The 144,179-nt window shown below is 40.6% G+C and overlaps 10 protein-coding genes across 10 annotated transcripts; 5 read left to right on the forward strand and 5 right to left on the reverse strand.

Annotated features, from left to right (window-relative positions):
* Positions 1 to 25,880: 25,880 nt before the first annotated feature.
* On the reverse strand, positions 25,881 to 35,259 carry apbb1 (amyloid beta (A4) precursor protein-binding, family B, member 1 (Fe65)). The gene is made up of 14 exons (XM_070905898.1): positions 35,159 to 35,259; positions 33,833 to 34,491; positions 32,677 to 32,882; positions 32,530 to 32,589; positions 32,197 to 32,276; positions 32,022 to 32,088; positions 31,650 to 31,796; positions 31,211 to 31,338; positions 30,140 to 30,254; positions 29,923 to 30,007; positions 29,754 to 29,834; positions 29,525 to 29,640; positions 28,965 to 29,141; positions 25,881 to 28,747 (listed from the first exon to the last, which is right to left on the reverse strand). The coding sequence occupies exons 2-14, from the start codon at positions 34,467 to 34,469 to the stop codon at positions 28,592 to 28,594; spliced, it is 2,055 nt and encodes a 684-aa protein (XP_070761999.1). The 5' UTR covers positions 34,470 to 34,491; positions 35,159 to 35,259; the 3' UTR covers positions 25,881 to 28,591.
* Positions 35,260 to 36,622: 1,363 nt separating this feature from the next.
* Positions 36,623 to 50,603, reverse strand: LOC139285164 (scaffold protein ILK). Its single transcript, XM_070905652.1, has 13 exons — positions 50,525 to 50,603; positions 48,837 to 49,077; positions 42,315 to 42,480; positions 41,090 to 41,185; positions 40,897 to 40,993; positions 40,711 to 40,794; positions 40,382 to 40,467; positions 40,161 to 40,270; positions 39,810 to 39,937; positions 39,484 to 39,605; positions 39,235 to 39,334; positions 38,333 to 38,463; positions 36,623 to 38,220 (listed from the first exon to the last, which is right to left on the reverse strand). Exons 2-13 carry the CDS (start codon positions 48,923 to 48,925, stop codon positions 38,071 to 38,073), a joined length of 1,359 nt encoding a protein of 452 aa, XP_070761753.1. The 5' UTR covers positions 48,926 to 49,077; positions 50,525 to 50,603; the 3' UTR covers positions 36,623 to 38,070.
* A 1,515-nt stretch (positions 50,604 to 52,118) lies between these two features.
* Positions 52,119 to 56,158, forward strand: rrp8 (ribosomal RNA processing 8). The gene is made up of 7 exons (XM_070905651.1): positions 52,119 to 52,223; positions 52,468 to 52,717; positions 52,841 to 53,699; positions 54,843 to 54,972; positions 55,060 to 55,166; positions 55,259 to 55,355; positions 55,796 to 56,158. Exons 1-7 carry the CDS (start codon positions 52,119 to 52,121, stop codon positions 55,907 to 55,909), a joined length of 1,662 nt encoding a protein of 553 aa, XP_070761752.1. The 3' UTR covers positions 55,910 to 56,158.
* Positions 56,159 to 56,800: 642 nt separating this feature from the next.
* LOC139285801 (uncharacterized) lies at positions 56,801 to 60,181 on the reverse strand. Its single transcript, XM_070906451.1, has 7 exons — positions 60,116 to 60,181; positions 59,725 to 60,009; positions 59,452 to 59,614; positions 58,803 to 58,963; positions 58,601 to 58,676; positions 57,354 to 57,381; positions 56,801 to 57,207 (listed from the first exon to the last, which is right to left on the reverse strand). Exons 1-7 carry the CDS (start codon positions 60,174 to 60,176, stop codon positions 57,058 to 57,060), a joined length of 924 nt encoding a protein of 307 aa, XP_070762552.1. The 5' UTR covers positions 60,177 to 60,181; the 3' UTR covers positions 56,801 to 57,057.
* A 32,558-nt stretch (positions 60,182 to 92,739) lies between these two features.
* On the reverse strand, positions 92,740 to 120,413 carry nectin3a (nectin cell adhesion molecule 3a). Its single transcript, XM_070906359.1, has 6 exons — positions 120,326 to 120,413; positions 104,986 to 105,336; positions 100,572 to 100,871; positions 98,212 to 98,329; positions 95,982 to 96,133; positions 92,740 to 93,846 (listed from the first exon to the last, which is right to left on the reverse strand). The coding sequence occupies exons 1-6, from the start codon at positions 120,411 to 120,413 to the stop codon at positions 93,191 to 93,193; spliced, it is 1,665 nt and encodes a 554-aa protein (XP_070762460.1). The 3' UTR covers positions 92,740 to 93,190.
* A 4,555-nt stretch (positions 120,414 to 124,968) lies between these two features.
* LOC139285151 (diablo IAP-binding mitochondrial protein-like) lies at positions 124,969 to 130,537 on the reverse strand. The gene is made up of 6 exons (XM_070905637.1): positions 130,494 to 130,537; positions 129,867 to 129,999; positions 129,616 to 129,738; positions 126,742 to 126,852; positions 126,487 to 126,583; positions 124,969 to 126,125 (listed from the first exon to the last, which is right to left on the reverse strand). Exons 1-6 carry the CDS (start codon positions 130,535 to 130,537, stop codon positions 125,917 to 125,919), a joined length of 717 nt encoding a protein of 238 aa, XP_070761738.1. The 3' UTR covers positions 124,969 to 125,916.
* A 2,752-nt stretch (positions 130,538 to 133,289) lies between these two features.
* LOC139285418 (odorant receptor 131-2-like) lies at positions 133,290 to 134,237 on the forward strand. The gene has a single exon (XM_070905981.1). It carries the CDS (start codon positions 133,290 to 133,292, stop codon positions 134,235 to 134,237), a length of 948 nt encoding a protein of 315 aa, XP_070762082.1.
* An 869-nt stretch (positions 134,238 to 135,106) lies between these two features.
* On the forward strand, positions 135,107 to 136,054 carry LOC139285419 (odorant receptor 131-2-like). Its single transcript, XM_070905982.1, has one exon. It carries the CDS (start codon positions 135,107 to 135,109, stop codon positions 136,052 to 136,054), a length of 948 nt encoding a protein of 315 aa, XP_070762083.1.
* A 4,970-nt stretch (positions 136,055 to 141,024) lies between these two features.
* On the forward strand, positions 141,025 to 141,960 carry LOC139285606 (odorant receptor 131-2-like). The gene has a single exon (XM_070906198.1). The coding sequence runs from the start codon at positions 141,025 to 141,027 to the stop codon at positions 141,958 to 141,960; it is 936 nt and encodes a 311-aa protein (XP_070762299.1).
* Positions 141,961 to 143,246: 1,286 nt separating this feature from the next.
* On the forward strand, positions 143,247 to 144,179 carry LOC139285420 (odorant receptor 131-2-like). The gene has a single exon (XM_070905984.1). It carries the CDS (start codon positions 143,247 to 143,249, stop codon positions 144,177 to 144,179), a length of 933 nt encoding a protein of 310 aa, XP_070762085.1.

Consider the following 144,179-nt stretch of genomic DNA (forward strand, 5'->3'; position numbering starts at 1 on the left):
TTGTAATTTTGCACTGTTTTCCCATCAGTGTGATTTAATTAGCTGTGGGAGAACAGGAAGCTGGTTTACGCTGGTATACCGGCTGTGTTGGGGGAGTAGTTGGACTAGATGTAATTAAACTAGTAAATTTGCATTAAATTTTGCAGTCCTCTGGTGGATGTTCAACTAAATTCCAATTTAAATTGTGTTCATATTTTTCATCTTTGTGGGCATTAGAAGCATTAGAAACTAATGGAACCACATACAGTTTCTGCCACTGAATGAGGAATCTTTAAGGATCGTTTAGCTAGATGTATATTGTACGTATACAGTATGTGTGTACAGTATAGAGAAAACTGACACTTGAGTGACTCTGTGGGTGATGGATGCTGATGAAGACGGGGAGATCCCTGAACCAATCAAGAATGTTTTAGATGATAGGTGTGAGCAGAATCAATACAGTGTTGTCTGTGATAAATACACATGATTTATAGCCAGTCAGTCAAAATGTGGTCAAAACGTCTTCCAAAAACAGCTGCATATAGTTCAGACAGAGAAGACGAATGTCTCTACTCCACTATTAAATAAACATGTAAATATTTAATTACATGAACAATACAAGTTGAGATCTTTTCCATCTTCACCAAAGGTGACCGGTCTCCTATTGGAGATCAGACAGGCTACGTCATTAGCATCTTTTAAATCCCTTCTTAAAACTTTCATTTAAAAGTGTTCATGAATATTGAATACATTTCTGGGTTTTATCATTCCACTGTTGCAATTTTACATTTTTTTAACTTTATTTGATCCCCCTGTGTTTTATGATCCCTTTTTTATTTGTTTTTGTTTTTATCTGCTGGTTTCTTTTCTGTAAATTATTTTGTAACCTTGTTAAGAAAAGTGCTAAATAAATAAAGTTTATTATCATTTTAGGAAAACATGAGTAAAAAAGCGTTTGGAGGCGAGTCTGTAGTTGCTCAGATGTAATGAGTCTAGGGATGCTTGTGAAAAGGGTTTGAACTACAGATTGTTGAGTATGTTGTGAAATAAAATATAGCAGAACAGACAAAAACTATTTCTATATTATTTCTACTATATTATTAAGTTAGATAGCTATAAAGTAGTGTCATTTGATTATATTACTCTTTCACATAATTGTAATCAAAAATCAATGTAGTTTTCTGAGGTTAAAAAAAACAATAAGACGTATTAAATTGTATGTAATTGTCTTGTTGTGCATGTAGGTGAGAGGTGATGTGACTGACAGTTGAGATGTGGACCACAGTTAATACTTCATATATCCGACAAAAGCAACTGATAAAAGAAAGATCCCTATTTCCATAAGACATGCATGGGGGTCATTTTGGACCCTCTTATGGAAAGCTGGAGTAATAATAAAATAATATTTTCTTAAAATGTAAAAGAAAAAATACATTTAATTGAGAGAAATCATAAACAGGAGTACCTGAAATTTAAGGTACCAGGATCAGTTTTGACCTATGCATGTCAGGGTTAACCATTCAATTCCATTAAGATAATGAATGTTGTCCTTCTACATAAAACTAATTTTCAGATTAGTAATTTATCCAAACAATGGAGGATGTAATTGAAAGGCGAGCCCACCCAGTGGTACACAGAGAGGAGTCGGCTTATTGTTACTCCTGAGGACGCCCCACTGATGGGCCGCTCATTGAGCTGCAGTAAAAAGGGCTGACGACTGTCTCCAGTATAATTGGACAAATGAATCAATTACATCAATAGTAAATTACAACATTCATAATTGATCCTCGAACAAATGCAGTATAGATCATCCCGGCGTTCGATAGCTATACCACAATATTCATGTTACACTGAGCATATTCAGGAACTAATTAAATCTCAAAGGAGAGGATCAATGTTTGAAGTAGCATGAGAGAACTATTGATCGATCGTACAACCGCAATCTCTTATACCAGTGATTTAGACTGCGCGACATGATGCAAGCTTTCGCTTTGATGAATTTGTTACATCCTCCCCAGAAAATAATATTTACTCACAGATAGAGACCACAGCAGCTGTATTACTGCTCTTACAGCTGTGAAAAAACAAATTCCCCCATGAATGAAAATATAATATCTCCTAGTGTATTGCATCCTTACTGTGAGTTTTCATACACTTGTATGAACTATGAAACAGCATTTAGGTGGGCTGGCACAAAGAACAGACTTTTCAAGTGCCTTCACAGCACTTACTGTACAAAAAGAAATGTGGTTGTCAGCATGTGAGTCCACTTGACGAATCAATACCACAGACAGCAGGATAAATGCTAATGTCTGGATGCAAGGACAGAACATTTCTGCCTGAAACACAGTAGTTATGAGGCTGCCTTCTGGTTCCACCTGCTCTTATGATGATAAAATGTTTGCTATTTTCTTGTAGCCAAAGAAAAACAACAGCAGATAAATGACGCGACTTCCCTCTGAAGCACGTCTCGTACAATATTCATACTTTTGTGAAAAAGCCTCAGAAGCTGAATGCTTATTATATTACATGTTGTCATATTTTTTAGCTCCACAGTTGTGTCTTACAGAGGCAGAGAGCAGTAGGCTAACAGAAGCAGAGTTCTCAGGCCAACTGGGAAACTGCTTAATAGATAAAGTTTCAATGCCCTATTTTTGTGCCTTTGTAGGCTGATTATTTCACCAAAAACATAATTGCCATATAACCTACATAACATCTAAAAGAATGTCAATTCTGCCCTTGGATAATCTTCACAGACAGAAAGGGGGAAATGCAGTATCAAACAAAATGGTTTCTTTCAGCTTTCTTGTCCATTTTAAATAGTCTGCTTGAGAAAACTTAATTTTGATTATTTCATCTGCTAATAGTTAGCTTTTAGCAGGAGTTTAGCTGGGTGTCATGACTGAATTTAGCTTCTATGTTACATAATTTAGTTACTTAAAATAACAAACTAAATGTTCATTTGCAGTTTACAGCTAGGGAAAAATCAAAAAGTAACTTTAGTTTTAACTTTTAGCTTTAGCTTTTAGGCCAGCCTCAATAGATAGCCATCAGCTGATGGCCAACTAGACAGCTAAAGCAAGAGACCTCCGTCTCTCTGTTGCAGACAGCACAATGAATGCAATGCCGGCCCACAGATTACCAAGGCAGTTACTGTGGTTTGGTTTGGCTTGGTTTAAAAGCTGTTTCACTTCATTGTAATATATTTTATATAGTAAAACCTACACTCAGTGACCAAACTATGAGGTACACTTAGCTAAAACTAATGCAATCTAATGCAACAGCCTTGAGATAAATCCTGCGTTCATGAGGTTATAATGTTCAGTTTTTGTTGAAACTGAGAGGTGTTGATTCAACTTATTTTGGAGTTTGTGTTGCTGTTAAATTATGTTGTATCTAATATTATGTCCAACCCATTTATATCAATGAGAGTAGAGTGAATAATAGAAACACATGTCAGTATAATGCAAAACAATTCAACAGCATCACAGTCTACTGCCTCCATAATTGGTTATTTTGTTTTCTTGAATTTCTTGTTTTCCCCATTCAAAAATGAGTTGAATCAAAAAGTTTTGAAAAAGAGTTTTTTTAAGTTTCAACCAAGCTTCATGAATGTAGGATTTATTGCAGGGCTGTTGCATTAGACTGCAGTAGTTTTAGCTAGCTGTACCTAATAAACTGGCAACTGAGTGTATATAGCACAGTAAAAACGTCAGATTCAGGTCGAAACTCAATTTTGAGCAAATAGTACGGAGTAATTGAGTGTTTTGTCTTTGCAGTCCATAAGAAATACTGAAAAGCATCAAGGTTCATCTCCCACAGTGGGAAAAGGTTAAAATCCATTAACAGCTGAAATATTGGTGGTGTCATTTAAAGCCGCGCTTCCCTTCCATTCTCCTCTCCGCCGCTGACCTTTTTCTACTGTCCACGTCTCAGTGCCGGTGGAGAGTATTTTGGCCACACTCCATCTCCTCCCAAATGAGGCCAACTGAGGAAGTGAATCAATGTGTTTTTCCCCTAGTCATAGGAAACAGCTGTCATGCTGTCGTCTGGTACAGAGCTGGGCTGACTTAATGCCAGAGCCGGCTGGGAGAGTCAGCAGGGAGGAGAGAGCTCCCCCTCTGCATCCGCTCGAACTAAACCCATCACCTGAGTGAATTCTACTTGCCATGCCTCCCAGCTACACTCAAAGCACAGGGATATAAACAAAGAATCAGCTATGCTCCAGCAGGGTACCTTCCTGGCACTCCTGCTGTATTTCAGAATATCCATCCTAATTAACCGAGTATCACTTTTACACGTCCTTGGTTTATTTAAACTTCCAGTCATGCAGATGTTGAAGGCTACGGTTGCAGGTGAATGATCTGATACGATGAAATGGTGCGAGTCTGGCTGTTCATATAAATGCAAAGGAAGGAGAGGTGGTTGATAATGAAGCATTATCATGGAGAGAATGAAATGCTTCAAAATAGAAATGAGAAGTAGAAGAGGGGAGGTTTTCCATGCAAACCTTTAGCATGTGTTTCATTTGCAGAACCTGACCTTATCTCCCAGGACCAAACCTTATCTCCCACAGATACCGCCAGCATGCATAATAGGAGTAGACCCTTTGTGCCAAATGCTGCGGGGCAGTGCTCATACCTCTCTCCTGGTACAGACCCCCCCACTTTCAAGCCACAGCTGTACACACAAACATACAGACACTCAGGGATGCAGAAAAGCACACACAGAAAGACACTCACCTCCCCTGTGTTCAACACCCCCTTCATGTTGCTCTTTGCTGTTTTTCCCCCCAGAAGCTGCCTTTTTATGAGTCAGGAGGTGATTGTAACCAGGCGTACATCCTGTAAGAGACAGAATAAGGTTTTATTTTACCAGGAAGCAATAAAAGATTACAGTGAAATCTCTCTCTGTCAATCATGGAAATGTATGCATGTCACCAAACCCACTTTAATTGCTTTAATTAAATAAAGGGAGTGTGCATGTGTGTGTATACCTGATCCCAGTCTGTGAGTGTACAGTATGTGTGTGTGTGTGTGTGTGTGTGTGTGTATGTGCGGAATACAGGACGAGCATCTGTGCAAAGCTCAGAGACCAGCAGAGGCTACCTGCTCCATATTCATGCCTTTCCCCATATGTGACCCTCCACTGTAAACAAAGAATATTAAACACGGATACTCAGAAGCAGCCTAATGAACACATACACATATGACTCACAGCGTAATGAATCGATAGAACTTCCTCTTTCATCAAATATTCATTGAAGTAATATTCCTGAGCCCTTCAAACTGAAACGGCTGCGCTGTCTGGAGTTTAACAGCAGACCTGTGCGGCCTCAGAGCCGGGCTGAACACAGCAACTCATTACAAGAGAAATATAAATCCTTGACTTAATTAAATATATTAAGTCCATCAATCATCGCCGGCCAGGTGGATCAAATCACTACAAAACTAATATTTACAGGGAGCACTGTTTCCCTCAACATTTCATTGTAACGATTTTGCAGTATCTGTGAAATATAAGTTATATTGCAGTTGTCTGCTTTAAAATCATGTTTCCTTTGATACAAATAAAATATTTCAGTCTCATCATCTCCAAATCTGTCACAATGGACGCACAGTCCCATTAATCTTTAGAGGATGTGTAAAGAGCCACCTTATGACTACCGTTTGCTGGAGACACCAGCAGAGCGTGACGGCACTGTGGGGTAACCGCTGCCACAACGGTTATGAAGACTGTAGGAACAGAAAAGCCAGCTGCCCCCCTGAGACCCTTCGTCTCTTTTTTGTGGAGCTGAAGCAAACCAGCTGACAGATTCCTATAGCTGCCTGGAAACCTCTGGAAGGCTCTGAAAGCTAAAAACACCTTGAAAAAGTGACGGACCACAGCTGTCTCAGACCCCACACCCCCCTTACCACCCATCTGCTGGGACAGACTCCACCTGGCTTTCAGCTCATCCTCTCAAAGGCCAGCAAATAGATTCTAGTTAGTGTATGTCAGAAAGCCTGAGATATACCATGAATACTTTTGACTGAAAATGACACTCTGCATCTAACTTGGTGAAATGTACCGTTAATTTGGCTTTTATTCATTCATTAAACCATTTTGCATGTAAACAAACTGCAGTGGTTCCCCCTTGCCCTGTCTCAGCTTGAGGACAAATAGCTATTGGGCTCCCTCTGTTGGCCTTGATGTATCTATCTGCATTCTGTCCAGCAGCAGGTTAAAAGGGTAAAAAGGGCCAGTGACCAACTTTCTAGGCATGTCCCAGACTTTCTGTGAAGTGATATTGTTAACTTATACTATATTGAGCTACGGAATAAATTTAAATTTAAATAAATGAGTTCATGCCTCAAGATTAGGTCTGCAACTAACAATTATTTTCATTATCATTATCTCTGATAATTGATGAATTGTTTAGTCTATGAAATAGAAATTCTCTGAGCCCAAGATCTTCAAATGTCTTGTTGATGTCTGCCCGACAGTCCAGAACCAAAAGATGTTCAATTTACAGTCATTTAAAAAAGAAAAAAAGCAGCAAATCCTCACACTTGAGAACCTGGAAACAGCGCATTCACTGGCATTTAGTTGCTGTCCGATCTTCTGTCGGCCGACTAATGGATTAATCGCCTAAATGTTTAAGCTCTACTAAAGGTAACTTCCTCCTGGTCCACAGATGCATCAATGCAAAGCGCAAGCCATGTTTCTAAAGTTGTTCAGAAATGTTATCTTCCTGTCAAGTGGATAAGAAAATCAAGCTAAAAGGCTGTGACATTAGATGCTTCATATAAATGGCCTTTTTTACAGCGTGATAATGAAAATAATGTACTATACTATAAATACATGCAGGGTACATCCTCTTTCATCTTGATAAACTAATGCTAGTTTGACACGAGCTGGTCATTGCACTGACCAGGTAACACTGCGCTCAGCTGATTAGCATCGTTGTCTCACCTGAACTGACTGCTGCGTCCTGTTTTAATTAGATAACAGCTATCCTCAGCAATCTCCTAAGTCATTATTGTTGCCAAGGAGCCAACTTCTGAAACACTTTCTCCTTGTGATGAATTATTCATGGTCTAAAGCAGCAAAGCCCCAATCATCCATCAACATCAGGGGTAAATACATAAACAAAATTATTCACACAAAGTCAGCCCTAAATCTTAGTTTAGTCGTTTCGAGTGCAACCTGTAACACGGGATGCTTATTATTCCCGTTTCAAAAGAGGTTGGGGAGCAACTGATGTGGATTTAACCATTTTACCTGGGGCTCAAGGAACTCAATTCATTTTCTGGACAAGCACAGGAATGGTAGAGAAGTGGTAGTATTGAATAAGGCCTTTGTTGGAAGTCCCTTATAAAGTCTGTCATGGCAGAACTCATTGCAGAAAGTTTGTGTATTTGCTGTGGCAGCAGAATCTAACTTTGTAAGAAGGAAAGTGAAGCCAGGGTTCAACTAAAAACACTGCATGAAGCCAACTCGTGCCGCACGTCTTTCTCAGAGATGCCTCGTGAAAGACACCTGATTATTTCCCTCAATCTCACATCCCCCCAGACAGCCAACACACTTTATAAAAGCTACACAAGTGTGGTTAACAGTCTCAAGCTGTCACTCCAAACGTGAAGATTATTTGCGCTCCCTGACGACTCAAAAGCAAAATTTAAGCGGTTACTTTTAGACCATGACACAAAATCTATAGAGTCCAAGGTATTATGAGTAGATTGGATGTCAGGCTGAGTATTTGATTCTAATGACAAGTTACAGAGCCACTCTGCATCCGAGACTGACAAAAATTGGTTTCTTTCATTTTGCCGAGCGTGCAGGACACCTGGCTGAACAAACTGAATCCTGTGTGAGTATACATTCAGGGCAGCCATGTTCATGTCGGGCCAGGAGATTAAACAACACCCATAATAGTCTCGCATCCCAAACAAAATGGTTTGGTGCTCTGTCAACAACACGCTGGCCACTGGAGGGGCCACTGACATTTCAGATAGGATATATGTTAACCCCCCAACATCCATCCTCTCAAATATTTATGATATATGAATGTGGGGGGAACCAAAGGGAAAGGATGCAGGGAGACTTCATAAATAACTGGACCTGGAAAGGTTACATTTAGCATCAGCTGGACAGAGAAAGATGTATAAATGTGGCAGGGGCACATTTGTAACCACAACCACGAAGACACCAACAATATTTATACTGATGCATGTGTCTTAATGCACAACAGAATTACACATAGATTTACATGCTATCTGAGACAGGAGTGTACAATTGCAGATCAGATCATCAAATGCAGCTTATGTCTGCTAGATGTTTTTTCTCATTTTCTACGAGGGCTTTTTTCTTTTTTACAGTTACAGCATGCAACATCTTATTTATGTGGCAATAGAGCAAGTACATTTTATTAAGTATTAACAAAATTACAGTATGTGCGCTGATGATGAAAGTAAGACTAAAATACATGTAGAAAAATGCTAAAATAATCTGCAATATATTTTTAAAAACCACATGAATAAATGCGTACATGCCTGAATTATATTATAATGCATCCGAGATGGTGTAATCTCTGAGTTAATTATTTCACTATATTCTGAGCACTGAGAGAAGTCACATGGGAACCTTTTGCTCAACTAGCCTCATTTATAAGCAGCTCAAACCTGGCTCATTTATCTGTTGAAATTATTCAATGGTGCATGCCTCATTAATACAAAAAAGATGACTGCATTCACTTTATTTGCAGGGCAGCAGCACACCACTTAACACTATTTCCAGAAGTACAATACTGTATTTTATCATGGGAAACACTATATTCTTGACACAAATGCTGCCTTTCTCTTCATCTGTGCTGTTTTTCCTCTTGGGTGTGCTGCCATGTTTGTTTGCTTATTATCAATCAAGCTGATCCAACAAGTTCACTTGGGAAACAAAAAAATTACAGAAAGAGAATATTGGAGCAGTTTTTATTCTATATAGTCTTAAGATGACTGTTTAATTAGACTCTATGGGAGGGATGCCAGAGGGACAGGCAACCATCTCCAACACTTTTCTTTGTTTGACCTTTACTGCCAGGATGAGGAGGGTCTTTTAAAAGAAATGGAAAGGCAGGAGCTGATGGAGCGATGCCTTTAATGAGGTATGCTGGGGCTGTTGTCTCTCCATTTAATTAGACAATTATGCAGCCTCCTACGGAAGAGGGAGCATTCGGGGTCACAGGGGAGGGGGGCGGGCGATGCCACAATGCCACCCTGTCACATACTGAAATAAGGGGGCTAAATCACAGGTGAGTCCCTCTGGGGCGAGCAAAGACCCAGCTCTCCATTTGGGAGCCATTATAGGCTCATCCTGTTTAAATTCAGTTCAACTGTCTCAGTCCATCTTCATTCTGTTTTTGATTAGGCTGGTAATTACCACCCCACAAAGACACTGGCAGACACCAACACCAACATTGCTGCAGTCTGGTGGTGCTAAATGGCCCTTCCTCAACATTTGAACTCTTCAGCCAAACTGAAAACAAGTAACTTGCCCCTCAAAGAAAGTACTATAGGATGACTGCTGAACCGTCTGCCAAGTAAACAAAGACTTGCAAGCAGGGTATTTGAAGCTGCAGCAAGACTTCATTCCACCAGTATCTCATTTTGCACCAGAGAATTGCAATTACACATTCACTGCCATCTGGTATCCATGCTTGTCTCTGCCCATTCTTCACCGGTGCCAAAGCAGCCTCCAGTTTCTTCCATGGTGAATTGCTTTAACCTCATGTCTGCTGTCCCAGTGGATGTGTCACTACACTACACGCTCAGACAGGCACAACCAAAAGCACAGCGCAGGAGGTTTAAGATACGCAAGTGAGGGGAAGGTTGAGGTAGCACGGATCCACCTCTAAAGAGGGGCCATAACTCACATAGATGAATGGTCAGAAATCTCAGCAGATGATGAGACAAAATTCATTCTCGGAGCACTATTATTTGGATATATGTCAGCACAACTGAATGTCTGCCATTTCCTTTGTTTGGTCTGTTTTTCCTCTATAGAGATGAGCAGAGATCAAGGGATCAACATTACGCTGAACTACATGATTACAGCAATATACTTGACATTATACTTGTATACACCTGACATTTTGGGAAATAAGCTTATTTGCTTTCTCGCCGAGAGTTATATGAAATAATCGATACCACTCTGATCAACTCTCGCAAATAAGTAAATGGTCTCACTTATATAGCACTTTTCAACCTTCACAGTTCCCAAAGAGCTTTACAGCTAAGTCTCATTCACACATTCACACACCAATGGCGTCCGAGCTGCCATGCAAGGTGCTGGTCTCCATCGGGAGCAACTTAGGGTTCAGCGTCTTACTCAAGGACACTTTGACATGACGGGGCAGCCGGGGATCGAACCCCCAACCCACTCTAACCAGCTTTACCTAGCGTGCGACAGTGCTAACCACTGCACCACCATGCCGCAAATAAGTGTATTTTCAAAAAATGACAAACTATTCCTTTAAAGAGCTGTTAAACAACAGTGCATGTTATCCCTTTGCTAGAAAGACAGTATTAAAAAAGTGGTAAAAAAAAATCCCAAAGCTCTTTAGAGTCCTCACAAAAGTGTTAGGCAAACTGGAAATCAGATGCATCTTTATACATTTACTTCTGCTGTATGTGCACAGTCTCGGATAATCCCAGCTGCAGCTTCCCAGTTGACCATAAATCATCATCAGCGTCCAATCTTTCCCCGCACATATTCATATGCAATTCAGAAAATGAGCGACATCTCCCAGGGAAGTAGTCGCCCAGCAGAGAGCCCGACTGCACATCATTTCTCACTGCTACCAGTATAGTTAGAGAACAACAGACAGAGGAAGAGAAAACACTGTCCCGCACAATATCCCAGCATGAAAAACACTCTTTCTGTGATGACTGGAAGCTGCTCTATGAGACAATTAATTCATCTTCACTGCTGGTTCACCCCTAGTTCAGGCTCAAGACTGATGATAGTGTACGATCTCAGCATGGCCTATCCGTAAATAAGCAACTACAGGCTGTGTGGATCTGCTTGAGCCAGCTGCCACAAAGGACACATATTTAAATAGACGCAGTGTGGTGGTGGTGGTGTCACTTAGTCAGAGCATTAGGGTAGCTCTAGATGGGAAGAGTTACATCAGTGTACCCATACAGCAGCTGCTTTAATAGATAGTCACAGAATTAAGAATGAAGAGGTCAAACAACATGATATGAGGTGTTTCATTTTAAAGATGGGTCTCTCCGATTGCTTCTTTCAAAAATGATTATAACAGGGTGAGTTTGAGATCGTGTTCAACCTTTATTTGAAGATTTGAACAAAGGGAGATACTTGAAGCAAAAACGGGCAAAGCAATCTTTACCCAAACAGGAGAAGCCTGGCCACGTGGACAATCACACCTCATTAAGGAGTCCAGAGAGGAGAGGTTTTTAATGTTGCACTTAACCTCCTACACCCTTCGAGTGATATGAAAACTGCAGGCAACTAGATATTGACAGGTGTGTCAGTCTCTCTGGCTGTGAAACTTTCCTGAGGTAGTTTGAAAAGAACAACTTACCTTTGGAGGAAAATCTGAAGGCAGGCCTCTCCCACAGGCTCCCTTTCAGAGGGGTAAACAATCTGCTCCATACTCAGGTGCTGGTTGATGTAATTCCAAGCAATGATGCTTCAAATTAAGTCTGCTTTGTCTTTCATTCTATATATAGCATCATCTCATTATATATAAACAAGACTGTTGTGTTGCAAAATGCCACTATAACTGAGAAACTAATTAAATGAGAGGAGTACTGCAGCCACACACTGAGCACACCAGTAGCAACTGGCTAACTGTAATGTATGGTGGCTGTTGAGGGTCAGCCAGTTTCCTGATTTGACTTTCTAACTGGGATTCACAACACCTTTAGAGGCCAGCAGAAATCTGGAAAACAGAGTTCATACATGTGTGGCCATGATTCATTGTAAAAACTAAGAATGTTTTGCCCATTTGAGCCCAACTGTTTCCTTTAAATGTGACTTTAAAGGAACACAGGAACCACAGGGTGAATGAAGTAACCTAAAGCCCCTCATTTCTTGTTTTTTTGACACTGCATTTGGTTGTTTTTGTTCACTGTGTTACAAAATACCAGTGTGGGATGAAAAAGGCTGCTAGAAGTATGTTTCAAAAAATATGTCACATTTTCTTTATTGCAATTAACACAAGAAACTGATGCAACCCCCCCGGATGGCAGACTGCCACTCAAGTGAAAGCAAGCAGCTGTAAGGGTTGTACACAGGTGAAAAAAAAAAAAATATATATGCCCCTTTTTCCATCTCCTTCTAGGAGAGAAAAAGCTGAATCCACCAGCTCAAAACAGTTGAGAAGTTGAAATGGCATTTTTCAGCCAATGTTTGGTGTATTAAAATGGTCCTTCTCTAGATACAAGTAAGGCTTAACATTGGCAAAACATTTGCACTAGTGACATGAGGGATTCCCTTTAAGCAACTTCAGAGTTTGACAAAACATGGTGGACAGCATTTTCCTCTGTTTGACAACATAGTACGTTCTGTCTGCATGTTCCAGCATCACAATTCTGTCTTTTATATAGCTTTTATTTCTACACAATTCAACCTGATATATTAGGTGTTAAACCTGGCATTTTGACTAGAATTTAAAATAGAGTTCTGTAGGTGTTAAGTTTGACCTGCCAAAGACTCTGTGGGGGATTGCAAATGTTAAGTTTCTGGATGCGCCTTAGAGGAGCTTTTGCTAAATTTCACATATTAGTGAAAGATCGTTTAATATATGCACATACTGTATAAACACAGTTCAAGTAGTTCCTTAAAAATATTCATTTCTGTGTTGAATAACTTTAACTACAAAGTGGTTAAATAGAAAAAAATCCTAACAGAGCCAATTCTTTTTCCCAGGTTGGTATTAGAGTCAATCCAGTAGGACCAGTTCCAAATAAAGATTGAGTCCAGTTGGAATCACATGTATTTTTAAAGCAGTCCATCAGTCTCCTCTTGGACAGTACTGTATTCCACTCACGTATGATTCAAAGATTCATGTCCCACAGGCTTTGTCTTGGATACTGTGTAGTTTTTAGGTTTATTCTGAGAATTTATATAAGCCACACACGTACACCATAGCTGCATCATAAAATAAGAGATTCAATTTATCATCTCACACACACACAAGAACACAGATCCATTGAACTGTTAGTGATGTTACGTTGGCAAACAATTAGATTCTTTTCAAAAGCTCTTTGATACGAACGAAGGGAACCGAGTCGTAGTTACTTTGTGAGAGTTCTTTTATCGTTTTTATGGCCCTAAATCCACTCCCCTTTACCTGAACAGTGAGAGTCAGTCAGTGTTGTAGGAATTGCATTCAAGGCTCCCTTCAAAGAGCCGTAATTCCCATCACTAGTTATAATAGTGATTAATAATCAAAATCTAAATGTTTAGCATTGAACCAAACCTTTTGTTGCATACGAAATACTGCATTCATGAATATCAATTAAAGGCAGGGATGATAAAAACACAAATTTGTTTACCTCTCAGTGGTGCACTGCAATATCCTGGCTTTCACAATAATTCATGAGGGCCTCTGTCTAATTCATTTTGAGCAAAACACCATATGCCAATGAGAGCACATGCGGGGCACCGGGGCCTGCGAGCCCATGTCCAGACTCGATGGATTTGTGTTGATTCTTTTCTCTGCTCACGGCTCAAGGTCACGCTTCTCTGTGGCTCTGCATGGCCTCGCGATTCCTGCTGCACACTGTGTTCTCACTGAAGGCCGTGCTGTCTCAGCTTTCTGTCCCACAATCTGCAAATGCTGCCCTTGCCCTCTCCACCTCCCAGAGCTCAACCTGTCAACCCGCACACCCCCAGAACCCTGCTGCAGTGCTGCATGGGGGGGGGGGGGGTATAAGAATGGAAGAAAAGGGAGAGAAAGATTAAGAAAAAAATGAGGGAGGCAGAAATGGGCTGTAGAGCAAAAGACAGAAAACAATTTAGAGCGGTAAGAATGAGAAAAGCCAAAGCGCTGGAGATTGAAAGGCCTCTTCCTCTAATTTGCACCGTATTCATCACCTCAGAGGGCAGACACTCTCATATCGCTTTCCATTCACTTCCTCACCCTCGGCTGCAGGTCAAAGGAAAAGGCAATTTCCCCTCAGCCCATGTACAAGCTGCTCCATTCCTCATGGATAAACTGTACTTTTGAAACGTGTAGAAGTGAGGGCATTCATCACCAAGCCAGGTCTCCCCCCTCCTCCTCCTCTGCTGGAAAAGCTGTAAAAAGCAAACACATCTGATTAATAACTTTCTCCTTGTGCAGTTAAAGACCGCTCGGCAGGGCCACTGTCAGTCAAGAGGGGCAGTGTTGGGCGTACTGCCCACCTAATTCGCTTACGGCGCACTGGGCAGCGTGCCCATCTACTGAAGACGCAGAGCAGACTGTCTCAGGCTGTCAGACTTTCATCTTGGTGATCCACCACGCTGGGCCTGCCAATGAAGACACCAGGAGTCTGTTACAAATCCACTCTTAACATTCTCCCACACATCTTCAGCTGGGAAAAGAGAAGAAGTAACGGCAGATGAAAGTCAACAGAACCAAGCAAAATACTATTTAAACAGATGTCAGTGCAGAAGGATAAACTTATATCTATGAAGGCAAACAGGGACACAGTGCATGCTGTGGCTTTATTTAGCTATTAATGTAAAGAAAAAATGTTGTGTGCGACCATGGATACAGTCATTCTTCTCTCCTATCACACCAAATTTCCATCTCTCGCTCACGCTGCTGAATTCCTCTCTAAAACATCACTTCTACTTCAGAGGGATGGAGAGTGGAGAGAGAGGGCTGCAAGTAGATGGATGATGATTATTCAGGCACACTCTCTCTTCTCTTTCTCCTCTCTCCATTGATCCCGTCCCATCAGAGAGGCTATAAATATTAATAAGAGGGCTTTGTTTTAGCAACCTGTGTGAAGATCAGAGCGCAGAACAATAGAAGTATCTGGACATGTATTTTTTTTTTTTTTTGCAGGCAGACAGGCAGGCAACCTGCAGAGTGTCCTTGGGGGAGGGGAGCCTGGGGGGGAGCCCAGCCCTCAGCCCAGCGCCTCGGGCTCAGTGCGTTCAAGTCAAGGGCAGCTCAAGGGGAACTGCTAATGTGGGAGACCTGAGTCTGGTTAGAATTATCCTTAAACAGGAGAACTGGTAGACAAACATACATTGTAGTGTGATAAAGCACAAAACCTTTATGTATTTTTGTCAGATTTTTGTGCATTTTCACACAATTACAAACACATTTGTACCACAACAACAAATGAAGGAGAAATGAAACTCTGCACCTATTTGCAATTTTTAAAAGGGTCAGTTCACCAAAAGAAAACAAATTATTTTCTCACCTACTGTTAATGGTATCGAGCCATGCAGATGGCTTTAATTTTAAAGGAATAACTCATAACAACCTCTTTCTGGCTTTCTGGAGTTCTTAGTTTCTAACATATCTTAATGTCAGACATTGAATACCTGCCTCCGTCTACATAAGGATGCTGGACTGTGTAAACACCAGACAATAATGGAAGTGAAGTCCAGTACTTTATTGTTCTATCACCGATAAAGTCTGATGTGTTATGATTTTATAATGTTGTCAATAAACCAAACCAAAAAAAAGGTTTTGCATAAATCTCAGAGACAGATACCTCAAAACCTCAGTAAAGAAAACCAAAACTCTTCTTCATGGCTAGATACCACTTATCACCATAAGTGAGAGTTTGTTTTTTATTTGGTTTGGGTGAACTGACCCTTTAACTCAATTAAAGGAAAACCATACAGAGATGAAAAAAGGTCAAATATGATCCCTCCCTCTCAGTGTCATTTAGTGTCTTAGAATAATATGTGTTTGTGTGTTATGTGACCTCCATTTTCTCATCCTGACCTGACTGATAGTGTGAGCGTGTGGGGTCACGGTGCGCCTCCACTTGGTTAAACGTTTTAATGTTGTACCCGACATCATTGTGTTCACAAACCAGAGTCCTCCCCCTGATGGTGGAGACAATGATGTAGGGTCTGGCCTGCTGAGGTTGCAAAATAAATAAATAAATAAATGAAACCAAGACAATGGTTTGACCCAGGACAAAGAGAGAGAGCTGGTGCCTGGTGTCAGAATGCATCCCTCTGGTTAATGGGAGTTTATGATTTACAGCAGATGTTGGCCAACTCCTTTTCAATCTAGAAACAATACGCGTGACATGGGGCCCATTTCTAGAAGGGAACGAATCGATGATACAGAATGGTGTGGGTTTTATGAGAAGTTGGGCTGGCTCGGCTGTGGGGGTATGACTGATGCAAGCCGTCCAAGCTGATCCACAAAGCACAGGGGCTGCCTTTGTGATGTGTGGAGGCAAAGTGAAGCGGGAGGCTGGGTCAGACATAGCCCCCGTTTGTGCCTCTCATGTATTACCATTACATTGAAGTCACAAAGCTAGGCATGGGAACGGGGGAGGCGCTATTATTTGGAACTTTTTCTGTCTTTTTTTCTTTTTGAGAAAAACTGAGACAGAGCTAAGCATTCGATTTTCAACAAAATATGTTACCTCCTGGCGATCTTTGAAAAACCCAGAGGGTTGTTTGACGACACTAACCGCTGAAGGTATTTCCAGAATTCTTAAAGACTCTTCAAACATCGGGATGAAAAAATATTCTGTAATGTTGCCCAATACAAAGATTTTTAACTAATTTCTCAAGTTACGACTGAAATGATTATATCCTTGCTCTTTTTGTAAAACACAATCAAAATATTTATCTTTTATTTTGTATGAAAACGTCAAATATTAGAAAGTAACATCAGCATTATACTAATATAACTGACTGTTGTACAAATTAAAAGGGGTTAAAATTCAGATTGCAACAGATTGAATGTTTATAATATGAATATTTTTCCATCCAGATGGTTAGAAGAGTGGATTCTGATAATACCATCAGAACAGTGTTAAATTTTGTTAAACCACCTTCTGGGTTTTTCAAAGATTGCCAAGAACATCTTTTTTTGAAAATCAAATAGTGCAGTGACTCGAGAGTCGAAAAGCGAGCTCCAATATCTTCTCTGTTGCTTGGAACGCCACTTATTACTTCCTCTTCTCCTTGTGTTAACTGATTCGATTGCATCCAGTTAAATGCTGCATTACCACCCTCTACTGTTCATCTACTTTCTTCATTTATTCACCAAATGTTATGGATAGCCCTTGACACCGATATGACGTGACGTGATAAAAAAAAATCTGAGTTTGAAGGGAAACTGGAGGGCTCAAATTTGGGATTTTTGAGACACCACTTCCTCTCGTGTAAATGTGCAATCAGAGTCAAAAAGTGAAGCAACAAAAGAGTCCTGTGGCACATTTGATCAATTCTGCCTCTTCTATTCAAAAGAAAGTCTTTAATGTTCATCAACATGACTTGTATGATGAAAGATGATTTATTCACATTGTTGAACTGAAATGCACCGCCTTGATTTTATACCCAGAGTAAAAGAAAACAAAACAAAGATGTGTATGACAATAGCAGTGGGAGGAAAAAAATGGAATCTTGGTACCAAAATGTTGATTTTAAGAGCTGAACAGATGAGGAGGGGTCACAACAGGGGCCGCAGCCAACAGGAGACTGACAATGCAGCAATGTATATATACTTGACCGGTTTGACTATGTGAGGCTTTTTCCCTGCTCCCTCTTAAAGCCCTATTGAGGGAACCAGCAAGGTGTGTGCTTGCATTTCATTTGCTGTGCCACTCGAGAGTCTCCAGTATGACCTGTAAACAGCCATCCTGCATCCCAGACCAGCGGTGCGGCAGCGTCGCCTGTCTGCAACAGTGCCGAGCCAAGCGTCGCCCATGTCACGCTCCGATAGCTCAATTTAAATGGAAATTGGATGAACTGCTTGGAAGTGATCCAGCCATCCAGAACAATTAACCCATATTACTGGCAGGCCTTGAAGGAGTAATTTGACTTTGAATGGAATGGGGAGGAAAGCCTGTAGTATTTAATACTACTGGAAACAAAATAGCCTCAAGTTCAGAAAAGAGCCTGTTTGCTGTTTTGTCGTACCAGATATTTAATGTCAAACACTGTCTCAAAAGCCTTTTTACATATTTAAAATGATGCTAACAGTAATCCATTGCTAAAGTGAAAGTACTTCACCAAATAGGATTTAAATGAGAGATAATGTTTATTTTCACTTCACCATTTGAGCAATAATAAATCGTGTATTCAAGTGATTTCTATTACAGCTACACTGGATAAATGGGAGCCTATCTACAGAAGTCACACAGAAGTCCTTGAAATTTAGGGTAGAGCTAGGGTTACTCTAAATCATCTTCAAATCTCATTAAGACCAAATACAAAATATCTATCGGTCTGTTTCTTAATACTACAGCTGGCTGATTGAACTCTACTACCTACTGAAGATGTAATGAATGATGTACCTACTGAATGACGTCTTAACCAGTCATTTTACCAGCAAGTACAGCCTCATCCTGTAAAGTTGTGCAGGCGCTGATCTAGGGTGACCTTTCTTTTTAGTGATTTTAAAACTAGATACACAAGGATGTACATTTAAAGAGTCAACCATGACCCATCATGGCCAATCTATTCAGAATCAATAAACTGTGTTCTATGGGTGAGATGTTTTACAAATAGCAAAAGTGGAACATGGCATGAGCTTCAGTTGAATTAAAAAACTAAAGCAGAAGTCCTGCTCTTTAGTCAACAGTAAATCATTTCAATGTGATTTTTGAGATCTGGTTCACATCATTATCTGTCATCATCATTTTGGATCTGATAAATTTGGGCCTGCATGACCTTTTCCTTCTCATTCCTCTGTCTCTTTACACTGCTGTTGTAAAATGTGGCCAAATAGCTTCCAGATTACATAGAATTCGTCTCAAAATGTGAGCATGACCATCTACAATCTCACTTTGAAGACAGGAAATTTCTCTAACATGAAAATAAAATGTCATTTTTGTTGGCCGACATTCGGACCCATTGGCATTGATTGGATAATCAAAGTCACGCAAATACTGTAATTACAGTAAGTATAGCCTTTGAAGTCCTGTGATTTGAGATTGAACACGCAGTCACAACAAACAGAAGACTTGGCCAGACTGAGAAACACATCAAATGAAACACAAACTAATTTTTAAACAAAGCACATCCCTGTTATAGTCTCAAAAAGTAAGAATTCAGAGTTTGAGATTTCCATTGTCCCTCTGTGGTGTTGACAAGAGACAGTAAGATGAAAGACAAAGGAGGGGGAGAAGAATGGCAAAAAGCAGTTGAAATCACGGCACTTTGTATGCAGGGGACTCAGGCGTGGTTGGACTTTTGAGTCAGTCAGGTAATGGGTGAAATTGTGTCTGCTGCACAGCTTATAAATCGCAGTGCTGGCAGTATTTATCTATGTCTCAGACAATCCTGCTGGGAGATGGGAACGGTGAAATGAGAATCAACAGCCTGCTTCTCCTCCCCTCAGCTCCCGTCAGGTCATTTCACCCCCCCCCAAACCCTCCTCTTAAAGGCAACATGTGAGGAGAAACTGATAAATATAAAGCAAGTTGAGAGACGCCTGCTTCTGCCCTCTGCATTTCACCACAATTCCTGAGGTCATTTTAATGTATTTTGTCCAAACCTAAAGGAAACTCGACTAAGCCGGCTCTCTTGCCGGAATGCCTTGCAAAGATATGCTATGATGAAGTATTCATTCCTCTTTTAAAGCACTCCCTGTCCACCGCTGCAACATTAAAGGCCATCAAGTCTAATCCTCCATCGCATTTCCACTCAAACTTTGCATATTTCATCTCCCAAATCAGGGTTTTTTACACTCTGGTGATGGCAGGTGTGCTCTGTAATAGAAGATGGGACAGGAGCTATATCTAGTCTCCCATCCTTGACAATTGCCCTTCGGCTTTGTCTCTAACAGTCACACCTTGTTACCACATCTCCGAAAGGATAGAATAGAGGGGACAGACGTGGGCATGAGGAAAAGGTTGGATGGAGAAACAGGACAGAAACACAGGGAGGCAACAATAGCACGCAATTTCAGGCTTCATTGTAATTCCGCTCTCATCTTGGTCCCAAGTGACAAGCGCCGAGCTGCCCAGGATTCAAATCATTCCTGTTGTCAGATTGGTACCCCAAGTGAGATTGAGTTGATTGCTTGAACAAATTTGCAAAGTAACGATGCAATTTGCTGCAGTATGCCTTGGGAGGGTTTGGGCCGTCAGATTGGTGGGGTCTGTGGAGCGACACGCAGGAGACCAGGCTGGGAAGTTGTTGTCTTCTTAGAGAGACTTGTCTGCAAGTAAATTAATCTCACTGTTAATCATTACACCTGAAATACATTAAACTGGTTTATATCTGTGGGGGCTCGGTTTGACTGCAGCAACACAGAGCTACAGAGTTAAAGGGAATTTTTGGGAACATTTTGGGAAACACACTTATTCACTTTATTGCTAAGAGTTAGATGAGAAAATTGATACCACTCTTATATTTGTCTGTTTAACATAAAGCTACAGCCAGCAGGTGGTTAACTTGGCTTAACTTAAAAACTGGAAGCAGCTAGGCTGGCGCACCTACTCGCACTTCTAAAGCTTTATTTATATTTCTGCGTTAAGGTGTTACATCGGACCTGCAGCGGCTTCATGCATAGCTCTGTAGCTACGACATAGCTGATGTTTGCACCTCTTCAAAAATGTAACTACACATCTGGAGTGAGTCCGATGCCAGAAAAGATTGTTGAAAAAAGGCTCCATTATCTTCTCCTCGTCAGTAGCACACAACTAGCAAAGCCAGTGCAAACCTTCTGCTCATGATCATCGCGCTCTTTGACAGTGAATGAAAGAACCTGAACAAGGCGACTCCATGGAATAATCCCATATTCACTGACGTAAAGTTATTATATATTAGATAGTAACGCTCGATATAGCCGGATCATGTGCGATCCATCCGTCTACTGTGGCAGTGGTGCTATCAGTTTAATCTGTATGAACGAACGTCAATTTGGGATTCTGTGCCGGACTAGTTCTCAGCCAGACGCAGTGACTTTGCCATAAACTAAAAATTGTTGTTTTTGTACAGATGAAAAATACAACATAACCAGTGAGCTTTAGAGGTGCTGGGAGTCAGATTTCTTTTACCTTCAGTTAGAGCCAGGCTAGCTGTTTCCAGTCTTTTTGCTAAGCTAAGGTAATAGTCTGCAGCTGACTGTAGCTTCACATTTAGTTTTATAGATGTGAGAGTCGTATCAATCTATACTGGGAAATGGGAAACATATTTCCCCAAATGTGGAACTGCTCCTTTAAAAATTCATGTGAAAGAGTTCATTATTTGACTATCTGGAAATGAGGGGACATTGAAAATGTTGTGTCTGTAACAGCCTCAGTAACACTGTTGGAGTGTTTCATCCTTATGTATAATGAGACATGTCATTTTCCACTAAACTCCAATGATTGAACATTACAGCCTGACAAACCCCAATCATCACACGGTATGAATATGAATGGGTTGCTGTCTGTCATCTCAAGTTTAATGATTAAAGATTCCAGTGACATGGCAGTGCACCAAATATAAAGACCATTCATTTCCAGTTTGACAGTTGCTATTCTTCATAGCAATTACTCTATTATGGAATTTGACAAATTTTAATAGAAATGACTGATTGGAGGTGGGAGAGAGGGGGCCAAGGTGCGCCAGAGAAGTATATTTGTCTTGGAACAAAAGGACTTGTCAGTGAGTCATATTGAGATATTGGCTGCATTTCCATCCATGCATGTCTTACTAACAGGTCCATGACAAAGTCTAAAAAGAGCTAGGCAACTGGTGGGAAGATCAATGGAATATTTGTCAAACAGGGACATTTCTCCCCACAATGCATCTCTCTTTTCTCTCTCAAGAATTAGATAAAAAAAAAAATAATTCATGTCCCAATACCGCAAACAAATATGCATGTCCAAAGTGGAGTGTTGCAGTCATTCTTGATTCTGGAAGTTTCTCCCATCTAAACCCAGGATCTCTGGAGCCAGAGCGGTTCTTGGTCACCTCTCTTTGAAATGCATTGTCAGCTGTGAGACCTTTATATAGGAATCACGTCCAAGCAATTGAATTTATCACAGGTGGACTCCCCATGAAGGTGTAGAAACATCTCAAAGATGATCAAGGGGAATGTCATATTTAAGGGGTCTGAATATTTATGTAAATGAGATATTAAAGTCTTTTCTTTTTAATACATTTGCAAAAATGTCTAAAATCCAGTTTTTGCTTTGTCACTATGGGGTCAATTTAAACAATTTTAGAATAAATTGAGTATTTTTACTGTGGTATTCTCTCACTCAAGTAAAGCAGCTAAATACTTTTTATTTACTGAGAATTGCTAATAAAATGCACTCCTTGTGCACTGCTTTATAAGTGAATTTACAATTTGTGTTTGGGGCGTATGTATGGTTTAGGTTACGGTCTAACTCTGCTACAGTGCAGCACAGTCAGTAGAGACAGTGCTTCCTCTCAGGTTGGTGTGTGTACTGAACTGCTACTTAACCGCTGCTGAGCTGCTGGAATCGCTGGAGGACCACTGGAGAAACGATTACTCAGACACCAGTGGGCTGCTGGCTGCTCCCACTGGCAAAGCAATCACTGTGTTGTTAGAGAATGAATTACTGAACATTTTGAGATTAGACCGCTTAATCCCCAAATGAATACCTCGGGGCGTTAATAGAGACTGTACCAACATTTGTGTCTTGCATCCGTTTTGTCTGTCATTTATTCTCTCTCACCTGTCAATGCATGTTTTTTTAATGTGTCTCATGTTATTATGGATTTTAAAAAGGACTGTGGAAGAAGGAATTGTTTTTTTATAACCCTCCCTACAACGGCAGCATAGGAAGTATTATCCTCTCCTTTTGGTTTTTCTTTGTTGATCAACTGCCTTCACACATTTCCTGTGGCCGTGTTTGATTTGCTGGGGCCCTGACCAAAGCTCAGGACTCGGTGGTGTCATCCCCGATTACAAAGAATCTCTGCAGAACCCAGAAGTGTGCAAAACAAAGAGAAAAAAAAAAAAGCAGCAGACATCGTAATAGGTAAGCACTGTTGAAATAAAGGCTGTGGAGGATATGAGAATCCTTGTACAAAGGTGTATTCTTGCAATATGAATCAGTCAGAAAAGGCCCTGCAGGGATTTCCATCATCTCTCTCAGACCTTGGTACCAGGTTGAAGACTGAGATTGCACCGGCTCCTTTTATCTAGCCCGAGATTGGTGATTAGATTGAAGCCCAGCAGAGGAGCTGCAAGTCCTCTCCTCCACACGAGAGGGAAAGCAATGTTCCACAAGACTACACATTCATTACTCCAAATAAATCTCCATTAAACAAATGCCATATGCATAATTAGGCTATAGGAATAATTATAATTGTGATTAGTTTCTCCATGGGCCGACCTATGTAAATTGTGATTGACACCCGGCAAAAACAGAGTGCATAAATCTGTCTTCAGAGATACACGGACACACACTGCAGCACAATAACAAGTATCAGAATACAGAGGCGACAAAGGGATTTAGGGCATGGGTGGCTGTAAACAAGCCACCACCGCACATTCATAATCCAGGCTATACAGACAAGGCCTTACACAACCACTATGTTTTTTGTATAAGGAAGAAACAGTCAAAAAAGGCATTACACAGAAAACAAAGTAGCAGTTGCAGGTTATTAGATACACCTACTAATACAACAATCCTGCAATGAATCCTACCTTCATATAGGTTATAATCTCCAGTTTTTGTTGAAGCCGTTTGTCTCTTCCTGTTGATATAAATGAGGTGGGCAAAATATTAGAAACACAACTCACTATGAAACAACACAGTTCAACAGCAACACAAACTACAGTCCCGCAAAATGACCATAAAGTTCAATAAACAACTCTCTAAAACAGTGCTAATAAAACACAACAGCACAATACATCAACGGATAATAAAAACAGATTGTGCTGGTGACACTCAAACAAGACCCAAGCTGTGTCCAATTTCCATACCGCAGTTAGTATACAAGAAATCAACATGCTAAACTGTTTTATACTGACAGGAAATAATGCAAAGCTGCGTCTTTAGAGAGCTCTTGCCAATTAAACCTGACAAAATGTTTTTCTGGTTCCTGGAACTGTTTCATCACCATCAACAATTAGTGTCTAATGTTTTCCAGCTGTGTCCAGCTCCTCCTTTTCCTTTGTGCATTGCATTGTGGGAGAACAGTGTTCATCAACAGCTGACTCAAGAATTAAGGGTTTTTTGGTACAAATACTTTGTATACTTTTTCCAGTGTGGAGTATGGATTTGGGACACAGTTTAAGAGTCTACAGAAACACTAGTGGCTCTCTGAGGCTGTACGTTAGCTGCACAGAGCTGCTTTGAGCTAAATGTTAACACCGCATGCTAACATGCTCACAATGAGATGCTGTTGTTTAGCAGCTAAAATGTCTACCATGTTTACCATTTTCATTTAGGGTGTTAGCATGCTAACATTTGCTAATTAGGACTAATTAATTAGGACTAAACATGAATGTCTGGCATGGGCAACTAAATTTGGATTTGACCGACAATAGAAAATAGAAAAAAAATGACTAATAATTATATGTGTGGACAAAAAAATAAACCTAAGACATACATATGTGAATTGCTGCCAACAGGCATAGCATTCAAATGGTATAAAAGACACAAGGAGAGAGAACGCAACAATTGACAAAACTGAAGTAGTTTGGCTCATCAAATAAGCTTTAAAGTCAAAATTTGTGAAGGCGAGGTAGATCGTGTTGCATGATGGTACCGATTTCCCAGTCGAGATCCGCTTTATCCGAAAGAGAATTGACAGAGTTGTTCGAAACCTTGGAAGACACAAATCATTTTTATGTTTGGTGGCTGAATTTTCTGGAAAAATGTATCAAAATGTTAAAAAAGTAACAGTTTAAACAAAACATTAATTAATGAAAAATTAATCACAGGGCCATTGTATTAGACTGCATTAGTTTAAGCTAGGTGTTCTTAGTAAACTGATTGTAAATATGAGCTATAATCTGTCAAGAGAGAATTCACTCACACTTTGCTCAAGTCGACTCCTGTGGCGTAAACCTGAGCAGTATTTGCAGTGTATTAAAGAAGCAGTCATTTTTGCTTTAAAGTACACCACTGATATATTTAACACACATGATGCAACACGACAGACTATAGCAACGGACTTAGATATCTTTGATTCATACAAACACAAGTCAATAAGTCACCTAGTGCAGACGACCCAGTCTTCAAAAGGAAGCGATTACAGCCAGAGCCTTGATCTGTCCCACTGCTGCGGGATCCTGCTGGCAGGGCAGTCCTGATATTTGTGTTGAGATGGTGAAGCCATTTATTACCAGTCTGAGGCTGCTGTGGATTCCACTTGATATACACCTTTCATCTCCAAAAGCCATCTCTTAGGGAAACAATACCTAGTCCTGCCCACCCTTTTGAACTCACCAGGTGGGGGCAGCAGGGTTGCATTTTGTTCATGCACTGTGTGGCTTGCACTGTCAATACATATGGTAAAACCAGTATCAGCAGGTTTAATGCATATGCAAAAGGGCCAGATAGGTTGTGTGTGTGTGTGTGTGTGTGTGGCTTCTTTTACATTTTAATGGAAAAGCTGGGAATGACAGATAAAGCCAATAATAGAAAATGAAAAAACCCCTATGCTTCCACAACCAGAAACCAAAGGAGACATTTTCAGGCTATAGGATCCGGACCTGCCTTTTGTAAGAGAATCTCTTCAAACCCACTTGGCTCAAAACAAAAGAAATATGTAAAGACCACAAGATAAACGGTTATGATATGTTCACATTTATTGTGCAGTGACTTTTATATACATACATTTTATACACCTAATTTACATGAACAGAAATAAATTAATCTGCTAATGTTCTTCAACTCATCTGGCTTTAGTGTTGCCACTGACAGGACACAGCAAAACTTTGAAGGAGAAGAAAGCAAAATAGTTCCAAGTGACACATGAGTGACAAGGCAGTAATATGAGTCCATGTAGTCTAATTTTCATTAGTGTTATATCTTACACATATAAAGAAGCAGTTGGTAAGAGTTTTAGTGTTTGATAACTTCTAAAATGTTAAAAACGTCTACAGGAATCTATGAAAGAAGTTTGAGAACGGCCAGTCATCACAAAGCACTGCTTTGCTTTCAAACTTGGCTGACAAGGTCGTTCAATAAGGTCAGACAGCAGGACAGACTCCATGACAGCTTTATAGCTGAGAAACAGTGTCACACTTCTCTATACTCACATGGGATTAATTCCCAATCCATATATTTCAAACATACATTTTGTGGCTATACATTTTACAAGTACCAAACTTCTTTCAGCATTCTTTTGAGGACATTTCTGATTTCTAATTTTTGTAATATAGAAATAATATCAAAGATTAGTGTTTTTTGTAAAACAAAACATCTAGAAAGTAAAACAAATAATCGTTTCTGAAGTTGTGAACAATTCAATGCCGACAGCAGGTAAAGGAGACTTAATTAAAATTATTAATTACTAAACATTAAACAAAGTTTTTTAGACCAGATATGTATCATTATGCACCAGTTAGACTCAAACATTTAACACAAAGTTTCACTTTTTTATATCAGCATGAATTAGTGGGCATTATGTTAATCAAGTAATCACAATAACGAATCACTGTTTCATATATGTATTTTTTTTTAAATACACAACAAAATCATAAAATTTCATTTAATATAATTGAGTGATACCTTTGTTCTAAAATAATGTTTGTAACACGACATATTCTGATGTGGTTTGGTCTTATTTTTATCTCTCTGTAGCTGAGTCAGTTAGCCTGAGGATATCTTGTAAATAGCTACCAATGTCTCACACAACATGGCCAAACAAATGCCCTGCAGAGGTCAAAATTACCAAAAAATCTTACAAACTGCATCTTTAATATTAGAGATGACTTTTACTATTGTGCTACATACAGTATTGATCACTGACAGACACATAAAGATAAAATACAACTTGGCTAATTAGTGTGTTCTTTATAAAAAGTAAATCTAACGAGCTAATGTGAAAACCATCTTAATAGTATACATTGTAGTGTGTGTGTGTGTGTGTGTGTGTGTGTGTGTGTGTGTTAACAATACAAAATACATTAACTGGAGTGGCCGGAGCCCACACATGTCAAAATGTGGCCAAGGAAAAAACAAAATAAAAATGTAAACCACTGGAGAAATCATCTCTTGGTTTCTCATATACACAAACTGTAAATACAAACATTAACCTGCTCTCATCTTTTCTGTCTGAAGGAACTGACAGGAAGTCTAACTTTCTACTGCTACCTTATGATACACCGACACTAACTAGAGTGACATGCCTATGAAACACGAAACGACACCAACTCCAGCCTCCTCTTACCATACAGAAACACAGAGAAGGAATTTACAGGATACATTGATGGGTCTTAAGCACTAAACTGCTGCAAGCAGCAAGAAATCTAAGCTATCAAAACATGCAGCTTGTGGCAAGTTTCTACAGTACTATTCAGTAGTTGTTGGTGGTAAATGGCTGTGTGAAAACCCAGAGTTTGTATTTTTTATTACTATTGATTCTATCACAAGATAATGATTTTCAACATGGCTCTGTTGTTCCATTAGCCTCGCACTCAATCTAGCCAGACTCTCTCATTAAAGTGAACAAATAATCACATGGCAGCCATCTTATCACCACACCATACAGGAACATCTGATTATTGCACACTAGCACTGAACTTGCAAACGTTCATGCAGAATGTATGAGAAACACACTACACTCAAATCAGTGGTTGCTCACTATGTGACAGATGACCATACAGTTCTTTGGAAGACTAAAATACATTGTCTGGGAGGGTTGGAGACATATAACTACGTGGCACACTACTGAGACGCCTACAGCGCTTGTATTACAACCTAAGGTGGTAGAGAGAGAGGTGCAATGATGTTTTAGAAAATCAATATTGGGATACTTGACACCAACTGACGACTGTGTTACAGTACCTTCTTTAAAAGTAGAAAAAGAGGAGCGTTAGAGATGATAATTGCACCGAACCGAGGAGGAAAAGGGGAAGGAGACCATTTCTGTGAGAGAATCTAGCAACCTCTTTTTCAAGCAAAATTCTAGCGTCTGCATGTAAAATATTACATCCATATCCAACATTCATAGCATTGTTTCTGTTAAAACACAAAAATAGTTACGACTCACAGAACGAATCCCAGCAAAGAAAAAATATAGATGCTAGGGGTTCATCTGTTTGGAGATGGGAGTTTAAACTTGTATAAAGTAAAAGCCAAACAAGGAAATAAATGGAATCTTTTCAGACACACATTTTCCTCACAAACTACTCCACACACTAGACTAGTGACTAGACAAGTGAAACGGTCGTAAGGCGAAACTGTGGCAGAAGGATGACAGGAGGAGAAGTGAGATTGAGAAGGGGATGTGGTGATGGACTTTGTGTTTAATGGATCATCTTCACTCCAACTCAAGGGGACTGAGAGCCTGACCTGTAGCTCTTAAAGCTGCCCAGCAGACTCTGCACCCCCTTCTTGACCCGGCGAGCCACGGAGTCAGCAGGAGGGGTGGGCAGGCAGGAGGCTAGGCTGGGCGGACGTGCATCCAAACATTTCTGGTAGCGAAGCTATAAACAGGGAACACACACAGCATGAATGGTGTATTTGAGACACTAGACTAAACTCAAACACTGGCTTGTGCATGTAAACAACGATGATCACAATTAAGTGAAATCTTGACAGAATTAAAAACACAAATAATGAATTTCACAAAGTTATTTACATCTGATCTCCACATCTCTCCACCTGTATGCTCTTCATCTCATGTACACATTTACGACTCACCATGCAGGCAGCCTGCACAGCCTCGCTCAGACTGGCAGCGTTGGGTTCGCACCAAAACATGTGACAGGTGAAATCTCGGGGACCCTCAGCCATGATGAAAGCGAAGGTGTGGACGTCCTTTCCCACACCCATGAAAGACAGGAAACGCACCCTGCACTCCGACAGCACCTCTTCATTCTGGGGTTAGAAATATAAATGACAGCAAAATAATTCACAGTGTGTAATTTAAATACTTTTAAATGTAAAGGTCAAGACTACATGTTATTTAAATCTAAAAAAAACATTTTGTGGCAACATTCATACTTTGTGAAGTAAAACAAACATTTCAACACTTAAAAGGTGAAACATAAAAGACATGCTAAGCTAGTCTCCATCTAGGAAGAATACTAATATTAAGTTCCCAGTTTTAAAGCTATGCAGTTAAACCTGAGTGAAAGTAGGTAATGTAAACAGTGCATGCTGAAAGTAATGCATGAATGTCACACTGGAACATATTGCTGACATGTAAAAGCACATCCTGATGAAACTTTAACCCCTTATTTAAAATTGTTGTCTGTTACCTGTTTAGAAAGTATTGTGAGGGTGGCTGGTGCGACATTCACGGAGACAGGAGTCCATTCACTTTTAGCTTTAGTATTCACTGCTACCTCGAGCGTGTCATTGATTATTTCCATACCTGTGAAATGCGTACAAGAGCACATGATACATTACATTAACCTTAACATAGAAAATCCACAAACAGCTGAAGTGTTTACATAAACCGTTATATATTTGAAGGTGCTTTCTTACCAACTGGCTTAGCCACAGACTCACAACCAAGGTAATAAACATGGAAGTGCTGGAAGAGTTCATTTTTTGGAGCAGGAAACTCTGAAGAAAGGAGGAAGCATTAAGAGGTCTGTTTCCACAGTTTTCTGTTTCCAATTGTGAGGATATTCAGCGTGTGTGTGTGTGTTACCTTCGACAGGGATGACCACAGGGTTACTCGGGTCAGAGCTGAGCCGGCTCACCCCTGGCTTGATCGCCTTTCTCTCCATCATTATCTATAAGTCAAATTAAGTAAAGAATATATGTATATGTTTTTTAATTTCAAGCAAGAAATCCATGATTGATTATGAACAAAGAAACTGCATTGAAGTCATAATGAAACAAAGTTAAATCCAATAGTGGCTGACCTTTGAACACATCTCATGTAAGCTGGTGGCTATGTTCTTGGCAGGTGAGTCACAGCGGAAAACATGACACTTCAAAACTTGGGTCAGGTTGTCTCGAGCCACATAAGCAAAATCCCTGCAAGTGAAATCAAACGGAAACGGCCACATTAACATATTGAATCATTAGTACAGCATAAATGTGTGAGCCAGTTTGAACAAATATATGCTTATGTGCAAATACAGCACACACATGCACGCTGCTGCAAGTAAAAACAGCACGAAACAATAATTTTATAAAACTTTTAAGATAGTAAACGTTAATGTATACCTTTCCCTGCTCATGATGGGAAATGCAGCATGAAAGAAAAAACACGGTTGTTAGAATACAGTGAGACAGGAAGCAGGCAGAAAACAGTCAGGGTTATCTTTGCCTGCAATGTTCTTAACAATCCAGCAGAGGGCTGCAGCATGCAATAAAAAGATAAGCACACACAAGAGTACGATGTGCTTGCCATGACATGTCATGTCATGCCATGCCATGACTTAAGGAATGCCAAGCCTTTGAGTCATGATGAGTCAGACTACAGGAGGCTGTACATTATCTTAAAGGGGAATCAACCACTACATACAGACTCAACCGGATAATGGCAGAACATAAAAACAAGTAAGAGAAGGCTGTCTGTCCTTCTAACACAAGTCAGGAAGGATATTTAACAAACACTGACTGCATCTAAAATTAAATTTCACTTAAGGTGTATATTTACCATAATCCACCTATTATAACTTAAGTTAATTGAAAGCAAAAATTAGAAATGTTCCTAGTTTGAGTGAACACTGAGCACCTTCACACAAACTTAAAATATTAACTAGAATAGGAATAAAAAAGGTTTTCATCTATGTCAAGTGAAAAATACATGGTTTTGGATTGTAGGTTACAAAATATAGTACAATCATCTTAAATGAAATACAATGGGACAATGATCAAACGAAATCTTTCTGAAGCACAGTTTGTTTAAAGCAAATCTAAAAAGTTAAGATAAATCCTGTGAAGTTCTGCCATCTTCATTTTGGCCTCGTACTGTGGATACTGACCTGCCATTGTCTCTGCCAACACCCCAAACACGGATGCTGCCAATCGGCTGAGTATGAAGCAGAGTCTGGCCCAGTGGGTCGATCAAGTTCATAGTGTCATTCTCCAGGACCATCAGCATGTCCTTACCCTGTCACAACACACACACTCTGTGTGAGCAGCCTGGCTTACACACATTTTACCTAGTGTAATTTCTGGGCTGCTATGAGGGATATCTATGAATGCAATACTACACATTTTAACATTTACGATTTGAGGTGTTTCGCTTTAGCCAAGAAAACTTTTCTTAACAGCTTAAAAATACCTGAAAAATAAACCAACCATGCTCAAGAGATTTGTGTGACCTTAAAACTTTTGACAATGTTGACAATGTCTACATTAAAGTGGACATCACATGAATTGTCAGTCAAGTGTCTGTGTGACTCAGTAAAATCCCCTCACCTCTCCCCAGATACCAGCAGTGTCATGAAGGTTGTGTTTGTGATAAGAGAGCTGTCTGATGCAGTTGTTGACAGCAACGCTGCTCTTGCCAGGTGCCATGTCCTCCTCAGACATCTCTACCCAGCCCAGAGAGCGCACTGCAAAACACTGACAGCACAAACATGCAGCACATTAGCACAAAACATGACTGCACAGGGAAGGTGAAGAACAATGAAGCTGAAAATTTTAGGGCCGTTAATGTTTCTTATATATATAAAAAAAAATGTTTTGAGGTCAGTCTTTTGTCTCAAGATCCATGACAGTATTCTTCATACTGAGACCCTAATTCACTCTCAACATACTGAAGAAATCCAACATGAAACACTGATTTACCTTAGTTTCTAAATCTGTGCAGAGTGGAGCGAGCTTCTCTTCTTCCTCAGACTGGGAGCAATTGTAACTACAATGATAGAGAACGAAAAAAATAAAGATAAGAAATAGAAAGAAGGACCGGAGACAATAAAAAATACTGACAAGTGACTCATCAAAATCTTTAAACGGCACATACTTTAGATTGATGGATGCATAGCGTAGAGTTGCTCCTTCAAACTCCTTCAGACTTTGATCAGATGCAACCTCTCCCTCCTCCTGAAGACACAGATAAGAAGAAAAACAATGGAAATTTCAATTTATATCAGAGAGCATCAGAGACAATTCACTACTCAGTGAACATACACTGTCAGGTATGTAAAAAGAAACTGCAGTGCAAATCTGTTTTAGAGGTTGCAGTTTTTTATAGTCTTGACCATGAGCTGAGTGAATGTGCTAAAAGATTATGTACAAACTCATCTCCATGTATTTTGAGTACACTCAGTACACATTAAATTCTTGCCAGACTTACCTTCCACAGTTCCCCTTCACCAGCTCCTTCATCTGTGCTGGAAAGCTGCGCCCAGGATTCCTGCCAAATTTAAGGGAAGATATTAAGTGTCTACATATTCACATGTCATTGTCTCTATCCAAGCAGAATGTGCGTTAGACCTCACACCTCAGGCTCCTCGCAGGGTGTAGTCTCCAGAGACATAGTCGAGGACATCATGGAGTCGCCAACTTTACCCAGGGGTGAAGGAGGCTCCCACTGGGTGGTGCCTGTGGGGATGTGCCAGTAGTATGTCCCTGATGTATCTCGCACCCTCATCCATCCTGACGGCAGGTCTGTGTCGGTCTCAAAAGCACTGGAGTCCCAAAAGGACTCTGAAAGGCAGGGAGCAACAGAGAAACACAGGAAAGGGAAAATGTTTAATGCCTGCATGAAAAAGGACACTGATCATGTATGAAGAGACAAGAACAAACAAAACAAAGATTCTGTAAAATGTGTATTTATGCTGACAGCATTGAAATAGTTGGCTCTTAGTAATTAGGCATGATGTCTGACAATCGGATAAACTGGAATGTAAACACAGGGATAATGATTCACAGTGGCCAGCAGTCCATCTTCTTTACAAACTTAACAATCAATAACCACAGTTATCTTTTGTTGCTTCTATTTATCTTTGTGTGTTTTGACTTTCCCTACATCCGCTTACTAATGAGAAAGATAAATGGTTTTAACATTGTTGAAGATTAACTTGTTGAAAAGTTGCTTCACCTCATTGTTGTTGGTATGAAGTGTCATTAACAGACCAGGTGACTTAAACAATATTACTGAATACTGATGAGATTAGATTACTACTACTACACACTATACTTTGCTATATTCCACTACTATGTTACTATATACTACTACAATATTACTGAATACTCATACTGACAAAAAAAACTTATATGTGCTTCACAGGAGGAGTTAGTTGTTGACAAGTACATTAATAACAAACACTAATATCTGCTTACAATTACATTATAGTTTTATATCACAAATGTATTAAATATTCATATACTGCTTAAGAATGCTAAATAAGGGGAGTGAAAGTAATGTTTTTTGTATCCGATCTGCAATTCATCAACTCAATGCTCAGTGTATAATTAGTTGTTTTTTGAGAGAATATACCAAAGTTTTCACGTCTTCTCCATCTTTACTGTTATGCTGTTTTGTGAAGCATTTTTCTCTGTTGAATGCATGTTGTTCTGCTCTTATATGCATGTCTAATGGTGTATCATACTGTAAATATGTGGCCTAAATATCAACTCCATGTACTTCTATTTACCTCTGTTGCCATTTGGAGAGCTGTCGGCTGTGATGTCCTGAGACAGTGCAGGCCAGCTGGACTCTTCGTCATTTGAGGTCCCATTCATGTTGGAGAACAGGAGGCAGGCATTTCTCCCCACAACACTGCCCTCCCTTTGAGACTCCACATTACTCTGTTCTTCAGTCACTTCTCTGGTATCACTTGATGTCTCTTCATCTTCCTCTGATTTATTTTCCTTCTCTTTACCATCTTCTTCTCTCTCTTTATCTTTCTCTTCTGTAGACTCCAGAGTGTCGATGAGTAGCGGCTCATTAAGGATGTTCTTGGACTCCTCCTGACTCAGACCAGGGGTCATTGCTATTTTGGGAGACTTGGTCTGCTCCTCGTTTCCCTGTTGTTCTTCCTGAGTGGTGGTCTGATGAGGGAAGTCTTCCTTGTTCCCATTCTGGCTGAAATTGCAGTTGTGGTCCTGGTCCTGCTGGTTCTCGGCTACTTTCCGCAGCTGGTTCCGGCCTTCTTTGACCCACTTGGCATTGTTGCCAGTGGACTCCTGGTCGCACCAGTGGCTGCTGTCATTCAGCTTGTTCTTTAGCTCTTCATCTTGTTTTTGTTTATTTACAACATATGACATATCTTCATCATCATGGCCACCCATGGTAACTTTCCATGTAACTGCTCTGAAGGAGAAAGAGGTTGGGATTTATTAGCATTACTGTTAGCATGCTAGCTAGCAGGCCAGCGATTAATAATGGAGAGATTGAATCACGAGTTTATCATCAGGGTTTGAGAAAATGCACTGTGGCTGCTGCCTACGAATATATTCAGATTCGTTAGCGTTAACTAGTTACGTTACTATCGATAAAAATGCTAAAGTTAGCATAGATAAGATAGCAACATTTCAATCTGGAGATTGAAGTCGGTTTCTTGTTCGTCTATTCCAAGTTGGCCAGTATTAAGGTTACTTTCACGGTTGGATTTTTCGGGTGAAAATGAAACGCACTTCAGCAGTTTTACCTTCCATTTGCCAACACGACCTTTTTCTCTTTTGATACTGACCTTAATATAGAGCCAGTCAGGAGCTCAGGGCATCATTTTAGCTTCAGTCAGCTGCTTGTTAACTAAAATCCAGTTCTGAAAGCAGACTGTGTACTAAAACACAACGGTATATATCGGGTGCTATCGCCGCAGCTGGAAATAACGGGATCCATCCGCCACCATCACCGTCGTCATCTTGGCTAGGCTAATGTTAGCTCCTCGGCTAGCTAGCAACATTTCCAAACAGCAAAAACAAAGCGAGCGCGGTGACAGTGATTTATCAAGCGTACGTTAAGAAATTTGACTTACCAGCTCCACCAAACCTCCTGTTGTCGAAATATGATGAACTGTGCGAGCAAACTACATATTTCCACGAATCGTGAGGGCTCGCTTCGTTTCTAGGTGGTGTTTTCTGTCAATGGGCTCGACTAGGGATGGAGGACGAACCTGCGTCACGGATTAACGTCACGGCCAGAGCCCAATGCTGCCATTCAGGCAAGAACATTGGTAGAAACTTAGTTTAAAAAAATAACTTTTAGACCGTTTTTGGGCATATTGATCCGGTGATGCATATTTTCAGAGCCTCAGGACTAAAGTCATCTATAACGCATAATGCATAACTTCCCTGCCAACAGTAATATCTACAGGAGGTGGTACGTGCATTGGCATAGAACTAGTCACCATTTAAATACAATATATAAGTGGGACACTTGCTTTGTATTAGCCATGGTGGTCGTAGCTCTTGCAATCATAGGACAACTCCAATGGACTACTTGACCACTGCAGCGCATCTGGACCACAAACTATTAATTTACATTTAAAACTGCAGAGTTGATGAATACAATTTACTTGAGGTTTACTACCCGTTATTAATAACAAATGACATTTATAACAGCAGATGACTTACGAACTTTGGCTACTGGTTTATTAGAAAGTGAGAAACCAGTGATGCTTATTTGTTACGTTTATTTAAATGTATAAGAATTAATAATAACATATAAAGTAAGAAACTATTTGTGACTCACCAGCTAGAGATTTTTTCACAATGGGCAGCATAAAAGTTGTTCTTTATAATGGCTTATAACTGATCTATAAAGCATTATTAAATTATTTCTTAACCATTAATAAGGCCATTGGTTTCATCTCTATAAACGGTGACTTAGACGGTGGAACCAAATCATTTTACAAAAAGAAGTTTTTTATGATTTGCATCAAATGAAAATGAAATAAATTCCTCAGAGGACCAACAAATAAGTGCCTGAAATTCATTTTTCAGATTGATTTAGAAGAGTTTCTTAAACTCACATTAAAAATAGGTTAAACAGATACATTTATGTATGAAATATTAAAATAATGATATTGATTACAGGGATATTTTCATTCTTTTTTTTAAATGCCCTTTGCATTAGAGGTAATGATGCAAAGATGAGATATTATACATTATACTGAATCCTGTATTTTGTTTTACACAATGAGCTCCCTAAGTAATAGTTATTATTCCATTATCCTTATTGCATATGGCCATTAGTTAGTGATTGCAGGACCACCAATTTCAGCTAACAAATATCTTTCCTATAAAACATTTATGTCTTTTCTGTAGCTAATGTTAGTTATATTAAGAGACTCGACCCTACAAAAAGATTATAAAAGCACTATTACTGACTGAGCTAAATATCAACAGTTCAATAACTTTGGCCTGAACTTTGGTTGCTTTTCAATGCTGATGTTTCATTGCATAGAATTATTCAATGATTCCCACTATAAATTCACACATTCAAGTTGCCCATATTTTAATATACCTATATATAAATACATACATTTGTATACGTCATTCTTGATTTTGGCTTCAACCTGTGATTCAGCACGAACAAGCAAGCTGGTGGCGGCACAGAAATGATGCAGGTAGAAGAAACGACCCATGAGATTGATATAAAGTCACCTAGAGGACCAAAATAATAAAAATGAGTGAGGAAACAATATGACAGTTTGCAGGATGTTAATGCCACCACTTAATATCCCAGTCACCTGCTGGTAGCTGCTTCTGTAGTCATGAGATTGGGAGGAAAGGCAGTCCCCATGCTCAACAACAAAACAGCTAATTATGACTGTACCCATGATATCCATGAATAAATTACAGTCTGGGTTGCAGTATTCATTCCTGACACTACAAGGAAAACAAGTTATTACACGTTGGATTACATAGATCAGTATTCAACATGAAAATAACACTTGAGTTAAGCGCAAAAACTTTCAGACATCTTGAAACAGAGACTGACTATATAGAATTCAGATAATAATAAAACTGTTAATATCTTGAAAGGAAAATAATGAAAATGAATACATTTGAGTAATCTAGTTAATCACATTACATTATTACGATTAACAACATAAAATCAGCAATCTTGCAATACATTTCAAAAGGAACGTTCCCAAAATTGCAGTGATCAACAGACATTTTTGCTGCAGCGAAAAAAAAGTTTCTATGGCCGGTTTTACATCATCGTCAGCAGGTTGTACGGGACACAAATCAGGGACTGCTCAAGACAGGTGAAGCTCTACACATCACTACACAGCCAAGCTGAATGATACAACACTGCTTAGTAGTCTCATGGTCATCACTCATTCATATACATTTTCTTTATTTTACATGTTTAAATGCTTGGTTTCAGACATTTGTCATGCTTGCCCAGCTGCATACAGTCTGTTGCTAACACAACAAACATGAACTTTTCCCCACAAGACAAGCTTTGAGTTAATACGTCATTTGTTTTATTAAGAGCCACCATTACAGTAAGCCAACTCCGGATACAAAATAAGGCCTTAAACCCACTGAAGCAATGCAGTAGACTGTCATGCTGACCTCCACAGGTTATTCAGTCTGGAAGATTGAAGAAGATTGCTTCAGTCCAAGTGATTACAGTTTAGAAGTCAAACAGTCAATATCAAGCTTCTGCGGAGACAGCACCAGCGGATCAGTGACAAAGATGAAGACACTAATAAAAACTTGATATCACATTGAAAAAAGAAAAATAAAACAATATAAAAGAGGTGACTGCTGCTGAATTCATCTCAGAAGCAGAAGCTACAGTGGCGTTGAATGCAGCGGTAGAGTAAGAGTTTAAGGCAATACTGGTGAGCACCACACCACCACATCCAAGTGATATTTGGGGTACGTTATCTGGTAATTCAACGGTTCAGTACAGGAGGGCGGCAGAGGTTTTTCACTTGTCTTGCATTTTTTCCAGAATTGGCACAATCATGTCAAATTTAGGCCTCTTCGCTGGGTCTTCGTTCATGCATATCTTCATGAGCTTGCAAATGTGGGGCGAAATGCCGGGGGGGATAGTGGGCCTCAAACCCTCCAAGGAAACCTGAAAGCCAAAACAGACAGACGTTTTGTACTGGAAAAGAGGTATTCCTGAAAGATATTCCTGAGTAATACGTTATTTTGCCTGTAAGTGCTTGAAAGATAGCTCTGCTAACCTTCATGCCAATTTCCATGTTGGACAGGTCAGCATACGGCACTTCTCTGGTCACCAGCTCCCACAGCAGGATAGCAAAGCTCCACATGTCCGCTGACCGACGGTTGATCTCTTCTGGCTTCTTCTGCAGGGCTGGAAATCAAAAAGAGCAACAAGTGAAGGTTATGTAGAGTAAACACGCTGAACTACACAACAGGCACCGACTCCTTTCATCTTCGCATTTACTGTGTTAAACTATGCAACACTTGGTTATTCAGGAGGTGATCTAAGAAGTGCCTGATAACCATAGCAACCACAGTAGAGTCCTGTAGGCTATATGTAGCTATATGGAAACTAAAGGCCAAGTTTACTACCTCTTACTTAAAGTCAAAGCCAAGCGTTAATCCCATCTGTTATGTTACAGGGTTTAAATGATACAAAGACGCCCTTGCGGAAGATTTGAAGGCCTATTGAAATTCTTCACCTTAGCCAAATCTGTACATTTGTGCCTTATCAATAGCAGCGCTGGCTGAGCTCTCAATTTCATGGCTCACTACCCACTACACATGTGCTGTATGGAGGCTGCTTCTATGGTAACTGGCAGCAACAAATAAATCTCCGGTATCCCACGCAGTCATGGCTAATCATGCTGCACACACTATTCTGTAAACTTAAAACCTTTTCTGTGGATTGCTGTTTGTTACTGTTTGCATCACTGCTACAAAAGTTCCCTGGTTCTTTTCACATCTTGTAATCCGTTTATGTTTCCAACTTGCTACGATTTCACTGTATCTCGAGGGGAAATCAACTGCAGATTAAATTTAGTTCTGAGGCAGTCTCGAGTTCCCTGCATCCATCATTCACACTCGAGCTTGTATGGCTTCAGCTGTCACTTTGGATCTGTGCTGTATGAGTGATGCCTACCCTCGGGGGCTACCCATGCAGGCGAGTACATCCTGCCAGGACACTGGAAGGAGAACTTGACGTCTGCCATGCTGATCCTGGCTGTCATGTCTTCATCTATCTGTGGAAACAAGGAACACTGACTGAGGTGTCACTTCAAAAAAGGACATCACATGTTTTTTTTTCTTTTTTAGGCAACACAATTTCCTTTGATAGGTCAGTCATCATATCTGATCTGAAAGCTATGCTGAAACCACAACTTCTTCTTACCATAACACTCTTGCTGTTGAGATAATGACGAGGGATCATGGGTTCAAGTGTGTGTAAGAAGGCCATTCCACAAGCAATGTCCAGCGCAAATTTCACCGCCTGTGTCTGGTCCACCACAAAGTCTGACAGCAGGATGAGTGACAAATAACACCAGGTTTCAGCCATCGTTACTTTCACCACATAACAGAATGACAGTGAAATTGCTACAGTACAAAAAGTGATGGCAACATAATGACAAATGCGCAAGTGCAATAAATCACAAATCCCTGCAAACCACCAAAAATGGTGACAAGTATGGACTTTGTGACCAGAGTAGAAGTACTCACTGGTGCCTTCATGCAGCACGTTGTAGAGGGAGCCATAAGGCATCCAGTGTGTGATGATGATGGGGTGAGGGGCGGGAGGAGACTGACATGCTCCCAACATGGGTAGGACATTCGGGTGGGAAAATATCCTGGGATGGAGCCCAAGAGGGAGGGACAGGGAAGAGAGACAGACAGACAAAAAGAGGCAAACCCACAGAGGATTTGACAAACTGATGACTCATTTGAGAGATGCAACACCCCCCAAAAATAAATAATACATACAGTTTGGTTCAATACAATGCAACAGACAAATGAGTGATCATAACGGCGCAGAACACAGAGACTGTAGAAAAGTCTGGATTAAATATTAACCTGAGTTTGGGATATTCCTCATTGAAGTCTCTGCTTTTCCTTGTGGTCCAGTCACGAACTTTCAGCACCTTAACAACAATTTCATTTCCTTGCCAGCGCCCCTGCCACAGCTACCGATGAGAAATAAACATAGAATAAGTGAAGTGAATGATGTGGACCTTTAACTGATCAAACGCAGTTCTATAATAAAACAAAAGAGTGAAAAAGAGAATATAAAGTACCTCTCCAGACTGGTTCTCATTTATTTTAGCCAGGAGAGAGAGCTGTTTAAAGTCAATGCCTGCATGTTTGTTCAAAGTGCCATTGCCTGAAAACACAAGATTGAGACAAACTTAAATGACAAGTTAAAGCTCAGACAAAAGCCTCATTATTCATGTGAAATTTGGCACAACACTATGCAGACGGAAAGGTGGTGGAAATTTCAAACACAACATTAAGAGTGGTTGGGAGGCCAGCATGGAACATTTTCCCTTTCATGCAGCACTTTGACAAAACCAACTGATGGAAACTGGTCAGCTAATGAATTGGTTTATGTGTGTGTGGGACTCACGGGGTCGAGTTCTGGTGGTGCCTTTCCAGAACGTGTCCTTGAAGGGGATTTTAGTCAAGTTCTGTCCCATTTTCTCAGCTTTGTCTGTGAGGTAGAGGGATTGATTGCAATGATAAAATTGAACACAAAGACAATTAAAAATGCATTTGAACATGTTAGAATGAGGTAAGTGGGGAGGCAATATACCTCTGAGGAGTTCACGCAGGTGAGGTTTGGCTTTGTCCAGGGGAGTTTCCCCATATTTGTTACAGATGCTCACCTGAGCCCCATTAGTCACGAGGTCCTGAGTAAAAAGACAGACCGGTGTCAGCGACATTTTAATAGTTACACATAAAAACATAGAAGTCTCGTTTTTTACACCACCAGGGGGCGGACTAACCTCAGCCACTTGGTCTTGGCCCCAGAAGCAGGCATAATGCAGTGGTGTGTTCCCGTGTTCATTGGCTGCATTCGTGTCTGCTTTGCACTGGATCAGCTGAAAGAGAAGCAGAAACAAAGGATTATATGCAAACCAAAGCTGGTCAGATCTTGTTTGGGCTGTATACAGGGATGAGTGTTAATGCTGCCAACAAAAATCATGGAGGTTCGTCTTGCCTGTGGACACATACCAGAGGTATTGAGACATGCCTAACATTAAACTCAATAGCTGCCTGGCAGCAATTCTAAATCAGACACCCTGGAGCAGAAGCCTCACATTATGGCATTCGGTACACTTAGATACAAGACATCCTTGTATTTTTTCAGAGACTTAAATTAATGTCTTTAAACAACTACAACAATCTTACAGGTCACGTTGTGTTTTTCTATTTTACCAACCAGACCTGCTGTTTTACAAAACTATACAATAAGAGCTCCACACATTGCAATACATGTTGCATCTCCAAAAGCCAAGGTGGAAACCAAAGCTGCATAGGAGCTTGTGCAGACACAGACTATCAGTGAATCAATCCCTGTCTTGCTAGTTGTATTGCAGCTACCGGTTGTGCACAATTTAAATGGTCAATTATTTGAACTTATTTTGATGAATAAAACTGTCCAAAACATGTCAATCAGCCTAGATTCAGCCTGCAGCTGATGGATTTGTCCTATTGCCTAACTTCTTTCACACCATAAATTGCTTAATAACTGTATTAGTAAGCAGGTTTTATAATCATACTTGTACATTGAAACATTAAATTCTTACTCGACACTGACAGATTGCTAAGATTGCTGGAGATTGCTCCAGTTTAAAATTGCTGATGGTGGAACTGCAAGAACGGACAAGAACTGTGTCTTTACAATTGCTGTTCAGAGGACATCATTTTAGGTTTCATAATATCCTGTGTTTATGAAGCAAACTTTTAGAGATACATCTTCATTTTGGACAGTGAGACTTGTGTGTGCAAAGGAGAGATTAGTGTCAGTTTCACAGCTCTGGCACCAGTTTTTGACTTGATATCACAGAAAGAGAGAGACAGTCATGTTCTAATGACAGAGGTAAACTCATAATCTGATAATCATAAGAAAAAGGTTTTATTGTGGAGTTACAGGATGACCAAAGGAACCAGGAAGGAACCTTTTCCAGCATCACTGTGTTCATGCCCCAGTGTTTACATGAACCCTACCTTTCCCACAATGTCGCGATGTCCATGGCTAGCGGCCAGGTGCAGAGGCGTGTCATCTCCACGGTTCATGACGTTAATACGAGCCCCTCTCATGATAAGCATGTCCACCACGTTAGAGCGGCCCTCCCTGCATGCCCAGTGGAGAGGGCTGAAGCCATGGTCATCTCTAAAGTGAGAGAGGAGCAGTCATATTCAGCACAGATTTCACAAAAACCTTCAGCACAGCAAGGACAGGCAGGAAAAGTGTATAACTTAAGGGAGAAAAAAAGTACACCAGCTTCAGCCCCTCGGCTATCCACAGTAAGTTTTTCCCTATAAACAACTCTGTGGTATTCTTGGCACAAGGCCAAGTGATACTGACTGGGACTGTTTTTTGGAGCATATGTGTTTTGCTTTGACAATCAAAATATCACTTTTCAAAAAAAGACAAGTCTGCATTCCAGAGAAAAACTGGGTGGTAAACAAAAAAACACATATCAGTTCGATGAGCTGTTTTGTTATGGTCCAATTCATTGTATACAAACTTCAAAATACACTCAGTTGCCAGTTTATTAGGAACACCTATCTAAAACTAATACAACAGTGCTGTAATGAAGGTTATAATAAGAGGAGTTGATTCAAATTTGCCATTTTCACAGTTACCGTTATAGTGCTGTTGAAATATATTGCATTATACTGAGAAGTGTTTTTGATATTTTCTCTTGCCCATTTATATCTATAAGGGTAGAATAAATAAGTTTCGTGAGGGTTTCGTTTTCATGAAGGTAGAGTTTACAGCAGGATTGTTGTATAAAACTAAATTTGTTTTAGCTAGCTGTACCTAATAAACTGGCAACTGAGTGTATCTGAAAATACAGCATTAAGTAGTTTTAGGTTACTCAGTACTGTGACGCTCAGCTTTGAGAGCGCATAATGAGGAATTTATTCATTTGTACTTCTGTCATCTGCCTCTAAAAAAAGGAAATGGCTGCAACTCAGACAACAGCTATTAGGCCTCTGGCGCTCATCATTCCTCTTTGTCTCTGTGACACTGGCAGTGACACATGTCGGACAGTGGCCTCAATTACATGGCAGAGTGACTGATGGTGTACCTCCTCGGAGGAAAAGAGATAAAGACTGAGAGATTAAGACACAGTAAGAGCTGAGTGACAGAGAGTCAATCAGGAAAAGTCTAAAAAAATAAAAACAAGTAGAAGGCCGAGCATTCGCTGCAGTCCTTACAAGGCCCAGTGCGACTTCCACCAGCAGCGCTGCACATGCATTCACTCCAGCTGCTATGTGTGATTGTGTCATTCTTCATTTCTCTGCCTTCTCGCCGCCTGACTGTGGTCACCCCCTCCTCTCGTACAAAGTTTCCTTCCTCATGCGAGTCTCTCCACTCCCTCGTCCTCTCATTCAAATCCATCCTCTCCCTCTCAGTTCCTCTAAAACAGCTGGACTGTATTGATGATATATTCCTTTTCCATTTGTACTTTTCTCTTTGTGCTAAGACACAGCACAATCCAATCCTCCAGATAATAAAGTTATGCACTTGCTCTGAAATTATGAGTAGGCAGACAGCATAGATAATGTGATCTGAGAACTGAGGGAGTATTATGAATCTGCAGGAATCTGAACCCTTTACCCCCCCACCATCAATTCACTGGCTTGTATTCACGCATCTTGCAGAGCTCGGCTCAAAACAGCATCAAGAGCCCCACAGAGAGCTTCAGTCCCACAACACACATGTATCTGTGCATTTGGGTGACCTGCTGCACTCACACCAGATCTGCTCTGTGTGCAATTTCCTCAAAGACCAAAAGGCCAAATCCTAAAAACTAATTAGCCTAAGTTTATGAGAGAAAAACTGCCCACAGAATCACCTCCATGATTTTATTAGTTTTCTGTGTTAAGCTGGAGTCTGTTTAGGGAAGGAAGTAGAGTTATGAAGTTAATGGCTATATTCAATAAAAGCAAGAGTGGACACAAACAGAATTACCATCCTGCTTATCTGTATGATCTTAGATTCTCTATTTGCACATAACTAGAGGCTGAAACGATTAGTCGATTCACTCTGCAACTATTTTGATCGTTGATTTATCGTCTTTTATGTCTTTTATCAATCAAAAACTCCAAAAACGCCAATATGAGGATTTGCTGCTTTTCTCTGTTTTATATCACTGTTAACTGACTATCTTGAGTTTTGGTCTGTTTGTTGGAGAAAATAACACATTGGAAGAAGTCACCTTGGACTCTGATGTACATTAATACACAATTTGACATTTTATAGACCAATAGATTAATGTGCTAATTAATCAATAATGAAAATATAAATTCATTCTCAAAACTGTAAATGAACAGAAAATGATAAGCAAAGCTAAAATATCTTCTATCAAAAAGAAGAATTGTCATTGCATTAATATTTTCTCAAATGTTTTAATATTCAGGCCCAATTGGTAATTGACTGATGATCATTTATTATAAACAAAAAGGGCCCCAATCCACATAAACCTGCTGAAAATGTACTACTTACACACAAAGTGAGGCTCAGGCCTCTGGTTTCTGTGTGTGTATTTCTATTCGGGGGCCCTGTTTATAGGATAGATTTTCCCTTTAAGCTAGCTTCATCCCCACAACCCAAAGGCACTTGAGTGCCAGGGTGCTCTCTGCTCACCCCGTCCACACTGGCTGCGGTAATTTATTTCAGGCACTTCCACCTGCCAACAGTGCTCAGTTTGGCAGACAGAAAAGCCCAAGGAAGAGCTCCTGTCTGCACCCTGTGTGTCTCTGCCCCAGCATCCCCGCCAGGTCAAATAACAAGCCTCAGATAAGGGGAAAAGGATTCACAGAAACATCACAAATGAAAAGAACATCCATAGAAGCAGAATAAACAAAAAAAAAAGTTTCTAAAAACTGCCTTCAAAGTAGTTGATGCCACAACGTTTTGACATTGGAGAAACTAACTTTTGTAGGATTTCTTGTATCTATTCTTTCACATCATGAAAAGTTAAAGAAACATTTTATGCTCTATACAATAATGTTGAACACAGGAAGTGCATAGGAAGAGCAGAATTTATGGCACTGAGGGGTAGAAACTGATTTGATTTGGCGTAATGTATGTTCCTTGTTTGTCTGATTTTTTAAATCGGTTATCATTATGAAATCCCATATCGATACATCTCTAATAAGCCATTCATAATATAGCCAAGCAGTGTCAGACCCGTATTAAACCTGATGATCTTTGTTGGTTCATTCACATTCTGAAACCATCACTATCTGCTTCAACAAGCCTCTAGACCACTGGCTGCTTGCAATAGTAACCACTGCAGGGCAACAGCCTCCTACTGCTGCCCCCACCAAAGGGGTTATATATAATCAGTATTCACACTGTAAATCTACCTCCTTCCCAAACAAGGAGCCTCGACCTTAACAACATGGTAAACCCTATAAAAATAAGTGCTGTTCTGCTGTCCATAACAATCATGAGAGAAAAAGGGAAGTGTGCTGCTCAAACTGTTATTCACACATGCACTGGGAGTCTTTTGGATTTACATTTTGAGAAGGCTGAATACAGATAGACATCAAAACAACTATTATACACGCATAGACCGAAGAAAACACAAGAGCATTGAACTCTGTTTGAGACCAAACACAACACAAATGGGGCACTGTGCAGACTGGAGGTTGGGCACAGCGCCTCACAACCCTTAAATCTGTTATAAATCCTATTTTCGTACAACGAGGGCAGCAACAAACAATTATTTTCATCATCGAGTAATATGCCAACTATTTTCTCAATGTGTTCTATAAAACGTTGAGAATAATGAAATATGCCCATCACAATTTCCTAGAGCCCAAGATGAGTCATTTGTTTTGTACTAAAACCAAAAGGTACTGTATTGAATTTATTATAATATAAGACAAGGAAAAGCAGCAAGTGCGCTCATTTGAGAGGCTGGGACACACAACTTAAATTATTAATAAATTGTTAAAATAGCTGCCGATTATTTTATGCCAATTGACTAATTTAGACGTGAAACGACTAGTTGATCATTTAAAAAATCGTTAATCATTTCAATGTTTTTTACAATCAACAATGCCAAATATTATCTAAATTTAAACTTTAAAATGTGAGGATTTGCTGCTTTTCTTTGTGAAATGTGATAGCAAACTGAATATCTTTGTGGCTTAATGTTCAGACTAAACAAGGGATCTGAAGACATCACCTTGTGTATAATGTATAACGGACCAATGGATTTTTCATTATTATCCGATTATTATCTAGTTGCAGTCTTAGACTAATCGACTAATTGTTTCAGCTCGACATACAATTTGAATTTAAAAAACAAATGGCCCTAAAATTGTTCAAAACCACAGATTACCCTCCATGCTAACCATGATAACTTGTACCAACATTATGCATAAACTGGTGGCAGTGTAAAACATATCCAGAGAAGACCAGAGATGATGTAAACATTTGGAGAATTTGTTTTAAACTTTGCAATTAACTCTTCTAAACTTGGAGGAAATGTTGAGGGGAAATGAGTGGAGCTATCTAATACCACTGGGAGACGAATACCGGAAACATATAAGTGGACGAGGGGAAGGTGATTTGCTCTGCTATGGCTTACTCTGCATTTCTCTTTTGAAAAGCTCACGATTTGGCCACACACACAAACACACAAAGATTCTGTGTCTGCTCACACATAACTTTTCCAGTCCTGCCTCACTACAATAATCTCCTCCCCCACTCTTTCTCTGAGTTTTTGGTAGGTGGTAGATGGTTCCCTCGAGGCCTGTGTGTTATTCCTTGTAAGGAGATTCAGCATTCCACTACTACTCTTTGTCCGGGAGTTACATCAGTGTAAACACACCATCATCGAGGAGCACACAAAATACTTCAGTGAGGATCTGATGCTCTGATAGGCTGAGATACTGTGGGGGAGATATATCAACCGGAAAAGGGAACTTGACATGCAATCAGCTAATGGACGGGTCACATGTAGGGGTGCATGTATCAACACTGGCTCGATGCAATCACATAGTCTAACAACAATGGGAAAATTAAAACAAATAAAGGAAAAACAGAGCAAACACAAACTCAATGGAGCCATTAAAAAGAAAACACACATTTCTTAATTTCTGCACAAATGGTTAAGCTTAAAAGGCCACAACACTGCCACAAAAAAAGACTATTTAGCATCCTGACTTACTTGTACAATTTCTTGCGTATTATTATACTATTTTTGAAAGTCATAATATTGTAATAAAAGGGTATAAATCCCTCTTTTTATATTTATAGCATAAATGCTTCAAACAAGAAAAACACAACATTGACCAAATGGCAACAATTTCTTTCCAGCCAGAATTTAAATGTACGTAGAGATACCTCTGTGCCTCAGGAGACAGAACTGATATACATTTTCTTATCCTGTCCTATCATTTTTCACATTATTACTAGGCTACACAAACTATTTCACTTCTGGATGTTATCAGAGTCACACCCCTTAAACAAAACCATGAATCATTTTCTCACCATTATTACATGTGAAATTAGAGGGTTGGCACATTACTAGCTGAACATCTTTATGTGGAACTTTGCAACAGTAATCAAAGAAAAAAAAATATATAAAAAAGGCTTTTAATTTTTAGACAACTACTGGTTTCTTTGAAACTTCTGAAACTTGACAACAATGTCCAACAATCAAAGTAGTTGTTAATGTGCTAAAACATAGGAAAAAAAGACAAAGGAGCAGCTCCAAGGAACATGGTCATCATAATTAAATGGATTAATTCATTCTCTCTTTGTTTGCTCTGAAAACAAATACCGGTAGTCTAAATCTAGGAAAGAAAGGTCCTAAAGAGAAGCTGGGTGGCCATCACTACCCGACCGGCAAGCTCTGCCAAGTGTTTCTTTACAGAGCCACCTGAGGATACAGAAGCAGCTCAGGACTGACTGATGATCTGTAACTATCAGACAGACAGACAATTATTTTTGTATAATAAACATGTCAAACCTTACAGAAGCCTGTAGTAGTTACGTCCAGGCTTTTTTTCCACTTTCTGTAAGGCCTAAATTAAACTGCGAGCGTAACTAACTCTACCATCACAGCAGGTTTCCTGTCCAGCATCACGCTTTTGAATTATTCTGCTGGCATTCTGGACATAAACATGTGCCCACAAGGAAATGGGTTCAATCACAGGCCACAATCTCATGGGGGACTGAAAAGGCGGACTCTCCGAATGAAACATTTAAAAGTAAACATTGACTCTGCAGCGTATTGCCTTGAAATTTTGATTCACGTTATCTAGCATCACAAATTCATGTTGTGGCAAGTCTCACGCAGATAGATGTACATTTGTGCAAAAGCAATCATTGGCTGAAAAAAAAGATACAGGAGAGACGACCCCCTATGAGGTAATCTCAAAACACTAAGCGATGTGTTTCCATGATTACTCATGGCTAGAAGTGATTTGAGAATTCTGGATACCATTAAAATCCTACTGACAAGAAAATATACAAATAAATGAACCTTGGCTCACCCTTGATTGAGGTCATTCTCTGTATTGTCCAACCATAAACGAACAGCCACTGCATTGCCTTCCCGGCACTGCGTGAAGATATCATCCATTTTGGCTGGTGTATTCTTCTTCTCTTAAGGTGCGACCCGTGGGAGTAGATGCAGAACTAAACTGGGACAGCAGGGTCCTGGCCAGCATCAGTCCTTCATTTGGGATAATGACTGACACAATCAAGAGAGGCTCTGCGGCACACACACAACACCTGAAAATGGGAAAGAAAAGTGAGAGTTCCAACGTTGACACATTTTTCAATCAGTCTGACCTCTATTCAATACCTATATACCTATTCCAGACAAGTATATCCTACTTCATATGATCCTGTTGTACAAACCTACAAATAAGGAAGCCAAGCAACCAAGAATCGTAGTGTTGAGTAATGTTATCCACCTTAGTGATACTGGGTGACTATTCAGTTTATGGCATTGTGACTCACAACACTTGGCCATGACTAGCACCCTGTACACCAGGATAGATAAATATTCTTATCCAGTGTCATGCTAAATTCTGTACTTCCCTAATATTTGAATAAGCACTGGAATGATCATTTGATTAGTCAATTATCTGACAGAAAATGTATCTATTTTTACTTTACTTTGCTACAGATTAATTGTTTAAGTCATTTATCAAGCATAAATGTCAAACATTACCTGGTTCCTGCTTCATAATTCTAAGGATTTACTGCTTTGCTCTGTCTTATGTGATATAAGAAATTTCAGCGTTCTTAAATTCAGATTTTCCCAAGTTTCCGACATTTTACAGACCAAATGATTAATCAAGAAAATAATAATGAGATTAATTGATGGAAATAGGAATAATCATTAGTTGCTGCCCTAATTTGATTATCAAACTGTAAAACATAATGTATACACGTTTATTAAATTGTATATATTGTGTAGATAATGCAATGTGAATGATTCATATTTCCCATAGCCAGAACTATGATTAAATTATTTGTTATCTAAATAAAAAACACAATTGCAAGTCATTACTGAAGACAAGACAGGGTTAACAAATGTGGCATGACGCTAGCAAAGAACTGGGATCACAATTTTGACTTTTACTTACTTTTACAATCACCGTCAATGAAGATATATAAATGTTTAATGTCTGAATAAGTCAAGCACTCAAAATGAAAAATAAAGAGAATGGTAGATGAGAACACAACTATAGCTGCAGTCCAACTTAATATGCCAAATAAAGTCAGACTTTGAGGTTGACTTAGTGAGTTAGGATTTATTCACGTTGTTAACATAAACATTGCAACAAGCTGGTGTCACAGTAATGAGTCCACCGTTAACAATTCACTGCCTTTACAGTAGTCTGACTAGCTGCACTGCTATCTAGCTAACACAGAGGAATAGCTCATTTAAGTTGACTAGCTGGTTATCCATTTCGCTCCTGGCAGTGCCGCCGTGTGCCTTTTCACACTCGATTAAGTAAAACTGGCTCGATTAGCTCCACACATTAGCTAGCATCCTCTGGTTGACAAAATGAGACACAGGCAGGTTTGGCTAACAAGCTAACCAACTGCCCTGACGCCGCGGACTGTCTCTGTTTCTCTCATTTGACGCTAACTTGACTGAGACTACAAAACATAATTTAAACAGTTCAAACTGGCAATAAAAATGCCTCCATGGCGACAAACTTACCAAGTATATTCGCCTGTTGCGGTGTAATGCAGTTAGGCAGAGCAGAAGTTATTGGCAGCGTTATGTTGTCTCTCCAATAGATTGAATGCTGTGGGACGTCCACACCCTCACCGCCGCCGTAACTACGTGGTAACGTTGAGTGGAGGAAGAGAGCGTCCCGCCCCCTACAGGCGGCAGAGAGAACTGCAGGCAACCAAACTATTCACCGCCTCAGGTTATAGTTATTAACAAAGCCCAGGTTACAGTAATGTGCAGTGGTGGAAGAAGTACTCAGATCTTTGACTTAAGTGTAAGAAGCAATATCATAGTGCAGAAATACTCCGCTACAAGCAAATGTTCTGCATTCAAAATTTTACTTCAGTAAAACTACAAATTAATATGTAATACTAATATGTAATACATATTAATATATAATACGTACATTTATGTACATTACTTAATGATTTATTAGTGATATATTGATAATAGTCATATATATAAACCCCTCGTGCAGTAAAATATCTAAGTATGTTTATATAAATTGTATATAGTATGGAGTATAAAGATTATAGACTGTATTGTATAAACATACATATATATATAAATATTGTGTAAAACCTGATGTGGTGCCTAGATTTATGTATGAGTGTGTTTATGGTATGTTTGTTTTGATTGGATTATTGCATCTTAATGTGTTTAATTTAATGCTGAACTTCCAGCCATTCATTTGAGAAAAGTTCCATATATAATTCATAATATAAAGCCACAGTCATGTTTCTTTGATTATCCAGAAATGTGTTTGTCAGAGTGGGGGAGTGTTGGAAATTTGTGGGTTTAAAAGTCTGAAAAAGTTTAAAAATACTGATATTGGAATTATTGCAATATGTCATTGGTTTTGTTGATTGTTTTATTTAATGATTTATTGTTTGTTTTATTCATTCATTTAAGTTCTGAATGCTCGAGAAAATACATTTGTGATTTTGAAATATTGAGTGATAACTAAACTGGTAACGTCATATTTCATTAAACCATTCATTCATCCTCAAACAGGCAGTGGATACACATTTCAGACAATTTCATATTTATTGGTGATGCTGCTGCTAATGATAATTAAACTAACATTATTATTATTATTATTAATATTATTATTGTTGTTGTTGTTATAATTAATATTATTATAGATTCGAATTCGGTACCCTACAAGCCCCGAAAAACAACAGAACATTTATGTCCATCTATATTTGTGGTTTCTCGCAACGTTGCTTCGAAAAACGGCATATCCCATGAAGCTTTGGTGTGCTTGCGTCATCCACATGCGCCTGTAGTTCTGTTTTGCTTCCCTCACGCACATGAGACAAACCAACGTGGCTTTTCCTTTTTGACAAGACATTTCTGCAGCTATTAAACGTAGTTACAAGTCAAATCAATAAAATATTTTTATACAAACACCGACATTAACGAAACAAGCCGTTTGACGACTTTACAACGCTTTGCTGCTTCAGAGAGGAGCCGGTGAGTAACTGAATTAGCAGAGTTAGCGCCGTGATGGAGAAGAAGTGACACTGGCAGGGTTTTTACATGTGTGTGTTTGTTCCTCACAGTTTTCGGGGGAAACATGTTCAATGAGGATGAAGACTGGAATGACGAAGAAGACGCTAAAGTCCTGAGCAAAACTGTCCTCCGAAACACCCCGAAGACGAACAGCAGCACAAATGTCAAGGTGAATGAAGATCCAGTTTAGTTACCTGCTGCAAGCTAGCTGTATTGATATCAGGGCTTGCCAGTATTTCCACACCATCTATAATGGTTTATGGCTGTATTTCATATCCTGAGTGGTGTAAATCCAAAATACAAAGCAGTTGGACAGACTTATGCTTCTCTTGGTACAGTATTAATTGCTTTTATTATTTATCACATTTTCGTTTTAAGCCTAATTATATTATCTGAATTTATCCCCTGATCAGTCCAAGGTTGTTGGAAAGAAGAGCCTGCTGCGGACCCTGCAGACTCTGGGATCAGTACCAGAGTGGAAGAGCGACGACCATCAGCAGGACAGTGACAGTGAGACAGAAGTGGCCCCATCGCACAGTAAGAAAAAGAAGAAAAGACGGAAAAGGCGAAAGCAAGCGGAGACAACAGGAGAGCAGCAAGAGAGTAGGGACTTAGAGGAGGGGAAACTTGTAACAACAAAGAAAAAGAAAGACAACAGATTTGGTGAGTAATGAAGTGGTTAAAGGTTTAGATTTCCTTTACATTTTAGAGTTTTAATACGCATGTAATGGATTCAGAAACAGAACAATGTTGATGTTTGTTGTTGATGTTTCTTTCTATCTAAAGGGGCCCCGAAGGTAAAAACCACATCTCTCAGTGAGACAAAGGATGAAAACATTACAAAACCTCAAAAGGTGAACGAAAACAATCCAAAGGACACAGAGAGACTGAGCAGACAACAGTGGAAAAACAAAATGAAGAACAAGAGGAAATGTAAAAATAAATACAGCCAGAATAAGCCTGAGGAGGAAGTCAATGAAGCAGAATCTGCAGAGAAACACAAGCCAAAGGAAGAAGTCAAAACAGATTCACATAGCAACAACAACAGTAAGACAACAGCCGAGAAAAAGGAAAAGGAACGTAAACCACAGAAAAGGAAAAAGACAGAAGAGGACACTGACATATCCTGTGCAAGAGAAACTCAGACTCTCAGAGAAGAAAAGCAGTGGATTGAAAAGGAGAACAAAACAAAAGGTGCAACTGCTGATGGATCAAAACAGAGAGCAGATGAACCTGACGTGGAGATCACAGACGATCGGCACCAGTCACCCATGAAAAGACTGAAACATGAGCTGAGCAAAGAACAGATTCTGAAAAGACAGAAGCTACAGAAAATGCTGCATAGCCATGAAACGGTCCAACAGGAGAGTCCCGCAGAGCCGAAGGACGAGCCGGCGGCACCCCCACAAGAAGAGGTGAAAGTGGACCGCTCTGCCTCCCTCAGGTCCCGCATGGAGCAGCGCTTGGAGTCGGCTCGTTTCCGCTACATCAATGAAGTTCTGTACAGCACGTCCAGCGGCGAGGCGAAGCGCATGTTCAAACAGGATCCGCAGGCCTTCGGGATCTACCACAGAGGATACACGACGCAGGTTCAGAGGTGGCCCACCAATCCAGTGGATGAGATCATCTCTTACATTCGGCTGAAGTGAGATTACAATTAATGTTTTCAAATATTCTACATGTGATTCAACAAAGTCAAACTATGACTTGTAATTTCAGCATGGATTCTCATTCTTGACCTTCGAGAACAGTATATATAGCAACAAGATCTAAGTTTAAAGTCCTCTTACTAGCTTTTTGGAGCTTTCAGCTGCATCTCAAGGTCTTCCTCAGTAAATGCAGCTGGCTCGGGTGTCCTCATGTGACCTAAGAGTAGAGCTTGGGTCACGTGACAACAAGTACGACCCCCATACAACAACTTGAAATTGAAGTCTCACACTTCAACACATGAAGACACTTGAGCTGCTCCATTCGCTGAAGACCTACAAGCTACAAAAAGCTAGTAAGTGGACCTGTGAGCTTAGATGATTTTTGACACATAAGATTTGAAGATTAAACATTCAGAGTCTCTGAACAGCACACGTCTTTCTGATAGTGGTTGTACATCACAGTTCAGGCATTTTGTCAGTTAGTCAACCAGAGACACAACAAATTACAAGGAATTAATTCATAGATCAATACATTAAATAAATATTTCTGATTCTGAAGTCACAAAGTTCACAGTTAAGTTCAGTGTGTGATGGTGAAGTTATGACTGGGAATTAATTTTCTTTTTAAGCTGCGCACAAAAAAAGAAAAGCAGCAGTTGTGACAAAGCTCAACATATTTTGAACACAAAGTATGGTGATTAATTTCGTTCACCAGGTGTTCTGAAATATAGATCCTTGTGGTGATCAATACAGTATCATAAAATGTATTGTTACACCCCTGTGAGTTAGAAACACTTGTTTAGCTGTCTGGCCATCTCTTCACACAAAAGAATAAAATATCCTTCACATTTCTTCTCCAGGCAGGTAGTTTGTGCTGTGGGTCCAAAACTCCCATTATCTACATCATGTATCAGCTGTTTACAGCAAATACCTCACATTACTCTGCAGGAGACGTGTTGTCAGCGAGGAGTAATGCAGGAGATAATGCTGCACTCTGGGTGTTTAATTGATGCTTCATTTGGCTGCTGAGAGGAGAGGGCCTTGTTAATGTCAGCAGTCTGGGGGAAGATAAACAATTCTGGCAAACACACTCTCTGGTTAGATCGTAGATTTCATTTAAAGTGTATCATTTATTTCAGACCTTCCTCTCTGGTGGTTGCAGACTTTGGTTGTGGTGACTGTAAAATAGCGCGCAACGTGAAGAACAAAGTGCACAGCTTCGACTTGGCAGCTGCCTGTGAGCTTGTCACCGTCTGTGACATGGCCAACGTGAGTGTGTCGTTCTTCTGCATGCTCTTGCAGTGTATCAGCCTCAGTGCCTGTTAGAAAATAAAAACACACACTCTCTCTGAGCAGGTGCCGCTTGATGATCGCTCTGTGGACATCGCTGTGTTCTGCCTTTCTCTCATGGGGACCAACCTGGCAGATTTTCTAGCAGAGGCCAATCGTGTCTTAAAGATGGGGTAAAATGTGTAATATTGACTCAGTAAAGGCGTGGCAGTTACATATTATATATTCTATATGTCTGTATAACCATTTTGCACATTTATTGTAGGGGTGTCCTTAAAATAGCAGAAGTGGCGAGCAGGTTCGAGAATGTGCGGAGCTTCATCACTGCGCTGGCAAGTCTGGGATTCAAGATGACGTCCAAGGTGAGGCAACAAACAAGATGACATCAGTGACCATGTTTACAGAAGCAGAGAAACACTCTCTTATTCGTCTACCTTCTCTAATGTTGTATTTTTAAATTTTTTTCAAACATCTATATTTTACATTTTTGTTTGTTTGTACAATCTTAATTAAACATACAACAATAGTTATTGTCAGTACACCTAGGTAATTTATTTTTCCTTTTTAAGAAGTCAGTTTGCCCACAGCTTTCACAGTTTATAGTGTGCGGCTGTGGTGCTGTGGGCAGGAAACCTCAGGTACAAGAGAATATGCAGTAAACTGGTTTATTGTTGGCAACAAAGAGACTTGGTTAAAGAGTTTCTAAGTATCTAAGTTACTGAAGTAAGCCTTTTCCTAATCTACCCAGTGACTGACTGTATGTAAAGAACGGTTTGTGTTTTGTTCGTCTTTTTTTCTTCAGAACACAGAGAACACTCATTTCTACTCCTTTGAATTTGTGAAGACGGGCGATTCTCCAGAAAACATAAAGACATTTGGACTGCAGTTGAGGCCCTGTCTCTACAAGAAGAGATGAATTTACGTGAGAGGACTTCAAACAGTGTCTGTGTCTCTGACATTTTCCTCACTTTGTTTCTTTTCTTTTGATGCTGTATGTTTGTGTATGTGCAGCTTGGGATTACTGTTTTTCAAAGCAGTAGTTGTACATTTTTACCTAAATGTATTGTTCTTAATTACTACATTTTGAAGCTTCTGTAACATTGTTTTTTCACAGATTTCAAGAGAATTGAATTATCAGCATTCTTTGTACAGGCCACCGACTTAGTACATTTTATAAGAAAACAAGTTGTGTAAATGTTAAGATTGTCTTACTGAAAAATTCTGGAAAAAGTGAAAAACGAAATATACATTTTAAAATGAATCTGTCTTGTGACTGTATGACACACATTATTCTCAGGAGCACCAACACTCAATATTGTATCTAGTACTCTGAAAATTACAGTTTTATTATGTAATATTTTTAATTACTCCAAGAAACATTTCAGAAACTTTAAATAGATTGAGTGTAACTGACTTAAGGGTTGTGACTAAAACCTGGTTCCCCCAGTTGTGCATGCAGTCATTTGCCACCAGAGGGTGTAACAACACTGCAACAACCTGATGTGGGCGAGCTGAGCATGAGTCTCTGCATCTGGATCATATACTGTACGAGAATGTATTTATAGAATTACTCCTGTTGTCACAGCAGATGGTCCTTCACTTATGTAGTCGACCAAAGATATCACAAGGGCAGATGGTGTGTAGTTTAAGTCACAGCCAAGTCCGTCAGTCATCTCTGCTATATCTGCAAATGTGTAGTAGTTGTAGTACAACATAGTACAGTCATATGGTAACAAATTAAACACAACGGCAAATTGGAAAGACATTTATTTGGTTGATTTTATTGACAAATACCATGTGCATAAAAACAGTACAAAATTCAAGTAAGATTTTTTTTTTAAAAGTGCAAAAGTAAAACACGTAAAATCCTTAATGCCAATCAATCAAAACTGAAAACCTTAAAAAGAACTGATCTCTCAGAACGTAAACAGAGGATCCTTTCACTTCTAATGCTGAATTCAAAATACACTGAAATCATAAACAATGCTGCAGTTCCAGTAAGCCTTCACATCTAGTTTGTGCACAACGTAAAGCTGAATGTGTAACCCAGAGCACCTTCTGTCTTCACACTGTACTCTTGACGTCAATGACTATGGAGTAGCTGACCAGCTCAGCGTATTCCTTGCTGTCTTTTTCCGTCACTGCTGGCTTCTTCACCTCAGGAGAGCCGGGCTCTTGCATCAGAGCTGTCAAGGCCGAGAGAGACTCCTGCTTCTGAGTCATACAGAGAGGAAGAGGAGAGGAAGAGAGACTGTTAAACTTGGATTTGCAAAATCAGAAAAACAAGATGAATTTACAACAGGATTTATGAACATGTTTCAAATGGAAAATATACTTGCAATGACACAATCTAGTCTTACCTTATATTGTGTCCTGCTACTTACTTTGCTGTAAAACAAAACAAGAAAGTTCATTAATCGTGAATTTCTGATTTTTTTTTTAGAGGAACTCGTAGGGTGAACAACACCACTAGATGGCACTGTGACTTAATGTGACACTGAGTCAGTTCAAACGGGTAAATCGCAGGTGTGGATGTGTTCTGTGACAGAAATGTCAATGGAGACGAGTGGTGACCCGAGTCCTCATCATTGATCTCTGATGTTAGAAGCAGCAGCTCACTTTGTACATTATGACCTCAGTGACATCAACCCAATGAAGACCCGCTGCTGTCAAAAAGTGTCCCCAGTGCTGGTGTGGAGGGTTAAGAGGGGGGGGGTTGACGTTACTCCCAAAATAGCTTTCCTCCCGGGGAGTCATGTTTTCTTGTGTACGCTGTTGTACGCTGTGTGACTGACCTTCCCAAATTAGCCTGACAGGACCCTCCCACCGGAGCCGGGGATAATGGGACCGAGGCTCTGTCAGCCAATGGCACCTTGACCAAATGTTCTGACCGGAGACGAAGTCCTATTGAAAGAGCTCCTGAACCACTGTTGTGCAGTGCAGCTGTATTCACAGCGAGGCCTGATCTGATCCTGACAAACATTCTTGAGAGAAGCTAGACTTGGCATTGAACGTGGAAATGTGCAAACTTCTGCAGGCAGAAACCATAAACAGTTCTAGCATCGTGACAGATATCCCACATCAGTCGTAAAAGACGAGTGACTCACTGATTTTTTTCCAACAGCAATACAATTAAGAGATGAATTTGGGTTTGTTGTTTTTCATTGACGAATGGCAGCTCGAATTTCATTACACTAATAACTTCTGGAGGTTTCTGACTTTTTGAACCTTTTACCTTTGCCTTTGCAATGTGGCATTGGTGACAATGAGCCAAACTAACAGCAGTCTACTGCAGAATGTGCCAGAAGTAACACTGCTAAAAGCCAGAGCAGGAAACTGGAAAATAAATCTGTTGTTGTTGCAGATCGAGGAAACATTTTCTACCTGTCTGCAAGCAGTGCTGCGGTGGAAGAGGCACCTGTCTGCTTTGGCCACAGTGCTTCCTGTTTGTGAATATGATACTGGCGTTTTGGTGAGTTGGGTTAACGATCCGCGCATCCTGTTTGTCTCGTATTGTGTTGCACCAGCAGCGTTGCCCTCATTTGCCCGTCAACACATCACCTGCCGAGCTGCAACCTGTCACCTGTGGAGGCTTTTTTAAACTCACCAGCACAACCAGAGGGTGACGACGAGGATGAGGATGATGGCCGAGGCCGAGGAGATGCAGATCATGGCCACCAGTGCTGAAACACATGCATACACACAGCTGTCAAAGCCACAAATACTAGATAACATACTTCTGATTGTTGATATGATCAGAAATAAACTCTCTGAAAGAAGATGGAAAATACAACATGCTAAGTTCTCACCAAACAGTCTGTCCTCGCTCATGACCTCCACCTGAATGCTGACAGCGGCTGTGTGGTGATAGAAGGACGCCTGGCAGGTGTACAGACCTTCATCCTTCTCTGTGAGCTCTGACGGGAAGACCATCGCAACCCCTTCCATTTGGACAAATGAGCCATCACTCCTGAAACACAAGTGACTTTTAACTGAATTTGTCTTCAAAGGATTATTTTATGTTTTATACTTATTGTGAACAAATCACTTGAAAAGACCAAAACCAACAATGTGCTCTTGCCTTACTTCTATCTACCTTGTCTGTGGCACTCAGTTCCATCTGTCCCTGTTCCTACTCCTCAGTACTTGTAACCAGCTGGGCACTGTAGTTTTTAGCAAAGGTTTCTCAAATAGCAACAGGAGTAGATATGCATTAATCCAGATGATTAATTGTTGGTTTTGGTCATTTGTTGGCAATAAGAAATATATAGAATATATCCAAACTTGATATCCATGCCGCGGAAACCTTCCAGTTTACATTTTCAGGCCAATAATTCTTAACCCCCGAGTTTATTAGCTCCTTTAAATGGGGCGAACGTTGAGTTCTGTACAGTACACTGTGTGTACTGGTGCTTCCGCATGATGATCAGGGGGTCGATATAATAGAAGATACACCACCTTTTACAGTTGAGGTTGTACTCCGACACGTTGCCTTCGACTCGGAGAAGTACTCTCTGGTTGCGATGATTTTCCTGGAGAGTCAGTCTGTGTCTGACGGGTTTACCACCGTAGCGGCTTTGCAGAGGAGTTGTGTGGTTTAGGACTCTCACAGAGGAGATATCTGCAGAAAAGTCTGTCTTTTGATCTCCGAATGCATTTATGTTCATTTCTACATTTGGAATAACTGAGGTGTGCAGGTGCTTATATGACTAATGTTTCTGTTAAACTCACGGTATCTGGGGATATGAAGGGTCCTCCTCTCTGTGGCTCCATGTTCGAAATGATACACACAGGTCAGGTCCTGACCCTCATGGAGGGCCAGAGGAAACTGATAAGTCAGCCTGGCTTTCAGGACCCGGCCTTCATACTCTGACTGCAGGGATGTTTGGTCTTTGGTATTTTCGGGAAGGATCCAGGCGAGGTTCGTCCCTGAACCCTCCCCTCTGCAGTCACACACTGCCAGCCAGAGGGGAGAGTACTGCTGTCTCACCACAGACACACTCAGCAGAGGGGCTTCTGAAAAAGAAAACAAGTGGTGACAGGAAGGGGATGAGCAGCTGTGTGTGTGTGTGTGTGTGTGTGTGTCACAGAGAGAAATATCTCAAAGAAAGAAATAACGTACTGTGCACAAGAATGTGTATTGTTCTTTTTTCTGGTGCCTCCAGGCTCGGATGCTCCACCATGCAGGTCAAATCCTGACCAGAGTACAAAGACGACAGAAAGTGCACAGAGCTACAGGCCGATACCCAACCATCAGCCTGGACTTCAGTCTCCAGCAGAGAACTGATGCTGTTGTCACTGTTTCCAACATGCCAGGTTATGGTTGCTGCAGGGGCAACACTGTCCACAGAGCAGGCCACCTTTGTGTACTCGTCACCGTCTTTCCACTCTGTGCCAGAGCTGATGGTGATGTTAGGGCGAGCTGCGTGGCAGAGAGAAGTTAAACTACAAGAAGTGAGGGGTTTCTTTTGACACAAAGATCAAATCTATGGTGCGCACTTATCACCAAATATGTCCGCTACTCAGACAAAATTATCCATCGCTCGATTTGTTGAACATACCGCAAAGAGGGAGGGTTATGCTTCTGTTCTCTGGCTCCTCAAACGCAGGGTGATTTATCACACACTCTGCAGTGAGCTCCCAAGGCGAGCAGGCAGGGAGGAGTAAAACTCCCCTGACAGAGTGGCTTCCATTATGAGAAGTGAAATTGAACCAAGAGACTCCAGACACACCCTCTGGTAGAAGCCAGGACATGTTGGCTGCAGGAACGGCATCAGCTGCTGAGCACTCAATCACCCTGTGTCCGTCCTCAGTCTGCAAATCAACTCGTATTGTGGGAGGAACTGAGGGGAAGGGGTGGAGAGAAGGTTCCACATTAATATTTCATTGTCACTCAATGCAGAAAATTATAAATGTGTTCTCTGGAAGAGTTTCACCTACCGGGCTGTATGACTTGAGGTTTAACTGTGACATTAAACTTCAGCGTTGCTTGAAGATGGTGATAGGAGAGGAAACATTCATACAGGCCAACATGCTGATGCCCCACAGGACCCTGAAGTATGAGGCTGCTGCCAACCAGCTCCACTCCCTCAGGCAAGGGCCCATCATCTCTGGAAGCAAATACACAAAGAGGAATCCTGCTACAGTTTACCAATATCAAAATATTAAAGTTAAATCTTGAATAAGTGATTATTTCGATCAGGAAACATGTCTAAATCTGGTTCCTGCCGTCTGTCACTTGTGGTTTGGTGCCACTGAACTTGTTACCACATCCTCCACAGGATATGTAGGTTGTTTCAGTCTGCATGTGCATGGGGAAAAAAAGTAGTACTGCCACTACTGAAAAGTAGTTACCTGTTTCTGTTTTTTGTTTTTTTTCCCCCACGAGCAAAAGAACAACAGCACTCGTAACAAAACAAAAACAAAATGGAAAAAATACAATTACTGGCCAGATTTTACATCAAGCTCATCTGTACAGTCAACCATGTACGGAGTGACAAAAATAATATGAGACAAGATAACATGAGACAAGACATTCTGTCTTAAAGGGCCAGAGATTTGATGACACTTTCCTAAAGTTAGGGGTCTTACCAAAGGCAGATTAAAAAATAAAGGTCCAAACTGAAGCTGATGAGGCCAAGATACCCTGACTTTTAGTCTCTAGCATGGGTCAAACTCCGAAAATGCTGGACCCTACATTTCCCATAATACAGCTCAATAGCATATTTGCTTAATCTTCCCCTGCCTGGTAAGAGCGCATGTCTTTCAAACTTTGACATGTGTAAAATTGAGTGCTCCTTTAACACCAAATATTACATATCTTACTTTTTGCAGGTAACATTGTAACGTGGCAGATTCCCAGTGACCTGCAGGCTGATGATGGCGTCACTCTGTCCTTCCTGTAGCTCTAAAGATCCAGAGTCTTGCAAGTCATCACCGTTGCTTCCCAGCTCGGAGTACGAAAACTGAACTCCTGACAGATCTGCAGAATAGAAAGCACATCGCTGTTTTCTGTAACCTCTACCTCAAGAGCACCAGCAGAGTTTTTCCACATGTGAAACACTGATAACACTCACAGAAAGACGGCAGCGTTATGACTCGTGACACTTGGTGTGTAAATTTGGGGTGGTCAAACACACAGGTGACATTGCGGCCCTCATACTCGGTTGCAGGGAGGAAGACTGAGCTCGTTTGGATGTCTGAGTCTGTGTTGTTCTCTCTCTGCAGCTCTGCATCAGCGTTCAAAGCCAAGGAGATGTCAGTGTCAGGTCTCCCACCAGATGAAATGCAAGAGACCACCCAGAACTCACTTCCTCCTTGTTGTACCATCTCTGCTTTAATGGTCACATTTGGCCTCGCTGCAGAGCGGGAAGAAAGGCGAGAAGAGTTATTCTTTCACAAGGTCTAATGTTTTTTCCAGCAAATTAAAAAGTCAGATAGCAAGTTGAGGCTCAGGGTGTTTTTGTTGAATTGGAAGCTGCGGCCGGATGAGCCGAATGTTAGCTAAACACAGGCCGTAAGGGGCTTCTGCTTGGGTTTTTGGAGAGTGCTGACTTAAGCTTATCACCTGTCCCATCTGTTGGCCGGGCTGCAGCTGAGAGCAGATGTCTAGCCCAGCTGCTGTCCAACCAAAGCTGAGAGAACCGCAGCCTTTAATACAGGGAATCAGCAGAGATCAGAGTCTATTATCAAATACATTTAAGTTGTGGTGTCATACAATAGCCAGCCATCCCTAATGAGTAAGACAAGTGAGCTAACACCTCATAATAGCTCGGGTGTTGGGGAAGGGTATGTACGATTAAAGTGAGTTAAAGCACTGGCTTTAAAAATTCCATCCATTAACACCTACAGTTATGTGTGGATTTAACTACTGCAGTTAGAAAAGTACCTTAGCTGCAGTACTTCAGTGGAGTGTGAAAGTATCATGGACAAATGAGCTGGCTGGCCTGGCTCACGCAAATAGGACTGTTGCCATACACCATATGAACATTCACTGGATCCATGCAGGGATCTGGACGCTCTGCACTGCCTAAAGTGTGGATGCAAAGGCCATTTTAAAAACATGTCCAAACAAATGAAGAAGTAAACTAATGAATTAACGACAAGAAAAAAAGCTTAACTGGTACGAACTGCTCCCTGTGACCACTAGGGGGCATTTCAAGAACAATTTCAAACTGTCAGTTTTGTTTTGTTTTCTTGAAGTGAGTGCAATCTATCTTAGTATGGTGGCTTAACGAGAGCATTTAAAAGTTTATGACCAAATTGAAATGGTCCTAACGATCAGCATTATGCTGCAACACACAGGAGTATTTACTTGGTTTGTTTGGGCCACCCATTTTGTCTTCGTTAGAGGCAGTGCATGTGCCGTGGGAACCAGAGCCAACCTGTGGGGTGATAACTTTAACATCGCTGGGTCACTTATTGAGACACTGACCCAGAAACGAAACCTGTGTGGGTTTTTGTATCTTTTTTTAACAGCTGTTTCTTACCAGCCTGGGTTGTGTGTGCTAAAGTTTTGCTTTAAAGTTTTACATGAGTCATGTGTGACAGCAAGATGCATTTACAAGTGCAAATTCATTGAACTTAAAGCACTGGCATGAATTAAGCTACATAAAAAAGAAATATATTTATATAAATAGTTGCTCATTTTACATCTGATTTGTATTTGTTTATTCATTCTTTTGGCCACTTGGGTGCAGTGAACGCAACATTGACATATCGTCACCTTTTTAAGTTGATATGGCGAACAAACAGTTGCTTATTTACACATTAAGCATATACAGAGCAACATTAAGATTAATTGGAGTCATCTTTCTGCCCACCTGATGAATGCAAGTCCAATATTCTCTCTCTTTTAGCTCTGTTGTTGGTCCCTACCAATTCCTGAGGGAAATATCTGGCACTTTAGCTGCTAAATGCTCCACTCCAGCTAGTCGCTAACTGTGTCTGTCTGCTATTCGGTGCTGAGCAGGTCGTGTACGGTGGATTAGTCAGAGCTTTCCCGCTGAAAACTGCTGCCTGCTGCGGCTGAAACAACACTATTAAGAGTGAACCACAACAAAAATGTGTGGCCCGAAAACCAAAACAATGAGCTAGAAAGACACTAAAATGCGCCGTAGAGTTGAGAGAAACTGCAGACACAGGTCGTAAATCTCTATGTACTCTTCACTACGACCGACCTCTTTTTTAGTCATATAAGAATATTGATTATAGCAGCTGTAACGTTGTAGATTTGGTCTATGGAACAAAACGCTGTCACTGAAGTGAGCGTGCTCATCATTAATACTTTATGGTGTGCAAGAACTTTGTTGAAGTTGAAAGTTGTGAACTGTTTTTTCAGCACACTTTTTTGGTCAAAAAATGTTTCACTGGAGAAATGCAACCTACAAATTGAACGCTGCCTTGTAGTATGATCTTGTTATTAATTAGTTACTGGGTTGTTGCTGCATTATGGTGTTCCCTATGCCAGTGAAAAAGTGCATTCCCACATGAATGCTTTGCACTGTGCAATGTGATTTATGGTCTGTCACTGTGTATGTGGAACAGAGTGAGAAGGCATAGCCAGCGTGAAAAATCTGCAGGAGAAAGTTATTGTGTTGTGAGCTGCTGAGTCATGATGCATGATTACAAAACTCTGAGCGATAATGCAATACAATATGTCAGCACCTGGCAACACAGATGTACAAACATAACAACACCAACTCACTCAGCTGTGAGTGTGTGAGCTTACTGTATGTCTCCACCCTCACTGTGGTGAGTTTGGGGGCTGGGAGGGTCGGGTGTTGGACCACACAGGTCACGCTGTCCTCGTCTTGCAGGTGGGTGGGGAAGCGGAGGATGCTGCTCAGGGTGGAGGTGCCGTTTGAGTGAACAGTTTCACTCACGTCCACAGCAAAAGCGTAATCTGAGGGAGGAAGGCCGTCGACCAACCAGCTGATCTGAGGCACAGGCCTGCCACCGACGGCAGAGCATGACACCGACTGGTAGTGAAGGCCGTTTATGGTCTCTTCATTCACCAGGATCTGGATATCAGGCCGAGCTGTGAATGAATGAACGATGACGTAGGCATGTTTTGAATTAAAAATGCATCATCTCTACAAGCTGAATTCAAATCACACTGGTGGTGCAGCAGTTATGACCTTTTAGATTAAGAAATGTCTTAAATCTTAAATTGTGGCTGATTTCTTCACATAGTGGTGAATGAATAAAAGAATAACACATACATTATTGACTTGGCTTACCTACAACAGTGAGGTATGTGCTGTCAGAGTAATACTGTTCCTCTGACTCAAACTCACAGATGTATTCTCCCTCTACTTCCACACTGGACACACTCATCTTAACTGTGAGGTTGGTGATAGAGTCTGGGTCTGAGAAGTCATCACGGCTAAACGGCTGGCCATAATGAAATCCTGCCAGTCCCTTGGATTTAACTTTAGAGTTAATCTGGCGTTTCCACTCGGCGCTCAGGATCTGACTCTCGCCCAGATATCTACACCTCAGGTACACGTCCTCTCCCAGGACCGCCGTGATGTTGTGTGCAATCTCAAGAATCTGCTCTCCGTCTGGACCTGAGACACAGAACAATGCAATGTTCAATAACAACGAGGGGTCATGAGTTCACCTGAACAGCCCTAAAATTGCAAACACAAGCAAAGCAGAAATGTCTTGAGGGGGTAAAATGTGATTGTTCCTCTTCCTGAGAGGACGGACAGCAGGCTGATAGATGTCCACTGTTGTGCCTGTGAAAGGGGTTTCTGCACATCCTATTGTCTTTCACCAGTTCAGTGAAACTGTGATGGATGAGGCAGGTTAACCGGCTCAGTGGTTATGAGGCTCTCAGTCATTTTATCATAATTAGAACGTGCCAATGACGAATCAATAAGACTAACTACAGCCATGCCAGTGGTGCTTTGAGCTAAACGCTAATGTCAGCATGCTAAGACACTCTCAATGACAATGCCATCATGCTGATGTTTATCCGGTATAATGTTTACCAGGTTCACCATCTTAGTTTAGCATATTTGCATGCTAACATTAGCTAATTTGCACTGGTACAGCTGGGGCTGACGGGAATGTCATTATTCTGTAGGTATTTGGTCATGAACCTACAGATGATAATTTTACCCAGATTTAAGATTAAGACATCCATCGATTAGCTAAACCTGCTGATCCTTTAGAAGGCCACGGGGGCTGGAGGTGGTCCCTGCTGACACTGGGCGAGAATACAAATTAAATGAAAGGAAATTTAAAATAATTGATTATTGTTTTAGTACTAAGGATAATCAGGCCATAAATAAATGGAAGAGGGAAATTGGAAATTAAAATTACAAATGAGAAATTGTGAAATGGCATTTTGAAAATGAAAAAGCTTAATTGCCAAAGCCTAGATTGAAATGAGTAACTAAAATGAAAACATATATAAGAGGATTTGAAAGAGTAAATAAAATACAAATTTTGACCTGATGGTGGCGCTAGATGAAGAGTCAGGGCGTTGTTGAGACAGTTCCACAAATATCAACCTCATGGTGGCGCTAAATGAAAAGTCCATTAGGATACATCCACTGGGGAACATGAATGTCTGTACAAAATGTCATAACAATCCATCCTGTAGTTGTTGAGATATTTCAATCTGGACCAACACCACTAGCATGGCTAAAACACATGGAGCTGCAACCCAAAGAATGATATGAAAGTATAAGTTAAAGATGGAGTAGCCCTTTAATACTCAAAGGGCTGAAGACAGGAATTGGACTTTGTGCACACAATGACACTTGACAAATGTGGCAATGTCCCCTCAGTGTATATCTAATAGAGGACTCCATTATGTTAATGAAATGAAAACAGTCCAAAAGTTACGCCCTGTTCCATACCCAGACACCGATGACCTCTTCCCTCCACACTTGAGAAATCAGCCGTGATTAGGAGAGGTTTCAGAGGAAAGGATGTTTAATAGAAGCTGACAGGTTTTAGCACTTGCAGAAAGGACAGTGTGCAGACTCCAATGCATACCAAGTCCCTTTCATCCTGCTTCCTTTGCTGACTTTATCAAAGTGCACTTGAGGACACAGTTTGGTCTACCAGCCAGTTAAAGCCAAGAACTTCTATTTGTCTTTAGATACATGATGAGTAAAACAATGACAGCTTGCTGCTGCTGCTGCTTCATGGAAAACCATTGAACACACAGCCAGCTGCTGCAGTCTAAACTAAACTGTTTGCGTCAAACGCTGTTAAAGCTGAAATGCTGTTGGTCTTACTATACATCACAGCAAATGGAAACAATGTGGAGAGCCTCCAAAGCCTTTTAAGTGGAAAGGACACAGAGGGAGAGAAATAAATATGCTGTATGGGTTCAATTATGCTTTGTGGGTTAATAATTCATTTGCCCTTGCAGGTTATTGCCAAAATAAATGTCAGCCAAGCATGGAAAAGGCACACCTTAAGGCTACAAACTAAGTAATAACTGAGAAAAAAAATCAGGTATTCATGCACTGCATCATATTTCCTGAGCCCCAGGGCATCTTTTTCTCACCAAACAGCAACCATTCACCTGTGGCACTCTTCCTTTGCAGACTGGGGATGTGGTAAACAAATAAGACTTTTGACTTTGAAAAACAGCACTTTTTCACACGTTTAAAGTTTCATCTCCAGCTGGAAGTCCTAGTGACTCTGCAGAAACAAAGACTTCATGCTGAACCTAAAACTGTACAGTAGGATCTGCAGCCTGCGAAGGGTTTTCCCCTTACATAAAGAAAGAAACCTTAACGACCCTCATATATTAACTTTAAAAGGCTGTAAAGAAACTAATGTGGTTTTAGGTGCCACCACTGATCGATTTTAACGAACTGACTGCCAGAGGGACAATACATTGCAGAAATAGTTATTATTTAGTGTGTTCAAGATGCATCCAGCATGTGGCTTTATTGCCTGTGTGTATTTATAATTGGACTAATCAGTTAGGAAACCCATAGCAGCACTGTTTAGTGTAAATGCCACAGGTTAAACAAGACCTTAAGGACCGTAAAATGAGCCCATAAACAGCTGACAGTCACAGACGGATTGTAACCCTGCAGACTTACCCAGAATTTCCAAGCAGTGAGCAACATTTAGGACAAGACCCAAAATCAACAGCCCTGAGCATCCCATGATGGTGTCATTGAGTGAAATAGAGTTGGATCAACTGACTATATGTAAGACATAAGGGTATTTAAAGTGTGTGTGTGTGTGTGTGTGAATGTGTTCTCTGTGGTTTATGGTTAGAGGTACACACCCTCCTCTACAGCTGACACTGACGTTGTGTATGTGCCTTTGAGCGTGCATGTTTGCTGCGACTCATACACCCACAGACTGGATGTGTACACGCTCACACACACACACACACACACACACACACACACACACACACACATATGTTAGCTGTGTGTAAAACTGCTTCTCTCTTTTGCTTTCTGAAACAATAACCGGGCCTCTGTGTATCAGAGTTGCTTTGTCTCCCACAGTTTTCTGTTTTCTGTGTCTGCCGCGTGCTGTGTATCTGTTCAGTTACTCAGCCACCTCATATAGCAGAGCGCCTTGGGAAGTGGTGAAGCCATGCATCATTCATACCATCCCGTCCCTGCTGGGACACTCAGAGACAGCCTGTCTGTGAGACAGCACGCTACTGCTCATGCTCTGCAGTTTGCGAATATCACTCACTTCTGGGTATTGTTTTATAGCTTAATGCTCCTCTAATTCACTTTGAGGCTGTATGTTCTTTTACAGTTGGACTTCTATTTGCAGAGCAATATATCACCCTGCAAACACAAACACATGTAGGTGAGAAAGGGCTGAGTTTTACATGGGGCTCAGCATTGCACCTCATCCATGTGAAGCTGACATCTTTTGTTTCCTGTTAAAGTTGATCAACTTTAGTGTTGAGTCATCGAGACCACAGGAGGATGAACAGTGAATGAAATGACCTGACAAAAAAAAAACTATAAAAAATTGCTGCCAGCACATTTTGATTGTGTGTGGTTTGTAACGGCTTTTTGAATCGTCTGGTATGAAACTGGCAGCCGTAGTGAGACATTTTGTAGCCTGTGAAAGTGGTTTTACAACAAAAAAAAATAGCGAAGTCATCCTCTTTCTCTCTCTACTCCACACACACACACACACACACACACACACACACACTACAGCAGGAGGGCCTACACTACAAAAACATCCCTTAAAAAGCCTAAAATGCCGTTACATCCACATACCTCCCTTAAAATGTGGAATTTAAGGCCTCAGTCATATCTTTCTTTTCACGGTGAGAGGTCAGTCCCTTAAAGACACCTTAAATTCAGGAGTTAAGACACCTGAATCATTTATGTAACATCAGAGGAAGGAGCGTAAGCAACATTCAGGGCCTTTTGTCTGCTCAGGATCAAATTCAGATGTGTAATCCCTTAAAGGTATTAATTTCATGCACATTTCACTTTAATCTCCATTTGAAAGCCCTTCAAAGGGTTTTAAGAAATGTGTATCCAAATGTTAATCAAGCCAAAGTATCATATCTTGGTTTCTTGTTAAGTTTCTCTTGAGTTATTTTGTCTTGTAAGACGGACTGAACAGCAGATGAAGGGAAGCAAATTAGGATATTTTGTATCTGTGTTTACAAATAATAGAAATCAGCTTCTGAACCGCACAGATGGATGAGAGAGGTTTTGTCGGCATGATCTTAGTGAGATTAAAGCTCTAATTACATCCAGTCTCCTGACTGTGGATGATCATATCTCCGGAAGGTAAAACACAGTTCAGTCTATTACCTAAATTACATGCAACATTTGATTTTGAGGGCAAACACTTGGCACAGAGTAGAGTCTATCGCTTGAAACCACATGAAGACGGAGCTGGTGGTCATTTCTCCAGCTAATTAAATTACCTGAAGTGGTTATTCCCTGAAGGTAGGCCGGAGGTGGAGTTTTGGAGAAAGAGTCTGGAAACCTTCGGTCTTTTCCGGGTGTGCCCTGCTGTCTGTGAGCTAATGTATTTTACTGAATTGTTAACATTTCACAGACAAGGAACTTTCACAGATGTACAACTGGCATCCTTTTCACCTTGCTGGCTTTCTCTTTATCACTTTCTCTGTGGACACACATGCGGAAACTCAGCTGGAAAAAGCTGTTTGGTGATCAGCCAGTAATAATGTGTGTGTGTGTGCACTAAAGCACCAGTGAAGGGTTGCGTGGTAACTTACTTAACTCTGTGGAACCTTATCATCACTTTCTTGAAACGAGGAAAATCACTGATCATCTGCACCATCTCTTCCTGCTGTTATTCATTTACAGCTGAATTATCACCGAACCCTCCTGCTCTCCCACATACACACACACACAGACGCACACACACTAAACAGACACACACAGTCGCTTGAACAGATGCCGCACTGACACAAAACTTGATTGATATGCTACTATCAATCTGAGTCACATACCAGTATTGGCCTGTGACACTGCTGGCATTCGTGTACAGAGAAATTTAAAAAAAACAGATGCATCAGTACCATCAGCATGCACGTCTCTTTGGGCTGTATATCTACAAGTACAATCTAATACCACTCACGTTTGAAAAAGACATGTGTGGTCTGCACCTCAGAGAAAGGATGAAGAGTCTGGTTGGAAAGGTCTCTTATTTCAGAACACATGTTCACTCCCCTGCTCTGGAAAACAAATAGGAATCAAGTAAAGAATTGCTTTCATTTAATAATTTTTCATTCATCTTGGTGAAGCAGATGTTGGCTTTTATGCTTGGAACAGATTCCCAAGGAGACATCTTTAAACGTAAACTTAAAACTTACCTTTTTAGCCTGGCTTTTGCTTAAAAAGTGTCACGCAGCAACAGAAGAAGTACTGGGATATTATCAGCCATCAGCCAAGTGTACTTTGAGTAGAGTAGTTTGACATTTTTGGTAGTCAGAAGATCAATCAATCACGTGTCTGTTTGGTGAATATGAAGCCAGCAGCCCGTTAGCTTAGCTTAGTAGCTTAGCTTAGTTTAAAGACTGGAAACAGGGGCAAACCGTTAGGCTGGCTTTGTCCAAAAGGTAACAAAATCCTCCTACCAGTAACCTGGACAGGGCCAGGCTAGCTGCTTTCAGTCTTTATGCTAAGCTAAGCTAACTGGCAATAACTTCATATTGAGCCTACCAAACGAACTTTGTATCAATCTTCTCATCTAACTCTCAGCAAAAAGGCAAAAACCTGCATTTCCCACAAACTATTCCTTTAAAACGTATCTTTTTAACCAGGCTTTTGCTTAGAAAGTTTTATACAGTAGCAGTAGAAGTAATGAGACTCTTAAAGTACCAATACCACACTGTAAAATACAGTGCTGCATTCAAAATTGAAGTTCAAAAGTAAAAGTACAGAAGTATTGTCAGCCAAAAGTAACCCCTTTCAGTGAGCGATATTCTTGTATATATTACGTTATTGGATTTTTACAATTGATGTATAAACATAAAAGCAGCATTTTGAATGTTGTAGCTTGTGGAGGTGGAGCTAATATTAGCAACTTTATATACTGTTGCTTTCTTTAAAAATGCATCTTATTTTATTAACTTGTCAGTAAAACCTTTATCTGCAAAGTAACTAGTAGAAAATGTATTGTGTACTTTTTTTTTTACAATTCTTTCTTAATTTTCTTTTATGGTTGGTTGAATGGGTGAATATTTCAGTGTTTTTATTTATTTCATTTCACTTTTACCATTTACTGCCTTATCAGTTATATTAGTTTGTGAGTCGTCAAATGTATATATGAAAGGCAGTTTACAAAGGTTTCATCGATTGACTGATAATACCTTCTGCAGACAAACAAGTGCTGTGAAGTGCACACCAGTGATGAGCTCACCACAGAGAAGCTGCTGCACACTCATGCAGCCTAAAAGCCAACATTTCAACAACACCTTCGTAAGTCGACTATATTTGAAACATCATATCTATTATGCATATAAGGACACTCACAACTTCAAATTCATCCTGACCTTGTTTTTAAGAGCACATAATGGTTACTGATGCCTTTTATCAGCTCCTATAAAACTTTATACATCCATAATGAATCATAATCATCTCATGAATGTTTATGACTTGTTGTCTGACAACCTTCTAAAGTCCCATTGCTTTTAATGCTTTTCAAATGCATCACTTGACAGACCCAAAGAGAAAAATGGAAACTTGAAATTTCACACACGCACAGTGATAACTTGTGATTCTTGACGAATCATAGTTTTCTATAAGCCCTTTATTGACTCATACTGAAATACTGCTTCTTATAATTTCTTACAACTGTCAAGAAACCTCTGAAAGGTCATTAAACACATTGACGCTTGCACTTCTTGTGATGCAGAAAATAATCGAAACTTTTATGCAACTGCAAGCACATTGAGTGAGTAAAAATTGAATAAATGCTCATTTTTTTCCAGGATAAAAAGCTTTCAGATGACAGAAACAACTTCTACTGCAGCTTCTTTGTACTTATTTCTCTAAGAGTCATAACTTCTCTGATCAATTGCTTCTTCTTCTTTGATGCCCCAGTGTGTTTTAACGGTTGAGGAGGCCGGGACGCTGAGTGCTTAATGGTTACTTAGTTGGTGGAAATGACTCAAGCAGCAATGCGCCAGTCTTGAAGATGATGCATCTGATGTTCAGGTCATGAGCCATTTATGTACAATAGTTGAGGCCAGACTGCTGAGTGCTTAATGGTTATTTAGTTGATGGAAATCACTGAAACACACTCATGAAGAGTGGAGCAGCAAATCTGGTCATTACAGTAAGTAGAGGATGGAGCTGGGAAGCGGGTTTGTGATAAATGATACCGCTTTGAAATACGTTTCAGGGAAGTGTAGCTCTTTGTTTTCTCAGGCAAAAATCAGAAGAGTAACCGTGGTGTCCTGCCAGCTGAACCTGAAGCTTTGGAGGCTCGTGTGAGGATGGGAGGATTAGCCTCGTTCCAGGGGTGAAAAAGCAAGCGGCTGGCAGAGCATCAAGTGAGAATGTAAGTGAAATGGACAGCAGATGGCTGTGGTTCGTGCACCGGTTGTTGGGGACGTGCTGAGCATGGCTGGGCCTGTGCACCCCTCCAGACCTGGCACCAGTCCTGGCTTCCCCCACCACAGGACTCTTCAACCAGCAGGCTGAGAGTCTGTGCTAATGCAACCTGTACAACTCCCATCAGGGGAGGAGGTGAGTTAACTGAAGCTCATCCAAGGAAATGGAGCCATTTATACCCAAAAAGTCTTCATACGGCCCCAAATGTTTTCTGTCCTGCTTATCTTGTTTTGATACACAAACCATAAAGCCATTTTTTCTGTTCTGCTTATTTTGTTTTGATACACAAACCATAAAGCTGTTGTGTTGTTGTTGCAGAACCAAAAGGCCACACCTCAGTTACCACTTCCAGTAGTGGCTGTGTGTAAAGGTCGAGCAGCGGTTGCTTTGCAGGGTTTCAACGACGACCAAAATCAAAGACTTTTATTAGACTAGTAAAGGCTTGTTTGGTGAAATTCAGCAGCTCCAAATTGACATGTTCAGAGTTAAAACATTACATTTGTCATAACTGCACATCCATCCATCCACAAGGCCCTCCTTCTTTACACAACACTGCTGCCAGATCAGCACAACTTTCCATGACACCGTCTTGCTCAGGCTGTGAAGTGTTGGGTGGATACAGGTTCTGAGAGGCGAAGCCTTTGTATGCCTTTACCAGAGAGCTAAAAAAGCAGAGAGATGACAGGAAATGAAGGGCGGGAGAGATAGATCGGAAACATCATGCAACAAAGGGCCCAGGCTGGACTCAACCAGATGTTTAATTCACCAACAACTAACACATACATAGATTATAAACACAGTTCTCAATACAGTTATTGCAGAGCACAGGCAACATGTGATCCTGACAGCAGCCATACCTGATGAGAACTGGCAGCCTTATATAACCTGCCGCTGGCGTTGACCTCTGCCCCGATCTCAGTATAGGGAGGTGTGACCCTAACCTTACATGAAAAACTACAAAAACACAACAAATACATAAAAATCTATGTTCATACTTTAAAATGCCAACTACTTTCATTATTTTGAGTTACTTTACACAGCATATAGAAAAATAGGAAACCTGAACTTCACGTAAAAGTACTCTAAACACCCCCCCACTGCTGACTACTTGGTATCTCCTGGAACCTTAAAATTGGTGTTCGGCCACCTGGGAGGAGGCAGAGTTTAGTGATCATCTTAATTTACTGCACAAACTGGCAACATTTAAACATTTAGTCATTCAATTCAATCATTTTGGAATGTGTTAAACAACAATGACAACAACATGTTGAAATCAAAGTGTGTGTTTTCCTTCTCAGGGCAGGCCGAAGCTACAATGTCTACAAAACACACCACATCATTAATGCATATAAAATACATTAAATTCAGTCCCAAAAGTCTGTCTTACTTGAGTATATTTACAGTGTGGTATTGGTACTTTTACTTAAGATAAGAGTCTCAGTACTTCTTCTGCTATTGCGTAAAACCTTCTAAGCAAAAGTTAAGTTTAAAGTTAAGGAATAGTTAGATGAGAAGATCGATACAATTTGTTCGGTAGGTTAAGTTATTGCCAGTTAGCTTAGCATAAAGACTGGAAGTAGAGGGACACAGCTAGCCTGGCTTTTTCCAGTGTCACCCATTTGTTTTTTTAAATCTGTAGATCTTAAAGGATCCTCCAGGCCCTTGATTGACCTTTATGCATGAAGAGGAAACGTTTGCAAAACCCCAGATTGCATCCAAGGACTTTTTTTGTGTTTTGTTTTTCCATCCAACTAAGGTAACTATGGTTTATAGAAAGATTGTGGTCATGAAAAATAAATAATTGGTATGGTATGCTTAGTGTTTGGCAACTAAAATACTTGTTTAAAGTTAGGGAAAGTCTGTGGTCATGGTTAATAAACAGGCAAACGTTAACTGCACGTCTGTGATGGGACATGATCTCTGACCTCCTGCATGAAAGTCAGTTATGCTACAGGCTCATCCACAGCCTCACTTTCAGCCTTGTTACATAAAGGACACACTACTTCCTGTGTTGGCACTGCATGTTAATTGTGAGGTGTGGAATCACAATACTTTCCTATACACACACTGTGAGCCATACACACACATGCATCTGCCACGCATTTATGCCCTTACGCTGTCTTATGTGAAATAAAACCTCAATTTTCTGCGTCTGCTGCAGATGTGTTGGTGACAACGTTGCACACACTCTACAGTGGAAGATGAAATATTGCCTGTTGCCGCTTGGAGATGCCTACTGCAGGAGGTAATAAATGAGTTAAAGATGTTGCTTTGGTTGACAGCGAGCTCTTAATTAAAGCAGCGTGGGATAGTGAGAGTTCACCTCCTCTCAAGCATGCACTGCACTAAACTCAGCTGACACAACAGAAAATTCACATGCAACCTTAGACCTGGGGGACAAATTACTCTGGCACCGGCCAGGCAGGGACTGTGCAGGAAGGCGAGCAGCAAATCAATATGGTTTTATAGACCTGAATCACGCCTAAATGTTCCTTCTTAGCTCTGCTACTTTCATTCATCTTTCTGTCTTATGGCTGGACAGGAGAGAAGAGCGTGGCGACACACACACACACACACACACACACACATTCAGACTGTTGTGATGGAGAGGATTATGGTCTTCCTCTCCATTAGCTGATGTGAAGTCTCTATTCTGACTGTTGGATCTGGTTTTATAGTTGGTGTGAGTCCATTCCACGTTGCTCTGCACAGGTTCAGGTTACAAATGTAAAAGGCAAAAAGTGCCTGATGCAAAGTTTGTGCCACCAGACTGTGTTTAAAAACAAAACTCATGGCTGCCATCTACGGGCACAACTGATAATTGATAAGCGTTATGAGAAGCAACACTGTTTCTCCTGTATCATATCCCCCATCCTGCCCCAGACATGGTGAATTAACTGCACTTATATAGTACCTTATCAACCTTAGTATACAAAGAGATTTACAATTTGGTAGTGGTGCTGCCATGAAGAGTTATTTGGGGTTCAGTGTCTTGCTCAGGAACACTTTGACATGTGGACAAGAGGAGCCGAGGATTGAATCACCAACCCAATGTCAGTTGTGGGAATTAACTAAGTACATTTACTCAAGTACTGTAGAAACATGTACTTTCCTTGACTATATTTCAATTTTATGCCTGTATACTTCTACTACATTTCAGAGGCAAATATTGTACTTTTACTCCACTACATTTATTTTGACAGCTTTTTGAGTTACTAATTACTTAACATATCCAGATTATTAATACAAAATACATCAAAACAAACAAATTCTGATGTGTTATCATAGATTAAGCTATCTAGCAGTATATAAACTAGTTAAAATTAGCTCCACCTTTTCCAGCTGCAACATTAAGTAAGTACCAATACAGCAGTGTAGAAATACTCCATACAAAAGTAATAGCAGCAAAAAGTAAAAGTACTCATTAAGCACTCATTTCAGAATAATGTATACTATTATTTTTATACATATTATGATAATTACTAATGTATTCATGTGTAAGCATCACTTTAAGTTAAAGATCGAAATTATCCAGCAGCCACAGCCAGCCCATGCATCTATTTTCTGTCGAGCAGTGTCACCTTGATTTTTACCTCTCTCATATTGTTAGTGTCATTGATCAGATCAAATTAACCCTAAATCAACCAAGCATGCAGTATGTTTATGATAATAAAATCGGCTCATGAGGTGAGTTGCAGCCTATTAACTAGTGTGAGCAGCCATGAACCACACACACACGCACACAGAGGGAGGCCCTCAGAAATCCCTGTGGCGCCTCTTGTGTATGCAATGACCGCTCAACCAGTGCATTCCTGCAGCACACTGCACTGTAGGTCTGCCCATGTTAACACAAGTTTCAACACAAGGACAACAGAACCTAAAGGGGCATTCCCACACCATCAGCCTCGAACAGGAGAAATCGTATCTGCCAGCAGATATCAACAGGCACTGTTTCAAATGAGACTTTTCAGCCAGGAGGAGTCTTCAGTGTCCCCGAGTGACCGCTCTCTCTGCCTCTGCCAGTAACACACGGCCTGACCTTCGTTTTACCTACACTGACTCAGCGTTTGCTGCTTAATGTTAAGTGATTATGCTGCAGGTGACGCCAGGTGGGCGTGAGAGGCATTCGTCAAGGATCAGTCCAACATCCTCTTAACTACATTTTAAAAGCCTGAAAAGCCAGAGGCCATAAATCCCAACTATCTGGACGTACTGATCAGAGGCTAATTGATTCCTTTAATGGGTAAAAGTTAATGATGAGCAATGAGTTCTGGCCCTATTGTGCAGCATAATGTCTCTTTCAATAGTGTATCCTTAGATGAATACATGTTTTTCATGTAGTAACACATTTTTATTTCTATTTGCAGTTTTTGCTGTCAAAACTCAAATGCAAAGGTAGACTTTCCATCAACATACAACTTTAATTAAGCAAAAGTAGCTGTTTTAAACTCAAGACAGTTACTGATCAAATAGACAAAAATTTAAAACACTTTAAAAAGTTTGAAACATTAGATGGACTCCCCTGAATTCTGTCTTGAATAGAAGAATAACAAATTTAATATATGTTCTGAAATAAAGTAAGTTGAATAAATGCCACCAAAAACAAGTTTTGTCACCCTATCAGAAATTAGTAGGAGTATGATTACAGCCACTCAAACCTTACCTGGTAATCATGCTCCTCAGTTAAACACATTATGTGATGTGGTCTAATACTTTACACCTTCAGTTCACCTTACAAGACCTCTGTTCTTGTCTATAATTAGATTTGGGTCATGTCAGGATGAGGGTCAGGGTCATTTAGTGCTCAAAAACTGACATGCAGATTGAATATGTGATACAGGAAGTAAGGTTAATATACGAGGGTAGGGTTACAGTGACTCAGGCCGCAGTGTGTGAAACAGATCTGTAGGAAATTGAAGTCATCAATAGGTTTCACATTTTCTGTATTGTGTGGCAGCATTGACTTTTGAGACAGCCTGTCCCTGCTGCACAGATTCAAATAGGATTCATGTATATCTTCTTCAGAATGAGGAAAACAAGAATTCTTTTAGCTGTGCTAGCTAAGCACTAATTAAGGCTTTAGGGATGGTGGTCGTCGGCCCACCACTTTGGCCCAGACTGAAAAATCTCAACAACTACTGGATGAATTACCGTGACATTTTGCACAGACATTCATAGTTCCCAGATGATGTATCCTACTGACTTTGGTGATCCCTCGACTTTTCCTCTAGCGCCTACGTGAGGTTCACATTTATGGTTTTGAGTGAAATGTCTCAACAAATAGGAAAATTGCTATGGAATTTGGTACAGCTATCCAATTATCCCCTCAGGATGGATTGCAATAACCTTGGTGATGCCTTAACTTTTCATCTAGCGCCATCACCAGGTGAATCAGATCGAACCAGTTTGAAAACTAATGCCTGCAGCCTCAGCTGTACTTTCTCTTTAGTGCTAATTAGCAAATCTTAGCGTGCTAACATGTTAAACTAAAACGGTGAACATGATAAACATCAGCATACTGACATTGTCACTGAGAGCATGTTAGCATGTTGCTTAAAGCGCCACTGTGCCCACGTGCAGCCTCACAGAGATGCTAGCACGGCCGTAGACTCTTAGTTTAGTGCTCTAATGAGTATTTACAGCAGCAGCAGGACGGTGGTTGTGGGACTGACTCAAAATAAACTTGCACCCATGTTAATCATATTGAAGAAACATGTCACCCAGTGCAACAGTGTGGCTCACTGATGTGTTTTCAATAGTTTTTGGACAACAATGAAGGTCTACACAGAGGAATAAGATATATCGGGCTTTGGCTACACAGACAATACTTTGCAGTAGAATTAATTAATTCCAAAAGCTCACTGAGTGATCATTTCCTCTGACTTAAACTATTTATTATCCATTCGGGCCGGTTTTCATCTTTACAAAACAGCATGCACAACAGTAGAGGACAGTGCAGAAGCCACTTGTTTGTTTTGAAAAGCTGACCAAAACCAACTGTGAGATAATGTCTAAACCCAGAGACACGTTTTCTGCACACAGCTGCATCTCCTTCGCCAACGTAAACACAGCCTGACCAGACTGGAGTGACCTCTGTCGTCCTCGCTGGTGTCTTGGTTTGGTTGGGATGCACTCCCTCATTATAACACATATGACTCTCTCCCTCTATGTAATTACTGACTCTCTCCTGGCAAATAGCTGTTTAATGACATCTCAAAATTTTAGAGGAAAGAAAGAGAAAAAAGCTCTAAACTTCTATTTTGAGATTTACATTCCACTTAATAATGCTGGGGGGGGGGGGTTGTACATTTTTGTGAGTAAAGTTGGTCTGACTGGAGCCAGACGCAGGGACCAGACAGTTTTATTGCATTGTGGGATTACTAGCTGGCTGAAATGAAAGTGTATCGTCACGGCTACCAGACCCCTGATCCTCGCGGCTGCTGAGGGGCCAAAGCATGACCTCTAAGGGTAACACAGCCCGGGGAGATGCTTATACAAGAACAAACACATACTTCTGCCAAAATAAGAATGCCCCGTGACATTTGTTCTGATATCACCACAGGAGACACCTGGATATTCAGCTAATTAGGAAAGAAAAGAGCTGACTGCAGAATGATGTAAATCAGGTGAGACTTTGTTTAGTTGCAATAAAACTTTTCTAATAAAACAGTTCTCATAATAAGTAATAATAACATATATACAAAATGCCAAAACAAATAACATAGAGGTTTTTGGTGTTATTTATTAAACCTTTATTCAACCAGGACGTCTCTTGAGATGCTTTATCTATTTTACAAGAGAGACGTGGCCAACATGGCAGCATTAACAACATGTCACACACAAATTTACAAGATTCACCTAAAGAGAAATAAAATAGGACCTGAGAGGCATAAAAAAGAGAAGCTATTTAAAACTGTAACATTACTATTGAAAAACATTTTTTGAATGAATGATATGCAGATTAGTTACTTTAGTATAAGGACCAATACCACACAGTAAACATTTTCCATTATAAGTAAACTTCTGCGCTGAAAATGGTAAAAGTACACAAGCAAAATGTATTTAACATATAAAAAGTAAAAGTACTCGTGCAGAAAAATATATTATATTATTGGATGATTAATGCTTATGCACTAGTGTGTAAGTGACATTTTACTGTTTATTAACTGATCTTACTTTTCAAAGTAACTATAGCTGTCAAATAAATGTATAAAGTAAATCAAAAAACAGTACAATATTTCCAAATCCAAATGTAGTGAAGTAGAAGTATACAGTACCATAAAATGGAAATACTCAAGTAAAGTACAAGTAACAAAACATTTTACCTCTGCTGATATGGAGGAGTTTCCAAATTAAATTTAACTTGTAAATTATTCCAAACCCAGCGTGCAAAGTCCGAAAATGCAGTTTTGCCAAGTTCAGAACCGACTCTGGAGTCACTGAAGATTATCAGACTGGATGATCTAGTATGATGGAGACAAGAGAAATTATTTTACAGAAATAGACAAGAATGGCTTCAAAGATGAAAAGATGAATCTTCCTTTGTGTCTTCCTAGTGTATGAGGAGTAATGTTACCTCGTATGTAGCATTTAAGGTTCATTGTAATTGGTAATATGGTAACTGAATTCAGTTTGAAGTTGGTAATAGTATGGTTTATGAAGCGGGCGACAGTATAGATAAGTGTATCATCTGCATAGAAATGAATCTTCCAATATCATTTATAAAAAGAGAAAACAGAAAAGGTACTATTATAGAACCTTGTGGTACACCTTTACGACAACTATAACTAAATGTGTCTCTGCCCATGTTTTTCCACCAAACTGTGAAGTGAAGCTGAATCAGTAAAGGCACATCTGAAGCCTGACATCTCAGGAAGAGGTAAAGGTCAAAGGTCAGCAGGTGTATCCTTATTCTCATTCACACCATCACACCTTCTAACTAATGGATCTGGAGCTTCTCACCACTTCTGGTCCTTTTCCAAGTAACTGACCCCTCCCTCCTTCGTTGGAACAGCAAGCATTAACATGTGATTGGTCAGCGGGGAGTAACCTGGGATCATTACTGCCAATAAACCCGAGTGTGCATGAAGGTTCAATCTGACAGGAGAGATAAAAGGTGAAAAAGAAAAAGTGTAATTAGTTGGAAATCCATCTCATCCAGACGCCAAGTGGTGCACAGAATGAGGCCTTAGTTGCTTTAATCTAACAATTCAGAAATAAAATTAAATTTATTCAACCTTTATTTTCCCTCCAGTTGGCAGAGACATTGGAAATGTTCTGTTTTGTCTTCAGTTTTCGGTCTTCTCTCCTTCCTCTGAAGCCGCAGGGGCAGCAGCCTCCAACTCCTGACCGTCGCAGCGTGAGCGCAGTGCTGGCCAGTGTTAAGTCTCAGTAATTAAGACTTCACGCTGTTCGACTTTAAAAGCTCCTAAATGGGCCTCCAGCAGCCGCCCGACCCTCCTTGTTGAAAGTAATTTATTCGATTTGACATGAGCTGTGCTTCACCTCATCCTCGCCTCTCCTGCAACACACGCCTATGTTGTGGTGGAACAATGGAGTTCCTCTCCTTCTTTTGTCTCTATTTGCTTTTGTCATCCCTGCTTCTGTATGTGATCGTGGCTGTGTTTAATTAAGTCAGAAGTGCCTCTTTTTTAGATGAGGGCATAGATGATTAGGAAGTCAAGCGGTCAATCAGGAAACTACTGTCAGAAGAGAAAACAAGTCCAAGACAAAGACAGGAAATAGTAGATAAATACAGTACTTTTCTCCGTCTGTACTGATCTTTGAGAATAATTGTTGTTCTTGTAATTGTTGCACTCAATGACACGCAGTTAGTTCAGTATGTTTTGTTGTGTGATTTATTATAATCAATGAAAAGAGTGACATCTGCACACTGAACCCAAACCACAGATTTATTGAAACATATTGTCAGGTCAACATGTTTAAAAATGCCTAATCCTATATATCAATAGGTTTAGGGCCGGATTAACTCTCTATGGGGCCTCGGTGCAGAAATAAGCTGTGGGTCCATATTGACCCTTCATTTATCCTTGTGTATGTATCAGTTAGTAATGTGTTTGTGGTAACTTGATTAATCAGACATTTATTTAGGAATATGCCTTACACAGGTCAAAACATTTTTGTCGTGAGACCAATGCGTTTTGGCTTGTGGCCTTCATCAGGGTCATCATACAACACATTATGAATAACATTTAGATGAACATTTTTTAAAAAGTTACACATACATATTAACCAATGAGGTAAATGCCCTAGATAAACACAAGATAAACTGAAATTAAAAAGCTTTTAAAACTACATTTTAACCTCTACAATATGAGGCCTCAGGATTCTATAAAAATGCAGGTGATGCCTAAAGACACCTGTCATTTCTGTTGACATTATAGTTTTCATGGTGCATAAAGTGTTAACAAACAAATGAGCAATTTATCATAAGAAATATATTCAAATTTTAAAAATATCTCAACTAAATAAAAAATAAAGAAATACAGTTGTAAACGACATAAACGGAAACACGTGGCAGAAATGTAAAAGTAAAAACAAACTTCATCTTCAAATTACACACCAAGAGATCTAAACCAAGGACATTCATGATTTAGATTTATTTATTTTGATAGTCCTGTTTATAACATACATTTATTATGTAAGTATATGTTCCCAGAGAAATATGATGAATATGTCTGGAGATGTTTGGATTATAAATGCATTTGTTTTTTGTCATGTAGAACATATACAATTTTCCTTTCATGCAGTGTACCACAGCACATGAGAGAGGAAGCACTTTGTCTTATCTGACAAAAAAACAACAAAATGGAAACAAAATGATAGCATGCTGTAAGAAAAGTCTAAAAAGAAATATTTGTTCCCAAATAAAAACAAGCAGCAGTAACACACATGATTGAAATATCAAAGACAAAAGAGGCTAATATGACAATATAAGTCATGAAATTAACAAGGCTAGACTTGTAATGTTTTAGGCCTCTATCTGCTTTAGATAAGTGAATGCTCTGTGTGCCCCTGCAGTAAATCAGAGCTATAAATCAGATATGTTAAGGCCGTGCTGATGTTGTTGTAATAAAAAAGCACATGTCCTGACTGTAATCCCGAGCCCTGGTGATACATCATCCAGCCGAACAGCTGAGTGTGACAGGCTCATCTGTCCCAGTCAGGAGAGCTCTCCCTGTTAAATAAAAGACTGAAGAGGAAGGTTGGAAAATAAAGGCAGCAAACACAAATCAGAGCTAAACAGATGATACAACATTATAAAACCCAAACTAGCTGACTGATTCATAATAAACTGAGCTTGCGGGGGGCTTGATGTTAGGTGAGGTTTTATGACCACTCATCTGCTCCAAGGACTTGGAACTAACAACAACAGCCTCCGGTGGTGGTCTGCTGCGCCACTGAGCTCTGGCACTGAGGCAGGCAGCAATCACATGACGAGCGCCGTCACGTGCACAGATGCACACAGTTGGTGGTAGCAGAGCGGAGAGTGGACGGCCGGTCCGGCTGTCAGACTGCATCCACACGACCAGGAGGTCCAGCTGTTCGCAGGAAGCATGCAGAGGGAGTGGTGGGCGTCTGGTCAGTCAGATTAGATGCCACTTCATGGGCCTTGTAGTAGTCGCGGACTGACAGACACAGGCAGGTGAAGGTAAACAGAGCTTTAACACTAAAAATAACAACAGCGGGTGCAGAGAACAGCAGACATGCAGACAGACAGACAGACAGACAGATGGATGTCCCTGAAAGTGATAGATGGTGGAATTGTTGTGTCAGTTTGAAGTCTTTTTTTAGCTGCGTGGCTCTAGGGATCATTATGTTGGTGGGTCCACCACTTTGGTCCAGACTGAAATATCTCAACAGCTATTGGATGGATTGCCATGAAATTCGCATTCAAGGTCCTTGGGGATCTTCAACAACTTTGGTAATTCCCTGACTTTTCCTCTAGCGGCACCAGCAGATATCGGATGATTTCTACAGACATTCATGCTTCCTCCTGACTTTGGTTGGGATTAGGGTCCCCTGGCTTTTCCTCTTGTGCTACCATTTGGTTGACATTTTTCATTTGTCATTGAAATATCTTAAAAACTACTTAATGGATTACCCTGAAATGTGGTACAGGTGTTCATGGTTCCCAGAGGATGAATTGCGATAACTTCCATCTATCAACTTCCTCCTCTGGCTCCATCAGGTCAATTTTAAATTTGCCCAATTATGACTAAATATCTGCAACATTACAACTGCACTTTGTGTTTAGTGCTAATTACCATATGTTAGCATGCTAACATGCTAAACTAGAATGGTGAACATGGTAAACATTACACCTGCATAGCATCAGCATGTTAGCATTGTCAATGTGAACATGTTAGCATGCTGATGATGGCAATCAACTCAAACCACTGCTATGTCTGTGTACAGCCTCACAGAGCTGCTGATGCACTGATTGTAGAATGTAAACTTCCTTCCTCACATATTTCTCTAATATGTACAAAGTCGCAGGTCCAGTCCAGTCCTAGCTGTATTTAAGTCTGCTCCATTCAATTGTGTGTTGTTGTTTCCTTTTATATACCCTACAGACATTTCCCAGGGAACATTGCATTGTTTTGCAGGGATTAAAATTCACAGAAGATTATATCTGCTCCAGCACTGCGGAACAATGCAAGGGGGTGTGGGGGTCTCCCTGTCACGAACCAGTAAGATGGCTGCCCACCCATTCTGATCAGAGCCTGTGGCATGCAATGAGCCCAATTAGAGGCTGATCCATAAGAAAGAGCCTCATATGTGAAACCATGTAACTGCCTTGCACTCTAACATGAGCGTGTTTTTGTCTTTAAAGGTGCTTTAAAGGGAACAGCAGTGGGCGGCAGAATGATCCTATGGATATTTTCTTACCGTCCACACTACCCAATCTGTATGTTTATACCTTATTTATTAGGCCCCAGAGAAAACCACTCTATCATCCCAGTTTAATTTCATATTGTGCAATAAGATATGCTGCTCTCAGTACTTTTCTTTAAACTGTCTCTGGAAAACTTTCTGAGTCAGCAGTGAGAAACGCAGGCTTCAGAGCAGCAAGCTTTTCCACAGCGGGCAGAGCGAGCTGGGAACAGAGCACACAGGAGCTGATCTGTGAATGGCCCTCAGTGAGTAACAATGTGGCTCATCGATGAAAACCTTCATTGTCTTTGCTCTCGGCCTCAGAGGACTCGCTGCATAAAGGGGTTTTCTTGTCACGGCGCCCAACCTCTCGTCGTTGTCGGAAGTACACGTCTGTACTGCAAACAAGTCAAAGTTACTGCTTAAAAGGTCATACATGAGGGAGGGTTTGTAAATATGTCGAGAAAAATGTGATAATTCTTTGCTTTCTGCCTGTGATGGTCAAAACATTTACAGGAAGGGTTGTCAGAGATCAACACCGCAGCACAAAGCAGACCACTCGTATATGACTGACATATTGGTGATATACTGCATTATTTAAATGCTCCATTGTACATTACAGTGAAAACCCTACACTTGTGGCCTGTAAATCACAAAAGGCAGAGTGAAACAGTAGCAGTCTGCGAACAGACAGACCAGACGCCACAGGCCTTTTCCAGCCTTTTTTATAAACCCAGAAAGAGGTTTGTAAAAAAGAAGGTTTATTGTCTATTTGTTTGTATCGTTTGGACTTTGTATGTCAAAAGAAATGATTATGGCTGTTTAAAATGCTTCTTGATTTACTCCTTTACTTGCTCATTTGTTTAGGGTGGCCTTTGTTTGGGAAAAAATAAATACAGCAAATTAAGTATTGAAAAACAAAGTGTGGCCCGAGACTTGCTCTGCTTTATGCCATAATCTAAAAAAAACATCGGTTGACAAAATCGTTTCCATGCTAGATGTTATAACACAGTGTTCCTCAGTAGATGGAGTTTGCCCAGCTGTCATCATGAAATTGTAGATTTTTTCCTTAAACCTCCTTAAACCTTTCCTTAAACTTTTCCTTGAAGTCTTACACCTGCAATAACTAACTTTTTTGGCCACTTGAGGGCAGCAGAAACAAGCTGTAAACACAACAACACTGACATATTATCACCTTTTAAGTTGATAGGGCGAACTTGTTAGCAAATAGCTGCTAAATTTCTACATCCAGCAGTTACAGAGCAAAATTATCATTCATTCGTAGTCGTGTTTTTCTATCCACCTGATGAATGTCCAATATTCACCCTCTTTTAGTTCTGTTTTTAGTCTCCACCAACTCCTGAGAAATATCTGTCTCTTTAGCTGCTAACTGTGTGTGTCTGCTGTTTGGTGCTGGGCAGGTCGTGTACAGTCGGTTTTTAGAGCTTTTTAGCTGTAAAAGTGAAACAGAGGGTAAGGTCATGGGCCGTAAAACCAAAACAATGAGCTGAAAGACACTATAAAGGTTCGTAAGCTGAGGGGAACTGTAGAGTCAGGTCATTATTCTCCGTGGGGTCGTCACTATGAGCGACTCCTTTCACATTATATGTAGTCATTTGATTCATTGTTAACATAAGAATATTGATTGTAGCAGCTTTAAGTCGATGAGAAGTCAAACTCTGGGAAAACTGCTGGGAAAGATTCTGTGATACCAAAGCTCAACAGACAATAACAAAACCTTCAGTCTAAATATATATATATACATATATATATGTATATATATATAAAGAGGCAACACCGACTGCTAGTGACTGAAACTAATTCTTTTTGCTGGTACTCGCCGCCACTGTCTCAGCCACAGGTGGCTGCTGCCCTGAAGCCTCACACACTTCACATCGAGCAGAGGGCCAGCGGGACCGCAGGCCATGTGACAACATTTTTGTTGTAACTGCTCCGCACTCTCCCACCCTCTGCAGCATTTCATTATTTCCAAACCCATGAGCTCAAACAATTTGTCTGTTCAGCTCAGTCAGCTGTGGCCTTTGATGTGAGCTCCCCGGTGCTGCGACCGTGTTCATTAGCTAACAATCAGTGTTTTTGGAAGGGAGGAGGAGGAAGAGGAGGAGGAGGAGGACAAAATACAAGCAGTCACCTCTCTTTTCTTCAGTCTGAATTAATAAATCATGAAAGGTAACAAAAGAAAACAACACTGCTGACACACCGGCAGGAAGGAGAAAACAGGCATTTCTTACAAGAGCAGTTTCTAAAGGTTAAAGTTTGATGTTGAAACTCATCTCAACTTTAACTTCTTTGGGTGGGGTCTTGAGGAATGTTTCAAGAAAGGACCCACTGCTGTTTTTACGAGGTAACAAAACTAAACACATTTGCTGACGGATTCATTAAGTGTGAAAAAATGCCCCTCGCAGCCATCTGCCAAAAAATAAAGAAAGGAAAAAGGAGAGGTAACCCAAGCCCACCAACACAGCGTTATTTACCCACACTGCCTGCACACACATGCAGAGGGTAGCAGTGATGGATTAGGCCGGGGTTATCCCAGTCAGGCAACACCATGATAATAGAGTGAGTGCTTTTGGGCCGGGGGGACGTGGACGCTGAAGTGATGAAAGTGAAGTCCAAGAAGGGAGATTTCTGTCCAACATGCCACAGAGGATAAAGTATCTGGTTTCTCCTCCTGCTCTTAATCTGGACCAGAGGGGACGATCGTCACTTTGCTAAACAACACACACTGATAGCGTTCGTGGCACCTCCAAAGCCAGGTTAACACTGGGGATTAAACACAGGCACTTAGAGCGGGAGGGCCAGGATTAGGGATGCCATTGTAAATTCCTTTGTAAATGTTTTGGGGGCACGATTTCAGCGTGATAAGATCACAATATTTAAGGAGGCACATCTTACTCTCTGAGGACTGATGGGTGACAGGAAGGAGTTGTGGGTGGTCAGCAACCGGCCAGTCGATGCAGGTGTGACAAAAAAAAACCCAAAACAACCCAGCAGCCTCACTCGCTTCACTCTGTGAACCGGTGATGAAGAGGGTGCTGAGTTAGACAGGATGGAGAGTCGTGTGAAATGGGTCAGTTAGTTACTATCACAGGTGTGGACAGTGGAGGAGGCTGAAGGTGACAGAGACTGATGGCCTAAAAGAGGGGAGAGAAAGGGGGGAGAAAAAGCCCCATCTATCTATCTATCTATCTATCTAAGCTCTTTAAACCATAAGCCATCTTAAAAACTGGTAAATGCTAGACTTCCGGTAAAGCTGGCACATCCTGCAACTAACTATTATTTTCACCCACAATCTGTCAGCTTTTTCTGATTAACTGATTAATCATTTAGTCTATAAATGTCAAAGAAATGGCCAGCACAAGTTCAAGTTTCCAGGTCTCACGGTGACGTATTTAGTTTGCTTGTTTTGTCTGTGTGACAGCCCAAAACCCAAAGATATTCAAATTATAACGATATAAAACAGACAAAAGCAGCAAATCCTCATATTTAAGAGTTTAATAATTGGCATTTTCTGATAAGACTTTAGCTGGACATCAGCCCATGACATACTGTGTTACTTTATATATGAAAGAATAACATTGTTTGGTAAGAGATTACAAGCAAAACCCTGCAGAGGACATGAAATTGAATTAAAACAACTGTATAAAAAAAGATGAGACTGTATTGATTTCATGTTGAAAATTAAAAAAGAAAACGAACAGCACACTGCTGCTGACTGACTGACAGGCAAAAATATTGTCACGCAGCCCGTCCGCATGATAACTGACAAATTATTTGAATTATCAACATTCAAATTAGCTGTTGATATTTCTGTTGATCAACTGATGGATATGGATCCTTCTTGTCAAGTCCAAATAATCAAGGAATCGACCACAAACCGGGATAACAGTTCAAATAGAAAACATCCTCAAATAAGAAGCCACAATACAAATCTATATCTATGCAAAAAAATGCTACACATGATAACAGTTGATCATCAATGGCGGTTTTCACGAGATGCAGCTGAAGGCTCTTCAAGAAATCTAGCAAGTGGAAGTTGAATTAAGACTTTTCTTTTATTAGACTAATGACGGTTTCATGCCTTTCGGAGCTGCGATTGTAAAACTGACTTTTAAATGATTGTAACGTTTGTTTACAGAACAATCTCACCTCGGGGTCTATTAGCAGCCGTTCTGGAGCTTTTGACTGTGTCACACGATCTTCCTCAGTTTTCATGGAAACTGTTGATGTTCACATTTTTTTCCCTGGGCACTTTTTAAAGACTTCTCATCCATGTTGTTGCTTAAAAGTGGCTGTCCTGACGTTTTTGATTGAGTCACACAATCGACTATGTGAAATTTAAACACCTACAAATCCACGACGACTGGGAAAACTCCGTCTGCTGGAAAGGTCTGTGGGATACGATAGAAAGCTCCAGAACAGCTACAGTGCTAAGTGGACCTTTTGTACTAAACGGTCTCAACTACTGTTTCCAAGTTCGAGAATGAACTTTCAATCTCAACTGTAAATGATATGATGTGGTAAGTCGTAAAAAATAAAGAGAAAACATTAGCAGCAGCAGCAAAGAGGAACATGAAGACTCATCAACAGACTGAAAGACAGTTAAGAAGATATTTTCTCATCACTACAAACTACAGCCGGAGGACGACTGCAGAAGTACTCTACTATCTAGTAAACTGCTTTTGTAATTTTGCCCTCCCCTGTATCTATCTGTTAAGATAATTCTATCATAATCTAGATACTATATTAACTAAGTATTAATCTAAACAACCGGATGCAAGTTACAGAACTTAATAAAAAACTCTTCTGAAAGCAGAATCCCAGGACACATTTGAGTGCAATAATGAAGGTCTTTTATTGCAAACAAAAAGGAACAAAATACAATCTACCGCACTTTTCATCTCTGATTCCTGTGAGACATCAATCATTCAAAGAACAACATACAAAATAATTGGTTCAGAAACTCTGGAGAACAAATATAAAATGCAGTGAAAACAGGTTCGCCCTCTACGTTATCATGAGCTCCTCGAGCCCTCGTAAGATAAACTAATACTCTGTGAAAATTACAGACCTCATACAAAAAATAACATTTTTTTTCTCAATAATAATAAAAAAAAAAAAAAACAGCCAGCATATTTACAGGACAATAATATTTTCTATGAATCTGGCTTGCCTAAATTCCCAGTGAAACTTTGCTCATTACAATTTTCTCAGTAACTAACTTGTTACACGTGTCCTTTCAAAGAGTATAAGGCATGACAATCAACCTTTTGTCTGTTCTGATGTTTCTGATAACAGCAAATCTTAAATATCAAGATGGAAGACGTATTAACAGACCATTCAGTCCTCCTCTTTAATGATACTGATATCCTTTATATTAATGCTTTCAGTAAAGTTTCTGTGCATTGCTCCGCCCATCTAAGGCACCAACTATTCAGTAGGGGAGAAACCAGAACGAACTGTACATGAACATATAAATCAAACTGAGAGCTAATCCTACGCCAACCTATTAGCATTATGTACATGTATATAAACATTAGTGATGAGAAATAATGCACGCAGTCGGTAGCAAATAACTTAATTTTCATGCAACCAGTTGGTGAGTGACCAAAGCTGAACTTTACAAAAACATTCATCACTTCAGCTCATTTTGCTTTTGTCAAACAGTCTTTAGAGATAAAGCAGAGACCGAAAAACCCCCCCTAATTTTTTGGAGCAGAGACAGCAGTTTGCATGGAGTGAATTTACCAAATAAGAAACAAGTTGACAAGCTATGAATCAGCCGTATAAATAAATGTGCGCATGCAGACACGGATGTGCTATATATCACCGAGTTCGAGCGCTTTAGTTGCCAAGTGCGATGAGAAAAGAAGAAAAGTTAATTAAAAAGGCTGAAGGTTTGAGGCGAGGACTGCTCCTCGACTGTGGGCTGCAGCGGCAGATGTGTGGCGGCCGCCTGCGTGTGCGTCGATGAGAGTGAGAGTGAGATTAAAGTAGTTTATTCTCAGACATCTAAACCTTCGACCAAAGCCCTGGCATGGGAAAGAGTGAGGGTGGAGAAGGGTTAAAAAAAAAAAAGGAGAGAACCCACAATCTATAAAACCCCAATAAGAAAGAAGGAGACCTCAAAATATACCCAACCCCCCATCCTGATCTGACTGTAATACACATACATGGTTCCTTCTTCTAGCAACAAACACCCTGATTGACTGAATGGGGATCTTTTCCAAAAAGGGTATATGTTCCCTTTCATGTGAGGCTTTGCAGAGGCCACTTTGATCCATGTATCATTCCTGAGGAAACAAAAAAAGAAGCTCTAAGTGGAAAACTGTAAGTTCAAATCAAGCAGTGAGAGATGAGATCACTGATGATGTCAACTCTTTTGTTTCAACTTAATGTCACGGGGTTTGTTGTTTGGAGGGGAAAAAATATATCCCTTGGGGAACCATTGCACAGACAGCTCTAACCTACATGGTTCTTAAACCAATCTTTTCACCCGTGGATTCAATTTCTAGTTTCCATGATCGCTGTAGATCCTCAGAGGAGTTGCTGAGGAGCCAAACCCCAACATTATAGCCTGTTCTGTGATCAGTAGTGATGTCAGCCGCTCATAATGTGCTGTGAGGTATTCGTGCAATCACACTTCAAACACATATAAACTAAAGCTGAAGGACCAGTATATTAGTGCCCCTCTTTCTGTGCTCTTTGACCTTTTTTTTTCTTTTTTAAAAAAAAAAGTATTTTGCTTATTTAGAATCATAAACCACGACCTTGGAGTGTCGAGCGGGAGCAGCGAAACTGTTGGTGGTTCATGGAGCCACATAACGTTAGATGATGACAGCTGTGATAGTCACATCTGGTAGTTATAACACATTGCTTTGATCCCACGTTTAAAATAAAAACTATAATGATCAATTGGTGTTAGTCGTGCAGACAGAAATCAGAGGATACAGAGGAGGGAAAGTGGAAAAGACAGCGATGCAGCCTGTTATCATGGCTAGGTGGAGAAGGCCAAAGCCTGGTTGGCTTCCTTTGATGTTCACTGAAAACTGTAATAATGGACTTGTGCTTTTTCACTAGGAAAGTGACTGGACTAACTTAACTCCATTAATGATAACAAGTGTATTTGGATAAAGCTGTAATCCTTAAGATTTTCATGAGCTCAAAACCCATTTTTTTTTAATAATATCTAGCTTCTAAGACTATAGGCTTCCTAAGCACAAGGGATTCAGAGGAAACAATGCATGCATGTAATTCAGCACAATTTTATCTTATTGATATCAGCCTCACTGTTTATCGCCTTCTCGGGTGTCGACAAATCAGCCAGGACCAGGATAACAACTTTAGGAAGAGGGATGTCTGTAAAATAAATGAGCTGAACTGAAGCTGAAAGTAAAAGATTTCCACAGGGAGCGACCTCGCTACTCTGTTGTCATCTTCACTGTCAGGTGAACAAGTTACAGAAGATACTCAAAGTTTGCAAAAGCCACTGAAGAACTTAACCAGAGGTTTACAAGGGGCTATGTTGTTTTTGTAATGTACTAGCATCAGTCAGTTTGCGTTTCCCTCGGTACAATGCATGTGTAATTCTCCCTTTTAAATCATGTGACCGACAAACTGTCCCTTTAACTTTAATACATTTAGATTTAAAAAAAAAATCATGCAGTATCATTTGCTTTAAATACTGGTTGCAGCCATGATGAACATTTCACTTGTATGAAAACGCTGTAAGGAATCAAGAAACCATTTTTAAAATGCCACAGAAGTTGTGAGGTTTTATGGGAGCAGAGCTCAGTCAGTCAGGGCTATAAATACTTCACTAACAAGGGTCTGAACACCTGACCTGTGACCTGCGTTAAAGACAGGTGAAAACACAAACAGGCTGAATACAAAACCTCATTTACATCCGTTGAAACTTCACTGTATGCAAAAGCCTCTTAAGCCAACACAGATAATATCATAGAGGCGTTCCAGCTTATTTGTAGCTCCTTGAAATACTACAAAAGTGTAATACAATCCACATACGCGTCCTTAAGGTTAAGTGGTTACAATCAAGGCAGAGCAGTATTCAAAGAGCTCATTGTGAAACTGAGAGGAGAAATTTTATTCATCCTTTAACTGAAATGACACGTTTAATGATATTTATATCTGTCACTTGTTAAATTATTCTCAGTCAGTCATTTGTCCGTTTTTTTTTTCCTTCGCTCCTTTCCTCAAACATACCACTCCCTGCGTGAGATCACAGATCCGTCCATGTGGGACACATAATCACTGTCTGTACCATTGTCATAGCAGTCCTCCGGGAGGTAGGGGGAGCCGTTGTTCACTATGGGGCTGTGCACAGGAGGCCCGCAGGGGTGCATGTTTTGGGTGTTGTAGTGATCTGGGTAGTAGTTTCCCTCCTTGAGGCCCCTTTGGGCATCCCCCCTGTCAGCCCAGTCATCCCTATCCTTGCGTTCAGGGGTGTAGTCGGGGTAAATGATGTCTCCACCCAGTTTGGGTTTCAGCTCCTGGCTGCCTTTGCTTGTCTTGTCCCCGTAGACCTCCTGCAGCTCATGCGGCTGCAGCACGTCCAGCTGGGACTCCTTCTGCATGTCGGAGGGTCCCAGGTACTGTTTGGTGTAGTAGTCTCCTCTGAAGGTCCTGCGCTGTCTCATGAAGCAGGCCCCGCCGAGGATCAGCAGGAGAATCAGGAATAAAACTCCACCTACAGCCCCGCCAACTATAGTACCCAGGCTGCTGTCAGGTAAGGAGGCCAGGGTCGGGGAGGTGAACAGGGCTCTCCGCTGGTCCGCAGCAGTGCCGGTTCCAGAGGTGTCGTGGAGGAGGGATGCAGTGGTGCTGGGGGCGGCCGTGGTGGGGGGAGGATCTGCAGAGCGAACATGTGATGAAAAGATTTAAACAGAGAGGAAGGACGGCAGATGGAGTCATAAAAATAAAGGGGAGAAAGACCGCACTTTATGTTCTGTAACGACTGGCAACGCTAGTGTGAATGGTTTTTACATTCATTTATAACAACACTGCAGCGTCGGAGCAGAGACATGCCTCTCCTGAGACTAAAGAATCTGTTGAAAGCTGTGCTGTAGAGCAAAAAGGGGGGAAACGAGAGGGGCAGAAAGAGGTTAAGTGCTAAATGTCATTGTGTGTGTGTATGAGAGAAAGACAGAGAGGGATAGGAGGACAGAGGACATGCACTCATGAGCATCTGAGTGAGCGTGATTGTCTCCCCCCCCCCTTTCTTTCTAAACCCTGCAATGGGGAAGTCATGTGAGAAGATGAAACGCTGTGTGATCGATGTGAGGTTCCTGCATCTGATTTGTCCTCCGGTGGCCGGCGTTTGTGATAGCAGCCAGAGTCAGAGAGAAAAAGTCGTGCTCAAGGTCAGGATAAGTGTCTCCATTTTGACCTCCAGCCTCTGGGGCTAAGAGCAGCCTGATACCACAAGTCGATCCCTGCACAGGCACATCAAAGGCCTGACTACAAAGCAATATGACTCGCACTAATAGAGGTCTGCATCTCCGGGAGGTTTTTAGGTACTAGTTATCAAAACCGGATTCCCTGTAGAGCTGTAATGATTTCCACAATTTGTGTAACTGAGTAAGAATCTAATTACCTGCAATTATGCACTGTGTGTGAGCCAGATGGATTAGGAGTAGAGTAAAAGCATGAGAGAGGATAATGGAGACAGATCAAGGTCAGTGAACTGATATACTGGCAATCGTCTCCTTCGTCAGTCACCATCAATCCCACCCTGCAGCGCGACATTTTAACCTCACGTAGGTTAAGAGCATCTGAAACCACGTAGCTGATCATCTGAGAGACGAGCAGCCAAAAACCACAAGGCTGCACCGACAACTGGGAATGTGAAACAGCTACACTAAGCAGCCACGGAGGGGGAGGGAATATAGCTGAGCTCAACCTGGCTATCTCCACAGGGGAGGGAAGTGAGAGGCCGCATGCCCGAGTCTTAATATTTGACAAGAGAAGCAAGATAATTGCTCAGTGCAAGTCGGTCCTGGACAGGATGTCAGCTGTGCTTTCGTTTGGAGCAGGACTCCAAACCAGGACTGTACACAGATGGAGCCTGACAGCCTTTTTTGGGGCTTCTCCAGCTCTTCCCTCTTGACAGCGAGAAACGAAAAGGATTGTGTGTGTGTGTGTCCAAAAGCAGCAGTTGCTTTGTTTGGAAAAGGATTAAAAGGAGCAGAGGAGAAATGAAAATAAAAAGAGATGCAGGGTTCTCAGGATCCACGCCCTGACTTTACAATAATGAACTCAAGTAACAAGCCATGGACTGACAGAGGAAGCAGACGGGAGTTGTTTAGTATCCTGAGAGTCTTCTGACAACGAATCATGTCAATGAATCAGCGACATTAAACAAATCCAAATGCAGGGAAACCCCTTTCGATGATCCAGGGAAGTCCCCTGTCTGGCTGAGAGTTGACTTAAACTAAATAACTTGATCAGATTTCATACAGGACAGCTTTAAGAGCGCAATATACTGTTGAATAACATATTTTATGGAGCACACACATACTTCTGTGCACTGCAAATCTGTGAACACAATTCATTATGTCCCGCTGTGAAACCTGACCTTAAACAAAACAAAGAAAAAGGTTACATGGGTGCATACTTTGCTGAACCAGCAGGGGTAAACACCCTCGTCCTTATCTGAGAAATCGAATGTTGCCAAAACCACAACAGTGGAAATGTTTGGTACTGATACTCTTTATCTGCACTCCGTGCTCCTCTGTTGCCAGGAATGTGTGAAAGTGGATCTGGGCAGGGACATGCATATGGAGGCTTAGCTCGGCTAGAAGTGTTGAACTGAGGGCCGATCGTACCGAGAGGGTAATCTTACATCAGAAAGGTGCGATGAATGTCAAAGGGCACAGATTGCTCTTTCAACCTCAGGTGTGAAAGGGCAATTTATTTAAGTAAGCAGATGGTTAAAGGAACATTAAATAGCACTTTAAGAAACTGAGTGAAAAAGTCAAACCGTACCTTGTACCCAGAGGTTTACATCCTGACTGCGGACACCGATGTCGTTCATCACTTCACAGCGGTATACTCCAGAGTCATTGCGCTCCAACGGGCGAGTGAAAGCAAAGCTATTGTTTGAGATCTCAACACCCTCAGGCATCAATCCATCCAACCTGTTCAAAAATGAAACATGCATTACATAAATCTAAAATCTATTACTGTACATTTCAGAGAGAAAGTATATTTGAAAAACCTATCCATGACTTATGACGTCACTGTTCTGCTGGTTGCATTGACTCATGGGCCAACTATTATATGATCACATGACTGCGATAATTTAAGCTGACTGCACTTCCATCAGTCGAGGGGAAAATCTTTCTACATAAACACAAGGTTTGAACGTCAGGGCAAAAAAAGAAAGAAAGAAAAAAAGAAAATAAAGAGCTTGGCTGTCTAGACTTTACTGGTACTGTCAGCTCAAACGAGACCATATTTCTTGTTTTCAAAGCAAGATGATGACAAAGAGCTGCCAATAGGCCAGTGTTGTCCTGATGCGTGAGCCATTTGGAATCTTTTATTTATAGCAGGGAGTCTTCCCGATGGGTGCAGCAGTGCATTCGACAACTCCAGTGTCCGGGCTCCAAAGACGTAATTTATAGACGGAAGCTTCTTTGCTTCGCTGCTTAATGTAAGTTTGCTTAAACCCAGTTTAGATCGATGCAACTGGACAAAACCGCAGTCGATCTGTCATGTAGTATTTGCTGTAACATTGGTTACTAGACAAACATGTTCTTTTTGCCTGCTTGTCAACTAAACAAAAATCCCTAATTTAAGCAACATTCATTCAAGTTTTGTCAAAATGTGTTGCTGCAGCCAACAAAGCGCTCAATACCAGTGTTAAAATCAGCCAAGTTTCATTAACCTCAGTTAACTGAGTGAGAGATTTTACTGGAACACATGATGAACTATTAACTTTTCCAGCAACCAGTGGAGTAGACGCCTAGCTTCCATTATTTACATTCTACAAAGGCTTTTTCAATGACCCAGATCGTGTTATGTAAGTTAACATTAGCTGCTGACACATGCTGAAATATCAAACATTTTCCCCACGTGTATGAGTTGACAAGGACTGTCTGAATGCACCTTTTAATGACTAACCGCACTACAACACTACTGAGGGCTGCAGAGGATATGACAGTTGTGTCCCCTGAATTTGGGACAGAGAAGGCTGCCATGTTTGTGAGAAACTTTCAGGAAAAGACAACACCACTAGGCAAAATTAGGCCAAATTGAGATGTTTGTAGCTTAAGTGCAAGGGGCAATTCTGAATGAATTGTTCAAAAAGTGGTGTTTCACTGCATAAACAGTGAAGAGTACCAGGTTTAGACTTTTACCACACCTGAAACTTGTCCACAAGCCTTAATGTCTCACAATTAAAACAATAACAAACTAAATTGCAGCCAGAAAACACCTTAAAATGCCATTATTCTTCATCAGAACTGCTTGTGTTTTGGAAAGCCCTTCCCCCCCACCTTTCCGAAGTTGGAAATGGGGGGGCTGTATTGTCAACTTCTATAATTTTCCAAAACCGACAATCCAACATTCACACGCACTTGATTGGCCAGCTGTGCAGAGGTAAGAAAGTAAACATGGTGTGAAGTTCTCTCTCTTGCTCTCTTTTTTCATGTGAAAAGACGAGATCAACACTATGAAGGCCTTCCAGGAGAGTTTGAAAATGTGCACCTAAAATGTGCATTTGAGTGTGCAGCTATAAACACTTCTGCCTTCCGACGATAACATGTCGTACAAACTAGTTATTTTCTAGCATAACCCGACCCTTAGAGGAACACAATTAGCTACAGAGACCTTGGAAAAAATGTGACTATATATATATATATTCCCATGAGAAGTTAGGGTTTCTCTTCTTCACTTCAATACAATGAGGTTTTTTGGAGCCAGCATTCGGCCGTCATTAGAGAAATCTTTATTTCAGCATTCAGCCATAGAGGTTGCTGCTTACTCTCACCAGAACATGAATGCATGATTTTGTATTTGTTGGTGGTTATTACAAAGCACTGTGTGGCGGCGTTATGAGACACTGTATCAATGTCCACAAAATACTGCAATTCATGGATTAGGATCACAAGATTCCGGCTACACCTTTCCTCAACAATCGGATGTTCTTCTTAAAAATCAGTGAGATTTGATCTGAGAGTTTTCCCACAGGAAAGCACATTTTGGGGACACTGACCTGATCCATACGAAGTGACGGGCAGGTGGGTTGGCTTTGGCACCACAGGTGAACTTCACTTTCTCTTGACCCACATGCCAATTTTTGTCAATTCCTATTATCGATACCATTGGTGCAACTGTAAAACAAAATAAAACAAAAGGTTATGATGTTAAAAAAATCTTCTACTTACACTGTAAGGTTGTTTATTAAAAATGTTATTTTATTTTTATTTCAAAGGGTAAAAGACTAGGACTCAATAATCAGTCATTGTGATCCCAGCAGCCTGATGACAAATGAGCTTTTCCAGAAAGAACAAAGAGTGCATTATAAGCACAGTAGCGAGCGATGACAAAAACAAAGGCTGTGCAGGACTGTAGCAGGGTACAGGATCTGCTGGTGAACGAGAGCCAAGAGAACAAACAAATGACCCTGGGTTGGTGGAAAGTTAGAAAATGACAGACTCACTCAGACAGTAGATGAACTGAAGCTAATAATAAACTCTACTGCCTCACCATGACATAGAAAAAAACAAAGGAAGGCAGGAGGATGCCTAAATGAAGCCCAGCACATGCCACTGTAATAAAACATGGCAAACACAGACTTAGATATCCAATTTTTCATTTTGATTTCTCTGGAGGACAAATGAGGAACTCATTACAGCACACAGAAAGATGCCTCGGCTCATCGTGTCCACTGACCCTTTTCACGCTGCTCAACGCTGAAATTGTGCTTCTTTTGCACTTAAAATCCCTTGCCTCTGCATTTGACATGATTTATTGAGCTGGAAAGCGTCTTTCTTCCTGTATTAACCTTGGTTTTTCTGCGTCTCCATCCGCTGCCCCCCGCAGCCTCCTGCTACTTGTGTTGCTGCTGAGGCCTGATCAATATTTCATAAAATACCTTCATTAGCCTGCACTCACACAGTCCAAACACAGACTAACCCTTAGCACTGCTCGCCAAGGAAGTATGCATCAATGATTATAACATTAAGATGACTCTTAAATGGCCCCTTTATGGGCAAAGAAGGAAAGGTATTAAGCAGGCTATTCATAAATCAAGCTATCAGCATAGGTTAATATCGATAAGATATACTGTACCTGTTAATAATAATGATAATGATTAATCAACTTGGTAATTTAAGGAGCAAAATCATTTTGCTCTTTTTTTTTTTAACAGTGGGCATTCAAAATTAAATTAAAAGCTTTTGATGATAATAACTTCAATTTCAATAAATCGCATAACCTTACACAATTAATTGAGCAGTGATAGTACTTAAACCAATCCAAGGTGACAAGCAACATGATGAGAAGCAATTGGGTGCAGTTGGTGAAAGATGGTGATAGGATGATGCCATAAAACCATTCAGGAAAAAATTTGGTTTCATTTGTATCTCTTTGAACATTTTAAGGTGGAACGCAAGACTGCAGATATTCTATATTTTTGTTATTGTAGTTTTTAGTAAACATTACCGAAACAGGAGTAAATAGCGCTTTTGTTGGGGACCGCGGATATTGTGCGTTAGTGAGTGCTCGCGGCAGCAGGACGGCGTGTGTGGGATTGACTCAAAGTAAACTACAGTGCCCATGTTCATCTTCACCCAGTATAATGATGTTACTCACTGATGTGTTTTTGGGCATTGAGCAAAACACATTCACATCTTTCTTGTCCAAAAAACTGCACATGTAATTTCTGCTTTCAATGGACTCGCAGCATTGTTAAGTGCTCCTTTTATTATTTCCATTTTATTACATTTGGGAGAAAGTACATTTTTTTGAGAGAAGCATTGTCCTCTGTATCTGCCGAACTACCAATTTAGGCTCGAAATGTTGTACTTTTCCTGATGTATTACAGTTGAAATTTCAAAGGGAGGACTAACAGTGATGTCAGTCAATAATCAATGGAGGTAAATGGTAAATGAATGGTAAATGATCTCACTTATATAGCGCTTTTCAACCTTCACGGTTCCCAAAGCGCTTTACAGCTAAGTCTCGTTCACCCATTCACTCACACATTCACACACCAATGTCGACTGAGCTGCCATGCAAGGTGCTGGTCTCCATCGGGAGCAACTTAGGGTTCAGTGTCTTGCTCAAGGACACTTCGACATGACGGGGGCAGCCGGGGATCGAACCCCCAACCCGCTCTAACCAGCTTCACCTCCCGTGCGACAGTGCTAACCACTGCGCCACCATGCCGAGGTCTATGGCACAGAGGAGAAAATTACATCAGCCTTTGGCTACACAGGCAATACTTAGTAGAAGCAGTAGGATCAATTCAATGGCTTTTCAGGACAATTAGAGAAATATAGAATACTTATCCTGTCAGATGTAAGAATATACAGCACAGGAGTTAAGGAGGTCTCATAGTTCTGCACTTACACTGAACATTTAGTATGAAGGGTATGCGAAACTCTGTTTGCAGGGCTGGGTGGCGCACCACACAGGTGAGCGTCTTCCCCTGGGCGTAGCTCTGCGGTTGCCACATGTAGCGCACATGTGTGGTGCTGGTGCCGTTGGGCTCGTCCTCACTTTGCTTCTCACTCCGTCCGTAGAGCTCCGTCTCCCAGAAAACCTCAGCAGCGGGACGGCCACGCTCCGCTATGCAGGTGGCCACCAGCGACTCGTTCCCACCGTCCAGCAGAGCTGTGGGGCCGGCTGACACATAGACCTTTGGCTCCACTGTGTAAAAGAGAACGGAGAGGAGAGACAGGGAGGAGGTGGGAGGAGAGGAAATGACAGAATGGAGGAAAAATTACAAAATGAATATTGATCTTTTTGTGTACGTATATGAATAAATAATGTCCATCATGTAGTATATGGACAGAAGGAAATTACCTTAGTATACCTAACTGCCAGAGAGAGCAGATTGACTTCTTCCATTTCACATTAAAAATTGATGAACCATGCTATTCAATCATATGGAGGCATTTCAGTGGAGACATAGCTGTCTTTATTGTTGTGTGTCAAACATATGGTGTGTTTGAGGAAGGGCGACCTATTGGTCCTACTGTATTGTTCTAGCAAAGCATACCACTGATTGAAGGATGCATATGATTAAATAAAACCCTTAATATTGCAGAATCAGAGGCTGCTGACAGTCAACACTGTGGTGTGTTTGTATTTGACTGTGTTGTGCTGGAAGATGAGGAGCCAGGTCACTATACACTTCTCAGTGCTGTAGAGCTGGGGTAATGTTATACCGGCTTCTAGAGAATAACTGGGGGTTTTAGACGTAACAAGAATTTTCTCAACAGCGAGGCAAAACAGATCCATGCAAGAGGGACGTGACCAGAATAATGCAACTCTCTACCTGTTGTGCAACACAGTCAAACAGTTTATCTTATGCTGCACTGTCCTAAAAACACATATGGGGCCCTGTTTAATAATTACAGACTGTCAGATATGACACTTGGGGTAAGTTCAGCAAGCCAAAAGAGGAAAAGGGACAGTAGAAATACAAAAGATAGTCTGCTGAGGGAGGGGAGGACACAATGGAGGGGCAGTGAAGTAAACTGGCTACACAGATTGCACAAGGTGGCACTTCCATGTATCATCAGACACAACAGCCACTAGAATTTCCCTCTTTTGTTCATTTCTCCTTCTTAGTCTCGCAGTGCACCACCTCCTCCATCCCTGTCTCCCCTAAAACAACATAACAACAGCTGTTCCACTTACTGCAATGGTAACAGTATAAAAGGCAGCACATGGAGACATACAACAGCCTAATCCACAAGATAAGGCCATCACCTTTAAGACATCTGCCAGCCCACTCCTCCCCAGCCAAGCAGGAGGTCCAACGACAAATTCAAATAACTCCTGGCACCCCCTTTTTCCAAAAATAACCTGGCGTCTCCTGTACCCAGTGCAGGGGCGGGGACGCCGTTCTCAGTCATCCACCTCACATTCTTCACTCACGTCTCCGTGCCCCTCCTTACAGGCCTCTGACTATAAACAGTAGCAGCTCTATGTTAGGAGGCGAACCGGCTGAAGCTTCAGAATAACTATATCAGAGAGACGTGTTAATTTGGAGTCGCTGTCAGGAAGGGAGGTGAATGCTTTGGATGAGTGGAAATGCTTTAGGGGAAAGGGTAACGATTTCCCTTCAGCAAACTGGCTGCATTGGCCCTTTCTCGCCCACATACACACTGATCCACATATGCACACCGAACACTGACGTCAGAGTGGGAACCCCCAGAAAGAGGGGATTTAACTGGATGTTCACTGGTCATGCATCACGACATTTTAGTATAACAAACCTAGAAATTGGCATTGTGCAAATGAGGCAACCCAATGGCAAACAGGTAAGGTCAATGAAATTACTTGCAAGTAAGTGGTTAGCCATGGCTGGCCTCATTAGCTGACAGTTTACAAAACAAGATATAAAACATATTGCAACATGCAAGCAAAATATAGCTTCATGACACATACTTTACAAATTAAGGGCAATATAGCATTATTGGATTAGACTGAAAGGAGAAATTAAACATTTCTCACCTTCTCAGAAAAACTATGACACGTTTCAGATTTTGGCTTCGATGAGGAAGCAACTTTGACCGTCTCTCTGTGAGGCTGATTTTTCAGAGAGCTGCATTATTGGCCACATGATTGAACAGACAACTTTAAACACAAAAGAATGAAGTTAATGGTTGGAGGATATTGGAGGATATGAAGTTAAAGAATTATCTGCAGGAGCACTGCTTATCAAAAAAATCTGCCTTGCCAACTTAATGTGTGAGCATGTTTTGTTTTTAACAAGCCCTTCATTAGATTTCCCATTCATCTGTCAGCACTTTCAGACAAAGGGTCATTCTAATTCATTCACTTCATGTGTCATATTTTCCTCCTCTGCTTCCTTCCTATTGCTGCTTAGGTGGCGACTTTTGGCTCACGCACTGTAGCTCAGTTCCTGCTGAACTGTTCCTTAAATGTTTGTGCCGTTTCTATGAGAAGTTGCAGAAAAAGAAAAGAAAGCGACACAGCATTGGGCCAAAACAAATATTGCGTGTTGAGTGTCTCATCATACTGATACAAGACAAAGCTTGTAGCCATAGTGTGTCTATGTCCACTGCACCCGTTAGTGATTATGATGTGTGTCGTGACTAAGGTCTATTATTCGTGGGTTTGAGCCTGTTCATTGATTTACTTTAGTTCATTTGAAAGGAATGAAAATGAAGTCGAGTGTTCTCTCATCAACCTCAAAAGTATAAACATGAATCAAATCTGGGAACATTGAGTTGAGTAAAAAAAAAAGGAAAAAAGTTTAAACTGAAACAAATACAACATGCATAAATATATTGTCCACATACTGACGTGTTATGGATGATGCAGTTGTTGGGCTACAGCCACCTTGTCCTTTCTCAAAACAGCCTTGTGACGTCAACCCAGAGAAAGGTAGAGATGAAGAAGCCACTCATCGCTGCCTTGGGAACTTGAATCTGCTGACTTTAGGTCTTGTAATCGTGATACTCTCTATCTATGAAAAATACCCCACCTAATTCCCACATGACATGTATCAAATTGCAAAAAATATATATTTCCCCTGTAATTACACCCTAATTACATCTGAATTGTAAAGTAGGCCTAAGCATGTATTTGTGTATGGGTGTGCATGTATGCGTTTGAGTAAAAATGTCTGAGAAGCTGCTCAGAGAGGAGAACAAGGTGTAGTTGAACTCTGTGAGGTCCCAGACACTGTGGCTGTCACAGCAGCACTTACTGTACCACTCATTACTACTGCCTACAGTGCAATCTCCTACTCTCAGCCGCCTGAGTGCAATCCAACCACCCATTGAGGGCTTGAAACATATGCTGACCACAAAAACAGTTCAACTTTCATGCTCCTCAGAGAAGGGCATATGTGTCCATACAGTGTGTAATATGTTTGTAAACTTGAGTATCCTGTATGGACACAATAAGCAGCAATAAATACATTTTGGTATAGTATCATATCAGCAACAACAGAAGAAATCAGTGAAATAAAAAAAAATTATGGTGAAGATAAATGTGCAGATACCCAAACGTACAGTACCTTTTATTACATGTTTTTTACACTGCAGATTGCCAAGTTTGTCATCTGCTTCTTCAGTATCTGTGAGAGCTTTACAAATGCCAATTACTCAGCCTGAGGTATGATTTCATAATTAGTGACAAAGGGTAAAGAGGGCAGAGCTGACAACAATCCTCACTGTCTCCAGGGAAATAGCTGCACATTGTAGTTATAAGAACACTGCTACATATGAAACTTTTTCATGCAGCTTGACTAAGTCCAAGTGAATGTCATGAGAGTCACTCTGTATCACACCCTGCAATTAACTTGTTGTTGCATGCAACTAGTTGCATCAAGTTGGGACTGTTTGAACTTCATTGAACTCTGTTTACATGGTTGCTACATGGGGAGTCCATACAAGTCTTAATATGTGCACTTGGTGTGGAGTACGTAAGTGGCCTTATGGAGGATCTTATGGAGACTCAGTGAAATTAATTCAAACTTGACATAGCAATTTTTCACAGTGGGGTGAGTGATATGAGTGGGACCATACCACAGCAGCTTCTATACAGCAGCAGATTCCTACAGGGTTTTAAGTTTACATGGCCTCTTTCCAGGTAATAATTTAAAAAGCTAGGTAGCTTCAGGAGCAAGTTTATTCCTCCAGGGCAAACACTTAGTGGTCACCTAAGCTTTGCTTAATCACAACCAACAATGTCCTGCTTTGAAACGTGAGATTTCAGAACAGCATGAAGAAGCACTCAATAAAATGAAAATGAAAAAGGAAGTTACACAGCTCTACTTTACCTAATACATTAACAAAGGTTGATGCTTGTGTGTTGCCCAGAGGAAATGTTGCCACTTTGCAGATGTAGGACCCGATATCTGCAAAGCCAGCTCCTTCAATGGTGATGGTAGCATCTCGTACAGAAGGGGAAACAAACGAGATGCGCTTGGCATACTCTTGAGAGATGGAGGTTCCAAACTCGGGGTTGAACACTGCCAAGGTAATGGTGCCTGAAGGAAGACGACGTTCCCAGGAGCTCTGTGTGAGACTGAGGTTGGAGCCCACCTCTATCCTGCAGCCCAGAGTGATGTTCTTCCCCAGCACTGCATTCACTTTCTCAGGAACAACCACCTGGTTACTGCTCACACCTGCTGAGAGAAAAGGAGATGAGACTCAGATAAACAACAGCAACATTGCTGCAGCTTTAGGTAAACATATAAAACATGTAAAAAATGCATTTCTCATGACATTGACACTGCACTGGATTACAGTTTTTTCTCTGTGGTGTCTAGTGGTGTTTGTGTATGAATTCAAATCTAGATTTTGATAGATATTTGTCCATTGTGACAGCTACAACACCACAGAAGAAGACATCCTATCACCAGACAAGATTAGAATTCAAAGGACATTATATACCTATATGGCACGGTGCACGGTGAGATTAAATAGAAATTAATGGCCATGACTTTTTGCTTGTGTGATGTTGCCGTCAGTATGTTCTGATGTTAATAGTTCACTCTAGATCAGTTGAAACCACGATAAGCCAACAATATTATAGTTTTTCCTTATTGCCACCTCAAATTTTGATCCATAGGCCTATATCAAAGCAGCAGTGAGGCTCAGATAAAAATTACATTTTTGATTAGCTTTCTACAAGCTGCAGCACACCGTCACCTCACTCATCATCAACATTACTAGTCTTCCCATAGTCACATTAACATTCATTCATCATTTGTTTCAGACATGTCTTTCCTGAGGTTGAATAAAAGACCAGACTTCTTCTGGGTTATTCTGAGTGCTTTGCTTTGCCTCTTAATAAGCAACACACTTTCACCGCAGGACACTCAGACTGTCCCACTCGCTAATCATCAGAGCACCTTTCAAGCAGGAGAGAAAAGAAAAAAAAAACTCTGGAAGGAGATGAAACAAAACAAGCAATTTTATGGTTTTATTCCCTCTTTTTATGAGGCCCTTAATTTGACTTGAAGCCCACTGCAGGTTTTTTTTTTGAATGAGTTAAAAGTTACCAAACTTGGTTTTGCACATTAATGGCCATTTGAGTTCTGTAATTCATGAAAGCAAGACAAGATGAGCATGTGACGACAAATGCCCGAGAGGTCACAGCAAAAATAAATAAATAAATAAATAAAAAATTCACACTTTAACTTTGAGAAATCAACACTGAAAGAGATTGTGATTCGGCGTTTGTGATGTGTAGCTGTGTGAAGCTGTATGGACAGTAATCTGCATGTCACAGTTGATAGATGTGCTACTGAGTTGTAGCAAAAAACAAAAACGAAACAAAAACAACCGACTCAGTGGGAATGAATGCAGTATCTTGGAAAACTAACCGGAAATAAATCCTAAATTACAGTTTATGGTTATAGCCCTGACTGGAGGAAGAAAATCCATCCTATGCTCTGCTTCTGTGTGTGAATAATCGCGCAAATAAGTCACTGATAGAAAAATGTACACTTAAACATTTTTAAGAGGCTATACAAATTCAAAAGTGAATTTGTGAAAGCAGATCCACACGAAACCTTGTGAAAATGTTTGTTTTATAGATAAAATGTAAAAACCTGATTTCATTCAAAATATTCAAACAGTGCGTCTCAGTTTTCATGACACGGTTGCAGTTGGAGTAAGTTATATTTGGGAGCAATAAATTTCGACTTTGTACGTAGTCTCGGATGTGTATGGAGTAAAGCTTATAAAAGTGGTCCGCTGGCTGGTATTTTGAGTCTTTGGCATGAATGTGAGTGGTAAGCCACAGCAATGCTATCTTGGTTTGTGAGGAGTAAAGCCAAAGGAGGCTGAGGCTCCCCGTGCTCCATTACTTGCCCTGTAATTTTAGTGATTACACACACACACACACACACACACACACACACACAGTTTCCCTCTTCCAAAATAAGGAATAGGAGTGTGACCATGTGTGTATTTTGTTTGAATGGCTGCTGAGTCCTAAATGTATGGTGCATTGTGTTGTTAAGTGTAATGTTGTGCTACAATACTTGGGCTTTCCTGTTTGTTTTTTTTCTCTGCTGACCCACATCTTCAAAATATTTTCCTTGTGTTTCTTTCCGTACTGTGGAAACTAATCTAGCACAGTTCGGCACTGTGTTTAGACTTTTAACCTATTAACCTAAAGTATTTAACTCAAACTGCCTTGTTTGTCATTCACTTGGGAAAGTCACTTTGGATTCCATTTCTCCAAGTTCATTTAGGGATCCATTTACATCTTTTTCCCACCTTTGAATCATGACCTGGTCTAAAAAAAGCGCATGCTGCTATAATGTGCTTTTCAGTGCATGCGTTACCCCATGTTTGCTTTGCATCGGCCAGAGTCATCTGGGTGCACTGGTGTGGGGGAGAATCAGGGTCAGAGCCATGTGGGTTTTGCATTCTCCACTCCACTGTCATTTGAGCTGACACCCCAGCTGTTTGTTGTCACCTTACTGGTGCAACTCAGATGTGTTGCTCAACAAAATATAACAAAATTATACTACCATGACAAAAGTTTGACAGTGAGATAAATGTATGTATAACTGGTACAAGAAAAAATGGCAGGCTGATAAAAATCCTCCTGCAGCACTTGCTTGTCTACTTGTCTGAGTAGTAAACTAACATGCTTGGCATGCGTGACATTGCGTTGATGCATGCAGACACGTGTCTCGGACCAGGCTTCTCGCTAACATGCTCTACATACTTCAGCTACCTGACACGGCACTCTGACTGCTACTGTAGGTAGTTTGTCTATCTCAGTGTGTCAGCTTTCAGGCCTGTCAAAGCATACAAAGAAACTAGACTCCATCCATGCTATGTTCTGTTTGTTTTACAGTAAGCATTTGGGAGTAAGTAGGAAAGGAGGGAGAGAAAAGGGGGGGGGGGGGTGCTTAAAGAGGACTCCACCCTTACCATTAGGGGAGGAGAGACAGATGGCCTCTGCATGGGATACCTACAGCCAGGAGGAGAGTGGGGAAACTTGGCACTGCTAGCTGAGACCGTGAAGAACACAGCCAGGGCTCGCAAACTAGAGCACCGTGGAATATTATCTAAAATACTGCAGGCAAATAAAATGTAAGCGGTGCGTTAAAGAAAGCTGTCACGCTGTTTCATCAAGGAAATAGGGGTACTGCTGCAGAGCTGAGGCACAGCTCAGGACTGTCACTAGTTTCATTACTGGTTATCCATCTTATCCAGTAAACAAAATAAGGTTCAGAATTAGAGGATAGAGGATAAACATGGAAAACTATATTTCGTTGGCCACCTTTATGCTGTGTCACTGTTTTGATACTTTGCAGCCCATTTAGTCAACTCAAAGTGAGACACCCTGCAGCAGAGAACAGAAAGAAAACCTAATTTGACCGAAGAGAAGAAGGCTGCACTTCTGCCCCTTTTTCTTTGAGAAACCCAAGGAAAGTATGAACTCATGGGAAGGATATGCTTGCCCTTTGAAGAAATGCTTCATATTTGTTTCTTTCCCTCCTGACATCACTAATTGCGACAAGCTGCTCAATAGACGCAATGGTAAATCAAAACCTTCCTCTTTGCCTGGCAACCGGCTTAAACAATACACGTCGGCCGCATGATGAGCCAAGATCTCCACCTACTCAGACCTGACCTAGCTTCAGCCCTGACCTCCCTAGAGGAGGCTGTCTTCTGGCTGGAGATCCTCGCAATGATCCTGCAGTGCATGCCAGAACCGTGTGAGACAAGAGGGATCCAAGGCCAGAAACATTCACAAGGAGCAACAAAATAGACAATATGTCATGTTCATGTAGACAAACTCCATGCATAGATTATCATGTCAAACAGCACTCATGAGGGACTGATCTCAAGACCTCACAGGAGAAGAATGCAGACATGAGATCTGTGCAGGAGGGAGTGTGGTTGGAGGACTAAAGCAAGAGGAAACTCTGAGTGCTCAGCATTCAGAAATGAATAGTGTGGCGAGGATGAATAAGGACACAGAAAGAAATAGGGCAGTTATTGAGAGGAAGTACAGGGGTGAGATGGACAAAAGAAAAGACTCGAGCAACAGGGCGAACTATGTGAAGACATAAAAATGTAACTAGGCTGGGTCAATCATTTTTAAAAAGTCATATTAGCACATGACAGGCAACGAGAGTCTGTTGAACCAGGTCAAAACAGATTCAAACACATGTACAGCATGCACTAGAGAGACAGGGTGGTTGATTTGTGCAGACTTCATTGTGTCTTGAGATCTGTTTGCTGACAGTTCACTTCAGCAGCAGCATTTAGGTCATAGGGGTTATGGTGGACATGTACAACTACAGCAAGTATGGTAGGTCACAGGTGAACCAGGAAGTTGGTCTGTAAACTGTGATCTTTACAACACACACCTAGTGGACACACACCACCTAAGTTTGGCTAACCTGCTATGAAAATCTGACACCTGGTGTTTGGTTACCCTGTTGAACTCCTTTTTAGTGAAGTTGTGTTCCCAGATCCCTGCAGTTACTTTGAGGAGTACGATGTTATCATAACAAAGGAACCAATGTCAAAACCTAAGAAAATAAGATGTAGTAATAAGTAGTAATGAACTAGAATGATCCTGTAAAGTTTTGAAGTATAAAAGTCAGGAATGAAGATAAAAACTCAAATAGCTGTTTTGGGGGATTAAAACTGGCCTTCTCCTGGTTTGGCAATGTAACCACTGCTGCAAAGCTGATCCTGCCCTGTCTGATGACATCACGCCAAAGATTTTAAGGCGGCCTAACCAAAGTGGGAAAAATGTTTACGTGACCTTTATTAAAAAAAATGTTTCCACCACAAACTGGTGGAGGCTGGGTTTGGCTACTCCCTGTCATTCTCCTCTCCAAGGTGTTAGCAAGTAACCTGGGGTGCACCACACCTAGCCTAGTCCTCAGCCTCTTCCCTGCTCCTGTAATTTTCAAGTGTGTGTAGGAGGTGGACCCAGGCTGAAGGGCATTGTTTCATCACTGTTTAATGAGCGCAGTAATTCTTACTCCTTCCAGGCACTGAAGTTCCTTAGTCTAGTATAGGCCAATGGCAACATTAAACTTCCATCTGATTCTCAAGGACATTCATTAGAAGACTACATTGGTAAATGCTGCCAACCTCACACAAAACAACATCCAAATGAATCTATGAATATGGAATAATATATGACTATTAGATATAGTCATAAAATAATTAATCAATAGTGACTCAATGGGCTAAAGCCCACAATAGCAAGTGTGACCCAGTCCAGGCCATCCAGGTGGACAAGGAGAAAATAATTAAACTCATACAATTTATAAAAAAGTGAAGGAAACCTAAGAGAGGTAATTCAAAGAGAGGTCCCCATCCCTTGTTTGCTGGTGCAGCAGCCGTAGGTAGGAAATTTGTGGAAAATGAACAAAAATTGTGACTACTGGGAATATGCAATAGCACTTGGGATTTTATCAGTAAATCTTCCACTGGGGCCTGGAGAGTCATATGTGCCTTTAAACACTGAAAACCCAAAGAAGTCAATAGGCAGTGTGGAGCCATTTGTTTGGTATTGTTACTCTCTAAAGAGGTGACCAGGAAAAAAAATCAGACAATGCCTATATGCCTAACACAGGCCCCCAGACCTTTGCTTTATTTTTGTGAGGCCTATAACTCTGTCTCAATCAGTTGGAGACAGGATAGACCAAGTGGTGAATTGCCTGTTTTATAGCATGTCTTTGTCGTAAGAAATATTTGTGCAGTGTGAAGAAAACATTAGTCCCTATACCAGCTCTAATCTACCACCTTCCTTCCTAGCATTGTATCCTGTGAGGGTGTGAGGCTTTTTCAGTGGGCTAATTCATGGTGGAGACAAACACAGGCTGACAGGCCTTTAAAAAGGCGGAGGCGGGCCTCTTTCACATGTCACTGTCCTCTTCAAAACCTTTTTCTCATTGCTCCCTCATAGCAATGTGGACTTCTCATCCAGGTCACATTTGATTAAAGATCCATGCTTAAAAGAAAAAGATCAATAGTGTTGACATACAAAGTGTCGGGATAGGTTACAACCTCTCATCATGGTCAAATACAGCTATGCTGTGGAGCTGGTGAAGGACAATGTCTGCCACTGTGTATCAAAGCAACACAAACACTCCTACTGCATCCTGCCATATTGTGTGGGCTTTGTTATTGTTTGTTGTGGGGGTTTGAGGTATTTCAGTATGTGCACACAGTGCTATGGATCCAGAGAATGGCAGCAATGTTATTTTTCCATGCAGGTAGAAAATGTATCATTTTGGAACAGAAAGAGGAGACACAGAAGGGCATTTTTCAATCTGCTGTGTGAATAAGTAACTTAATTTTGGAGGTTTTCTTTAGAAGGGGAGATGCTACAATGGGAGTGATTCTCAATTAGAGTTTAAGTGTGCGACATCCCTGACACGTTGATGCTAATAGAGGCTGCACTGCACTCACCATCACTCCACAGTAGTGTTGGAAATTGCACTGGGGTAGAAATGTTTATGTCAGGGTCTGCTAGCTCATCAAGTGTATCCTTACTGCTCCTGTCCTTTTTTAGATAGCTGAGTGTTCTCAAAAAAGCCTTTATCTTGTCTCAGAAGCTGACAGCCATGAATTACTCTTTAGACATTTACTATATAAAACAATTAGCCAGACAACACACAAAGACAACTGAAGCATCGTTTTATGGTGGGCCTAGTATCTGTTTAATTGATTTTAGTAAATTATTCACAGCATCCACTGCAATCTACCATCAAGCCAAACAAAGACAGCACAGACAGGCTCCCTAGTTATAACTGGAGGTCCAACCCTCCACATTAGCCCCTGTGATAATAATAGATAACTTGTATGTTGGACTCTCTATTCAAAACTGGCATTTGCTCAACTTCGACTCACTGCAGTTGCATCTGTGAGCTTCCATCCAAACTGCAAAGACACTACCAACATGTCCCACACAACTGTGCTCCCGAACAGTTGGGTGAAAAGAAGAGAAATTTTCCTCAAAGGACAGCTTTCACCCAGCAATGAACCATACAGACACGCATATGGACATCTTAAACTTGAGAGTCTATCAGTCAAGAATTATACATTGTTTTTAGACACATTGTTTTCAACACATTTACATGTCACTGTCCCTTTCCTGATAAAAAAATCATCATCTTCAATTTTCATTCATTAGGACAGAAATAGATCATGCCCTTGTTGCGTGGTGGTGGGTGGAGCTTTGCAGAGAAGAGAGAATGGGTTCTGTACTAATCACAGACTCCACTGCCCTCGACTGGGTCTAAATGGGCTACTGTACTTTCATTAGGACGATCTAACATAATGGAAACATAGTTTCCCACATGCCACAGAGACCCCAGAGGGAATTAGACTGTTTTTCTTACAAATGATTCCCATGATTGTCCAATTTTAGATTTCTTGTATGACGCCTATTTCTGCCAACAACCAGCAACAACAAGTAGTAGTTTTTATTCCAAGGGATCTACATGATGACCGCTGACTTTCACATGTAGGCTACACACATTGGACGAGCATCATCTGGGAATGTGCAGAGTTTTGTAATGCGTTTTGGTGCAACAGCGATAGAGAATACTGGCGGCGTTGAACAATAACTGCTATTTTTATATATAATTATACAGTTTTATCCAGTAAGATGCATGGCAGACTAAAAGCAAACAACCTTAAGTTAAACATTTGCTATTTAATTGTATCCACAGCCCTTTTAATGATACAAGAAAAATGGCCAGGCTTTGTTATAAGTGCTGGGTTGTCCCAGCATGCTTCTCATGTTATTTATGTCCTCTAATGGGCCCTGGAAGTTGTATGGGATTATTTGCTGTTTAACACATAACTTTATTTGGCTATGCATTGAATAGCAACACATGAGGAGCATTTAATCTATAATTAAAATAACTCAATTAATATGTTGCTTCGATAGCAAATTTACATGGATTTTGTGCCATATCAGTTAGTAGCATTAGAGAGTTTTGTTATACGGTACTTCTTTAATTAGTGTTCAGTCAGTTACTTACTAGGGTTTTTCTATTTTTTTATTTTGGTATCTCAAACTTTGCCAAGTTTGGCTGCAGCTCCCTTCATCAATATAGTCTCTAGAAATGAGCAAATGTACAGTATAGAAACGTCGATGGAGGAAGCTGCTTTGCACATTCTTGAGTAATCAGCATCACTGCACATGTCAGCAATCACCACTTCACAACAGGGGAAGGAAGTAAAGTAGTCCAACAAAAATCTGCCTCTGTACCGTGTGTATCTACTGGTCAATAAAAACAAGTAGTTTGGTCAGTGTGGCATTTCAGCTGCATTATCCTGGTTAGAGCGAGTTCATTTTCCCGGCACACCCACTTTTCCCGGCACATACTCTCACCCTGTTTCTGCAACAGATTAAAGCAGTACTCTTGATTCACACTTACCACCCACTTTGAACAGTGAGAACAAGGAGATTTAGGTGCCTAGGTCACTTGGGAAAATTTGTGCGAAAAGAAAATCACAGCTGACTAAAGCACATCTACGGTGACCTAAAAAAAAAGACACAAATACATGTGTTTGACAACATGCCAATGCAAAACATTTAGCCAACTGCTTTGTCTATGATGACATTATATTGCCCTACATCCTGTACAACTATGTCTAGACTTCAATTGAAGGGGAACATTGAAAACACCCCTCTTTGCAATGTACTACATACTCCTTCCTACAACTCTAAAGTCCATGAAGATTCAATTTGCTAAAAGACAAGAAAAAGTCAGTAAGACAACATCCAAGTGTATTTATTCTGTGACTCAGGTTACATGTCTGGTTTTACATAGTGTTCCCATAATATGAAGCTCACTTGGACGTAAAAGGCAAATATTTTGAAAACGTAAAGGCAGTACTACCCCATTTATTTGTCGGTCTAACAGCTCTGGGTTGTAGAGTAAGTAAACCTTAAAACTGTGATGCCTCCTCTTTAAAATGTAACACCATCCATGCAATATCTGATATTCTAACATTGTTTTTAAGCCCCAAATAGAACTGGCCACTGGTTTTGTTATGATCCTTTTCGCAATCCAAGTAGAGGCACAAAATAGCAACCACATTGAACTATCATGTTTGTCAGCAGTGAGCAGTAATCTATGACTCTTCCCCTGTGTGACAGAACGGCTTAACTATTGAAAAAAGACAGTATATATTCTACCTTCATTCATCAATTTTAAACGGTAACAAAACCTGCAGTCTATTCAGTCTTATTTGCTGAAGCTTTAATCAAAGAGGGGAATGTATTCAGCTTTGCAGTCTATTTGAAAATTAAGACAGCCTCAGCAACTAAACCAGAAGCATGAAACTTAAGAATAAGGGGGTAATGTGGACATGAGGGGTGTAGCAGGGATGGCAGGGGACTACGGAATAATTTGGCTGAATACCAGCTCAAATATAGTTGTGCAAAATCCTATTCAAGCCATCACCGCAACATATCTGCATCCAGGACCAGGGCTGCTCAGCAAGCCAAATCAGGGAACTCTGAGATAGGGGACAGCCCTTTCTTTCCCTCAGTTTCGGTGACTGATGTTATCTCACACATAAAGAGGGCAAAGGGTGGGTGCTGAAATTTAGAAAACATGGACTAAAGTTCTGATAAAATAGTAAGAAATCTATGTGAAATCCAACGGTGTCATATCCAATTCATTTTGTCACAGTGCTTCCAATGATGCGAGCGTTCCCGACTGAAAGTGAAAGTATGTTAAAACTGTACCCTCAGTACTAAAAGAAACAGTTTAGGACTGCCACTCATGCAAGTCCATTAACGTAAATAATGCAAGCAGTGAAAATTTCCTGCTCACTTAAGGTTTTGGACCTGTAATTCCCAGATAGTAAGTCCAATACTTTCTGTGTTTTCACTGCTGAATTCAGTTGTACTATATGTCATAGATTATCAATTTGTGTGGCAAATTTGTGACATAATGGACATAGCTAACGAAGACTAGATCAACTTTGCAGGAGGAGAATTAAAACAGTTTTTAACAAAAGCCAGAATTGTGGTTGACCAACTTTTCTGAACCTGTCCAGATATCTCGAGCCAAATGTCTATTTTCATTGTTAACACATGTCATAGGTTTAGATAAACATGGTGCTAGAGAGCTTCGTACTAGGACGTAGGTGAGTGTAATACTGAGGGATCCAAGCTGCAAGTGGGGCGAAAACATTGGCGGAAAAACAAGAGATTCCTTCTATTAGCTACAGTAAACTGTAGGTCACCATTCCTTGTGTACAAGCAAATAAGACAACACCACTGATAGCTTACTTGCTGCAATCAGAACCTCCCAGCATTTGACTGGTGGGTGTTAATAACCTCCCACTTGGGTGGTAGGGGGTGTGTCAGTGCATACAACTGACTGTGTGCTCATCCCAAACATCAGAGCCACCTGACAGCTGAATGAGTGAAACAAATAAGACTAAGCGGTGAAAAGCAGCCACACCTGTTTCCCATAACCCCAGCGCTCCTCTCATGGGGGATTCAACTGCTGACTGTGCACATCCTGCATGTATACCTCTTTAATATGGACTGTGAAGCCACAGTGTATCCGAGTGACCCTAGCCTCAGTCACGTACTGTGATCTGTTTTTTCAGGGAAAAACCCTGACTCCTGAAAACAGCAGGCAAAAAACGGTTTAAAAAGGTTTCCCTCTGTTCATTCACAGCAGGTAATTAACCATGGAAATATCTGGAAGCCATTTTTACAGCGCAGTTTCCTATGACTCAGTGATTGAAACAGTCAATTCCTGTCTATCCAAGATTTATTCAGTAGACAAGACACACTAGCTAACACACAGTGAAAAACAGCGTCCCTAATATTAGCATTTTCTACGTATTTTTTGCATGTTCCCCCTTTTCCTCCCAATTTTGAATGGCTAATTACCCATGCACTGTGGTCCTAATGACTAGTAACTCCCAATGTTGGTCTGGGGAGGAAGTAGACACAAAATAATGAATGTCACCAGAAGCACTGCTATTGGCTCATGAAACCAGACGGCTGGGTTAAAGGTTGAGGCTGGCGTGATTCTATATCTGTGTCATTATCATTAAATCCCATGGAAAGACCAAATTCAACAATGAATTAGTTTCAATGCTTTCCAACTTCCCCACCCTGTCTGTGGCCCAAGCCCATTCATTACATATATGCAGAAGATGTAAATCTTTAGAAGCTAGGTCTCAAATAATTTTCATTATTCAGTTTCATTAAGATATGTCCTAAAACAGTTGGGCACTGTAGTTTTCAGCAAATGTTACACAGTGTAAATGTGCTGTGCATTTGGTAGTTAGCTAGTATTTATGGCTCCAGCATTGTGTATGTGGGATTGACTCAAAATAACCTATCATAATATATAATATTACCAGGCCAGGGTTAGGGTTAGGGTTAGGGGAATAACATTAAAAATGCATGGGTACAATAAAATCCTCAAACTACAAAGAGGGTCAATGAATGAATTTGAATTTGTAAACCTAGAAAATATATTTTTATCTGCATCAGATATCATCTCAATGTTAAGTCTATGGGACAGGCCAATGGGTATGAGACAATAATGTGCATATGCAGTAGGCTGCACAACACGGAGGAAAACAAGGAAGAGAGAATAATTTTTTGGTGTATGTGTTGAGTGAGTAACTTTCATTGGAATGAATGGGAACTGGTGCCATCTTCAGAGCCCTGTTATTAAGTATAATATACAGTATGTTTAGTTAGGGTAATTTAGGTTTGAACAGGTTAGTGCAGGCAGTCATAAATGGACTTGTGAAAGCAGTGGGCTGAAAGTAATCAAGTCCAGGGAGGAGATAAAACTGGGGGTTACGGCTCTGAATTTACTAATGGACCACCAGGGAGCAGCTTGCCATACAAAGCCTCTGACAGGCCGTCGCATCTGTCGGGGGAAGAGGAAGCAAAGGGTGGAGTCAACAGAAGCCGGTGACCACAGCCTGCTCCCTGAACCCCACACACAGCCTCCCATGTCCCACAATAAAGAAGCCAACTCATCTGCTGATGGCCCTCCTTCAAAAAGAAAACACTGCATGCATTTAATGTGATTAGGAGTTTTCAGTCTGCTGCTTCACGACTGAGATTTAAGATAAAATGAGAGGACTGGATGAATGCTACAGCTGCGACCCACAGATGTGCATCTCAACACTAAAACTTACTTTCTTGCCCTTTCTTGCATATAATTCCAATACTAAATAAGTAGAGTGGATAATTAACACCAGACATCAGTGAAATGTTGGCATCTGTGGACATAGTCAGTGGATCACAACTTACTTTACTAAGTCATGCTTAAAGTTAACCAATCATAGTTTGGAGATGGCTGACTGGAAAAATGGTAAAAGTATCAAATGAATCGAGTAAAAATTCATTGTGACTGATGGTTTATTACCTTGATAAAACATTATAATTTCCCAGAAAAGCCAGGACGGTTGGCACATAACTATATCTCTACATCTATAACACAGATTAAGTGTTCAGACTGACAATGGCATTAAGTTATCCAACCAAAACAAAAGCTCCCAAAAGAAATGTCAAGACCTGATCTGCCTTATACCATGTGGCGACAAAGCTGTAGCTTTTTGAATTATATTGTCAATGACAAACCTACTCTCTTGGCCTCATCTCGCTGTCAATTAATAACCACTGAAGCACATTAACCTCTATAAGGACCAAATCTGTTCAGTCAGTGCACTGCTTTTTCAAATCTATTTCTGTTTTGAGTCTGTAATTTAGGTGGCTCCATTACTACATTATTTATTTAGATTATGAATCATGCGGCCCCAAGAGAAGAAACCTCAAAACGATGGTCTTCAATTACAGACCTCGCAGCCTGTAGCCACGCCTTGAATGAATCCCCTCCTCATGACCGTGTCTACTCTACAGGGAATCTGAAAATGACACAGTCAAGGAAATTGGCATCAACACTGTTTTTGTTTCACAAACTCCCCCTGCACACTTGTGCTCTGCTAAACACACAACAGTAGGCCTAGGCCACATGGGCTCAAACCATATGTTATTGAGATTCAACAACCACCACACGTTTCTCTTCCAAACACAACACCAAATCTAACCTTTCACTGGCTAGTTTTTCCTACAGCTAATTTGGCTGTCGAGGTGACTAGTTGGACTGAAAACCTGCATTCACATGGCACCAAACAGCACGTTTGGAGGCTAATCAGCTTAGTTTGCAACAGTGCGTTGTTTATCAGTTCCCTGTGTTGATTTATGAATCAGTGTTTTGTGGGTACAGACAGAAAAAGTATGGTATGAAGAGGACTCTGTAAAAGTATGTGTTGCAAGTGTGTGTGTGTGTGTGTGTGTGTGTGTGTGTGTGTGTAAGCCTGACAGAGATGACACTGGTGGCAGCTGTAGAGACAGTAGAGAGTACTAGAACTTGACCGATGAATCTGCCAAGCCAAAGTATCAGCTCCTATTATCTTATTGCAGATATATCGGTATCTGAAAATGCATCTGCTGATACGTAACAAGACGTTGCAGGACATAAATGCTGTTATTACATCAACTGTTAACTTGTACTGCTCAGTACATGTCTTAGTCACAATTCATTAAAAAACTATTTTAGTGACGCTTATCAAAAATGTGTTTGTTTGGTGTTATTATGAGCTTAGAAACATGAATATTTGCTCATACTATGTACTAACAAAGAGCTGCAAAGATTAGTTGATGATAAGTCGATCAACAGAAAATTAATTGGCAAAGATATTAATAATCAAATAATGGTTTTGAGTTATTTTTTAGGAAAAAATGCCGAAAGAAATCTGTGGTTGCTTAATCTTCAATGACTGCAAACTGAATATCTTTTGGTTCTGGACTGTTGGTCGGACCAAACAAGACATTTGAAGACTCCCCTTGGACTCTAGGAAACTGGGGTGTTTTATACACTAAGAAGATTATCGACTAATTGAGAAAATAGATTCATGAATTAAACAATCATTGGTTGCATTGTGTCAGCTTTTAATTTAATTTTTGTGACTGTCATACTTTAGAGTATACCACTTATTACAGTCAGCAATGCAGCAAAGGTTTCATGGTCCTGCTTAGAAACTGCTATGATGGCATATCTGAAAAGCTTTTATTGCCCTTGCATTCATGAAAAAACAAATGGTGCATTCCTGGCCAGTATTTACTTTAGTATCCCTCGGTGTGTGTCTCTTTTGTCTTAGCAAGCCTGTCATGTATTGTAATCCCAGCTCAGGACTGGGATACAGCAAAGCCCTCCAGCTGCACTAACTCGGGACAGTGTAGTGACTGGAAGGTGCTCTGGCTGGCACGCAGCCCAACTGCAGGTCAATACTTCCAGAGACTCTGCGACTGCAGTGCCTCCCTTGAAATATGTCTTCATTTCCCCTGCCACCCCTCACGCCCAGAGCGGAGGAGTCTGCGCTGCCTCTCCTCTCCTGTATCACATAACGTTTACCCCCCATCTGTGTCCAACCACTTGGCAAACTTTTCACAAAGGAGCTCCTCTTTGCTCACCAGGAGTGACACCCAGAATACTCAATTTCGTTTCTATTTTTGTACACCACGAATCACTTCTGCTCCTCAATGAGTTTCTAGCCATCTGAGTGAGAGAGAAACCAGCCGGTATTTCCCCCACACTCCCTGAGTAAATGTAAGCTAAGTCATGATGTGTTACTGGAAGTATCGTTAGCTAGAAAATGTGCGCATAATTACCACCAAATCAGTGCTGCGCCTAAAGTTATCTCCACTCTGAGTGGAGTGACTGGGGCTGAAAATCTCATTGAGTTAGCTTGTAATTAGCAGTTGCTCTGTGGGGTATACTTTCACATAAACTATTGTTAGTAACGTCCACGAAGTTGTATTCAAATGGAAAAGACAAACGAGGTTTAGCTAGCGGACTGACGCCAGCAGCTAACTACTTTCCTACCGACGTAATGTTAGGATAACTGCCCACAGACAAGAACCGTTAGCTTAAATAAAGCTAGCTGGTTCTGAACGGAACACAGCCCACTTCAACACAACGAGGGCTAGCCGGTTTTGGGGTTTTGTATCGATGACTAACGGTAGAGACACCGAGCAGCTCCACTGCAACTTCTTTCAGTAGCCTCAAAAGTAGCACGGGCAAAATGACAAAGAAACCGTTAACTCACAAGTAAGCCCGTATAAGGTGAGAAGTGATGTTAAAAATCGCAGTCCGTTAGATGGCAAAGTCCCCCTGAGCGGTGATCTCTTCTCCATGATTCCTGTCTGTTTGTGCGCTTTGGCACTCTCAGATCCGTCCTCCTCGCTCCTCGCTCGTCCCTGCTCTCTCTGGCTGGCTCGCGCTGCTGGGGAGCTGCTCTCCATAGCGACCGACCCGCGTGGGCTGTACCACTTCTGCAGGACAACAAACAGACACACACGTAGCCTAGGCACGCACGCGCGCGGTCCCAACCACCTTCATTTGATTTGATTTGTTGATACTTTAACACCGGACACTTGTGAGATGTAATGAGTAAGACAGTGAAATGGTAATAGACTTTGTTGTGGTAACTTGGTGGTATTAGTTGGAGTTCGTTGGACTACCTCATTACTATTTATTCTTCAAAAAAAAGGTACAATTTCACCCCGGGGATCAATAAAGTATTTCTGATTCTTATTCCTATAGTAGCAGTAGTATTACTGCATATAGGACCTATAAACGTTTTTTTCCTGTTGGTCAGCCACTGGTGGCCACTCTGGTTCAATGTTGTAAAACAAGAAAAAGGGGTAAATACATTTTATAGGTACTGTAACTAGTATACTTTAGTATGGTAGTAGCCTGGATCAGGGCTAGTGTGCTCTGTATTAGTAGTCAGTGGTGGAATGTAACATTCACTCAGGTAGGCAAATTTGAGGTACTTTACTTACTTAACTTGAGTATATCTATTTTATGCTACACTTTACACTTCTACTTCACTACATTTCAAAGTGCAAAACAGTCTTTCCCTCTGAATTGTAAAGCAGTAGAAGTATAATGTTGCATGACATGGACGTACTCAAGTAAAGTACACGTAAAATGTTCTGAGCTACATTCGACCACTGGTAGTAGTAGTTCTATCAGTGGTTGTAGAAAACATAATAACAGTAATAATCCTAAACATTGGCTACTAGACCGTCATTCATGAAATTAAACTTTAGAGAGGGCTTTTGCTGTTGGTTAGCACCAGGTCTGGATTACCAGCTGGGCAAAGTGAGCAGCTGCCCCAAGGCCCCAAACCCTCAGGGGGGCCTGAATGCCCCAGGTTCACCATGTGGCAATTAGTTTTAGGTAATTTGATTTAGTGAACGTTTGTTTAGTAATACTGTTTTCAACACTGAAGCACAATATAAACTGCCATGACAAGGGCCCTAAATTGACACCGGCTTTGTTACATAATTTTGTTACCCTTCCTTGTAGAGGGGCCCCGAGTTAAAGCCTTTGAAATTTTAACCAGACCCTGGACAGAACTGAGTATATATCTGGATAACTGTTTTGTAACTGTATATCTGGACAAATGTTTACATGGGGATTATAAGATAGTGACCTTTATTTATATTCTCTCTCGTTCTTTCTCTTAAAAAGAATGAAATAAAAGTGAAATTTAGTTTGGATCAGTGGGGAATCTCCTTGTTCCGAGGGCACACTGATGAAAACTGGCATTTCATGCACACTTAACTGCAATGAAACCGTTAATTGTACAAATAATTAAACAAACATTGTAAGTTTTACTTTTTAAGCATGATTATCTTCCTCACGGCCAACTCAGTGACTGAACAGATAAAGGAGATCTGAAACTTCTATCAGTTTCTGGCAGGTCCCAAGGGTGTTGTAGAGATCCGACCTGCAACTGGTTAAACAGTAGCCTCTCTAACCACCAGGCCCAGCCTATTTATAGATGGAGGTTTCAAATTGTAAGCTGATATAAATGTTGTTTTCACTTTACACATTTGTAAGGGCTCTTGGACTCTTATAGCAGCGTCAGTCAATCACAGATTTACACAGCCTGAGCTTCCTTTGCTTCTGCAAAGACCACAACTACATTCAGTGCATGTTCATTCTGTCTCTTAAATGAAATGAAAGTATAGAAATACACACATTTTTAAACCTATTAAGACTCACCTTTACCACCGTGTATTTAGCAATTTTGTTATTTGAAGAAATTGAGGGCCAAAGAAAAACAAACAGCCACAAATGAGAAATACTGACATTTTTGTACCACTAACCAGATCTGATTCTACAGGAATAATTCATGATCATGATAATCAGTGACTTTTGTGTTGGAGATTGTTGAGGCACATATTTTGTAGACGTTGTGAAACCGATGTGATAAAAGTATTCTGAAAGTGGGGGGAAAAAGGAAGTGAATGTGAAAGTTAATATAAAACCCAGGAGACCAGCTACTGAAGGACAAAGCAGTCACATGCAACCAAGGCGCTTCACTGATTTCTGTTTCAGAAAAAGTGAAAAAGTGTGCTCTCACCAGCTTAAACACAGACACACTGTGACTGCTCCGTCCTAAAACAAAGTGGTAATGAAACACTCTCTTGCATTGTTCTTTTCTTTGAGATAATTACAGCTTTTACACATTCAGGAATCCGGCGTCGTGTGCAGCACGGTGTTATTATCATGCACATTAGCTTGAACTGATAAACATGCTCCCTCAGCAGTTTTACATACATCATATTTATTCCCTGAAGATAAGCAAAAAATGCTTGTTTCAATGTGTTTCCCTCATGATGAGCTTCCCATTTCTCTCTGCGGTGAGGTCTTCATAGCCTGTATTAGTGTCCTCATCGGGGGACGTCTCTCCGGGGAGTCTCCATCTCCTGCAAAATTTAACCCGCTCCCTCTCCCAGCGCTACAGCCAAGCTTCACTGTGATTAAAGCATGACCCATGATGTGTCACCACACCATACCCCCTGCCTTTATACCCTCCGGTGGTTATTTATATCCTCAAAGAGCTATAAATCCCCAGGTGAAAGTGCTGCCCTTTTCACCAATCAATCTCCCCTCCTGGGCCACTTTGCATTGGGAACAGTAAAGCCAGTGCAGTGAGGAGGCTCGTGTACTTATGAGATAATAAATCACATCTTATTTTCTTCCACAAATCATTTAATGTGTTAATGACATCACCAATTTGGGTGAAATTGCTTCAGTGAGGCTTTTTTTCACACCACTGGCATAACTTGTGCTGCATAAATGCTCAAAACCCCCTCAGTAGCACTAAATAGTTTATGAGCATTTATGGCCCATGACCTTTGTAATTGTGGTTACCTCATTGAGGTTTCATGCAAAAATATTCAAGCGCTATTACATTTTCTTCCAGGCAGTCAAGGCTGCACTGGCACCACCTCCCCTGTGACCAGTCGGTGCACATCCACACAGACTGTCTGGGACATTTGGTTTTACAGTCTGTGAAAACAGCCTTTGTTAAACACAACATTCCTCACTAGTCACATTGGTGAGCCAGTTCTTGCACACCTCAACAACCCCCCCCCCCCCCCCCTCTGTAGCCACTCTCATGGTCCCATCCCCTGCCAAGGCTTGACCATCTAGAGCAGGGAGAGGTCACCTCACTGCTGACGCTACACACTTGTGTTTGCAGCTCCACATAGGTCTCTTCCCCATAATGAGCTCCCTCTGAAATGACCCTCTGCAGAACACACTGACCTTTGGAAGGCATACGTGAAGACAATAAAGATGGTTACAGAGTATATCCATATTACTGAAGGATAAGGTTTCTACAGGTAGTAGTGGTAACAGACTTGCAGGTTAGGTGTATATTTTAAGTATAGTTTAACTTTCCCCAGTATTTGGTATAGTGCGAAGGCATGCAAGTGGTGACAGAAATGAGTGTTGTGTCGTACTGTACTGTATGTGCACATGCTGGGTTAGAGACAAAATGCCACATGAAAATGTAGACATATGCACCAGGATATGCAGTACATTCACATTAAAGCTTCTCTAAGAATCTGCAGTTCCCATTTAATCATCATTTAATCATAAACACCAAAGAAAATAGTGTAGGTCATATATATTGTAATAAAAAAAGTAAGTACACTGTGAAATAGTGACTACAATAAACACATTTTAATTGACTAGAAATGAAATTGCAGCTGCAGTGCATCCAAGTGTAGCAATAAAAAAAATAAAAATGTGTTGAAATGGATTTAGATCGCCATCTGCTGGAAATAAAGGACAGGTTTCTAGTTCATTTTAAAACCTACTGTGTCCAATTGCGTCCAATGCAAGTGATGGGAGACAAAATCCACAGTCCTCCATCTGTGAAAAAACATATTTTGTCCCCCATCATTTACATCAGAAGCATATTAAGAAGAGATCTCTTAAAGGTCACTGTGAAGAGGAAGAACAGGTGCAATCAAAACCTGTTGGAGTGTACCTGACTATTGTTTTAAGACAAATTTGAAAAATTGTCAATTTATCCTTTAAGCTTACAAAGCACAGCAGTTACATACAGCAGAATAACTTTGTGGTTTGTTGTCTAACTGAAACTTTAACCATTTTGCTCAACCATTTTGTTTTTAATGTTGATCAGAGGTTTGTTTTCTGTTCTGTGGCAGTGTGGAAAGAGGTGACACTGTAGATGAAGTGATGACAGGGAGGGAGTTGAGAAACGGCCTAAAAGCGCCACAGCAGTCAGGATATGGGTAATTTGCAGTGAAGGTGGAGTTGTTGAGTGAAAAAGAGAGATACAATTAAAGCAACATCTCCTTGAAGATGTTCTCAGAGGTACGTGAGTGGGAATCAGTGAGAAATGTATTTATTTGCAGATTGAAATTCGTGTGCATGGCATATTCATACAACATTACTGCAGAGTAACATGTAAAAATGTGATTCCACCAGCTGATTGGTTGAATTTCACAAAGACATTCTCAGTCAGCCAATTGTGTGGTGTCTCTGGGATTTACGGTGTTTACAAAGTGGCTTCTGGTCACTTTAGCAAACCCAATATCTCCCGAGATGACCGCAGGAGACATTCTGTTCACATCGTTGGCACAGACACCTCTCATGTAGAACATCCGTTCACACCAACAATTAAGTGCTGGTTTCAAACAACTCTCATCCTTTGGCAGCAACATGAAGTGGACACATTGTTTTCCCTCCATTTTTAGCACTGGTTAAATGTTTGTCAGTCATTTGGATCAACATGATGTTACAAAAACAAGACCTAGCAACACAATACTGAATCTCATCCACTCGTCACTTAAGTAAACAAAATATTCTTCTAGTAAACACAAACAAAGTTTCATTTTCTGATGCTATTGCAACAAGTGAAGACCACAAATAAACAGTTGTATGTTTTTACATTGTGTCTTTTCTTTATTACAATGAATTCTGACCAAATATAACACAATCTGCAACAATCTGATGCTGGTCGAGTCACAACACAATAAACAGAGGAGAGAAAACAGAATCCTAATAATGATAATGATAGTGATAATCATTATTCAAATAAATAGTCTTAAATGACCAAACACTTAAAAAGGAGGTGCTGAATTATTGAGACGTCGTCCTTATTTTGCGTTGATTCACTTTTTTGGCATTGTAGTTTATGTGCAGATGTAAGCTAATAATAATCTACTAAGAATGACACAGACCCAAACATGTTACAGGCTCAAAGAGAAAGAAGACATTGTAGGGCTGATTAAAAAAAGTGATTTACTTTGAAAGCAAAAAATAGTGCTTTTTTGTCTTTTCTGATACCTCTGGGTATTTGTTTCAATCTTCTCTTAGATAAGCCTCAGGCACCTCTTCCTCCTCCTCATTATTCTGTAAGGATCCAGTATATTGTGCCACCCTTTCAACCTCCATTGCTTTAGTCTCGGCCAACTTCTTATCTGCATCCGCTGACAGTTTCTGTGCCTCGTTCACCTGCGACTGGGCCACCTGAATGTTCGTCATCACTGTGATGGAGGCATGTTCAGCTCCTGGACACACACACAGATGCAAACACACACACTCTGTCAAATTGCTTGAAAAAAGGTTAAAAGGTTGACATAACACCACCTCGAGTTCAGACATTAGGTGTGGTCATTAAGAAGGCACCCCTGTCCATCATCTCCATTTTGTTTTACACAAAGCCCCACTGAGTGACAGCAAATGATCCATACACTGTCCAAAGTGTAACACTGACAGCTGCTGAATGGGAACAGGCACAGACAACAACGTAAACACTTTTATTCATCATTATAAGAGCCCTGAGAAAACCTGCCTCAACACTTCGACCATGACATCCCAACTATTCAATCACACAGCCACATGACCACACTCACAGTTTCTTTTACACACCTGAGGTGTATGCTGCCTCCGCTGCCGTTTCACACAGCTTGACTGCGTTGACCCAGGTTGACTGAAAACGTCTGCATTCATCTTGTCGGTCACTAACCTGTCAGGACAGAGAGAATTATAAAACAGCTCTACAGCTGCCTGTTTGTTTTTTCAGGGTTTGTGAGTCTCCTGTCATATTTATGATCAGCAAAACTGAATGCTTTTCTCTGGTTTGTTTTGAAGTACTTTTCACCAGCGAGGACAACATAAACTAACCTCTGCACGCTGGCCAATGATCACCTGCCAGATTGTATCCTCTTCTGTTTGAGTCAGTTTTCCCAGTGATTCCAAATATCGTTTTTGAAGAGCAATGAGTGTGTGCACGGCCTGTTAGCGAACAGAGGGAGGACATAAACAGTTTACATTTAAAACAAAACCAACTAAAGAGGCAGAGTAGCATAGAGGAGGATTGTGGAAACTATTGTTGACAAATTCAGATAAAAATATGTCTGTAGATTATCTCTATCACTAGCCAGGACAGTGTTTCTGGAGAGAAATGTATTTTGATGAGTACCACAAATGACATGCCGTTCACTTCTGTCGTATTGAAGTCAGTGGCAGCAGAAGTCACAGAGATCTAGAACTCAAAATCCAGCCACAACTGTCTGTATTTCACTAAGGTAAGTGGAAAGGGAATGTTTTTGTGTGCTTTGGGTGAACTGATCTTTTAAGGTTTGTGGCCATGCTCGACAAAACCCACCACAGTTTTTATACAGATCTACAGACATTGCCATTGGCTTGTCTCTTCATCATATACCTTGCACCCCGGACCTGCTCTGCTTTTATCCAAGGATTACCTTCATCACTACTGAACAGTTAATTCAGTCATACAGTGTCAGAAAACAACCCCTGTGCAATAATCCTGTAACACTAAAACCTCCACTGTACCTACAAATTATGAATTATATATTTTTAATTTTATATATCTTATAATACACCATTTTTTAACATGTACATCATCATCATTGTAAAATATAAATCTAAGGACGCTGTATTTACAGTGCATCCGGAAAGTATTCACAGCGCTTCACTTTTTCCACATTTTGTTATGTTGCAGCCTTATACCAAAATGGATTAAATTCATTTTTTTCCTCAAAATTCTACACACAACACCCCATAATGACAACGTGAAAAAAGTTTGAGATTTTTGCAAATTTATTAAAAATAAAAAACCTGAGAAATCACATGTACATAAGTATTCACAGCCTTTGCTCAATACTTTGTTGATGCACCTTTGGCAGCAATTACAGCCTCAAGTCTTTTTGAATATGATGCCACAAGCTTGGCACACCTATCTTTGGGCAGTTTCACCCATTCCTCTTTGCAGCACCTCTCAAGCTCCATCAGGTTGGATGGGAAGCGTCGGTGCACAGCCATTTTCAGATCTCTCCAGAGATGTTCAATCGGATTCAAGTCTGGGCTCTGGCTGGGCCACTCAAGGACATTCACAGAGTTGTCCTGAAGCCACTCCTTTGATATCTTGGCTGTGTGCTTAGGGTCGTTGTCCTGCTGAAAGATAAACCGTCGCCCCAGTCTGAGGTCAAGAGCGCTCTGGAGCAGGTTTTCATCCAGGATGTCTCTGTACTTTGCTGCATTCATCTTTCCCTCTATCCTGACTAGTCTCCCAGTTCCTGCCGCTGAAAAACATCCCCACAGCATGATGCTGCCACCACCATGCTTCACTGTAGGGATGGTATTGGCCTGGTGATGAGCGGTGCCTGGTTTCCTCCAAACGTGACGCCTGGCATTCACACCAAAGAGTTCAATCTTTGTCTCATCAGACCAGAGAATTTTGTTTCTCATGGTCTGAGAGTCCTTCAGGTGCCTTTTGGCAAACTCCAGGCGGGCTGCTATGTGCCTTTTACTAAGGAGTGGCTTCCGTCTGGCCACTCTACCATACAGGCCTGATTGGTGGATTGCTGCAGAGATGGTTGTCCTTCTGGAAGGTTCTCCTCTCTCCACAGAGGAACTCTGGAGCTCTGACAGAGTGACCATCGGGTTCTTGGTCACCTCCCTGACTAAGGCCCTTCTCCCCCGATTACTCAGTTTAGATGGCCGGCCAGCTCTAGGAAGAGTCCTGGTGGTTCCAAACTTCTTCCACTTACGGATGATGGAGGCCACTGTGCTCATTGGGACCTTCAAAGCAGCAGAAATTTTTCTGTAACCTTCCCCAGATTTGTGCCTCGAGACAATCCTGTCTCGGAGGTCTACAGACAATTCCTTTGACTTCATGCTTGGTTTGTGCTCTGACATGCACTGTCAACTGTGGGACTTTATATAGACAGGTGTGTGCCTTTCCAAATCATGTCCATTCAACTGAATTTACCACAGGTGGACTCCAATTAAGCTGCAGAAACATCTCAAGGATGATCAGTGGAAACAGGATGCACCTGAGCTCAATTTTGAGCTTCATGGCAAAGGCTGTGAATACTTATGTACATGTGATTTCTTAGTTTTTTATTTTTAATAAATTTGCAAAAATTTCAAAAAAACTTTTTTCACATTGTCATTATGGGGTGTTGTGTGTAGAATTTTGAGGAAAAAAATTAATTTAATCCATTTTGGAATAAGGGTGTAACATAACAAAATGTGGAAAAAGTGAAGCGCCGTGAATACTTTCCGGATGCACTGTATTGTATATAGACATGTACACATGTATGTACTGCACATAACCACCTACTTCATGTAAATAAAGTAACCTATTACACACTCTTTTGACTTTTATATAGACCTTGTATGTTGTTGTAGTTCATTGTTGTCTGTTCATAGTTCTATATTTACTTTACGTTTTTAACTGTATGTACATTGAGAGCAACAAAAAACCTGAACATCTGATTCTGAGGAACTGGAAATATGAACATCAGCACATTAACTTTTTGCAACAGCTCAAAAAACTAAACTATCACGAGTGCTACTCTTCACACATAATTTTTATTTTTACCGCTCAGTGCCATCACACTGTGTAAACGTCAGTTATGGTGACACGTGCACCGAGAGCTCCTACACTAAACATAACATATTTGCAAAAATAGTCTGATCTGATAATCCTACAATATAGAAAAAAATGTTTAACACAAGATCAAAACTTACTTTGGAGTATTCTGTGATGGCATCTATGAGAGCCAAGGTGGTCTGAGAGAGAAAAGTGCTTGAACTGTCTGTTACCAGGGAGGCTGCTCGTCTGATCAGAGAGTCGTGGGAGAGGTTTTCAACCTGCAGCAGAGACACAGAGAGAAAACGAGGAACAGAGTAAGAACAAACACGCAAGGCAAGTGTATACTGTAAGTTATTTACTGCTGTTATTTTTATATGCGTCCATCTCTGGTAGGTGACAGACTCACTTGTTTGAAAGGTATAGCACACAGCCCACCGCCGACGGTTAAAGACGCTATACTTGTGTACAAAATATTTGTCCATTTCCACGGTTTATGGACTGCAGTGTTTCTGCTGCTGAACAGGACACGAGCAGAACTCCTGAACAAAACAAACAATCAGTTTAACTTTAAAACAACTCCCCTTAAATCCAGGAATTTTACATTTAAGTTCTGAAGCAGCATCACGTATGGCAAACTGATTTGATATTGTCTAACATTAACTGTTATGTACTCCTAGCTAGCTAGCTAGCTCTAACTAGCGACCAAAGCTGGAAGAGTCCAAAGCTAGTTTGAAAATATATCTAACATTGCTGTCATTTACTCTCTTTTATTGAGTCACTTTTGTATGAGTCAGTATAATTTAGAAATCACGTTAAAGCTAATTTTGGGCAACAAAAGATACATTTAATGCGTATTCTGACAACTTCCGGTTGTCGTTGCTAGCACTGTTATGAAGCAAAACATTCTAATTTTCCCACATTGAAGTCGACAGTCGCATTTCATTTTTAAGAGACTGTTAGTTGAATAAAACGTGTATAAATTAGATTACAAACTTTGCCACTTTATCGTTATTAACTGCAATACACGTCCTACCTGAGGAGACTGAGGCAGGTTGTTATCCTCCTCAGCGCGGCCATTTTGGTCCGCCACAATAAAATGTTCGTCGTCACTAAACATTAGGTTCCCCTGCTGTAAAGCTGTCACAGACTGAACACTGCTGCCCTCTCGTGGTGAAAACAGCCACATTATCTCGTGCGCAATCATGCACATCTGTTCAACAACAACCTGTCATGTCCTTAGGGTTTTGTAAAGTCCCTTGAATGGCCTTTACAATCTCCCTGTGACCACAGAGTGAAGAGCCAAGAAAAATGTGTAGAATATGAGCACAACAGTCAAACAAGAGCAAAAGAGTAATTAGAGTGAATTGAAAGGAAATCATTCAGATTGAAAGATGACACTAAAATAATGATGGAGGATTCACAGTGACTGCTGATGTGATGGATTAAAGAGCGAAGTTGTGTTTTGTGCTGGTTGAATCCTAATGTTTTATGCAGTCAGGGTGCAAACTCAAGGGATTTTAGTTAGTTTGAAGCTTGAAAGGTAAGATTAACATACAACAGTACTACAAAATGTCTGGTTGCACTGCGTGAGAAATGGTAAAGAACAACATGATATGGCCTTCAATTATCGTACATATATAGCAACAACAGCTTCATGATTGTACTCCAGAATGTTATGTTGTGATAATGCTATGTTTGCACAGTATGTAGGATTCAACAATAAAGCAAGATTTTTTTTGTTTGTTTGTTTCTCTCTTTCTTTCTTTTGAAGTTACCTCACTAACCCCAAATCCTGCTTCACAGTACAGGCCTCAGGTTATTTGACTTCATGTGGAAAACAGTATACTGCTAAACTATTCCAACATCAGGAGCAGTCTTTAAATAATTAATGATGCCATTAACCATCACTTTTAATTAGTTTCACTGGAGTTTATTATTACACATAGGAAGACAGATAATTGGCTAATTATCTACATCATTACAGAAAGGAAAACATTATCTGATGAAAAACAAGCCAAGACTTCAGACCATCAGTGTAATTTCCCCTCCTGACGTCTCAAAGTTAACTATCAGAAGTTGACTGTACGGGCCACTCGCTGTCAGCAGTTGTGTAGTGAGTACGTGTCAGTCAAAGTTGTAAAAATAGAATAAAAATACTCCGTTATGCATTTACATTACAATGCTATGTTCTATTTTCCTAATGTGTGTGTGATTGAGTACATACTTGTGCCAGTACACACAGATCAGTATGCAATGTGTTATGTATATAGACACTCATACTACAAGTGCATTTATTACACTTCAATTCTATTTAATTCACTTTATTCTGTGTGTGCATGTACTCATGTATTTATATGTATTGTTTGAAAAACAGCACAAACACACAAGATACACAAGGGCATTAAAACTCTTTATTTAGGCATTGACAGTGCATTGAGTGGTAAAATAAATATATTAACTTACACATTTACACGATTAGCAATTTTCTTCTAGCATTCCTCTCTTGCCTTATTATTGCATAGCATCTGACCAATCACTAACATGGACATGTCTACTGGCAGCAGATTAGCATATTTTACAACGGAGGAGCAAACTTAATACATCAGACAAATACGAAGAAGTTAAACATCCTCCAGGCTAAAAGCAACACAGCTGCAGCTGCCAAATGCAGGAAGGACAGCTGGCAAAAAAATCCCCACTGTGTGAATGTATTTTTTTAATATCACTGCCCCATCATCCATCCATTTTGAGAAGAAGAAGATGACACGCACAGAGCCTGATGAAGAAAACCTGGGTTAACAAAGAAAGTAAATAACCACCATCGTGATACCCATTATCTCTGATTGGGGTTTTAGGTTTTGTCGAGCTAGCTAACGTAAAGAAAGCTTGGCTATGTTGAACGTGCTTCGTAGTACACCCCTCAGGTGCAAGACATCAAGTTAGATGACTCCACCCCAAACGCTACAAGAGAAGCTAAATTACTTTTTATTTATCGTCAAAACTAACTGTCCCACCTAAGGCAACAGTAACCTGTACCATACTGTGACAAAATGCGCAGTCTACCTGAACATTTCTGATGTTAGTATCAGCAATCTTGATCAGGTCCTAGGAGACATTTCAAGAGTAGGCTTGTGGTGCTCAAAGCGCTCAAAAAAAGGACTGTTGGAAAAACTCAACAGCAATGTCTCTTTCCAGAAAGAAATTTGTCAAGATAATCCACAGACCTTGTTGAGAGCAGTTTCATGCAAGAACTATTTTCTTTCAACCAAACTACACCCGCTAACCGTATCACCGCGCACATGAGCTAGTTAACGTTACAGCTCAGCTGAGGAGGACGCCTTTAATGTTTACATCCTGTGTTTCCAGCAGGACGAGCCTCTCAAAATAAAGTGTCCTGTCTGATTTTTATTAGTCAAAGACATTTTCTTCTGTGGGTGTGTTGTAGTAATGTACAATATTAGAGAATTTGTCATACACACATCCACATTTTAGACCACTGAGTCATAATGACAGAAGAAGCCCAACTACTACTGACATCAATAAAAAAACTCAGCACTCAGTGTATCCAATTGAATACAGTATGAGGAGCATTAGTAGTGCACAGTGATGACGACATCGCGGTGCAAAGCTAAAGTTGTTGTTGTTCTGCTTGTGTTCTACTCACGACTATAAAGTTTCTCTCAGAGGGCTGCACAGAGCTCAGCAGAAAACATTTGTCTTTGTAGCTGTGAGCCATGATGCCATATCAGTGCTGGGAAGGTTTGGGAAACTGAATGATCTTACGGCAGTACCTACAATCCTTTTGTATTTAGTCACAACGTTGAAATATATGGCTGATAATACCTCAATGGTTGGTGGTGAATCCTTCATGCGAAAGATCAATGATCAGGTGATTATAGTTCAGGTTTTGGTGTCAGCTTTCCTTTGCATCAACTTTTTGCTGATCATAACCTTTTTTATGAAGGATTTCTTCTTCACAACCACGCGCTACATCTTATTTGCAAATACATTACTGTCTGATTGTCTGATTTTAATTGTGACAAACGTCATGCTCATCCTGAGCTATTTTCGTGTTACTATACAGCTGTGGTTGTGTCTCATTCTGTTTACCGTGTCGTCTCTGTACAATTTTGTCACACCAGTTACTTTGACAGCAATGACACTGGAGCGCTACGTGGCCATCTGCATGCCCCTGAGGCATCCAGAGCTGTGCACCACACGCAGCGCTCTGCGCTGTGTCCTCATCATTCACGGCCTCAGCTCTGTACCCTGCATTGTTGTTCTCTCCATCTTCTTTGCATCTGCGACCCACCGCTTCTACACCCAGGGCAGAGTATGCTCTGTGGAGATGTTCATCTTGCACAGTTGGCAGAGTCATCTTAGGTCGGCTATCAGCCAGCTTTACTTCTTGATCATGTGTATTACTATTGTGTTCTCCTATGTTAAAATAATGAAAGTGGCCAAAGCTGCATCAGGAGAGAATAAAACGTCAACGAGTAAAGGCCTCAGGACAGTGATTCTTCACGCTTTCCAGCTGCTGCTCTGTCTCATCCAGCTGTGGTGCCCATTCATAGAAGCTGCTGTACTTCAGATTAATTTCATGTTATATGTTAATGTCAGGTACTTTAACTACATAATGTTTAGTCTTGCTCCAAGATGTCTGAGTCCTCTCATTTATGGCCTCAGGGATGAAAAGTTTTTTCTTGCACTGAAATACTATGGTCTCTGTGGCTTTGTCAAGAACAAACCTTTACATTTATTTTATTTGACAAATTAAAACTATGATTCTGTCACAGAAATCACAGTTTATTGCATATGGATTATTATTTATGCATTATTGATTTAAATTCTTTAATTCCATGAACAAGTAATCAGTAAATATGCCTTCAGATTAGTTTGTTAGTGTGTTCACACAGTGGCCAATTTCTTGTACGAAAGATTCCTTATCACTGCCTAACAAATGGGTACATTTATCCTGCGTTTACATCAACAACAGCACTGCGTCCTCATTCACGCAGACAGTGGCGGTCTTGATGCGGAGGGGCTCTGGCAAAAAAATGCAGGGTCATCCAGTAAAACTACTTAATAGGTATGTAAATACATCTGTATATGTGCTATCAACTGCATCATTGTGTGAAGAAAAGTATTTATTGACTGTCTGTATAATTAAGTCAGTTAAAATAAAGTGAGCTGTCTAACATTTTCTTCTGTGGGTGTGTTTATGTAATGTTGAAAATTTGAGAATTTGTCATACACACATCCACATTTTAGACCACTGAGTCATAAAGGCCTTGGGCACTGAGTCAAACCAAGAAAACCTGGAGCTGAAAACTGATTTAAAAAGCCCAACTACTACTGATGTCAATAAAAACAACTTCTTCGAGTGCTGAATACAGTATGAGGAGCATTAGTAGTGCACAGTGATGACGACATCGCGGTGCAAAGCTAAAGTTGTTGTTGTTCTGCTTGTTTTCTACTCACGACTATAAAGTTTCTCTCAGAGGGCTGCACAGAGCTCAGCAGAAAACATTTGTCTTTGTAGCTGTGAGCCATGATGCCATATCAGTGCTGGGAAGGTTTGGGAAACTGAATGATCTTACGGCACTACCTACAATCCTTTTGTATTTAGTCACAACATTGAAATATATGGCTGATAATACCTCAATGGTTGGTGGTGAATCCTTCATGCGAAAGATCAATGATCAGGTGATTATAGTTCAGGTTTTGGTGTCAGCTTTCCTTTGCATCAACTTTTTGCTGATCATAACCTTTTTTATGAAGGATTTCTTCTTCACAACCACGTGCTACATCTTATTTGCTAATACATTACTGTCTGATTGTCTGATTTTAATTGTGACAAACGTCATGCTCATCCTGAGCTATTTTCGTGTTACTATACAGCTGTGGTTGTGTCTCATTCTGTTTACCGTGTCGTCTCTGTACAATTTTGTCACACCAGTTACTTTGACAGCAATGACACTGGAGCGCTACGTGGCCATCTGCATGCCCCTGAGGCATCCAGAGCTGTGCACCACACGCAGCGCTCTGCGCTGTGTCCTCATCATTCACGGCCTCAGCTCTGTACCCTGCATTGTTGTTCTCTCCATCTTCTTTGCATCTGCGACCCACCGCTTCTACACCCAGGGCAGAGTATGCTCTGTGGAGATGTTCATCTTGCACAGTTGGCAGAGTCATCTTAGATCGGCTATCAGCCAGCTTTACTTCTTGATCATGTGTATTACTATTGTGTTCTCCTATGTTAAAATAATGAAAGTGGCCAAAGCTGCATCAGGAGAGAATAAAACGTCAACGAGTAAAGGCCTCAGGACAGTGATTCTTCACGCTTTCCAGCTGCTGCTCTGTCTCATCCAGCTGTGGTGCCCATTCATAGAAGCTGCTGTACTTCAGATTAATTTCATGTTATATGTTAATGTCAGGTACTTTAACTACATAATGTTTAGTCTTGCTCCAAGATGTCTGAGTCCTCTCATTTATGGCCTCAGGGATGAAAAGTTTTTTCTTGCACTGAAATACTATGGTCTCTGTGGCTTTGTCAAGAACAAACCTTTACATTCATTTTATTTGACAAATTAAAACTATGATTCTGTCACAGAAATCACAGTTTATTGCATATGGATTATTATTTATGCATTATTGATTTAAATTATTTCATTCCATGAACAAGTAATCAGGAAATATGCCCTCAGATTAGTTTGTTAGTGTGTTCACACAGTGGCCAATTTCTTGTACGAAAGATTCCTTATCACTGCCTAACAAATGGGTACATTTATCCTGCGTTTACATCAACAACAACACTGCGTCCTCATTCACGCAGACAGTGGCGGTCTTGATGTGAAGGGGCATCCAGCAACATAGTTGAACATGGCCCAACCTTCATCATAGTGCAATGCAAAGCCAAAAAGCTCATCACAATGCTCTCTCTAAGTATTTAATACTTAAATACAACACTACTTAATAGGTATGTAAATACATCTGTATATGTGCTGACAACTGCATCATAGTGTGAAGAAAAGTATTTATTGATTGTTTGTATAATTATTTGGGTTAAAATAAAGTGACCTGTCAGACATTTTCTTCTGTAGGTGTGTTTATGTAATGTTGAATATTTGAGAATTGAAATGAGAAATGTATTACAAGGAATCCCACGTCATCAACAAGATTGTTAATTAGTCTTTGTGTCGATAAAATAATATTTGTTTTATTTTTGTATTTAATATCATCTTTTGACCATATGACTCAATTTCAGTAGCAAATTTTAATCCAGAAACATCATATATGATTTTTCTGCAGAATGAGCACTTTTACTTTTGATACTTTAAGTTCATTCTGCTGATAATACTTACATACTTTTACTTCATTAAGTTTTTGAATGCAGGGCTTTAACTCGTAGTGGACCACTGTCTGTTGGACAATGGCATCTAGGAATACAAAAGTGGGACAGAAAATGTCCCACTGACTCACTTGCGCTTCATACTCGAAGGCAAGGCCTATCAGCTCAAGTTGCTCCCATCTGGTCTTTCCCTAGCCCCACAGGTCTTCACAAGGTGCAGACCCTGATGCAAACCTACAGTATGCAAATCCTCCCATACAACCAGACAACTGGCTGCTCTGTGGAATGGGAAGAGCAGGACACTGCGGTCCTTCTATGTCATGCAACACGGTCGGGCCTTAGTATGCCAAAAGTTGTCTCATACCCAGCCAAAGGGTATTGTTCACTGGGTTAACCCTAGACTTCTGCCAAATGCTTCACAGCGAGTGGAGGGCATCCTCCTCGACTCTACCAGATTGACCTGGGTGCCGTGGAAACTCCTCAAATGGGCTTTCCCTCGCTTTTCCAGACTCAGGGCCATGTAGCTGCCAGGGCCACAGAACGCGGTGGCAGACCGTTTTTACAGAGTCAATGTCACTGCTCCCCATGCACTACGTCCTACAAACCACATCATCCCAGGTCACATGTGACTTTGTTGATATTGAATACTTGACCTGTGCGTGTGTGAGACGGTTAACATCCAGTGCTAAACATCAATATGCTAGCATTATTATTGTGAGCATTTTGGCATGCTGATGTGAGCATTAGCTCAAAGCACGGTTTCACAGAGCTGTTAGCATTTGCTGCAGACTCTTAGTCTTGTTAATATAATGTGTTGTTTTGGTGTTGGATGCAAAATTTCCATTAAAATTTCCATTTAAATACAATTCAATCTTACAGTGTAAATATAGAATCTAATACAAGCATGTTGATCATAGTTTTGATAACAACATTGAATTCTTACAGAAACTGCAAGACAAATCTGATTTTCCAACTACTAAAATCTTTCCTTTTCATGTTATGCCATCCATCTTCACTCAGAGCAAAAATCAAGAGAGAATAGTTTAAATAATTAATGAGCCAAGTAACCGTCACCTTTAATGAGTTTCACAGGAGTTTATTTGCCATAAGAGAATAGTAATGATCGGCTCATTAGTGCCAACATCACCATCATATTCCCTCATGATACCTGTGTTAGCTGCTGTTGGTAACAGACCAGACTACGACAACAATCCAAACTTTGATTGCAAAACAAACCTTCGCATACACAAATAGAGTGTTTCAGGGATGACGTACTTTTAGCATCGCCCTGGTTCCCTTGACAAAAAACCAAGGGGATTTTTCCATGGGATTTTGGATTATTGCTCTGTGGCAAACAAAAGTTCATGATACTTATCCGTTTTGTTCAGCAAGATAATCTTCACAAATGAACACCGCTTTTATGATTTTTGAGGCGTAAATGGAATCGCCAGAAGTAAAAAGCTAATGTTAGGCTATAAACAAACTACACCACGGTCGCATTACTTCAACGTCACCACCACTAAGCTTAACTTTTAAGAGAATATAGACAGATATAGATACATAGACAGATAGATATTGAGTATAAACACAACGTGGCTGTAAAGGCAGACTAGTCTGTAGATGACTTCAGGTGTTCGGCATGAAGACGTTAATGTCCGTGACAACCACTGTAGTCTCATTTAGCCACTTGTTAGCAACCACCTTTTTTAAGATATGTGAAAGCTTCAAAATTCACGAGTGGGGTATCTACCGACGTATTTTATGTCATACAACAAAACATTAAAATCTCTTAAGCTTGTGTTAACCACAGACCTTATTTCAGGCATCTGACCAAAAACCCATCGACTTCGAGACGAGGGAGCCAGAAGTGTAAAACTGCTAACTCATTTCCGGGTTTTAGGACTCATTCCTTCAGCACTCTATAGTCCAGTGCAGTTTCATCAAACCAGCGCTTCAGGAGCACTGACTTTTACTTTCACATCTGGATTAGTGGTTTAGATAATATGGCCAAACTGGGAGCTTGTTCACCACTTGTCCTGTTAAACACTGTTTGAACTCAATTTGTTTCCTCATCTCAATGATTTGTGAGAACTAATTAAGAAACAATCAACCATAAAACACATATAAAGGATGTTAGAGATAATATATTGAGTTTAACAGCAAACCCACAAAGTATATCCACATCTCTCCCAAAATCAAAACAAAACCGTATTGGTGGATCACAAGTGGATCATTAGATTGTCCACCTTCTATTTCCCGCTGTATTATACGCATGTGTGCTTGTACTCAACGACACATTGAGATTTTGACCAGCTGGTGGCGCTGGATGAAAAGTCAGGGGATCACCAAAGATATCATAATTCATCCTAGGGGGACATGAATTTCACGGCTATTCATCCAAAAGTTGTTGCGACATTTAACTCAAATTCTCAACCTCATGGTGGCGCTAGAGGAAAAAACAGGGGGTCACCAAAAGTCATTAGGATCCATCTTCTGGGAACCTCCAATGACTACACAAAATGTCAAGACATTCCATTGAATAGTTATTGAGATATATCAGTCTGGACCAAATAGTGGACCAACTAACAGACTGAAAGATTACCCTCCCTAAAGTCATGCCACATGCATGGCTAAAAATGAGACCCAGGTTGGGATGGTTGCAGGAATTCAGCAATAGGGAGGGGGAGAGGTGAGTGTTAGCCATTCCTTCACACCTTTAGATTTGAGACAACCTTTTAGTCACAAACACACCTGTTTAAATTATACGCCAAGGCTGGCTCGAAGGGAATACACAAACATTATTTTCATGCTAAGTAATAATTAGTCACATGAAAAACTCATTAGTCACAACTCACTGCATCCTAATATTTACAATAGTCATGTCTGCAGGCAAATGTTATGCCCGACAGTGTATCATGATGACACTTAAGAATTGTACATCCAGTCTATGATCCACCATAGTTCAAATGCAAAAGCATTTCTAAATGTTTGGTGTGTGGTTTTTCCTGTTCAATATAGAGCTGCAACGATTACTCAATTAGTCGACTATTCGATCGAAAGAAAATTAGTTGCCAATTATTGTGATAATGGATAAATCGTTTCAGCCACGCAGGTGTGAGGCTCTTAAATGTGAGAATTTGCTGCTTTTCTTTGTCGTTTATGACAGTAAATGAAGAGTCTTTGGGTTTTGGGCTGTTGGTTGGACAAAAGAAGCAATATGAAGGCGTCACTTTGGGCTCTGGGAAATTGCGATGAGCATTTTTCACATTTTATAGACTAAACGATTAATCCATTAATCGTGACAGTAATCAGCAGATTAATCGATAATGAAAATAACTGTTAGTTGCAGCCCTAGTTCAATACGACTACTACTGCTACTACTACAACTACTACTACGACTGCTACCACATACAAAGACTATAGTCACCAATAAGGCTTCTAATTTCCCAAGAGCTTTCCAATCTGTATCTGATACTTCAGTACTTTTTTACAAGCCAAATGTTATTATTCATCAGTTAGATACTACAGAGGCAAAAGATTATTCTACATATTATACTGTATATGTTGATGTCTAATTGCAATTCTGTAGGAAAACTACTACTGAGGTCACTAAAAATCTATCCAGCACATGATGTGTGCCCTTGTACTTTAACCTGCAAACCCGATGTGTACAGAAGGTGTGTATTATGAGTAGTTTGCATTTTGCAAAACATCTCTCCAACACACAAATTATTGTTAGCAATAATTGGTGATGACGACATTGTGGTGAGTGAAGCTTGACTTGATCTTCCTTTCTGTCATTGTTGCCCCTATAAAGTTGTCCTAGTCCTCTCTCAGAAGGCTGCATGGAGTTCAGAGTTCAGCAGAAGACATTCATCTTTGGAGCTGTGTGCCATGATGCCACATTACTGCAGGGATAGTTTAGTCAGGGTTTCTGCACCTGTTGATGTGTTTCTGTCATATATTGTAGGCACATGTGATATTGTACTGATATGTATTTTGTTTGTGTTAATCAACTAAAAGCTGTGAGGTTAATAGAAATAGTTTAAAATTGAAATCATTTGAACTTTGTGACAGAAGATCTGGGCATCTGGTTTATACAAATATTTTAGATTATATTGACAGACAGTTTAAGTTTGGATCTCTCTTTAGAGCTGAATGAATTGTGGCAGTGTCTAATACCCTTGTACATTTGGTTATCACAGAGAAATATATGGCATCCAATAACTCACTGATTGGTGGTGAATCCTCAACATATAAGATCAGTGATCGGGTGGTTTTAGTTCAGGTTTTGGTACCAGTTTTCCTTTGCATCAACTTTTTGTTGATCACAACCTTTTTTATGAAGGATTTCTTCTACACAACCATGCGCTACATGTTATTTGCTAATACATTACTGTCTGATTGTCTGTTTTTACTCATGACTGATATCCTGCTCATTTTGAGCTATTTTCATTTCACCATACAGATGTGGTTGTGTCTTGTTATATATATTGTTTTGTCTCTATACACGTTTGTCACACCAGTTACTTTGACAGCAATGACGCTGGAGCGCTACGTGGCCATCTGCATGCCCCTGCGGCACATAGAGCTGTGCACCACACGCAGCGCTCTGCGCTGTGTCCTCATCATTCACGGCCTCAGCTCTGTACCCTGCATTGTTGTTCTCTCCATCTTCTTTGCATCTGCGACCCACCGCTTCTACACCCAGGGCAGAGTATGCTCTGTGCAGATCTTCATCTTGCACAGTTGGCAGAGTCATCTTAGATCGGCTATCAGCCAGTTTTACTTCTTGATCATGTGTATTACTATTGTGTTCTCCTATGTTAAAATAATGAAAGTAGCCAAAGCTGCATCAGGAGAGAATAAAACGTCAACGAGTAAAGGCCTCAGGACAGTGATTCTTCATGCTTTCCAGCTGCTGCTCTGTCTCATCCAGCTGTGGTGCCCATTGATAGAAGCTGCAGTACTTCAAATTAATGTAATATTATTTATTAATGTCAGGTACTTTAACTACATTACTTTTATTCTTGCTCCAAGATTTCTGAGTCCATTAATTTACGGCCTCAGGGATGAAATGTTTTTTCAAGAACTGAAATACTATGCTCTCTGTGATTTGTATAAGAAACAATCATTGGATTTATTTTGATTGATGAATAAAAGTCTTGATGTTATGCTACTAAAATAACATAGCTTTATTTAAATAGTTATTTTACAGATTTACAGTGATTCAGTGGATCCTTTTGCAACAGCAACAAAAAAATGCCTACAAAATCACCCTCTTTTCATCCCTTCATTGTTTTCAGTTTGTGATTTCATATCAGCAACAAACCAAAACATCAATAGTGTTTTTTACAATGGCATTTGCTGTACTCAAAGTTATGTGATTGTCCTAACATTTTAGAAGAATAATGTACTTGTTACAATGAGATCTGTCTTGAAACTAAATGTTTTCATGCTGCATATTTTGAATGTGTGCCCGTATCATTAACAGTGCAGCCTGTGGTGCCTTGAATCCATTGCTCTGAGTTGTTTTCTCATATAGTGTACCCCCTCTCATGAAGGTTAAAGACTAGGAAGTGCTATTCAACCCACAGGATGAAATGTAATCACTTTGGTGATCCTCTGACTTTTCATCTAGCCAAAATATTCATTTGTTCAACACTTTGATTTATGACAAAAATACCTGAAAATCTAATGACATTCCCATCAGGCTCAGCTGTACTTTGTGTTTATTGCTAATTAGCAAATGTTAGCTTGGTAACATGCTAAACTATGATTGTGAACATGGTAAACAGTAGATCAGCTGAGGAAGGAGGCCTTTTGGGCTTGGTTAATTTGGCAAGATAAAACAAAAGTCTTGGTAAGGGTTTGGGAAGGAATTGTGGTTATAGTTTGTTTTTTTAAGTCTGTGATAAGACACAAACTGGTCTCCAGCATGAGGCGCTGCACATTCATCCACTAACCAGACCTTCACACCATGGATAGATAACTTTAAAAAAAAAAGAAGAAGCTTTTATATAATAATTCTGTTTGAAAACAAATTTGGAAGAACTATTGAGTTCACTCAGTTACTGTTCAGCAATCAATGTATCTAATATCTTTGGATAGCCAATGAGTGATACTAGCAGTTAAGCGGCAGTGACGACACAGTGGTGACCAAAGTTTCATTTGCTGTTATTCTGGGAGGTTCCAGTCACTCTTGTAAAGTCTTCATACACAGTCCTCTCTCAGAAGACTGCACAGAGCACATCTATCTGTGTGCCACAATGCCACATTACTGCAGAGAGGGTTTGATAATTGGCTGAACTTTCACCAACATCTTATGACTTAAAAGAAGTTAATGTAATAAGACCATCATCTTATTTTTATATTGGAATGTGTATCATTTGACTTTTGGTGGTGCTTAAAACATTATATATATAAATATACAGTATGGCAGATAACAACTCAATGGTTGGTGGTGGGTCCCTCCAGCGTCCGATCAGCGACGAGGTCATCATAGTGCAGCTTCTGGTGGTAATTTTCCTCTGCATCAACTTGTTGCTCATTGTGACCTTTTTTTCAAAGGACTTCTTCTACACAACCATGCGCTACATGTTATTTGCTGTTACACTATTGTCTGACAGCTTGATATTATTCATGTCTGATATCCTGCTCATCTTCACCTTTTTGCGTTTCAATATGCAAACTGGCTTATGTGTCATTATCTATATTGTTTTGGTTGTGTACACTTTTGTCACACCACTTACTTTGACAGCAATGACACTGGAGCGCTACGTGGCCATCTGCATGCCCCTGAGGCATCCAGAGCTGTGCACCACACGCAGCGCTCTGCGCTGTATCCTCATCATTCATGGCCTCAGCTCTGTACCCTGCATTGTTGTTCTCTCCATCTTCTTTGCATTGACCCCGAATAGCTTTTTTACCCAATACAAGATATGCTCCATGGGTATGTTTGTCTCTTTCAGATGGCAGGATCATGTTAAATTCGCTGTATATCAGAGCTACTTCTTAATCATGTCTGTCACCATCATTTTCTCCTACATTGAAATAGTAAAAGTGGCCAAAGCTGCTTCAGGAGAGAATAAAAAGTCAACATGGAAAGGGCTCCGAACAGTGATTCTTCACGCTTTCCAGCTGCTCCTCTGTCTCATCCAGCTGTGGTGCCCATTCATAGAAAATGCTGTCCTTCAGATCAATTTGATGTTATACATTAATGTCAGGTACTTTAATTACATAACATTTAATCTTGCTCCAAGATGTCTCAGTCCTCTCATTTATGGTCTCAGGGATGAGAAGTTTTTTCTTGCATTAAAATACAATGCCCCCTTTGGATTTCACTGTGTAAAAACTGTGCCGGTTTAA

The sequence above is a fragment of the Enoplosus armatus genome, chromosome 5 (genome assembly GCF_043641665.1).
Source record: "Enoplosus armatus isolate fEnoArm2 chromosome 5, fEnoArm2.hap1, whole genome shotgun sequence".
Lineage (NCBI taxonomy): Eukaryota > Metazoa > Chordata > Actinopteri > Centrarchiformes > Enoplosidae > Enoplosus > Enoplosus armatus.

Excerpts from the sequence above, each read along its gene's own strand:
- apbb1 (XM_070905898.1), bottom strand. The coding sequence starts at position 34,469 with ATGGGTGGCCATGATGATGAAGATATGTCATATGTTGTAAATAAACAA. Across the intron at positions 31,339-31,649 it reads CTGCTGGTATCTGGGGAGAG|GGTAAGGACATGCTGATGGT; the intron begins GTGAGGGGATTT and ends GTGTTGTGACAG. Across the intron at positions 29,142-29,524 it reads TCACAATACTTTCTAAACAG|AATGAAGAGGTGCTGTCGGA; the intron begins GTAACAGACAAC and ends TTCTAACCCCAG.
- LOC139285164 (XM_070905652.1), bottom strand. The coding sequence starts at position 48,925 with ATGGATGATATCTTCACGCAGTGCCGGGAAGGCAATGCAGTGGCTGTT. Across the intron at positions 40,271-40,381 it reads ATGAGAACCAGTCTGGAGAG|CTGTGGCAGGGGCGCTGGCA; the intron begins GTACTTTATATT and ends TCTCATCGGTAG. Across the intron at positions 39,606-39,809 it reads CGTGCTGCATGAAGGCACCA|ACTTTGTGGTGGACCAGACA; the intron begins GTGAGTACTTCT and ends TCCTGCTGTCAG.
- rrp8 (XM_070905651.1), top strand. The coding sequence starts at position 52,119 with ATGTTCAATGAGGATGAAGACTGGAATGACGAAGAAGACGCTAAAGTC. Across the intron at positions 53,700-54,842 it reads ATCTCTTACATTCGGCTGAA|ACCTTCCTCTCTGGTGGTTG; the intron begins GTGAGATTACAA and ends CATTTATTTCAG. Across the intron at positions 55,167-55,258 it reads AATCGTGTCTTAAAGATGGG|GGGTGTCCTTAAAATAGCAG; the intron begins GTAAAATGTGTA and ends CATTTATTGTAG.
- LOC139285801 (XM_070906451.1), bottom strand. The coding sequence starts at position 60,176 with ATGGTGGAGCATCCGAGCCTGGAGGCACCAGAAAAAAGAACAATACAC. Across the intron at positions 60,010-60,115 it reads AATACACATTCTTGTGCACA|AAGCCCCTCTGCTGAGTGTG; the intron begins GTACGTTATTTC and ends TTTCTTTTTCAG. Across the intron at positions 57,208-57,353 it reads GTAGCAGGACACAATATAAG|AAGCAGGAGTCTCTCTCGGC; the intron begins GTAAGACTAGAT and ends TGTATGACTCAG.
- nectin3a (XM_070906359.1), bottom strand. The coding sequence starts at position 120,413 with ATGGAGAAGAGATCACCGCTCAGGGGGACTTTGCCATCTAACGGACTG. Across the intron at positions 100,872-104,985 it reads AACCTTTGTTAATGTATTAG|TGGAGCCAAAGGTCTATGTG; the intron begins GTAAAGTAGAGC and ends TCTTTTACACAG. Across the intron at positions 96,134-98,211 it reads CGTCACTTCGTATGGATCAG|GTTGGATGGATTGATGCCTG; the intron begins GTCAGTGTCCCC and ends ATTTTTGAACAG.
- LOC139285151 (XM_070905637.1), bottom strand. The coding sequence starts at position 130,537 with ATGGCCGCGCTGAGGAGGATAACAACCTGCCTCAGTCTCCTCAG. Across the intron at positions 126,584-126,741 it reads TCATTGGCCAGCGTGCAGAG|GTTAGTGACCGACAAGATGA; the intron begins GTTAGTTTATGT and ends CTGTCCTGACAG. Across the intron at positions 126,126-126,486 it reads GGAGGCAGCATACACCTCAG|GAGCTGAACATGCCTCCATC; the intron begins GTGTGTAAAAGA and ends GTGTGTGTCCAG.
- LOC139285418 (XM_070905981.1), top strand. The coding sequence starts at position 133,290 with ATGGCTGATAATACCTCAATGGTTGGTGGTGAATCCTTCATGCGAAAG.
- LOC139285419 (XM_070905982.1), top strand. The coding sequence starts at position 135,107 with ATGGCTGATAATACCTCAATGGTTGGTGGTGAATCCTTCATGCGAAAG.
- LOC139285606 (XM_070906198.1), top strand. The coding sequence starts at position 141,025 with ATGGCATCCAATAACTCACTGATTGGTGGTGAATCCTCAACATATAAG.
- LOC139285420 (XM_070905984.1), top strand. The coding sequence starts at position 143,247 with ATGGCAGATAACAACTCAATGGTTGGTGGTGGGTCCCTCCAGCGTCCG.